Here is a 133151-nt window from a genome sequence, read left to right as displayed (position 1 = left end):
GACGTCAAGCCGGCTCGGCAAGTCAAACCCCAAGCTTCGATTGGTATCGATCAGCCCGTAAGGTCACTCACTTTACCGGAAGCTGATTCAGCAATTGCCTTCTTTGTTGCCGACAGTGAAAGTGGTTCACCGTTGACAGCTCGGCGGCACCTGTTCCGCGAAAATGGGGCCTGCGAGCACAATGGAGACATTTTCTTTCTTCATTGGAATTTCGGGCAGGATATATTTTGACAGATTTAAGTCTGTTACCTATGTCCAGCATCTTTGAAGACATTTTCTTTCTTCACGAGAATTTCGGGCAGGACACATTTTGCCAGATTGTTACCTGTTACCTGTGTCCAACATCTTTGAAGAAACTGGACCTGCCCATGATCTTAACTAACGATGAACATACCCCTATCACAGTCTTTGCATTGAGTCTGTCCTCTTGCTGTCTTCGTGATGTGTTATATATGTTGTTTAATGAAAAAATATGCTAATGCATCTATAATTATTTAATTACATTACTCTTGCAAGGAAATTATTTGTTTGCATGCTTTGATTGTTTTGATTTCACAGCTGTTGTTCGGTCCTTTGACTTTGTTACTTCTGCTGATGGGTGAAGGCCTTACTTAACAAGTTCTGAAGCCAAGTTCCAAAGTTCCTAAAAGTGTCGATGTGTTGTCAAATATACAGGCTGTTAGGTTTGGACTTACCGTGTTCACTAAAGTTGTAATATCCAGAACCCATCGTTTCCTGTGTGACATTTGTCATAACCATGTCAAACGTGCTCAAACATTCGACGACACTTGCAGGTGAAGAAAAAAAGACCTTAGCAGTGCTACCATAGCGAAATGTTTTAAAGGCTGCTGTTGATCTTTGTAGAGTGTGGCGATATTTTGCACACAGGATGGGTGGGCAACGGTTCGAACCTAATAAACTCTACATAATTTGTCCTCCCATTACATCTGGTAAAGAATTTTCCTAATGTTTGGACTTCGGTCATGTTTAGTTGGAGGTTGTTTACTTTCTCAGGTTCAAGAATACCTCCACATTTAAAAAAAGCTGCTACAAAATTTGTTAATAAGTCTACTAGTGACGAGAAAATTTGGACAACATCGTAATTTGACAGAGTGGCCAAGCTACAGCGAAAGAAAAACATCATGGGAGAGGGAAAGAAAGCGGGATTCTTGGTAAATGTCACCATCCCAATTGGTATTTACCTCTTTCCGTCCACGAACACGAGCTGCCAACCTGTCAAGTTTAGAAAGGAGCACTAAGAGCACGTGCTTCACTATTCCACTACACTGACGTCCTTCATGAATAAGCTTGACACGAATGAAGCTTACATTTAATATTCACACTACGCAGTTTTCTCGCAAATTCTTTCGTCTTCATTTCTATATTTTTTCTTTTTACTTTTGCCCAGAATCAAGCCACCGCTGATCCGCATGTTGTCCATGGAGTGTGTTCTCGGTGAACAATAACCACGTGGACACAGCGACATGTTGATCCCCTCCACCATTATCGGCGATCAAGTTGACATTCTCCAACTGAAATTTCCTTGCGGCCAGGAGGACATAATGCATGACACTCAAGCTTCTGATAACATCTTTCTCAACCAGAAAACAGCGGGTTAAGGCTGGACAACTGGAGCAGACACAAACAGCAGACTGTCCTGTTTCCACTCTTGCCATCTTGTGTTGTTTCGTTCAAAAATTTTACATGTTCCCAAACCATCATCGCTGGGTAATGAAGCTGATCAATGTAAAAGGCTGGAGAACAATTTTAAGAGTTGATGTCAATTAACCACCTCGATAAATGCCAAATAAAACATCACAAAAAAGCAAAATAATAAAAAAAACTTTCAGTAGTTGCCTCCCTTACATTGTTTACGGCCTGCAGATCGCCGTCGTTGCCATAGTTTCCACTCAATCATCGCCGAATCGTTGTTATCACTTTGCTGCTGGACGACGATAAGCAGGGAGCGCCTGCAGGTCTTAAAGGGAGAGCACTGCTCTGTCGTCTATCGCCCCTCCCCGCTCCCCCCGTCAGCATCACGACGAAGATTCCGGAGCCGTCAGACAGTCTTGCCAAAGAGGAATGGAACGGGACAGCAAGTCTCTTATTGGCATTCCATTCACAAGCCTTTAATCGCGGCAAAGGAGCTGGAAATGATCTGTCAGGGGTGGGGCTGGGTGGCGGGTGTCGTGGCGGCGCGAGGAGAGCGGGTCTCTTGGCGGTTGGTCGGAAATAACCGAGGACACATCACCGATAAAAATTCAGCTCGCTCCACGTCTTCAACATCATCTAAGTCCACTTGGAGTCTACGGTAGGCTTTCCATCTCTGTTGTTGTGGTGATGGTGGTGTCGGGAAATACAGAAGAACAAGCTGTAAATATTTCTCCCAGGCGATGTAACAGTTGGGAGTTGTCCAGCTCATCGAACTGACTAACGTGCGAACCTTCGGATTCTGATACTGTTGCTCTAATCACCAAGCTGTCTGCTTTCCCTGAGATTTCTATAGCGACATCATCAACAAAAACTTATTAAAGAGATGAAACTTCTGGAGATAATGGCCATAACATTTATGAGAAATTTTAGTAAGATAAATACTTTTTCCGACCTCCTGGGATGATACATTGAAAAATACAATTACCCGATATAAAAACTTTAGAAAGAAAAAGTTTAGCGAACAAAAGAATTCAATAGCAATTGCAAGGAAAAAAATAATGAAATAATAGGTGTGTACAGTCTTTGATCAAGCCGGAGGTTTTCATGATTCTAGACTTCAACTTTCATCTGGAAGAGGGCAAACCACCTTTGTGTATTATCTCCTCCAAGGATGAGTTTATGGCTGTCATACCTCACTACTCCAATCACTACTATACAACATTACAAGCCGTGGAACTCATTTTTGTTTGTAAATACTGGGTTCGTGTTCATCAGTTTGAGCACTCCAGAAACTGCTGCTATTGTGTTGATGTCGTTTATAATCACACAAAACCTTCGTGCCGGGGTCTGAGACTGCTGTCTAAGGAAAGCAAGAGGAGGATAAATCATTTCACATTGCTGTCCTGGCTCCAAGCCGGAATTGCCGATGATATAAACTTTTAGGACAGTCAGGACAGGCATTTATTCACACAGCACAGTCATCTCCATCTCTCACTCACTCTCCTTCACACACATATTTGTATCTTAATATTTAAAGCTCTTATTCACACAACACTCAGTCATATCTTTCACTTTTTCTCTTGAGTACACACCCAATTCTCATATATTAGCAAAAGCTTCCATTCAAACAGTTCAGACTTCCTTCCCCGTCTCCACTGCCCTCTCCTGTCCATCTCATGCCCACGTGTACAACACAAGACTCGTCCTCATGCACACAGCGCACACTCATACACCACCTCGCCATCGTTTCTTCCTTGGTCTCTCGCCAACAAACATCAACGATAAAAATCATGTATTTATTACACTCGAAACCTCCTTCATCCAGTTGCCCTTGCTCCACAATGCCTTAAAAGTCAACATCCATCCTTAAGAGTCGTTTGATCTTTGACCGCTGCCTCATCCCCTCCCCTCGGCATCAAATCAAACACCGGGAGGATGCCCCGCTCGTGCTCTGTCTCCAGTGAAGTTATCATTACTGACTCGGCCCCTGCTGGCAGGTTCTGCAGACTTTCATGTCAGGAGGCCTGCAGCCCTGTGTGTGCACACAACACAATGTTATCACAAGCCGAGCTGCGAATCCTCGCTGTTTTCATTTCCTGACCCGCTTGTCACCTGCTTTAGTCTCAAAGCACACAGATTGGACGGACATGCAGACATTCCCCATCGAAAAAATAAAATCAATCCCCTCTGTGGAGTGACTTTGAGACAAACAGAGGCCATGAAAACATATTTGTGCAACACAAACACAGCAGTGATTCTGGTTTTCTTTTTTGAAGCCAAGGCTATCTCCTGTGCTTGTATTTCAACCCACCTTTGATCGACAGGTCTTGGGTGGATGAAGTGTATGGACTGGAGGTCTAGAAGTGGTTTGAGTCAGCATTTCTGCCGGATAAAGACAATTTGCAGTGAACTCTGATCTGGTTTTGTCAAAGAATTTCTGCTTGTTCGATAGTTCGAGCACTTGTCTAGCTGAACCACTCTTTGACCGGCTGTCAGGAGGATGGGTTGGGTGGGTTGGGTAGATGCAACAGGGAAGGGGAGAATTGGTGTTTTAAGAGTCAGAAACTAAGGTTATGTCACGGGAAAGCATCCAGCCAAGAAAATAGATGTCACACGCAGAGAAGGAACAGCCTGCACGAAAAAAAGAACTGAATCCAAGACAGCCAATCCTGAGTTTGGTGACAGGCGTCAGCCGGTGCGCCATCCGGGTGGATACAGCAGCTACGAGGTTGTCACAGATGAATCTAGATGAACCCGAGGACTGTAGGTCCGGCATTGTGTGATCTGTCCACTGCTTTATGTTGTCCAGCCAGTTCTTCCTCTGTAGACCTCGGTGTCGACCTCTCTCAATGGCGCCTCCAAGAAAAACCTTACACAGAGTTATGTATCCAAACCTGACAAACTTGTGCTGCCTTCCTGTTGCCGGGTTCTTGGGGGCCGACCAGGGAGACGACAATATTCCATACATAGTCATCGGTTTTGTGTTCCAGAAATTCGGTGCAAATTTCTATGGCATTTTGGTCTTGAATGTCCTGGAGTCGATTATTCGTGGAATAGAGGCCATGACTAGAGCCAGTAAATCATGGCGGAGACTGTGAAGAAACTCGCGCCATCAGAACTGGTTAGCTGTCATTGGTGTTGTCGTGTCAGTGATGCTGCCAGTACTGCAATCTTCATGCCGATTTGTGCCGGGTGGCTAACATCTTCAGACAGGATGTTCTACAGTTCATTGTTGTTGCCCGGTCATTGCCGGCAGCAAGACGATAGTTGCCTATTGCCTGATCACTGTCATCAGCACAGCATGAGCTGTGTATTGGTCTAAATAATATAGAAAAAATGGAAGTGTGGTGATCACAGACTTTGTGTCTATATGCTGCTCTCTATAACGTTAAATAATAAAGCAAAGAGAGGACCATTGAAGGATGCCGATGTTGCGGGTGACTCTATAACTGTCCTTCTATCAGTTCTAACGACAACCGGCACCTCTTACAGGAATTCCACAGCACTGAGCATCACTTTAAATAATTAGACTGATGGTTTTACAATTCTAGTACTGTTTTCTTTGTCATGGGAAGTGGTCTGGCCCAGAACATTGTCCTTTCCCCTTTAAAAAAAACACCACCGACCACACCACGTGATAGTGACGCCATATTGTCCGCCATTGACTTTTCCTGCGAATTAATCATAAACTGGATCTTTGATCCGCTGCACAGTTCCTGTGTGGAGACTCAGACATTTTTTTTATTTTCAAAGAAGCGGTTTAAGAGGCTTTGCATTAAAAGCAAAAAGAAACAAAAACACGCGTCTGGAAAAAGTCATTGATTTTCAGAAACTCTTACTTGAAAGAACAATAACCAGCAAGGTTGCTATTTAACACCGATAAACCCGATCGTTGGGAACCTGGTCGGGTTCACACAGTTCGAACAGTGGGTGGCGAAAGAAGACACAATAAGAGATAAAATCATGAAGGAAAAAAATAGGTTAAAGATTTTACAGAAGGACGTTGAAAAAGAAAGTCTGTCTGTCTGTCTGTCTGTCTGTCTGTCTGTCTGTCTGTCTGTCTGTCTGTCTGTCTGTCTGTCTGTCTGTCTGTCTGTCTGTCTGTCTGTCTGTCTGTCTGTCTGTCTGTCTGTCATCTCTTGATCAATCATCACTAAGCGTTTAATGTTCCTCATCTTAAGATTGTGAACAATGACTAACAGCTTGACAATTATTTCTGTGGCTGCAATATTTTTTGAGCTTAAGATAAAAGATGACATCTGCTCTTTAATCAGAGCTGGGGGACAAGAGGAATAAAGGAAAAAATAATTAATGAATGAAAGGGAAAAAAGAGATGAAGGAATCAATAAAAATAAAAGATAAAATAAGAAAAAAAATGGTATTATATGTCTTGACACCGCAGCAGGAAAGAAATAAAGGAAAAAAGAAGGAGAGATGGAAAAGAGTTAGAAGGGAGAGATGAATAAAAGAAAGAAGGTAGGGTAAAAGAAATATAAAAATAATGAAAGGAGAGAGAAAGGGAGGGGAAGTCTTAGTAACAGTTTTTACTTCTGCTAGTAAGGCCGACTGACTGTTTCTTCCCTCCGTCAACAGTCTGCGTTATCCGCGCTGACTCACCGTGTCAGAGTGGTGTCTGGGGGACTTTCTGTTTTGGGGGAAACCTTCTCATTATTGGCCCCTGGGCGCTGCTAAACTGACAGATGACTGCGCCTGCTCAGGCGTACCTTTGTCGGGACCGCCTGACATGGCCCGATAGTACACCCGGACCGCCTGACATGGCCGACACCCTGGACCTCTGGTGCGGACTTTGAAAAGAAAACTTCATATTGCTTAATCTCCGAAATACAGAGATGTTCTTTTTCTGTTCGTTGACACCAAACTTGGGAAAGGTACATACATTAAAAGTTTTTCCTCTTCTCACAGATGCTGTAGTGAGTTCTTTTTGCCATTACCAGGACCTCTGCCGCTTTCAGCTACAGGGGTACAAACAGTTTTCGCAGAATCGGCGTTGATGTCGTTGGCAATGAACACAGCTCATTACTCCAAACCCACCCACAGACATGCACTGCGAGCTTTTCCGTCTTTCTGGGTATTTCAGAATCAGATATAATTTTATCTGTAAACAGCAGCCATTGTGTATAATATTTTTTCGTCTTCTGCAAACCCTCTTGCAATCAGCCCTCGTTTCATTTTTTAATTCTTTGATTTTTCTTCTCCATTCCCCGCTCCCTCACTCACTCAGACTGAGAAGTTACCCTATTACTTTCATACTTTCCAAATACTTTCTTTTCACTTTTCCAAACCTTCTTGCGTCGATGTGGAGCTTGGATCAGGTCCTCGCTCATCTTCATCATTACATCGTCACTGTTAGTGGTTCGTGCGCCATCTTGCGGTCTCAGTCAAGGCCCGTAATTCTGTAGTGTCGTCACCACCAGACATCTTCAGACCAGCGTCTTCTTCAGTCATCGTGCAGGACTCGAAACAGGAAAATTCCATCCGTGATTCAGCGCGAGTCAAGAGTTTGTACTGACGCTTCCTGCTAGAAGTCGTTCCTCTGCTCGCCACTTGGCGTCGCGTCAGGCAGCAATGACGTTATAAAGGGAGACAAATGCGAAAGCTGAGACGCGATGTTTGGGAGGGGGAAGTAGCTTTCTGGAAATGGTTTAAATTGCTGGATACGTCTGGCACAGCTACTCTCCGACAGAAGTGTAAGAAACGGAATTTCCTCCGTGGCTGGCTGCTCTGAGTCTGTCTTTGAAAGAGTGGGACTGGATTCATCCAATTGAAAGTCTGTTAGTCAATGAATCGGAAATACTTTTACAACTTTTTCTTTAAAAAAATTCTACCTGTTTCGATTCAGTGGCTAGAATGTAAACAGGTTGACAGGCGTCTGACATTTCAAGAAGATGATTTACTGGGTAAGGTGCGTGAAGTAAAATATCTTTGATTTTATAGAAAACACAATACACTTTACATCTAGAATTTGACCACGAACTTGTATTACTGGACTGCTTCCGGTAAACTACTAAAACGAGGCATTAGACGACAAAGCTTCCGGTTTATTCACATTCTTTGTTTAGGCTCGCCGAGACTAACAACGGAGAACTTCGCAACAAGCTAAGCGTTGGTCTTGGCAGACAGACAGCAGTCCACCTTTACACGTCCATATTTGACCGATTTTAGGGCAGATCTGCGCATGTGCAACCGACAGCGGAAGTGCCTGGTACCTCTTGCCAACAGTGTCACATGACCAGCATGACCACTCCAGCCTCTGTGTAAACCTATATCTAGGTAGGTTTATCCAGGTCTTTTCATAAACATTTATAAAAATAAGATAGCCCTGTCTACTACATTGATCAGCAGGAGGTTTCAAGCAGCTAGGAGGAGGACGAGCGCCTAAAGAGACCTCGCAGACAGAAATAGCTGGAACATTTTCTGGAACACTTACTAACAACCTTTTTACCAACACCATGAACGCTGTACCGACATCAGAAGGCAGCAGCAATGTCCTGCTTTCTGTTTCCCTTTCCCCCTTTTTTCACTCTTCGATCTGCTGTCTACCTTCCTAACGAAATCCTTCCACCCTGCGGTCTCTCATCCAGCCACGTGAAACGCCAGAACACTTTCCGTTAGCGAAGCTCGGCTGCCCTCCCTCCCACTGCGGGAGGAATTGCACGAGGCAGATGTTTATGCACGCCCAATCAAGTCTCTGCTAGAAGTAATGAAAGCACCGCACGAGTGGCTTCTGTGTCTGGAGTCATCTGAAGCGCTTGTCAACTCCACAGAACAGGAACAGAGGTCTGCTGGGAATTACAAGTGCGAAGGCTCTTCCGGGACAGTGGGACGATGGGAAGCGTTCAAAGTGCGTTATGAATTATGGCCGCTTTGTTAATCAAGGCTGAGTTTGCGTCTGTCACATTTAATTTCGGGTATTCTCTGTTTTTCACCAGCAAAGCTGTTTTTTATTTTTATTCACGGAGAGTTCGTAATAAGCTATATTTTTTGAAGTCTTGTAACTCAAAGTGGATATTCAGAGTTTACCGTGCAGCAAGGAAATTTCTTTTGTGAAAGGAAGTAAAAATACAAAAACAAAATAATAGCAGAGAAAAAAGGCTTTAAAATCAGGAAGAAATCATACATTTCTGAACCAAAAGAAATATATATCGACCTACGATTTTTTTTGGTAATAAGTTGAAACCAGGAAGATTAAAGAAATGCTGCACATGACTCAAAGATTCAAAAATGAGGGAAGTTAACAAAATTTCTTGAACTTCAGGTGGCACATGTCAGCTGGAGGACTTGGGCCAACCATTAAATAAAATATCGGATACGAGAAAAATCAGGGAACAAAATACAGCAAATGGTGATCATGGTTGAGGCAGTCCCTGTAGAAGTGTTTCAACAAAAGTCTCAACGAGACAGCCACCACATGACCAAGGTGGATTTTTCAGTCTCGCCACCGCCGTTTTGAATGCCAACGAACTTCTCAAACCTTAGAGCTGTTCACGAGGCCCTGTTACTGTGTGGCCATTACCTTCTCACGTGACACGCGCATGCGCAGAAGTTAACCATTGTGCTGCTAACGATGAAGACCTTTCAGAATGTCACTTTTGTCCAAGCGAGATGACAATCTGTTTGTAGCGAACAAACTGTTTTCTCCAATGCGAGTAGCAATTATTAAACGAGGCTGTGTCTAGCAATGACTGAGAATCAAACCACTACGTCACATCCGGGACCCAATGTGACCTGTTAACCTTTTCTCCATTGGTTGCTCTTGTTGACAAGAACCTTGATTCTATTTTTGAAAATCCATGTTTTTCATAAATAAGTCGAACCGCTTTTTAAAACTTTTCCCAACACTTGATTTGTTTACGCCGTTTGGAGCAACAACTTAAGTTGATACTAAAGTTGTGGAGTTGAAAGATTGTCGAGTCTTTGTTTTCTTTGTGTCGAGGTATGTTGCGGACAGACAAAGAATGCCAGGTGGACAGATGTAGCCATCACAGCGCCACCTGGACAGATGTATTTATTACTTCAGGCTTCTACATACCAAACTTTCACGTGGTGTCTTGTTATCTTGTCTAATGTTAGTCATGTCCCCGACCACAGTTGCGATCACCCCAGTCACAGCCATTTCCCAGACCCCCACAACCCACACATTTTCAAAATTCCTGCTTGTCTGCCTTGTCTTATCTCATGTAACACAGACAGAAAGTGAAATTAAAAAAAAAATCTGAAATAAGAGGAAAATTACAGACCTCAAGTTACATTAAAATTATGTGAACAGAGGTGGGAGGGGACTAAAAAAAAAAATTTAAAAATTAGACCTCCGGACACGTGCATTTTGGGTTGAGGTGAAAAAAAAAACCGCAAGAAAAACGCAAATCTCTTCACATTAACATTTTTCTTAGAATTAATACAAAAATCGGATCTCAAATGACAAGCTTTTTTTGAAGGGGAGGGAAGGGAAGCAGGATCAGAAAGAAGAGGAAATAAAAAAGAAGATCTGCATATAAATTTGTTATGTCGGGAATGAGATGAAAAACAGAGACACGAAGTCACATTAATGTTTTTGTCAGAAATTTCTTCTTCACGCTGATTCAGCTCTTGCAGCGAGGATTAGTTCCATCAGACTTTATCTAACGATCGGAGCAGAACGCAGCTTAGTAATCGCCCTTGTCCTGTCCGGACTCGCTTACGTCCCTTGCGTGTCCGCTTGATGCCCTAATTTTTCTCTCGGAGAGACTTCACAGACTTTTTAAATTAATCGATAGTAACCACGCCCACCTAGTACCACGTGGGTCGACCTCAGACAAACATGGCTTCTTGCCGAGCAAACATTTTCTCCCTGGCATGAATTTTGTCGAGACTTTTTATTTAGGTAAGACAGGAAATGGACTGTAAGCTATGTAAGTGAGCTGTAAGTTGTTTTTACTAGTAAATTGAATATAGTCAAGAGTATAGTAAGAGTAAGAAAGAGAGAGAGAGAGAGACAGCAAGCAAAAGAAGTCATATTCTAATACACACAGAGACAAACATTATAATTAGTGTTTATTTAGTATACTCTTAGAAACAGCAAGCTTTCCATACCTGTCGTTCACTAATCTCATGTGGGAGGAATTCTGTGCTCGTAACAGGTAGAGAACACTAGAAAAAAATTTTTTTCTCGTTGTTTTTCCAAATAAAGAAATAAATAATTGCGACACCTTAAAAACAACTTTCATGACTGAATAAAAACAAGAGAAAAGTGAGATTTATTGTCATCCACAAATACTCCTCAGATACATCACACGCCCTGGACACTAATGATGCCACGAGTTTTCTTTCATGCAGAGAGGAAAAAGTTAATACTCTTCTTCCCTTCTTCTCCGAGCGGGCATTATTAACTGACAGGGATGTGCCAATAATGATGATAACATCGCAATATGTGTCGGTATTTTTGCGATCTAAATCTTTTTAAGATGAAAGGAGGGAAACATTTTACACGCTCGCAAAAAAGGAATGTACTAGAAAGGATTCTGCAGAATTCTGGTTTCTTAAGGCAGCACAGCACCATTATCACAAGAAGTATTTTAAAATCCAGAAATTCAGAATTAATTTACAGACACTGGCATCTCATTTTCTTTTCTCCATGTCTTGTGACAGTTTCCGTGGTTGTAGTTCAGGATTATGAAACATTGCTGGGGACAGAAATGACGAGTCAAGCAATCATATCTATAAAGAAATTGAAGTTTGGTATACTGTCATTTCTTACACTAAATTCTTAATTATAAATACCAGCATATAAAAAATTATTGTACTTATAATCTCGCACAGTCGAGAACAGGAAGTTTTGAAGATTTCCATGTTGAATGGGCATGCACTCCGCATATTTTAAGAAAGGCAAAACGTTTTGAAAACACATCACATTAAACAACAACAGGAGTAACCAGACTAAGATAACAAAGACAAAAAGAATATTTACAAACTTATCAACAAGATGGCAACAGTTTGTTACTCTTTGGAGAGTTTCCTGTACGGTGGAGGGGACAGCAAGCACGTGCAACAAGTTCTAGCTGTTGTTGTTTATTCTGGAGATAATTTGTTTTCTAAACGATTCCATGAAATGGATGGAGCGGGTGTTAAGTGCAACAGGAAGAACACAATACACACGTCACTGCAGTCGTTGTTATGACGTCAGTACGAAGGAGGTCAACGGTAGAGGTGACGTCATCACAGTCATGGGGTGATGAGGTCAGGAACAACTTTATGAACCGCTGAAAGCAAAACAACTTTTGTTTACACCTCAGAAAACATTACTGTCGCTAGGTGTGAAGCAAGGATGAGAGGAGAGAGTTTTTCATGACCTCAGAAGGGAGACTCCCTGTCGCCATTTTGTGACTGCTGTCCTTCTTCATTGGTAACAGGAACATGAAAGATACCGGTTTTTTTTTTTTTTTTGTTTGTTTTTTGTTTTTTTTTGTTCGCTGCCGGTATTCAAATTAAGTAACATTTACGTTGGGTTGGCACGAAAGCAAACCTCAGGTTCTACATTTTGCATGATGATACCCAGTGCTTCCACGTTGCGTTCGCGTTGAACGGAAATGAGCCACAAAGATATCCTGCACAAAAAGAAAGACAAATAAATAAACAAACAGAAATAAGTACGAGAGCACTTTAAAGTCCGGGGAAGGGTGATAACCAGGAGAAAAACGATACAGAAGGACTTCATGATACTAATAATACTAGAAGGAAGAGGTTGTGCTCGGAAGTCGAGCCAAGTGAACCAAAGACACTTAACCAAATGAACAAATAAGGGGAAAATATCGAAATTTTCGAACCTTTATTAATTTTGTTTTCCTTTTTTTTCTTTCTTATTTTTAAAAAAAATCTTCTTATCGTCTTTCTTTAGTGGCGAGGCTATCAGAAACAGGTCTGTCAAGTTAGAGGAACGAGGATGACCAATCCGCCAGACCTGCTTTTAGTCACTGCACTGGCCGACTGTGTTAATGCTGTGAGGTCAGAGGTCAAAGGGGAACTGGCGCAATAGTTGACCTGTTTGCTTGCGAACAAAGACCGGCGGCACTTCATAGCCTGCTGCAGTCTCGCGAAACTCGTTTCATTTTTGGGGAACCCTCCTTCGCACCACCATCGACTGGGACGCCAACATCAGAAAGTGCTCTACGGCAGACGAAACTGAAGAATATAAAACTGATACGGGCACTGAAACGGAATTAATTAGCACTTTCGTACGTGATTTCCCTCAGGAAATCTAATGAATTATTCAAAGTATGATAGCTCTAAACTTTTGGCCAAAGAAATGCTATAAATAATAAAACTTAAAAATCGAGGGTGAATGAATTGATTTCTCCCTATTAAGGTTTTTGTTGTAATTTTTCCTTCATTTCCCTCTCCGCTGCCTATTTTTCAAAAGATGAATAGAAGTGGAAAGGTTATTTATCAACCCAAGCTAGCTTTCCATTTCATCTCTCAAATTGCTCATGTAAAGTTACACGGCTTAAAAAATACAAAGTGTGTTTCTTTATTTTTTTTAATTCTTCCCGCTAGTTTATTTTGATCGTTGAGAAATGTAGTGATTTGTCTGTCTGCCTATTTACTGTGTGTCTAAATCGTAGAACATGCATCTTCGTGGGTCATAAAAATTAGGAATTAAAAAAAGAGTTGGCATTAAGAAGAAAGTAAAAAACAAACAGCATCATAGTGGACAACTTTGCGCTAGCCATCCAGCCAGAATCCAGAACCTTTAAAGGAATGGAGTACAACTTTTTTTCCAAATGATTTTGGGGACAAGTCAGTGCAAGATACAATTTTCTCAAAGATGGGTGAACAGCGCTTACGTTAACGAGATACAAACTTACAAACATCAGCATGAACAGAGGTCAACAAACCAGATAACAGACTGTACATGGATACGTGGACATTGTCATGGCTTTAGTCTTTAGCTGGACCATATGTTAATGAGGATTGTACTATTAGGCGTGTATCTTGATAATAGAAAATGGGATAGAAGAATTTACTCAGATTTAGATAATTAGTGTCTTGTACAGAGCGTCCTCTAGTCATTATGGAGAAATTTGTTTTACATTCTACTACACCAACAGTAGCGAGTTGGGTATTTCTGAGTGCGTGGGTTTAGCAAACTGGGTAAAAAACAAATTGTATTTGTGTTTGAAAAAAAAACCATTTCCTAAGCTTCAAATCTCTTTTGACAAGGCCAGCCAGGAGCTGAGACTCAGGGTGTTATTGGAGCCCGCGAGAGCTTTATGCAAGTGGGCAATCAGCGAATCTCGATGAATTGAAATCCCTGCCTTGGCATATTGCTTGGATGCCAATAAGGACGCCACGGAAACGCTTTGTTAATGACTTTTGGTAAAGCAGAAAGCTGCTTTAAGCACACAGCCAAGGGTAGAGAAAGAAATGAGTTTATGAAAGTGCACAGTTGATTGCCTCGCCTCCTCCTCTCATCCCATGGAAAAAAAGCAGGTCATTCTGGCGATGTGTTACTGGAGGTCAGTAAGTTAACACCAATGGACTCAGCCAAGGAAATCTGCCCAGCAGGAGGCTATCAAGGCATCCAAAAAGATTTCTCACGGGTTTCATGGAGGCATTCAGTTGATGAACGACTAAACTATAAGAATGCTGTGTCGACCTTTTAATACGGGACGACCTTTGGAGAATTCCGTGAACAGTCTAAACTTGGCACAGCTGAAAAAAAGCGAAAAACCATCTGAACAAAGCAGATTAAAAAAACTTTCATTGTTAAGGAAGATATTTTAGCAGACAATGTAGCCAGGGATAAAAAGTCATAATTGCGGTTAAAAATGTTATTTAAATGTAACGTTCCTTTCTTGAACACGGGATCATAATTAGAGAAAAAGTTTCACGAGTTAAACTAGTTCCAGGAGGCAGAAATCCCCCTGATGTCATTATGAAACTAAATTAATGATGTCTGCTTGTTTTTGGCTTCACATGATATGCTCACGGCCTCGCGCAAACCGTCAAGGCGTGTGAAGGATGAGCATATCACGTGACCAAATTTGTCCAAATTTGCGCACGCACGCTCCGTTCGGAAAGTACTTTATTTTAACGTAAAATATTCAGTCTACTTTTTTACGATAAGAAAATGAATAAGAAGAATAAGCAAAGGCTACGCTTGGTGGCTCAGTGGATACGAGAGAGATTCTGGTGTGGTGGGTTCGGATTTCGTTTCGCCTCTCTCTTGATGTGACATCTGTTTACAGGACCGACCATTGGTGGTTTTTTCTGGGTACCCCCAGTTTCCTCTACGGTGTGTGTGTGTGCGCGCGTGTTCCCCTATCGACACCGAGTCCAGAGATGTCATGTGGCTACTCCGACGACTGCTCATACACCCGACGACACTTATATAGCATACAGTGGTACTCGCCGGCGAAGAACACCACCCGGATGTGACATGGTCCTTCTGACTGCGATGCTTTGGAGTGCAGGCAAATACTGACATTCTATTCTCCCTTGAGAACGGGCTTCTCGTCAAACTTCTGCCCCTCACAGGTAGCAAAGTCCTGGTTATGGAGTCCTTTGAGTTTGACATCGGCAGACCCCATGATTAGCTGTCTACATCTGGCTCTTCTACCCCAAGCGTCCTGCCCTTCTCCCGAGTTCTCCCTTCTTGGTTAAAATCTTCTGTCTCGAAGAGAAAATCCTTGGCATTAAGAGAAACCTGAAGACATGTCGACCACTCCTAGAAGATCAACAACTCCTTTCGCTTTGACGAGGTACCGAGAGGTGCCTTGCAAAGTTCTTGTTCCTCTTATCTAAACTTCATAAATTCACAGACGTTACATGCAACTGGACAAACAACCAGCATCCCGCAACCAATCATCAATTATTCAACGTGAACAGGGAGAAAAACCAACGATTAGCTCTACCAACACCTTGCAGGTGACAGGGAAGAGTAGAAAGACTTTCTCTCACCGTCCTACCAGGTGTAAACTGACCTCCCATGTTTTCTCTCTACCCAGCCATCAGTCGCGACCCTCTGGTCTGAACACCACCACACCGCGCCATCGAGCGCTGATGTCTCCATTGGCTTTCTCTGGTCACTTAAGCCCTCTACTTTAAATAATTGCTCTCCAAAATCTTGTACAAGAGGGAATTAATTACTTAAGGGCTCTTTGGCTGTGGAAGCGTGGTCTCCTTTAGTCTAGACTTTAATTGTGGAAGATTTTTATCCCCTCCCCCCAAAAAAACTACAACTGAAATAAATCAGTTTAATTATGAAAAATTCTCCCTCAGCCATCTGTAAGTGAGACCTGAAAAAAAAAGAGATTAAACTGGAATGTTTGAACATGGATAAAAGCATTGCCATCAGGCCACAGGTTCAAGAAGTGCCAGAAGTATATGATCTTTCATGAGAGAGGGATGGAAAGAAAGTTGGATGGGCAACTGAAGCTCTGTCAGACGGCCATCGAGTGTGCTCCACCAGAATAAACTGGAAGTTAGTAATTATTTCTTCGACGGATTCGCCGCAGCTGTACCATTGCCGCTTATTCATCCTCTACTCGCAAGAAAGAAAGATGGAGGAGTGAGCAGTGGCTTAAAGAATCTTATGAACTCGGATCGCAGCCATAAATGTGAAAAAGGAGGGGAAAAAGTGTGGAAGGAAAGTGTGGAAAATAACCGCTTATTGATCACTGGCTGGAATTTACTGTTGGACGATGAGAGGAGATCTTGGAGATTAGTCGTCGCACGTACGTCACTTCCGCTAAAATCAGTATCACTAAACCTTTTCCCAGATTAAAAAAGAAGCAGAAGAAGGAAATGGTAAAGATTATTAAGGAAAAGAAGAACAAAAAAAGAAAAGAAGAAATAAAGAACAAAAGAAAAAGCCTGTGAGGACGAAAGATAAGGAAGTGTGACGTGCGTTTTTTGGAGTGGACACTTCCTTGATTAAAGAAATAATTAAGAAATAGCATACAAGAAAAGACTTGAGAAGGAAGAGCGGGGATAAAAGAGAAAAAGGAGTACTAAAACAAGAGGTTTAAAAAATGGACAAACAACATGATGATGGCAGCGATCACGACGACTGTGCGCGACGATAACAATAACGACAAAAACGACGTGTGTCGGGCATTACAAGTGAAGGTAGAAGGGTTGTGAGACCTAAAAGGGTTTATTATTTGACACGAGAGAAACTAATTCTTTGTTTATATATGCACCTGCACACTAGAGCCTAATTTCCATGAATGACATTGTCATTTTGTCAAGAGTCATCTTAACGATACTTTTTAATGATATACCCATCTGAGGGATGATAATGGCTGGTTTTACGAACTTTAAAAGAAATAAAAACGATTGTGGAAAATGAAACAGTAGCGGAGTAAAAAATAGATTAGATATTAAAGATATATAATCTCTTAGCTTTGCCTACACCACCAGGGCAGACTCATAAAAGATTGATTAACAGAATCAGACAGACAACACAGAGAAATAATCTAATTTTGAAATAAAAAATAATACCAGGCACCCAGACAGAGAGCTTTACACCCAGACAGAGAACATTCTGACCGAGGGTGGATTCATGAATAAAATTAATCTTAAAACTTGTTAGAAAAAGATAGAAGAAAGAAGAAAAAAAAAAAAAGAAATAGAACATATCGCGGCTTGTCTTAATTCGGGTTCGTAATTTTTTTCAGACAAGCGTAAATCCAGACAAACACTCAACATCGAACCATCATTGGTCTAGACTTCCACATAGATAATGCCAGGATTATAAAGAATTCCTCAGCCCCGGGCAATCTTGGCAAACGTTCGTTTTGATTCGCTTGAGCAGCCACTGTGACGAAAGCTCGACAGGTTCTTGTGAATGGAAGAACTTAATTTTGAAATAAAGTTGCTGAAATATGTTTATGAACAGGAGGGAAAGTCAGGAATTGAAAGCAGACCTGGCACCATTAAAGAAATATTTTTTAAAACTTTTAGTCTGTTGATACGCCAGTGTTGCTGACAAATTAACCGAAGGTGGGGTAGGTGCGACTGGATTGTGGATGTGGCTGGTCTGGACTGAAACGTTTTTACTTCAAGAAGGAATGATTACAGTAATCTTGTGATTTGTAATGTGCTGATGTGTAATCATATCATCATGTCCATTTTACTCCCTTTTTCCCATGCTGCATAAATCATCATCATCATCATCATCATCATCATCATCATCATTTTTTCCCAGGTGCTGTACAGGGTGCGCTGGGTGTTTTTTAAGGCTAAAGGATAAAAGGATAATAGATGGGTGAGGATAATAAAGGGAAGAAGACAGTAGGTTCCTCTTGATGTCACCTGGTTCATTCCTCAAACATTTTACTGTGGCTGGTGAAGACGAGTAACGCATTACACAAATTCCACCGGAAATACCCTTTCCCCCCAGCGCAAGACATGAAAGGGTTGCAATCTACGTCTTTTCTTCTCTCGTTGCCTTTCTTCCATTCTCTTTGATCAACGATCACAAAAGATGCGACCAAGCACGCAGTCTTTTCCGACTCTTGAAGAAGCTCGTTTGCAGCCTTCCGCATCTCCGCCTTGTCTTTACAGCAACACTTCCGTCTGGAATCCCTTTCCGGAGTTAATCGTCGTCTGAAAGAGAGGAGAAAGAACTCTTCTTCTTTCATCATCATCATCATCATCATCATCAAAGTAGAAAAGTTATGAAAAGCAGACCTGTGTTCACCTATTTTAAATGCATGTCAAAGAAAGAACTTGGAATAGAAGACGTGACTGATGTGAGTGAGGATCACGTGGTATAAAAACGTTTTCTTAATGTAGAGACAGTTACGTGTGCGTGGGTAGTGGAGAAAGTGGAAATGTACCTGAGACCTGTTTAACGGACGAGCGACAAGACCAGTCAAGGAGGATGCTGATATCAGAACTCACACAGCTGGGCGCTGACATCTGAACTACAGCTGCTAACAGAGCTCAGCTGGACACTGACGTCATAGGCCAGACAGCTGTATGCCCAGCCTCCCATTCGGTTTATTATTTTCTAGCTACAAAGTTCCAAATCTCGTAATCACGACGATGCTCTCGACGGCAACAATGGCCTGTGGTTCAGCACGTAACATAAATCCTCAGCCAAAAGACAGACATATCCATGTCTTCACATTCGCAGGATGCGACATGGAGGCTGGGAGACAGCAGGGGAGATAACAAACTCGCGTTCTGTTACCAGAACAATCGATGCTAAGAGCCGGGTGGGTCCGCGCTGTGAGACGACCTACCAGCGGGGTACATTGCGCCAGAAATCGCATCCAACCCACGCCAGGAATAAACACCCATCTACAAACGGTTCGATAACCTCCTCCCCTCCTGACCCTGTTACATACCTTCTTCTTTTATCCCTTCGGACAGCCCCTGTAACAAAAGCTCTGTTCCTGCAAAAGGGAAGCGACGCGTGTATTTGTGCTAAAATATTTTCATAACGAGGCTCAGCATCCCGCTCGTCTGTAAAACCCAACGACAGAAGTAATATCCCAGTGGATGAACTACTGGCCGACAATTTGCAGCACCGAGGGGTTAGGAAGCTTTGCACTGTTAACCTACACTGTTAGCCTGTCTGAGGATTTTATTTTAGTTTATTGGAGCTTACTGGATTCGTCGCCAGAGACCATAGCAGTCAGCTAAACCGATCATAAAATAGTACAAGCTTTGCTGGCTGACAGGTTAGCATGCAGCTAGCGTGTTGGGGAAGTGAGCTAAACTTTAAACCAAAAGATTGCTGTTTCGAAACCTGCCTGGAGCTGAAAAAATTCACCCTGACCCAGCGCGCTGCTAAGCATAGATGGGGAGGGGATCTGATTTAATAAAGAACGGACAAAGAAAGATTTGGCCTTCACTGACTTATTATCGAAATGTTGTGTCTTATTTCCACTTCCCCTTCGGCCACTCAGCTAAGGGGGACTCTTCGCTTTTATTCTTTCATCTTGTGCGTCTGTATTGTTCCATTTAGGATAAGCACGGAGACTTGACCATCCATGATCAAGGACCTCGATGTCGGTCCATTAGTAACATCCATTGTGGAGCGAGAACCTCTTGTGGCGACTGAAGGACTAAGCCAGGCGTCCACCTCCTTCTACCCTCCGCCATTGAGAGTTCCTGTTGCTAGGGAGACAAGAAGGTGGAGTGGGTCAGCGGACGACGACTGGTGCAAAGACTGTCGTCTGCGTCCTAGATGTAGCGAAAGAGACTTGTGGTATCATTGTAGGGCGTTCTTACTTTTCAGAGCCTTAGGGTGATTTGACTTGGTCCACGTGACTGGGCGGCTTGACAATAGATGAACAATTAAATAGTTTCAGGGATGCTTTAATCTGTTGAAGTCCGGTGATAAAATACGTTTCCCCTCTTTGTTCTAAAGTAATGGGTTCGATTCTAACATCGTTATATGTTTGTTTTTGCTACTTGTCTACATCTTTTTGTTATGGATATCTTTTGTGTGTATTTTTTTTCTTAAGTTTTAGTTCGTTGGCTTAAGAAGTCTGAGATTGCTGCACAAATTATCGTTAGAGTATGGGTTAGGATTCGAAAAAAACGACATGGAGGACGGTGCGAAATACACCGCATAGCCTGGTGGGAAAAGGAAAGTAGCCGACGAACTGATCAAAGAGGATGACGATGAGCTGCAACAACAACCATCAGCAGCAGAGTGACAAAAAAGTTGATGACTGAGACGACGGTAAAAATGACTGGAATGACCTCCATCGGAGAAGTCTCCTTACCAAGAACGGAATCAGTAATTTCAGAAATTTGTAGACTTTTAAAATATAGAATGCTTGTGATGGGAAAAACCTTTTTCATCACGTGGCTGACACGTGACTTTAGGGAGATGGTGATGAGATTGTGACAGACGCTGCTGCTTCGTGACAAACTCTTTAGCTGCGATCCCACCAGGCACCGCGTGGCTTCCGAAATGAGTTATTCTCTTCTTCCTGGTTTTTTTTGCAGATGTTATGTAACATTTACTGCCTGGTCTTTTTGCCATGTGTCAGCCTTCCATGTGTCCCGCTGGTAGACGAGTAAACTTGCTGGACATCCCGCTGACAGCGACGACAACATAATATCCAGCGAAGACCTTCAACGATTGGCTCAGCTTTCGCATCTCGGTTGGAGATGGCGGGGCGATAGAAGGTTCCAATGTTTTCTCGCAGTAAGGTTCTCTGATAGACTTCATCGTTTTTCTTCAAAGTCTCTCCTTTCTTTATCGTCATGGATGGGAGCTACAAATAACCCACCGAGGCTTAGTTCTGTAGCTGGTGCACTTTAGTTTTAAGCAGAAGGTCGGAAAATTGTGGCACGAACGGGTCTGATTGGACTTCTCTTCTAAGCTTTCGTCCAGAAGGATATCAGGACAGATAAAAGGCAGTGGAAGGGAGAAAACTCGGCTAAGCCGTGCCCTAAATGTGATGAGCCACTTTGCAGGTCACTGCCCCACTAACCCTCAACAATGATTTTTAAAGAGATTTATGAACATTTAAAGCAAGGTGAAACTGTAAACCAGGGGAAATAAATCATCCAAAAGTACAAACAACAGCACACAGAGACACACACATATATATATAAAATAAATATCACCTACAAAGAAAGAGAAAAAGGAAGTATGTTAATGAAAGAGAGAAAAACTTGCGGGTTTAGTGACACCATGATGGCTGACGCTCTAGTCAGGTCAAGCGCAACACCTAGGGGCAGACCCTTCTTCTGACACTTCCACTGCGGTAATCCTCGGTGTTAAGGGCTTTACCCTGAGATCTGGCAATCCCAGTGCATGTCCACCGCAATTTCCTCTACTCCCCTCTTTCTATTTCTTCGACATGCGCAGGCAGTCATTCTATTTTTGAAGTCAGAAAATAACTTCCCTCTGCCTGCAAGTTTTTCTAATGTTTGAGTAAAGTGCAAAATACTATTTTTCACAAACAAGAGAATATTCATGTCTTATTGTGGAGAGTTATGACTACGAACATCACCCTAACGTCGTGATTGTAGATGAATACGTTGTTAAGGTTACAGACAAAGGGAGAGCTGAGACCATCAGTTAATTGTGTGATTCTGATGACAAACATGTCATCATAGGTGAGTGTATATCACAAGAATGGAAGATAGGCGTTGTCCTAGATTTTAGAAAAACGTATTTAGCCTTGTGTTGTACCGAGTCGTTAAAAAAGAAGGAAATGACATCACTTGACCTTTTAGCATTGTTGCTTAACGGAAAAATCTCATTCCCTCATAAATATATAAATTAGTCATTGGTTGAATGCACAAGCCATGACACCACGTGACACTCAAGTCATCAATGAGTCCCGTTCTTCAAACAAATTATTTCCCTTTCTTACACACATACACACTCAAAGCACGTGATCAACGCAGGCACGCAGCTAATTTCACACTAAGTACCCAATCAGTTTTACAAACTTTATGAAAACAAGCAAAAACGTACAATATGAGAATCGAGGGAACACAGTCCTGCACAAAGACATTTTCAACAGAAAAGAAACCAACAGCAGTCGTAACAGCAACAACTGGCAAAAACCGAGTTTCCACTTTCATCGTCATTCACAAAAATAAGTCATAACAGTATGACGACAATTATGCTGATGTCGGTAGTGATGCAACAGATGACGTCGCTAACATGGTCATAGCACGTGATTTCTTTCCAGGATAACTTTTGTTTGCAGAATTCGGCTTCATGTGAACAGCAGAGAGCTGGACAACATGCTGACGAAGATGAACATCCGGATGGCTGTCCAGCGAGAGTGAGGATACAGCAGCAGCAGCAGCAGCAGTGACGTGGTCGCTGGAGACAAGCTTCAGAGGCCATCAGGAACGAGACAAGTATCAGGTAACCTTTGACCGGGTTTGGCAGTGTCTGAAGATAGAGGTCACAGAAATCCAGAAGTTTGGAGTCAACGCTCGGAACACTGAAACTTTGGTCGAGATGCTAAGTCCAAACTTAGTTGCCAATACGTTTGTCAATACTGCTGGACTTCGGTCCACACTTAATGACGAAGACATTGGCCAACACTGCAGGACTTTGTGGCACTTGTGAGGTTCGACTCATCAACACTTGGCCTTGTGGACAATGGCCTTTACAGGAAAGAAAGGAACTCAGTACTTACCAAATAGTGGATATATGAAACATTGCAATTCACAGTTTGCTTTACCATTCGATGGGGTTATGAGTATGAGTATGACAAAAAATCATTTAGAAATCTGAACAAAATATTATTCATTCAAGAAATCAATTTGCAATGAGACAATGTCATACATAAAGCTGAGTGCTAGAACTAACAGTCCTTCACCTCTTGCCTCTCTATTCTCAAAACATCAGAAAGTACAATCGGGAACTAAGTTGTACATGAAGGTAGCCAGATATTGTTGCTTGAAACAAAAAGGCGAGGTGGCTTTAATGTAAACAGTTGGTCAGTCAAAACATACTCCCAGAATAAGATTCACCCTTTAAAATTCTCTGACAGTGATGGTAAACTACAATACCATTGTCTTTCAAAGATTTAGAACCATAAGATATAGCATCCGTTTTCTTTGAAATGTATCTATCATGTATTTTTTTATTTCTTTAACCTCACAAACAGTTCGTGTGTGTGTGTGTGTGATTATTTTTTATTACATATCCAATATAAATAACTTAACATACACCATACAAAATACATAAATCAACAGGTAATGTAACAGAACCAGCTTTCCACCTGGCAACATAAATTCGTAAAAATTCGTGCAAGATGGAGAAAGGAACTTGTCTAGAAAATCTCAACGCTTTCTCCAATTCTTGATCAGATAGCCATGAACTGAATTTTTCATAAATAAGTTTAACAATAATAAATCTACACTGATACTTCACGACAGCATGCACGAAAAGGTTAACAAAGAAAAACTCAAGGCTTGAAGCCGGAGGACATGACACACTTCAGTGTCCTGAACTTTGAGCATATTTCTGACATTTTTTTGGACAGCACCGTTTATATCACACAACGCCTGTAGCAGTTATCACGGTAAAGCTCGGAGAAAATAAGTTCCATAAATTGAAGGGGTAGAAATCAAGCAAACTATATACCCAGACTATAATTAGTGTAAAGATTCATAGCGCAGGTAAGAGCGAGAGACAAGAATACAGGGTGAGTAATTCAGAGGATGAGCAGACAGGAAATGGAGAAATAGAGCGTTTGAATATGGGAGAAAGGGTGAGGGTGGATAGAGCTGATAGGAAAGAGAGAAAGAAGGAAGGAGAAAGAAAATCAGGAAGAGAAGAAGAGAGCGCATGCGTGTGTCTGCAAGAGAGAGAAAGAGACTTTAGCTGCCAGCGAGGGCTCCGATTATCGCACCTTCATACTTTTGCTGGAAAAAAAATCACGGTTACTTATAAAGTGACCTTAAGCAAAATGTATACTTATATTAAAACCCTTTGCTCTATGGGTTCTTGTCATCTGTAGTTTAGACAGTGGATAAATGTCTCCGGTGGTCTACAACTAAGAACATTGTTTTGTCTCGCTTATTTAAGGGTATTCTTCCGCAAATAAAACAAATTGTATGTTGTACTAAATTATAAAAGTTTAATGTACTGTTTTCTGGGAATTCTAAATAATTCTTCGGAAGTACTGAAAAGAAAGAGTGGTTAAAGTGTAGTGTCCGGGGTAGAGTGTTCGCGATAGAACCTTTTGATATCCAGCGAAAATTTACTTCACCAGACGTTCTGCCCATTACCAACACTGGAGTAACCCCCCTTTCAATTTGCCTGATGGGAACAAAAGATGTTTGTGTGTCTAGAGGTATGCAGTAGGTCCCCCCATGCGGGAAATAGTTGCGCAGTTTAGCAATTTGTGCCTTTACTTCCGATTACCCCATTCCCAAGGCAAAAGCTTTTTCTTGTGGGTTTTCCTCCGACGGAGAAGCCGGCGAGGTTCTTGTCTTGAACCTCGGGAAACGCGTGAATTTATTTATCTCCCATGGTACCCGTCCGCATAAAAGGAATGAGCTGCAATCACTCGTCTCGGAGAGGTTTACTGGAAATCCGAGTGTGAGGGTCTGCCAGCAGCCTCTGCTTTGAGCATCAGGGAGGTGATGGGCGCAGAGGGTTCAGTCAGCCCCTGTTTCGTTGCTCGTGCATCGTTTTGCGTGTTACAAGTTTGAGAAAAAGAAAAAAAAATGACCAGCAAAAATAACAACCAGGTTTAGCAGCGGCTGCAAAAAAAATAACACAACTCAACATGTACGCGAACGATAAAAATAAAGGGCTGGCACAGCATCTTTGATTTAGAAACACACTGACTGGGGTTTGAGGAAGGGAGAAAGCAGAACTTCAGTGGTTCATGAACTGGATGGGATGTGGTGTGTCTGATTGAAGTATAGCTGAGTAGAAAAATTACAACAACAGCAATAATAATAATAATAATAATAATAATAATAATAATATAATAATAATAATAATAATAATAATAATAATAATAATAATAATAATAATAATAATGTGTTTACAAATAAGTAGCTTCTAAGAGTAAAAAAAGCAAGAGAAGTTGAAATTCCGGACTTGTGGAGTCATTTTGACACCCTTCCACCCTGACATCCCTCCTGTCTAATGATAGATTCTCTCTAGTGATCGATCTCCTGTCTGTCTGGTCTGTCAGATTTCTGGTAATAACGGACCCGCTGCCTCGTTGGCTTCCTCAGATTTCATTTAACAAGCTGAGCTTGGATCCGTATAGTGCAAGTCCCATTCCCTCCCACACCGCCCTTTACCTCCCAGGAGTATGGATGGATCTGTGGCTCAACGGTCCAGCCCTAGAGATAAGCTTTGCTGGAGAAATACGCCTGGAGTTTGGAGACTGATTTTCTTTTTGAATGGATTGCCGTTATCATTGGCTGTTTTGTCAATATGTGTGAGTTAGGTTTGATGTTGGAAGAGAAGAGAGAGAGAAAAAAAATCTTTGAGCCTCTCTCACTCCACTAAAACACTGATGTATCAAGGTTAGCGTTGATGTGACTTCCAGACTACCTACCTGAAGCACAGAAAATAGAAAACAATAGAAAACAAAACAAATAAAATAATAATAATAATAAAAAGTGTGATCTACTTTTAGCTTTCCTCCTGAAACAAGAGAACCAGACAATTGCCAGACAATGTCCCACCCTCTCCACACGGCCTGGGTATTGCATCTCCAGGTTGTGCTTATCTCTGGCATCAACAGTGTTTTTGTTAATTGTTTTCACTGGTGAGGGCGAATGAACCTGTTTAAGCTGAATGGATTACTCTGAATATCAGCAGGTCACACAGAAAAGGAACCGGAAAATGCGAGCGCAGCAGTCAGTAAGCCAGTTAGGAGTGAACATGAAGACTACAGACACATGCTTTCTCTAATTCATGCGACACGTGATTCCAACTGTCTGCAGATGGAGAAGCCCATTCCTAAACAAAACACATCTCAGCTAGAGAAAGATGCAAAATCAACACAGCCAGTGGGCGGATACACACAGATTTATCAGCAACGTGTGGCACCTGACTCCCACATCAAAAAGAAAATAAACCATTTTTTGGTTAAAAACATAACAATTCTACACATTAAAAAAGAGAATAAAAAGGTCGTGAACCTGATGAAATCCTACCACCGTCCCTCTAACAAAGATCTGGCCATTTCGACATTTTCAGAGAAAACTCAAAATGTAATGAAGATTTAGTTTTTCCAAGTGTAAGTTTGTCTTCCCTAACAATGTCAAAAGATGGCTGGAGCAACGACCTACAAAAATGTCATTTAAGTTGAGAAACAACTTTTTGAATAAAATATTTCCGACCTCATATGAAACATATTTATTGGCGAGAAATTCTAGACACTCCTTTGCTCCTGCACCAGACTTGTCAACTAAAGAGGTTGATGAAGGAATGTTTGTTGTGAGAGGTCTTGTCGAATGTTTGTGAATGTTTACTTGAATGTAGAATGTGTGAACAGGTATGATGGACACTGTACTGCAACTGTCTTTAATTCAGGGGAGTGTTTACTTTCCGCAAAGATAAATAAATGTCATTACCATCATCTTCAGAAGAGTAATTATGAACTGAAGGTATTGACATACTGAAACCGATAACTTGATGAGTTGTGACAGGTAATTTGAACATAAATTCTGCATAATGAATTTTATAATTTTGATGAGTTCGTGTACGAATAGTTTTCGGAGGAGGTGACGGACAGGAGCAGGGAATCTTTGCACTGCAAAAGGTTTGGACAAAAACTAAAATGGCGATGAGATGGCAAATTGATGTATCGCAATATTTCGTGTTACTTTCAGAGTCTTTTGTTTACATCATCAGCTGAACTGATTATTTTGATTACAATATTTGTCACTCATGGTAGTCTTTAAGCAAGCAATATCTTTTTTCGCCAGGCACGTCTCGTGGGCACAAAATAAAGAAGAGCAGTTAAAGCGTGGAAAGGGACTTCATGGAATGCTTCTTCAGCATCCGAAAAAAATGTTTATCACAACTGGCATCACTCTTCAACCCGTACGAATCTAGGAAAATGCAAGATTTCTTGTGCCAGACATGACAAAAAGTAGGAATCATTAAAGAAACTTGTCAGACCAGTCACCCGTCGGTTTTTTTTCTCGACCATACCTTTGGAAGTCGCCGAATAGGGTTCGTAAAATTCCGGACTGTGTGTGAGTACTTAGAAGTCTCGAGAGTTTCTCGTTGAATCTCTTTACTGTCTAGACCGTCCATAAAAGGTAAGAGTTCTTCTCTTGTCCAGATGTTTCAGTACTGTTAGGCCTGAGATTAACTTTGGGTGTGTTTAGACGAATCTCACAACTGAATATTTAGGATTTTAAAAGCCACCCTGGAAAACAAATACAAATTTCTCTCTCAGAATTCAGGCTGAATGCAACATGTTTGTCTTCGATTAAAGAATGGATTAATTCTCTGGTCTCTGAAATGTTCTGGATTTGTATTATTGGGGTCCTTGAGTAACAAATACCATTTGCACATGAATCAAGATCTGCAAACAACCAGTCGAGCAGCCCACAACAACCGTCAACAAACAAGCGCGAGTGGTAACAGCATCGCGAGTTAATGATATCGAGTTCAAAATTAATACAATCTAACGATGATTCAACGTATCTTTCTCCAGCGTCCACCCCAGCAATGAAAAAAAAAAGATACAGCCACAACATAAAGACAAGACATTCAAAATACCATAATGTAGACCCGTTACAATGCACCACATAAACAGTTGGCGAAGTGACGTCACACAAAGCCTATCCACCGTGTGTTGACTCAACACGTCACCGGGGGACAGTCCAGCCTCGTTTGAGATTCCGCTTTTGGACTTGACAGAAAGTTAAGAAGCACTTTATTTTTTTTTTTACTCAGCACTTCGTCGTCTTTATGAACAGGTCGATGACAAAGTCACACAGGGCATTACTCTGTCGTCGTGGTGCAATGTGTCATTATCACATAGTCATCGCCTTCATCCTCCAGACGAGCAACTCACAAATCACTTTCAAATGGGTTTTGGGAGGGAGGAAGGGGATAAAGGTGTTTCCAAAACTATCTTGATGACTCTCAGAAATCAGAAGGTAATGTCAAAACCAATTCCTGCTCTTCCATCAATAGTTTGTACCTGTATCTTTAAACATCAATCACTATGCGTCCCACCAGCCACAAATTAAAATGCGTGAAAAGATCTGATTATTTCAATGACAGGATCCCCCATTGAGTGCATGGGCTTTTCTAGATGTCAGATTCCGAATGGGAGTTAAGAGGTGATCTGTTGAGACTTCGCATACGTATTAAATCCATCTGCCGATACGGCGATTTCCGGTCATAGTAAGAGTTCGTTGTTCGATCGTCTGCAATGAGAAAAAAAAAAATGAAAGTGGTAAGTTTTTTTTAACAAAGTGGACGATAAAAAATGAGGACTGGAGTAATTTTCAATATTGTTAAAACACGTAACAATAACGATGTGTGTGATAAATGAATATACATGTATCTGCAAATATTAAAAAAAATGTCGGAAAGTGAGGGTCTTCAGCTGACTGTAGTGTATAAAGATCACTCAAAATGATGAAGAAGAAAAAAGAAGAAAAAGGTAGGAGACGAACAAGAAGAACACTATAAAGAAAAGAGATAAGAAATATAACAAGATCATCTTGTAAAATAGAGGGTTATTAGAATAAAGGGTGCTGTAGAATTTGGAGGAAAAAGAATTAAAACCAAACTGATGTCGAAAATAAAACATACTTCAAATGTAAAAAAAACCCAAAAAAACAAACAACAACAAAAAAAAAACAAACAAACAAACAAAACAAACGAAAAACAACCAAAATACAAACTCACACAAAACAGCAAGAATAAAACTAAAACCGCAATAAAAAGAGGCACAAGAAGATAAACATGGAGACTTAAAAAGGAAAAGACGAATATGGAGAAGATATGGGAAAGATATGTAGGAGATATGGGAAGATGGGAAGAGGGTAGAGGTATAATGAAATATAGGGGAGAAATGTGAGAGATATGAAGGAGGTATAAAGGGGTAGCTATGAGAAAGACATGGCGGAGAGATGACAGAAATGTAGGGACGATGTGTTAAAAGATACGACAGAAGGGAGGAACGTACCGACGTAACTGTGTTTGGTATTGTCCATGGTGAAAGAGCTGATGAAGGACTTGCGGAACCTCGACGCCCGCTTGCGGACGTTGCCTAAAAAAGGCGCCGTGGAGATGGTGTAGAGGATGGGGTTGATGGCGGAGTTGAGAGGCAGCACGAAGACAGCAATCCATGCATACACCTGGATGGACCAATCAGAAACGACTATCACAATAGTCATGGTGGACCAGAATCAGAAAACCTACCTGCAGCTAAGAAATTCCAATTTTATCTCCTGTACGCGTATGTGCGTGCGTGTGTACGTATGCCACATTTTTGTGTGTATGAGCGCGTGTCCACGTTTTCTCACCTCATTACTAGAGCGCGCTCCGCCCAGCGAGGCGAAGCCGAGGAGGATGATGGGAACCCAGCAGCAGAAGTCCGTCATGACGATGAGGGTCATTCGTCTGGCCATGGCCGAGTCATTCTTGGACTCGCTGGACCGGACGGCGCTCCTCGTTCGCTTGGCGATGAAGAACATCCATAGGTACGAGAAGAAGATGAGGAGGAAAGAGGCGAAGTTTAGAACCTGCCAGTCAAATGAAAAACCAGAAACCGTAAAGAGAAGCTAGGTATCAGTAGCATGTTGACTACTGCAGCTAGGTGATTCCACAAAGCTTGTAAAATAAAATAAAAGAATGAAGAAGGTAAACAAGATGGGGTAGTAATACTAATAAATAGCATTAATAAAAGAGGGTTTTAGTCTCTATTTTTCTCTTTCTTTCTTTCTCTCATTATACTTGACTACTGACGTTATTTTTACCTATGTCATAATGACGTCATTGTTTTTCGAATGTGTAACTAATGATGTCATTTGACTTTTTCATCAGTTTTCTGAACACACAGTCCACGTAGTGTCAAAAATCACGTATATGTATTTTAGGTAAATAGCTGTCGGATGCGCTCTCACCAAGAAGATGGCCACAGAGTACTCCCAGCCTGGAGGCCTGTCCGGAGTCACGTGGAGGGCCAGACACACTCCCGAGCGACCGTAGAACTCCCGGAAGTAGTCGAAGCCAAGCAGCGGCAGGATGGAGACGATGAAGACTGCGAGCCACACCATCAGCATGACGATGGTGGCCTGCTTCAGGCCCAGGCGCTTGAGCTGAAGTCAGGTGAGACAGGACAGGTGAGACAAGACGACAGGTGACACAGAGTTAATGAGACGGTCAAGGCGGGTGTGACAGGGAAGGCGAAGCAGGTTTACAGGTGAGACAGGACAGACGAGAAAGGGTAGATGTGACATAGCAGATGCAATGAAAATGGTTAAAAGAACAGGTGAAAAAGAGAAGACAGGAGAGACAGCCAAAGCAGGAACGATAAAGCAAGCATGTGAAGGAAGGGAAAGTGATAGCAAGGACAGTTGAGACAAGAAAAGTGAGACAGGATAGATGAGACACACACAACAGGTCAGATAAGACAGTCGCGACAGGACAGATTAGGCAAACAGAACAGGTTTGTGTGATCGGCAGATGTGACAGGACAGATGAGACAGACAGGCCCTCGCGAGACCAAACAACCCATTACACATCACTAAAAGGCTATGAACACATCCCACCCCCTACTTCAAACCACGACAAGGCTTTTTTGCTTCCGTCCCTCAAAGTCTGAGGTCAACGGTCATAACCCTTCCTTTCTCACCTTCAAAGGGAAGATGATGCAGACGAGGCGGTCCAAAGTGATGACTGTCAGCGTGAAGACCGACAGCTCGCTGGAGAAGGTCGAGATGAAGCCCGAGAAGCGACAGAGGTCAGACGTGCGCCACGACCGGTCGTAGATAATGTAGACTCCGCGATAATACGAGTCGACAACTGCGATGATGAGGAGGTACACGCCCATGAAGAAGTCTCCCAAAGCGAGGTTAGTGATGAGGAACGAGTGAACCTTCGACAAAAAGGAAAAGGTCGTGTTGGTTCGCTTCTCGTTGAACTCTCGGGGAGAATTAATTATGACATGAAAAAATTAGATGTCGGAGCCGAGGTTAAAGGATTGAAAAGGAAAATAGATGAGATGTGATGAGAGTAAGAGTTTTTTTTATAAAGGCTGGAAAGAATCAGCGCCGAGGCGGCTAGCGGGGGTGAGCTGTGATCACTGACACTCGCAGCAAGAAAGCATGGCGACGTGCAGTTTGCTCAGGCTCTGGGCAGACAGTGTGTCTCCCGAGGAGTCTTTTTGGTTGTCACGGACGATATTTATTGAAACATGTACTCAAACACCTAAGGATTCTCTCTCTCTTTCTCTCTTGCTCACCCAATCTGAAGATACACGAGTCTAGTCTTAGTTTATGACAGTATAATCAAAGGATTACCTTTCCACAACGCATGTCACGTGCCCGCCAGCCAATCACAAGCAGGTTGCCAAAGGATGCTACCATCCCCAGCACCCAGATGCTGACCCGCAAGACGTAGTTGGACATGAGGTCCTCGCACGAAGAGAACTCGTCAGGCTCCGGGTAGCAGTGGGGTACACGCCCGGCCAGACAACAGAACCAGAAGCCGTCTGTGTACCTGGATGTCCGTGACACGGTCAAAGAAACCAAACAAGAAACAAAACTGTGAGTTATCTCCTTGGATAGAGGAAACCTGTCTGGAATAATTTAGCACCTAGCTACTTTGGGGAAACAGATCCCTCCAATGACACTCGCTTTATCGCTTACTCGATTAATGGAGGGTCTGGCATAAAGAAAAGAGCAGGATGGGGTATTGTGGGATAGGGAGGGAATCTTTAGGAATATTTCACTCACAGTGTGTCCAGCTTTCCCATTCCGTGAAAAACATTCTTTTCCACCAAGACAATGACATTCTGTGACAGGTCGCTGAAAATATTCAAAGGAAATGGTCTACTGAAATTTTGCTTGGTACTTGCTAGCTACAACAGTTCTAGAAGCAATAACAGCAGAGCATCTGCAAACACTTTCATTGAAAACCCGACATAAAGAGGCGCAATTATATTTTTCTAAGTTTGATGTTATTATTGCAGGTATTATCAGCCAGATGTAGGGAAACTCGATAAACATTTAATTCGCGAAGATGTATTTGAATGTAAGAAGAGACAATTTATGACCGTTTTGGCGGATATCGTTTTTATTGTACATTTAAAATATGAAACAATATTGAAAAAAATAACAACAGTTTCTAGAAAATGCAAGTAGTCTTCATTATCAGTTACGAAACTGAGACAAAGGATCTTCACAAACATGCGGCACCGAAAACAAGTTCAAACTTACAGACTCAGTAAATTGTCGAGTCCATTAAAAGCGCCATTTGCTATGGTGTCTATGAGGTTTTGAGACAAAGATCTGAAACAATTAAAATTGATCAAAAGGCTAAATGAGAATGGAGATATTTCTAAGAATTTACAAAGCAAAGCTAGTGACATTTTGTTGGTTAAAAAAAAATCAGCGATACGGAAATAATTGAAAACAATATACTATAAGAACATCAGGGTCATTAAGATGTAAATAATTAATCACGGGTATTTCACAGAAAAATTCCTTTAAAAAGAAGACAAAGAAGAAAGTAAAATATTACCAAATGATTAAAATTAAAATAATTAAAATGATTAATGACTAGCAAATAACTTTAAAGACATCATTGAACATTTTCGATGTTGTTTCATCTTTTATTTTTTAAGGCGTTGTGTTTTAAAGATAGTAGGTGTAGCTGTGTAGCAGGTCTAGCAGTCCAAAAACTCACAGTACGTGGAGGTTACGAAGCCCAACAAAGGCATTTTGTGGAATCTTGCTCAGGCGGTGTTTACTGAGGTCTCTGGAACACACACACACACACACAAACACACATCAATGATAGCATGAATACTGACGACAATTCAACCGACAAACCGTGTATGTCTGAGTGTGCGAGTGGATGTTGTGTATCTATCCACATGCTGAAAAGAAGAGACCTAAAATCCTCAATCATCAATCAACCATCATCCTTCAATCATCATCATCATCGCCACGAAAAGAAAACCCCAAGAATGGATAATGAAACAGGCATGAACAAATGAAACACTTTTCACTTACAAGGACGTGAGAGATGCCAGTCCAACAAACGCATGAGGAACAATTGTGCCAATTTCGTTCCCTTCCAGAAATCTGCAACCAGAGGTTCCTTATAAGTAAAAAAAAAAACCTATTCCAAGAAGAGTTTCAGCTACATCAGAGCTGTAAATCTGTCTGTTTATCCGCCTTGCTACACATCCAAACACAGCTAATGGGGAAGTCAAAAAAGGACACGAAGACAAAAACCAGCCATGAAGGCTAGAGACTTTATTTCCTTTTGGGTCCCTGTTAAATCTCTAACAGTGGCAAAACAACAAAAACATTTTCCCCTTTAGGCTTTCTCCATTAGAAAAAATGCCAAGAACTTGAAATACTACTGAGGATTTCAGTTTTTACAGCTAGACTGGCCGGCGTCAGCGCGGCGGATCATTAGGACTTTCTGAAAGCCAAGAATCCAGTCGTTAGCAAGTTCTTTATGGACCGCTCAGCATGTATTTAAAGCAACAACAAATTTTGATAAAAATCAAAGAGATGATTGAAGAATGCTTTTATTTTATTATTTTCTTACCCTCCCACCCCCACACCCCAACCCTTTCAACCCATATTTTCATTCCAATAGTCAAATTTCATTTATTTTCGGAGATGCCAAGCTCGGACAGACGGCACTTCATGTTTGTGGTCTCAGGTTCGAGACTTGCTTTCATCTCCACCCCGAAACGACCCGCAGCGCCGCGGTGCTGCGCACACGTGACACGTTTTATCGAAACGTTTGACTTCGTCCGTCTCAGATAACCCGTTCTTCCAGCCTGCACTTCCTGCAGACAGTCCTTCTCTCACTTGCAGGAGAGCGTGGCACCATGGAGCCAACTCCACAACAACTCGACTAGAGTTTCCTCTTCGTCTGTTATCAGCTCCATTGCCGATCATTTTCATCATGACGGTTTAATGGCGCCACCCTCTTTTTCAACCGTGAATAATATTTTCCTCTTCAGGTTGGAGGAATTCGACTTTTTTTTATTGTTGTTGAAAAGGAGTGCACAGTTTTCAAGGTCTGTTGATATTAAAGTGTAATAAATAAAATAGCAACGCCTTAAAAATAACAATAGCAACAATACCAACAATAAAGATTTACTGCGTTATGCACTCTCAATACAATAGCCTTTTCCTTCCTCTCCGTCTCATTTTTCGATTTGGCCTGACACAAATTTGTCATTTCTGAATGACATTCATAACCTTTTAACCATTTTTTTCACATTATAAGATGGCAATGCCGCGAAAGAAATGGAGATATTGACTCACAGTGTCCTTAGATTGGACAGTCCTTGAAATGTTCCGTTCGTTAGTATGTGAAGTTTGTTGTTTTTGAGATTTCTGAAAACAGAAAATTAAAAAAAGGAGGAAGCCGAATTAAATTTTGCTAAGGACACATAAAGAGAAATTTAAATTTGTAATCGATCGCACACAAAACAATTTATTCAGGCTAGGAACAAGGAATTGTTGTCATTTCTATTTTGTCACTAATGGATTACTCTCGTTTAAGTTTATAATGCTGCAATGATTGTCGCAAAAAGGTTTTATTCTATTGGAGATTAGAAAACTCTAGCCGTTTAATTTAGTAATTTAACTTTTAATTAAAAGTGTAATTGAGAACAAAAATCTTTTAAAAATAAGCGGGCAAATCTCAGTAAAAGTTATAATTTTCTGAAACCTGAATTGACACCATCTGGCTCTCAAGGTACAAGTACAATGGCGCAGGATCGCACTTCGAGAACGCAAAGGAGTTATTAAGTCAGAATGTGGAAAATAGTATATCAACATAGTTATTTGAAGTGAAAACCTTTAAATCGTAAGCTATTACAAACGTAAGTACATGAGTGTAAATATAATAGACAATGGATACTCACAGGTAAACTAGCCTCCAGAGTTTTTGGAAGCACCCGTCTGGTATGGACTCTAAAGAATTGTTACTGAGGTCCCTGAAAAAGTTAAAAGTATTGTGAAAAAATAACATAGCCAAAAAAAAACCAAAACAAGCAAACTTTTAGTCGTTATCCTTAACAAACAAGACATATGTAAAATGTAAACACTTCTAAAAGCAGGCTTTTAAAAGTCCACACGAGCAACAAGCAGATAAAGTCGGGTAATGTGATCACAATTTAATCTCTTGTGTATCTAGATTCCCTCCCTTGTCACCACTTCAAAGGTGTGAAGCCAAACGAACTGTAACCGAGGCTTCTGAATTATCCATGACGATCTAAGGTCACTAGGCAATGAGTGGCCTGATGTTTACTTTGATGACTACATCTGTCACTAGAACTTCATCTTCCACAGCTGTTGCCAAGACTCCAGTCACCCGGTAATTGATACACAGGGTCATCGCACCTAAAGAATGCAGGACATGATTGTAAAATGTGTGTCCTGCACCAGGTAATGTAGGACAGAGTTCTCTTCCTTCTCTCTATATTCTAGAATAAGCTATCTGGATCACGTGATTTTCACTGTTCACCGGTAAGAAATTACCACGAACACAATGCACATGGAACTTACAGGTAGGTCATTCTGTCCAGCCCCACAAAGGTGTCTGCCGTCAATTCTAGACGATTACCAGAAAAGTGGCTGAAAAGAAAAACAAAGAGGATAAATAAGATACTGAAAAAATTTTTCACCTTATTTCTTTCTTGATAACATTTTATCACATGAATTGGTGCTGAGCTGGTGTAGAACAGTTTGTTCTGTCTGCTGCGTGTGAATTCCAGTGTCAAAGACGTTAACCAGCCTCACTTTGGCCACTTTTCAGGACTAAGTACAGCTGGACATAACAACGACTGTTTCACCTTTCTACTCACATCTCCTAAAACACTTTATCATCAATCAGTGGGGATTATACTGGTCACACATGATGTGCAGAGCTGGCCAAGCGAAGCCAACACTCTAACTAATTGTTCCCGGTAATGAAGGACTTTAACAGTTTGATTGTCTGCTCGTTCGCTAGTCAGGGACCAAGAGAACTTACAACTTAGAGAAGGGCTCAGCTTTCCGCTCGATGTGTGGCAGGGTTGTCAGCTGTTTGTTCTCACAGTGGATATCCTCCCCCTCACAGATACAAACCGGAGAATAATACGGACACTTGAAAGCTGAAAAACAACAACAACAAAAATATTCCAGACGAAAGGTGAAAGATATTGAACATTCCTTGCGACAAAGACACGATTCGAGATCCTGCTGAAACAAATTTGATTATTTTATCACAAAATAGTCATCATTCCACTCATTCAACTATCCGCTTATCATTTATTCGTCCACAGTTCTCCAGGTTGTTCATATCATATCTGTTTGTACACTCGTACACCCATCTCGCTGGAAAGCATGTTTGGTCACAAACATTGTGTTGACAGGTCATCAACAGCATTCAGTTATGAAGATAAGTAAGTAGTTCCCACCCAAGAGCAAAATTTCAAAATCAAGGAGAGGTGATTGTCGCCTTAATTACAAAACATTGTCCTGAACATTTTTTACACTGACTACTGCCACACGTGTACATCGTCTTCTGATGTGTTCGTTTATGTTTTCTAGTGGGAGGAGCAAGGGAGGCATCGAAAAAAATACTTAGGGAGCAAAAATATCTTTTTTTGCACTCGCCGCCTCCGCTCACCCAGTGCTTGAGATGTCATTCTTCACAAAGTAAAAAAAAGATAGAAGAGCCGAGATGGAAAGACAAAGAGAGAGAAATGACAAATTTTCATTTACGAGGGCAACAGAATAACCCAAAATGACACTTTATTACATCTTGCCCTCGATCTGTAGAAAGGAAAAAGAAACATTATTACAAAACAAAGACATCAATCAAAGAAGACGCAGGTTTCTTTTTCCTATGTCACACTGACTTGCAAACCTTGAATGTGATGAATATGGTTACAAAGTTCATCTTATTCTGAAAAGTACACAATTTCTTGCGATTGCCACGACAGGGTCAGTCATTTTTAATTTTGTTTCTTGTTAAGTGTTGCTTTGTCGTTTAACACTCCTCAAAGCCAAGCATCTTTCCTGTCCTTCTGCTTCATCCCAGAGCATCTGTGTCACTACATCACAACAACTGAGTGAAGCAACATTTGCGGGGACTGAACACCGATTAATGACCACGGAGATAAGACTCATGGCCTCGATTTTTCCCGTGTTGCCACGGGGCAGTGACTTATCTTTGCTTTACAACTATGACCCCTAATAAATGGTCATCAGGAGGACTCACCACAGCCATGCTCATCCCACGCCGCCATCAAACAGTCCACGACTCCGTCACAGCGCTGACCGCTGTCCACGCAGTAAGACCGCCGGCACTTGAACTGCCCCTCCTTGCATGAGTGGGTCGCTAGTGCAAAAAGGTCAGAGAAGACAAAGCTGACACTGGTATGTCCAACGGCAATGCGCATGCCTACAAAGCAGGCGGTACGGAATAGTAAAAAAATAAAAATAAAAATAAACGTGTGATAAGGAAGATTATTAATAAATAGGCGATAAAGAGAAGTATAATAATAAACAGGAGGCACGGAACAGGTCCACGCATGCGCGATTCACCCCTGAGAAGCCAGGCAGCAGTATCAGAGCTCCCCATGTCCAGCTTCCCGTCCATGACCTCTGAAGACCTTCTACTCAAAGAAGTGGCTCACTGCCCAGCTTCATCTTGCTCCTCGCGACCGTTTAACTGGCCTCAGCTGACGTCACTGGTCAGACAGAGACACATGAGGTGGAAGAACCTGGAGTCTGAGTCACTTACTGCAGTTGATGAGATGGGAGTTGTCTTTGCATCCTCGGTTCTTGGCCGCCTTTCCATCGTAGCAGACGACGTCTTGGTCAACGCACTGCCCACTGCTGCACCGGAACTGCGAGGCAGTGCATTGTGGGTGCACTGAAATAATAACAGAAGATTAAACTTGGGGTTAAACATGTCTGCAAGTTAGCATCAGGCAGCCTGCCAGCACGGATCATTGTAGAAACTAGGAGTACAACAGCAAACTTGACTTCCAGTGGTTAGAGATAACAAGGAATTTCAAACAAACCCAAACAGAAACCATAGGGTACAGTAACCATAGTAACCATGCATAAGAGGAATGAGGGAGGTGGTAATAATGATGCTTGCTACAAACCAAAGTGTTTGCCAAATCCATGTGTGTGTGTTTTGACTGGATGACCTGCCATTTTTTTTTGAGGACCTGTCTGTGCTCATATGGAAAAACTTTTTCTTTCAATGCGTGGTCACCTCCCTCTCTACGTGCGTGCGTGAGTGTGCATGAGAATTCACACTATTGGGTCATCTTAGATGGCCACTGATCTCTATCTCTCTCTCTTCGTATACACACTCTCTGGTCTGCAGCTCATTTCATCAGAGCCATCAGGACAGTCCCGCTCGAAGTCGCACCACTTGGTCTCCGACACGCACTGGCCGCCCCCGCACCTGCGCGTGTGTTGTGGACACGGCTCGTCGCCTGCAGCAGAAACAACAGACATCAACATCTGTCTCAGCATCCACATTTATCACATGCTAGATATTTAAATCACAATGGTGTCTGAAAGACAAGGATATGAAAGTAAAGGTCGTCTGCCACCCAAGTAACGAACTGTAAGGTTTGCAGCTCCGTCTTGGAGGATTAGAATGTGGATCGGTCACTAACAGACTGACACGACTCCAAATTCGTCGACAAAAAAAAAAAAAAAACAAAAAAAAAAGACGAGCTAAAAAAAATGGTTACAAAACAATCTTCCACAAATTAATTTTTAACACATACAATTAAAGGAGACAAGAAGATGATTGTCAATTAGTCAACCTCATTATTGCAGTATAAGTATTGCTTCAATACGAGGTTAAGTTCTTTGATCTGTGTTCACTCAGTAATTTTTTTTAATTGTCTGCTCTCCTTCCAGAAATAGAACTAATGGTTAGATTATATTGCTCTCCAAATTCAAAGTCAAGTATTTTTTTTAATTGAGTGCTCTACTTCCAAAAATAAAACTAATGTTTCACTCGATGCTAGAGTTCTATGTGCTTCAGTACATTGTTGTTATTTAACCTGTATTCTACCTGTAGTTATTGTTAACACACTCTTATCTTGGGGATATGGTTAGGTGATATGTGTGGTCTTCACCCTCCTGGGGCCAAGTGAACACAGATGCTAGAGACTGGAGGTCAACACTCAACGGTTCGATGCCCTTGTGGCGAAAACTACTTCCCTTCATTGACCTATGACCCTATGTGTTGAACGGATATCTGACCCCGCAGAGGGTTGGAGAAAAGCAGCAAGGTAGTGGAGATGGGTAACACTAATAAAACAACTGCCTTTCATTTAACATGAATATCTCTAACATTCTCCCAAACGACCGAAAAAGACTTATTTTTACTTTTACCTTTGTGTACAAAATAACACTAGAATATTTTCTGAGGTCAATGTTCTTTAGTCTAAACTTTCCCCATAGTAAAATCCATTTTTATTTTATTTTGAGACTTTTTATCTGTGTGCTGGCCTATGTGTTTGTGTGTGTTTGTGTGTGTGTGTGTGTGAGAGAGAGAGAGAAAACTCCATGGTGACACCTACCACAGTCCACCTCGTCTGTCCTGTCGATGCAGTCTGGTTTCCCATCACACCTCGCGCTTTTATGAATGCACTGTTTGTTTGAGCACTGGAACTGATTTTCTTCACACGGTTTGAATGTTGAATCTATAGAAAGTTCATAAGCGCTCATTGTAAGTGTCACAAATGCATCCACCAATCCCATTTCCGGAGTTTAATTAAATGACAAAGAAGGAAGTTGTTCCCCAGAGGTGTATTAACGGGTTTGTGGCTAACCTTTAAACTTTGCTCTAACGTTTGCACGAAAAAGATTTTAGCCAATTGGTTAGAGTCAGGGGCGAGAAAGTACTGTGTTAGTAATTCTTTAAATATCGGCGTTCCCTACAAAGAAAAAAAAACCCCACAAAGATGTCGGCAAAAGGTTTCATTGGTAATTGAGATGAAGTCTTTTATTAAAATGCTTTTTGAATTGCTTGTATGAGAATGTAAACTACAATAGGATATATATATATATATATCCATTACTGCTCCTTTGATGCATCCATTATCTAATTACCTGTGCATAGGGAAAGTGGTTGGGCTTATTTAATAGAGTGTTTACCACATTAAATTTTTACATGCTTGAATTATTAATAGGACATCACACAGAGTGATAGTCGGCGACATCGGACATGTCCATCACCTGTCTATCACCTGGAAAAGCTCTCCCCATGCGCTCTTGATGAATCATTCGCATTCAAGACATTTTAGACGAAGGTTCCCTTTGTCTTCTCACACTCAAATCCAGAGACCAAAACATGACAAACACGTGACCGAGGGAAAGACGAATGTTGAGGTGTTAATATCTAAACAAAGTCAGTTTTGACAGTTGGTGTCTGGGGAAGCACGCCCCTTACCACAATTCTCCTCGTCTTTGCCATCCAGACAGTCCATGTAGTGGTCACAGAGGGTGGAATCTGGAACACACTGACCGCTGTCGCACAGAAGAGGGTTCTCACCGAATTCGGCCACGGGAAGACCGTTGCAGTTGGTCCTGTTACCTGAAAAACAAGATCAGATGTCAACACTGTCGAGCAGTTATTTCAGAGGTCAGATGTCAACATATTCACTCTTTTGCAGTGAGCTCAATACAATTGTACAAAACTGCTGAAAGATCACACGGTATGCCAATGAAGGATAGAAAATGAAAAAAAGGCTGAAAATAAAGATCGTCATTTACTGGAGGTGTTCAAGAAAGAGGTCGGTCTTAAGACAGCTTCGAAAGTGTGATCACAATGCCAATCGACAGAGCCAAGACATTCTACCCACGGACCATAGAAGAAGAGGAAACCCTCAGATAAGTCTCGTCTGATGCCAGGCACATACAGGGTTCGTATGAGCAGGACAGGGGTCACCGACATGGCTGGTAAGGACATCCCTACCCACCCCGCCCCTCACATTTTAAAGTATCGATGGCGGCAAGACCATGGACGCAACTGATGGCATAGTATGGACACTTTGTAGTCAAAGCGAATCCCAACTGTCAATCAGTTCTGCAGCTCACGGAAGAAGATTGGTGAGGTATGGCCGTGTTTGGGTGGATAGACTCTCACCCCATCGCCTATGGACGCAAGCCTTATTAGCACCAAGATAAGCCCGTCCACAAACCGCAATGAAAGCTCTCGCTGACTGCTGTCGTTTGGTCCTGATGGATGCTTTGCTTCACTCGTCGTAACGAGGATCACTTGGGTGGCTTTAATTTAATACACAGCTGGAAATAAGGGGAAAAAGTAATTCTGTCGTCGATCTCCATAACCTACGCATACATGCTTACAAAGTTTGCAAATGGGTTTTTATATTTGCATGATCAGACCCCGGGTCTCTGCTGTGGGTCCGAGAAACTTGAGAGACCATGTCTTATGAAGGTTATGTAAACACGGGGGTGGAGAGACAGAGAGAGAGAGACAGAGAGAGAGAGAGAGAGAGAGAGAAACAGAGAGCTTGATTTTTATTCATGTCCTGTTGAAAGGAAGGATGAAAACGTAGCAACGAAAACAAACATGTCGCCAAGAGACCATCCAATTAAGAGATTACTGTTTCCCTCATTCGAAGAGAGCAAAGAAGGCGAGAGAAAGAGAGGACAGGGAAGTGGGGAGAGGGGAGGAGGAGCGAGTGCAGCACATTGCCTGAAGGAACACTTCTTGTCATTGTACATAATTTTATATGGCCACGCCAACCGTTTGGCCTCCCGCGGTATTTATTTTGCAAACATCCTTCGCACTTCAAGCCATAGCTGTCCTCGTCCTCCTGGGACCACAAAAGGGCAAACTGCAACTTCAACTTCTCACGTGCTCTTGGCCGCAGAGAGCTCTTCCATGACACAAGAAGAAAGAAAGAAGAAAGGAAAGAAGGAATGAAGGAATGAATGAAACGAAACAAGATTACAGATGAAGAATAAGAAGAAAACACAGTTATGCCCATGCTCTATCTGCCCTCAAGGAAAACGTTTGTAGAATGGGCAACAAGGGCATCGCATCCTGCGGTCAAGGCCGCTCTCTTATTCCTCAGTCTTTTTTTTTCAATCCTTCGGGAACTTATTTCCGGTCACATCTGCATTAACACGTGCATGGCGTTTGTCACATGCGTCCGTCTGAGAGCCCGTTGTGCGACCAGAATATTATCTGTGATATCATCAGTCAGCGGCAACAGCGCCCAGACAGCTGAGAAGCAATGCAATATCTATAATGTCGTAAACTGAAGCAAGCGAACGGTTGAGCAGGGTAGAAAAGTGGACACGGGTGACGTCACACGGTCGCCGATGTTGTCGAGAAGCAGAAATGACACAACATTCATAGAGCCTGGAATTTAAAGCAACTGATTCGAGAAATAAAGGAAAGAAATAAAGAATAAACAGAAGACAAGTGAGAAAGAACAAAGAAAAGAACAAGAAAGAGAGAATGAACGAAAGAAAGAAGAAAAGACGGACAGAAGGAATGATAGAAAAAAGGAACAAAAGAAAAATGCCAGAAATCAAGAGTAAACCAGCAACTAAAAGGCCATATCACGTCAATGTATCCAGCCTTGTAAACAGATGCTACACGCAAATAAAAAAAAGTGTGCCCGAGACGAGATTTGAACCCAAGGAAGCCAATCCTCGCTGTATTGGTGACAGGCGCTAAACGCTGCGCTTCCGTGCCGCCTGAGAAGAAACGAGAACGAGACGGAAAGGTGGGAGAAACTAAAGGAAAGAAGCTTTATTAAAAAACAGAGGTGAAAAAAAATCAAGGCTGACATAAAGAATGCTCACAATATTAGGTTGCAGATTATTGAGGATTTAGCTTTGAGGCAAGCAAGCACGTTGCCATCACTTTGGACTACAGTTTTTTGGAGAATTAAAAAAAGTTTTCTTCCTCCCGCAATAAGCTCCTCTGCTTCGATTACATTGGCTGAAACGTTGCCCGTGTAAACCATCTCGCCCCGGGCAATGAAACTCCGTCCTCGCTCCTCCAGACGTTGCCATTGGTCACGAGCCGCTGTCAAAGGTTAAAGTGAGGACAGCACTAAGGAGTCTTGCCAGTCGGAACAGTGAGGGATGGGCTTCAAATAGTTAAATGTGCAAAAAAGGAGCTCACTTGTCACACTAAAATTATTTGAGCTCCGCAAAATTTGATCATGGGTAGAAACAGAGGTCTTATTTGGAGCTTTACCCAGCGGGGGTAAAATAATATCAAACACGGGAGAATAAATAATCACAAAAAAGTTCCGTCGACCTTAATTAACCCTTTCTTCCCACTAGACTGATTTTTAAACGGACATAAGTTATATGCAATCTAAACTGATGAATATGCAATAATTGTAGATCACTTTGAAGATGGCATAAACCAACTGATTTAATAGGACTATCAAACAATTTTTAATTAAATTCTCTCCTGTTATGTTGATGCAGCTACATATTGTTAAAAAAGAATCATGGAATCATGTAAGTTAGAGAACATGATACCTAAAGTAAAATGATATTCAGAACCCTTGCCAGCTAATTTAAAATCCTCTGTCGCATTTTTTCTTCACGAAATATATCTTTTTGGGAAAAAAAGACTTTTTATTTTCTTTAAACGGTCTTTCATTTGCCAAACCGAGTATATTTGTAGCTGTAGCTTGAGAGATCGTAGCACGACTGAACTGTAAGTTTACAGTAAGAGGTTTGTCTTATCAAAGTTTGTAAGGTAAGAACCACAACCAGCCAAGCGAGCGCCATTTTTTCTGGTCCTGCCAAAAAGTTGGCCGTCAGCGAATGTTCGCGAACCCTGCGTGTTGCTGTGGCTATCAGCAGCAACTCTGCTCACCCACTTTCATGTCGCAAAACATGTATTCCCGATGCCGGAGAGGCACGTGCAGGGGAGATAAAAAGACAGCAATGACATTCTAGAATGTCTCGGCGCCATTGGTTAGTCAGCGTCATGTGCAGCGTGACCTTTCACTCTTGGCCAGAACCAACGGTCTACATTACAGATGCAAATGCAAAAAGGCCTTTGATGAGAATGCAGCGCAGATAACTGCGTACCGTTATCTGGGGAGGGGGAGGGATGCAGGAAGGGCCATGCTCTTCAGAATGGGACAACATCAAGTTGGGGGCATTGATCTCACGAAAAAAGGAAGAAGAGAAGAAGGAAAGGGAACAAGACTTGGAGAACAGTATACAGACACAAGAAAAAAGCAAACATTTCTCTTCTTCCTCCTCAAAATGTTATTTTTGTGTTTGATGATGTTATTATTATTGTTGTTGCTGTTGCTCTTCTTTTTCTTTTTATTCTTCAGTGAGGATTGACAGTCCAAGGTTCATATCTCGATTCCGGAGTGCAATTTCTTCTCACACATGTGGCATCTGTTTACAGGGATGGCTGATCGTCAGTGCTTTAGTTGCTGACAGTGTAAAACAAATTCCTCCTTCGTCTTTCTCCTCCTCACACAAACAGTAAAACCTGTTGTAATGTAGAAAGTTCTCTCCAAGAGTAAAGTTAAAAAACTGAGAAAAACTTCACAGAAAGCAGCACTTAGTTGCTGAAGAAATGTGTAGCTTCAGTCCATTCAGCATGTTTACAAGCAGATTATCTGTCAGAGAATAATGCACTCCAGAACTTGAGTGTGTCGACCAATTAGCAACAGCTTTTTCTCATCCTTCCAGCAAGCCGTCCACTGCAACATCATCTGCCACGATCTGTTAATGAACAATGCTGTGCGAGAGAAGTAGTGAAAGAGCCTGCCAATCACCTGCTTTTGTCCGAAAATATAAAAAAAGGAACCGAAAAATGAGGCCGAAATGGAAGCGAGGCTGATGAAAAGGTAGATGACATTCATCTATTGATGTAGGAACAGTCTACAGAGCGAAAACTAAGCGGCAGGAATAACTCTCACCATCTACAGAAACATTGTTATTCTCTTCTCTTTTCTCGATTCTTTGTTTATTTTCTGCTTGATATGATTTTGTTCCTTGTTTCATTCAATCGGTAATTAAATCATTCTATTTTCCTACTACTTGTATATTTCGATATTGTTTTTAATTTGTGTAAAGCATATTGAATCTGGTCTTTAGTGTGAGAAAAGCGCTATAATTTTATAAACATCATTATTACTACTACGACTACCGCTGCGGCTGCTGTTACTATGGTAACACGCCAGTTCTGCTGCTATTTTAGCACTGCTTTTCCTCCTCAAGATTTCTACTTCTGCTGCTTTACAACTGTAGTACTACTGTTACTGTCTCTCCTCGTGTAGTACATCTACTACTGTTATTGTCTCCCCTGGTGTAGTACATCTACTACTGTTATTGTCTCCCCTGGTGTAGTACATCTACTACTGTTGCTGTCTCTACAACACAATTCCCCATTGACGTCAAACAGTTTAACCGTCACCTCCCATCACGCCAAACCAAACGACAAGCAGGGAGATGTGGTCATTGAGAGGCAAATGCTGTTTCCCCGTGTCTGTTAACCTCACTACTGCAGTCACCTGAAACATTTCCCAGGTCTTCAGTATGCAAATGTCGTTTGCATGTTGTTGTCACACCGCCATCTTCATACAGACCCTCGCCTTCTGACAGAAGGAAAGGTTTTATCGCAGGGCATCGAGAACTCTTCACTTCGCAAACTTTTATAATATGCATAATAATTATTTATTTTTGGATAGAGTTCGTTTGCTGTTTTAAGTCAATATAAGCCCATGAAGGAAATAAATTTCAATATCATCTGACTTTTATTCAACAGCACATTAGTGAAAATATGGACATGCTCTCCAGGTTCACCTTTTAAATGTAGGTGCTGCTTGTTAAATTTATAAGCGTTTTATATTGAGGCTTACTCATAAATCAGATTCTAGAGAGTTTCATAAGCTCAGAGGCTTTCAGAAAGAAGCATAAAGGATAGAATAAAACAATAAATCACAAGTGAGATATTCAGCAATGCCTGTTAAACTATCATTAAAAAGTTTCAGTTGGTTGCAAAGATAACTTCGCTTGACTCCTATCTTGCTTTTGTCTCATTTAGTCAGAGATTTTTGATAACAGAAAAAAGACCAGGAAACCGAAGAGGAGCAAATCTTCCAGTTTTATCGCACCCTGGGCCAGCTTGGGTCCGTGAGAGTCTTAATTTGAGCAGACACGTGCGTTTTTTCCCGCCAATCATTGCGCAGCGTTTCTAGCGCGCCCTCTGGCACGTGACACCGGCCGTGCACTGCAAATGAAATCAGAGTTTTTGCCCTTAGCAAGATACAGCAACAAGTGCTGTCACGGGCAAGATGCGGGCCATCGATTTCACGTGCGCTCACACTCACTCGCGAACGCTCGTGCGCAAGAATACGCATATTGGAAGCATTGTGCTCCGTATCCCCTCCATGAACTGTTGAAACATCACGATACATATATATATATCCTTTAATGAAATGCACACATATGCCGACATATTCCTCCACAAATTTCTGGAGATCTTCATTGGCAAATGCACGTGGCATCCCCATTCACAAGCTCTGATAATAGTCAACTAACATTATTAGACCATAGACAAGTTTTCTGAAAAAAAATTTTTCATATACACTGTTCTCAAGTCTATCTAATAAGTAGAGTGGATAGGGTCTTGTATATCTGTTCTAAACCTGGACTAAGTCAAGAACAGTCTCAGAGACAGATGAACTGACTGGAAAACATATGTTAACCATGTCTACCTTAAAATTACCATTGGCTAAAAATTCTTTGCAGACATTGTCAGGTCGGTGAAAGTCTTATAACGGAATAAATTAAAATGTGCAAAATCCTATATTCCCTTTAAACTAATAAACACTACAGTTTATTTAAACTAATAAACACTACACTACTCTCTCCCATACCTCCTGTCCTCAGTTTCATCAGAAATATGATTGGCTTTCACCAACTCTCTCATCTGCGACCAAGCGATGGGATGAGCGTTGGGCGCGAAGACCAAAGATGATGTTGCCACTCGCCGCACCGGACACATCGGGTGCAGAATCAATTGCCTAAACTGCTTTCCACCCGGCAGAACCCAGCCCCTTGCTGGTAATCAAGTTACAATTTTCATGGGCTCAGTGCCTGGGCTTGAAGTTTGGTTGCGTTTTGCCAAAAAAGTTGTAAATAAATAAAAATGAAAAAATGGAGCTGGTCTCGCAAAACCTGAGAGATGGGAGGCTGAAGCAGCGAGGCAAACTACCACTGGCATGTCAGAAATAACCTTTTCTCTACTCAATATTTCAGCGGCTGTGGTGAGTTGATGGGGGAGATGATGGGTGGGAGAGGGGTGGGGAGCAGTAAAGCTTTTGCTTCTCGGGGTATTTCTTGGACATCGCAAGTCCGTGCTGGAAGGTTTGTGGACACCGAGACAAAAATAATGTGTAGAAAAGTGCAATGGCTCGAGGGTCAACACCATTCATGGCGAAGCTATGGCCATAAAATACACATTTATTGTGTTCGTTCAGCGGAAAGGAGGAAACGAACATGAAGGAAACTTCTCTCTCTCTCTGTATATTTATATATAATAAAAAGAAGAAAATCTTTAGCTGCAACCACAGACGACAGGTAACTTGTATTTTATGAGTCATTGAATTAAACACGCAATGTTATCGATTCAAACAACAACAGCAACAGCAGCAGCAACAACAACAAACAACAACAACAACACCAACAGCAACAAACAGCGGCAACACAGTGTAATGTTCGATTCACAAAAGTGAAAGCCTCGTTCGTTTGTCGTTTGGTTCGAACAAGATCCGATATCAACAACCCAATTAATCAACTAAAATAACTAATGTTACAGGCATGTGAGAAAATATTTGGCAGAAAGTGATAGACAGACAAACACTGATGACAGAGAACAGATCAGAACTCTGTTGCACAAAGTATTTAGAATTGTAAACACTTAGGTCTTCAGTGAAAACAATGATAGGCTTAAAAGTAGTGCGACAAAAGCACTTCCAAATTTGCTTTTAAAAAAAGCAGTTTTAAAATTTAGACATGCGCAACCAAGTCCAGTACAACAGATGCGAAAAAATAAAATACCGCATAATGGAACGAAGCAAACAATGAGAGGACAAGAAAAAAAAACATTTAAAAGTGAAAGAAAGAAATGAGAGAGAAAGATCGAACTGAAAGAAAATACGAGAGGGATGAAGATAGAAAATCAAGGAAAAATGTGAAGAGGAAAAGAAATATAAAAAGCAAAAGGAAAGCAAGAATGCGAGAAAAATAGAGAGAGAGAGAGGAAAAGGGAGATATAAAATGAAGAAAACAGTGATTATAGGGGAGAGAGAAAGCGAGAGAAAAACAGAAGAGTTAAAAATGCAAAAATAGGAAGGGATCTAGGACAAATGGAAAAACAAAAGAGAGATGAGGATAAATAAAATAAAGACAAAACATATTGGAGAGAGAGACAAACAATTTTTTTAAAGTGCAAATGTATCAAACAATGAAAGGACAAAGCCGGCAGAGAGAGAGAGAAAGAGAGAGAATGATAAAAGCAAATATAAGAGCAAAAAGAGTGCACAGGACATGGAAGGAAGGACAGACTACTGTGAGGAGAGTGGGCCGAGAGCAACTACCGCTATGCCGGTCGATGAAGACGATAATGTTAAAACGTAATTACGACGTTAAACACCGTCTTATTCCTCCCCCGTCGAGCAGACGACCACGGCGAGCAGTCCCGGCAATCACTCGGCAACAAGTATGGCGACACGGCCTGACACTCAGGCTTCTGTCATTGCCGCCCATAGTTTAGTCCCCTACCAACCCATCAAAAATACAGGACAGGGACCACCGCTGCAATCAAACCTTCCAGTCTTCAGTCTTCTTTACGGCGGTCTTGATTTATTCGTTTTCCCCTTTCACTCACTCTCAAACAGATCAACGCACATTTATTTATCGTTTTGTGTTTTTCGTCTCTATCACTGTTTGTTTCTATTTTTCCAGATTTTTTTCTCTATCGACCACCCTTCATTGTACCCAGAAGAATGGTCTTCATTGTGTCGTGTTGCGTGCCACAAGCTTGCAGACGACAATGTTGCCAGAAGTTCTTTGGTAGCCCACCAGGGTTGCACCTTGTGATTCGAAAATATTTCTTGGTATTTTGGAGAAGACTCGGAGCAGCTGCATAAAAAAGAAACTAAATGGTTAACATTAAAGAATAGACTGGCAAGACGTCCTTACCACTCCACCAGACAGGTGTGAGTGGCCAACCTTGTCAACCGCTGAGTCTGTTAAGGACCCTCCTTCCAACCACAAGCTTCTGCAGCCCAACATAACTGGACTTCAGTTGGTATAAGTCAAGGGAATAAACGAATGAATGTAAATAAACTGATTTACAATTTTCCAGGCTGGCTGCTTGTCTACCCCTGTTTTGCTGTTTGTTTTCACATTCAATTGTTTGACGGTTTGTTTGTCTCTAATTTCCGTCACCTGTTTCGCTCGTTGCTTGTCTTAAATTATTGTTATTCTCAAACTGCGGGCTTCATCGTCCAACGTTGCTGCATACATCACGTGACCATGACGACATTAAAATTCTCGCGAGACATTCAAGTACAAGTACGAGTGGTGTCCCTTGCGTGTCAACACGTGTGGCGCCTCCTAGTGGGCTTACCCAACATGGTCGCACAGGTTGCAAATATATATTGATCACTGTTTGAACACCCGTCCGATATCATTCTGAACTGAAGGTTCCAGAACTCGAGCAACAGCGGGATCAAGTCTTCTCCCACAGAAGCGGTGACACACATCGACCTCCTCATTTCCTGTTCAGCCGCCACTGACATCTGTCTCCCTCTGGCTTCCAGGGATTGTAAACGAAGATGATTCCTCTGTCAATGAAGGGATGTGGGAATTTCGTCAACGCCTAATTGTGAACTTGTAATGAGTGAGTCTTCCAAAGCAAGACCGTCGCGTCCCAGAGGAATGTTTGAAAACTTACAGGGCATCACGCTTTACAGTCACGTGATGTGGAGACATTTTTTTTGTTTTTGTTGACAAAGTTTCTGTTAACGTTGTTACTTTGGTTGTTGCTACGATGAAAGTCACAAGTTGCCTGTCACGTGACTTACCTGTCTGGCAGAAGTGCTCGTCCATCCCGTTCTGCGTGTTCTTGCAGTCGTTGTGTCCGTCGCAAACGAGATCCGGTGCCAGACATCGGTGTGTGGTGCGACACAGGTAACCTTCGCCCAGCTTGCAGCCGTAGTTACCTGGAGGACAGCAAGAAAAAAAATAGGGGCAATGGCGCGAGCTGCTGTATGGGAAGATGATCACGTGACACAAGAGTTTTGAAACCGTGCACGTTAGTCAGACAGTCATTCAGGCAGACACTAGTTCAGAAACCCCAGCAGACATAAACAGACACAACATGAGAGTAACGCACCTTACACACTGACGTGAGTACAGAAGGAGGGACGGCTAAGCAGAAAGAAAGAAGGGAAAGGAAGAAAAACAGAAAAACAAAGAACGAAAGAGAGACGAACAGATAGGCAGACAGAGTAAACACACTCAGATAGAGGAAACGATAAGCAAGGGAAGAAACTACGGAGAGAAATTAAGAAAGGAAGGAAGAGATAACCAAGGGGTGAATCTACAGAGACCTCAAGACAGCAGAAGACAGCGAAACACCGATTGTGATGAAAATGTTCACCTGCTGGACCCAGGAAACAGATGTCCATAAAGTATCTAAATACAAACAAACACACACACACACACACACACAAACACAAATAAACAAACACAAAACAAACAAATAAACACAAACAAACAAATAAACACAAACAAACAACACACACACACAAACACAAAAACAAAAACAAATAAACACAAACAAACAAACAAACAAACAAACAAACAAACAAACAACCAAACAAACAAACAAACACACATACACAGAACAGCACCGCTTCTAACGATAAGGTGTGGGTGCCTCGAGCAAAGGACGTGCTTGACGACGAGTGACGACTACTTACGACAGCCGTTCTCGTCCTCACAGGTGTTGATGCAGTCGCACACTCCGTCACACACGGCGTTGCGGCTGATACAACGGGAACTGTTACACCGGAACTCGTCGCTCCGACACACTCGACCTGCAAACATCAACCTTGCAACCTTCACCTTGCATACCTGATGCCTTGTTGTATCCACCTGTTAGCGGGTCTGTTCTTTAAGTCGAGTTTAAAAAACCTAGTCTACTTTGGATACATGTCCTTTCCACTTCGGCCTATCAAAAGCATCCGCGAAATTCGCTAGAGATGGAAGACAACAAAGTGCAAGGACGATAGCACAACTATTATTTTACGATCAAATATTGTTTGATCAGCATAAGAATCAAATATATTTTATGTTTTTGTACTGAGACTACAGTGAAACACAAGGTGCCCAGGGGGGAAAACGGACCAATCACTGCCATCATTAAACCTCATTCAGTTCTACTGTCCTTGTTTAGCTTCCCACAAAGAAAATTTATTGTCTGCTGACCTTTAAAAGAACGCTTGACCCACCTGGACAGAACTTTTAAATGACCAGCAGACAAAAACTATGCCAGACTTGGTGAAATGTTAGTTCCTAGTTGTCCTGTTAACAACGGTCTTTAGTAAGTGGAACTGATCTTCACATGGGAAGGACCTTCTTCACCCGGACACAAACTGTTAAATATTTTATTTCTTTTTATGTACATCCACATGAAGGTACTAGTCTTACACAGCACCCGTCATTTATTTGTCATTTTAGTAATTAATGCTCACTAGAAGAACTTTAGTATAAAGTTTTGATCATCCAGTGTGAAAATATTTAGCGTTGACTTTTATGCTAAAAATGCTTTGACACCAAGAATAAACAGTTTTAATTTATTTATTCCGTGAATACATCAAATATTTTAGAGTAGGTTTTTCTAGTCGGGATGGTGAGTGCGTGCGTGTGTGTATACAATTTTGAAGCAGCTCACAGTGGAACTCGTCAGCATGTGTGAAAACGCAGTCCTCCCACCCGTCACACACCAGCGACTGCAGGATGTACAGGCCAGTGGGACACTTGAAGTTCCGCTCTGGAAAAGGACAAGGTCCCAGGTCTCAACATGACAAAACAAATGCCTGAAAAATGTTTACAATAGAACAGAGAATTTACAATTAGAGTGTTTACAATAGAAAAGCTGCAGGTTGCTGGGTTCGGGTCTTGTGTGGAGTGAATGATCCTCTCTGCCACCCACAATGCTCATCTTTTCATCTTGTGCGCCAGAAACGGTTTAAAATTATTTTCCCTGATATCCGCACTGTTCATAATGTGCTGATAACCTCGACAGTCCCGGTCTCAGTGGATGGTTATGACTGCTGACCTGTAGCTGCCACCAATTATACGGTTATAATGAGGTAATTAACAGCCGCTGAATAGGCTGACCAATGAAAACGTTCAGAAGCGATGGAAAAAATGTGATCCAATTATGAGAGTAAATGTCGAATCCCAAATAACAATAAGAAACACCAAAATAGATACGAGCTACAGCTGGCAGACATAAAAACAAACAGACACACACACATGCAGATACAAAGACACGCATACGCACGCGCATGTATATATATCCACACGCGTGCGCGCTCGCATCCAAACATATTTATCTTTCTCCTCCCACAGACCTCTCTTCCTCATTCACATGAAGACAAGTCTGCTGGAATTACAACTTGGAGCAGAATGCCAAGTCAGACACAATTATTGTTGCACCTGAACGTAGCGCATGAACGTAGCCCCCTCATAAGTCTCAGATAACTGAAAAATCCCACACGGCGCACGTGGGGGCAGAGAGTGGGCACAGAGGGGGGCACAGAGGGGGGCACAGAGTGGGGCACACAAGAAGAAGCGGGGTGCACGAGAGGGGAGAACTCGGGACCGCCGAGGTATTAGACTCTTTTTAGTCCTCCATTTGTGGAAGTCGTAAACTCGGATTGTCTCGGTCTCTGCCTCGAATATCTGTGAAGACCTGTCGGCCGTGTTTGCTTTAAGGACCCGAGTTCCGTTCTACTAGACTCTGGGAATTCTGGGAATAATTTCTCCTGTTACTAACGGGCTGTGGGTGGCGATCCCCTTGCTGCCGCATGAGATAGAGGAGGTTAATAGTTGAGTCTACCAGTACCCACACTTGGTGAACCTCGGGGTAGTATGGCGGCGGTGTGTGGATTATAATTTATAACCAACCTACTGTCTCTGTTACACATAGGCGAGGACATGTTATATACAGTTCAAAATTTGACATGTTATATACAGTTCAAAATAATATGACATGTTATATACAGTTCAAAATAATTTGAGATGTTATATACAGTTCTAAATAATTTGAGATGTTATATACAGTTCTAAATAAGAAAGGAAGGACCGTATTACCACGCCAGAGTACAAAGAGTTAAATAGAACATTCTCGAGTTCTGGCTGATCAGTGTATTCACTAAGGGAGGAAACAGGAAATTTATGTGTTGGCGAGCGTGTGGAGATTGATCATTGTGCTTGTAAGACGTGTAGAATGAAGCCTGCTATGACCTCGTGTTATACGATAAAAACAGGGTACAGCATTTTTATGTTATTACCTATAGACGGATAAATGTGAGTCTTTCTTCAGGTATTTTTGTATCATTACTTAAAGATGTCTGAATGAAATTCGCGATTATGCATAGCCTATGTGATGCGAATTTGTGTTAACGGGCATTCCAGATCATGTGTGCGTTGTAAAAAGTTCTCCAAGACAGGCAAGGCTTCCAATAAAGAGGTTTGATTCCCGAAACATTTTAACACGACGTACATTCACAACTTTCTCGAAATCTCGATGTGTATCGCACATTTCATTCAAATAACTCAAGCATCGATGCATATTGTAGCCTTACAATAATCAGAAAGCTACCGAAAGCTCATTTGTAAACCTATATGTCTCACTCAACGGAGCTTTACCGTGTAAGTGGTTTCATCAAGCTCTGTGGATCGAGTCTGTCTCGTTCATCAATGCCTGGTTCCAACATGGCAGCTCACACGTGGTTCGGCGGCCGCCATCTTGTCTAGTCCTCTCGCTTATAAAATTGCTGCTGATTATGTCTGGGGACCGGCATCCTGACCGGCCGAAGATAACCTGACATGTCTCCAGTTTCTCTCCTAAACGAAATCATCGTCCATTAGCTCTCTCTCTCTCTGTAGCATGCTTCCTACATTGTCTGCTCCTGCTCTGTCCTCCAACCCCATCCCCATCTCTCTCTCTTGTTGGCTCATTATTTCTCCTGCTGTCTCTAGCTGTCAATCTCTCTCCAGTTGCTTTGCCAGACATTTTAACAAATCATTTCTGCTCCTACATATTCAATGCTTCGTTGTTTTGACAAGCTCGGAGGAAAAGCACGGGTGGAACAATTGGGGGAAACGAAGTTCATCACCAGAAACTTCCCAGTGTTGATTCATGCCATGGTGGTGTTCTTCAAGTTGTCCATCTTAACGGCTGACAGATTCTTTAGTGGAACGTTATGTTTAATGCATTCACGGCTTACCTTTAATAACAAAGATACATCACCTCAGGACATTCGCTGTTTGAATCCATCACAAACTTATGAAAGTTGTTAAAGTATTTAGTGTTCTTCTGGAGCCAAGCCAGGAAGCTTATCTTGTTAAAAAAATGTTCTGGGATTTTGGTTTTTGGAAGAAGCAATAAATTTAAGAACATGATGCAAAGCTGTGGGGTGGGGAGAGAGAGAGAGAGAACCAGACATCTCCCAAATATTCCTTTTCATGATTATGTGAGTTGTCAGCAAGGGGTTATGAAGAAGGGAAGGACTGAGAGATGAGTTCTGTCCCCGGGGGTCGCTTCCCTGCAGGTCACAATGACAGAGATGTAAACTTCAGTTATTTTATAATCAACCGTTCCAGAGTTAGGACCTTCATCGGATGGGTCACCGGAGATTTACTATCACAAAATGATTTACATTCGTATGAAAATAACTTCGGGGGAAAGAGTAGAAGGCAGACGACAGTCCCATGCAAAAGCTCGCATGTTGCGGGAATTTAAAAAATATTTTTAACTGAACTTGGAAAGGAATCGGATTTCTGGTAGGCTGTCTGTCTGACTTGTCTGCTGCTTTTCTTATTTTTACATCCTAGTGTTTAAAAATTTATTTTCAGTCAAATTGATTAACACTTTCATCGTCTGTCTCATAGTCGAGGCCTCGATGCACTTAATTTATAAGTTGATTAATTGACTGACTTATCGATACGTATGTCAACTGATAAACGATGGATCGGCTGATTAATATTCATCTGCACGGTCGTTCCTTCTAGTGGAGAACGCCAGTATTCATATTTGGGTAATAACATCGTTAGATGTGACATCAAAGCCGATGCTTCCGCAGCGAGGACAAACATCAGAGTCGCTGCAGCGCAGGTAGAACGACGTAGTCACGGCAGACGTTGTAGTCGTCACCCACGTGACACGTAGTTTGATAATTGTTCATCAGCTAATTTCAACGCCCTGCTTCCCTGGATTTTCTGAACTGGGCTTTGACATGGAAGAGAGAATGAAGGAAGATGTCAAAGCAATAGATGATTAGATAAGATGAGGGTTAGTCGAGGAGAGATAACATTAAATGTCATTCATGTCAGAATCTGAAAAAAAAACTTGTGATGCATGTGTGCAAATGTTGTCGGACTTAAGGTTATTCATGACAGAATGTGATCAGTGTCAGTTTGTGTTTGTGGCTCGGAGCTAGCATCTCCAACGTAGTGTGAACAATGATAACCTCGGTTATCACTGCGGCAGGTCCGTTACAGGGTCGCCATGACTACAGTTAAGACGCATGATGTGGAAGAAATGATAGCTGATACCAGTCAATGGAGTGCGTAGGGATGGTGGTGATGAGGGGAGGATGAATTCCAAACATCCGGGAACTACGATCCTGAGACCCTCCGCCCACGACACTTCTGTGTTACACTGTGTGACCAGCGCCTGCGTCAGCAGCACGTGACTCAAACTGCTGGAGGGGACGGGCAGGGAGGGCACAGAGATGATGATGATGCTTTTGGTGAAATCAGTTTCTACAGATACACGAATCACTGGAAGGAAAATTTTATCTACCCACTATGTGGACATGCTAAGAAGACAAAATCTTTTTTTCTGTCTGTCTGTCTGCCTACCCGTCTCTCACTAGCCTCAGGATAGAATTCATCGATCGTAAATATTTTAGAAACCCAAGTCTCTTCCGCTTTTTCCACTTCTTCTGTCTGCACACACGGGCAAGCAGCGTGTAGAAAATCATGTTCTTTTATGCGTTTGAAGCCACAGAGGAGAGTAGTCTTAGAAATGGAAATACTCTTTTATCCTGTGGTTGCAGTTGTACAGATTTATAGATCGTCCCTGTACGCCTTGTCAGACCTATCCATCCATCAACCACCTGCTTTGAACGCTTTGTTACTTCTGACTAGTTTACTGACGAGGGACGATGGCGCCCATGTGTTTGAGGATTGTGATGGAGAGTAAATGTTAGGGAAGAGAGAATTTGAACATTTACACACACACATACACACTGGCATCATTCTCCGGTTTTGTTTTGTGTCCTGTGCTCATCGTGAACTTCGTGGGAGACGCTGTGGACAAAGCTCGTGATGTGCAAGTTCTCCCTCTCTTTGAGACTCACTCACATAACGCGCTCGTAATAATGCATGGACACACGCACGGACACGCTCGCTTCCTCATGCACAGGCACATACAAACATACACTCATTTACAGCATGGGGTATGAACTACGACACTCGCCAGCACCTCAGATTTTCTATACAGACACCTGCTACAATTACTGATGACAAGCGTGCACCTCACTAAAATAAGCTAAAACTACAATATATAACTAACCTTATTGTCTACACCGATAACAGCTTAACGCTGGTGCTAACTACCTTTGGCATCGGGTATCAACAAAGAACTAGGACCTCAAAGTCCAAAATGACAATAAGGAGAAGGTCGCAGTCCATCTTGACCAGAACCTTCAAGTTTGTACTGACCGCAGCTTTCTGGCAGCTCGTCACTGTGGTCCTTGCAGTCTGGCTGGCCGTCACAGATGTAGTTCATGGACACACACTCAGAGTTGTTGCACCGGAACTCGGTCTGAGCGCATTCTCTGGGCTCTACACAGAAAAAACTGATTGACTTGGAGTTTGTAGACACAGACAGTTGTAAACAAAGTATTCTGCATTTCTTCAACGCACTAACATGTTCATAAAACTTCCAGTGAAAAAAAAAACCACACACACACACACACAAACACAAATAACACACAAACACAAACAAACAAATAAACACACTCACAAACAAATAAAGAAACACAAACAAAGAAACAAACACACTCACAAACAAATAAAGAAACACAAACAAAGAAACAAACACACACAAACAAATAAACAAACAGAAACAAAGGAACAAACACAAACAAACACAGACACAAACTAACAAACAAACACACACACACACACATGCATCCACGGGATTGAAACAAGGAGAATTTTTATACACACCGCACTGTGCTTCATCAGAATTATCTCCGCAGTCGTCAACGTAATCGCACATGAGATCTCGAGGAACGCAGAAGTGGTTGGTACATTTGACGTGTGTCAAGGGGCAAAGGTAGGTTTCTGTTTAAAATAAAATGTGATTCGTTTCCAGTAATCAGCACAGACTCAGTTCTTCTTCGCACTTAATCACGCTCTCTAGGAGTAAACCTCTTAATTAGGGAGACAACACTCAGCAAGGGTTTATTTAGGGAGCTTTTAATTGTCAAAAAGCTTTTTGTCAGAAACTTGTGCAGGACGAAACTATTTCAGTCGTGGTGATAGGAATCTTTACCCAAAGAAACTTCAGACATGATCTGGCCATGACTCTCTCTCACTAACAAGGAACTGAGAGAATTTCGAGTGTCTGGAAATATCGCAATTTTCAGGCACCATTGAGAGAGAAGACTAAAAATATATGTCCTCCACTTTAATTATGTTCATTTTTTGTGTGTCTGATGAAGTACTTTTATAGTGCGACCTTTCATTTCATTGAATGTTTGCACCTGGTTTCTTACGACCTTTGACTTATGCCAAAAGTTTCAGTTATTTACAGCTAGACAAGATAGCTATCAAATTCTACAAAAAGATGCAAATGTAAACTCTGATGTTTGATGAGCTGATGAGAAAAAAATAAAAATCCCTTTTGTACATTTTAAAGTTTGAAGTTCTGTAAGTGCAAAGCATATGGCTAACGGAATGAGAAAATGAGAGAATGAGAGAAAAAAGAGAAACACAAACTAAGGGTATTCTCTTACCTTTCAACACAACGTGAAATTGTTTTTAACTTTACAGAACATATCTCTGAAGATAGCGAGATTTTTCAATCTTGGAATCCTAGATACAAAAACTCCATTTTTTAAATGACACTTACCGCAGTTCCTTTCATCACTTCCATCTTGGCAATCGTCAGTCAAGTCACATCGCTTGATGACGTCGATGCAGTGAGAGCGATTGCACTGAAACTCGTTGGGCAGGCAGCCTGGTGGGTGAAGGTAAATAAAATATAAATACTAGAAAGGAAGTAAGGATACAAGATGGCGAAATATTAAAAAATGTATTTGATTAGTTGTAAGAAAATAATGACATTCTAACATTACGAAAAACACACGTGCGAACTATCTTCTTCGTTTTTTCCCCCTCTCTCACTCCCACACAACCATTCAAGCATATGCGCGTACAGAGAGAGAGGGAAGGAGAAAAAGTGATCTGATGATCTACTAATTCTTTTTTATGGTTGTAATTGTATCCTTAAACTAATCAACATATCTGAAACTTTAAAGACGAAACATGGGAAATAATAATAAAAAACAACAACAAAAAAACAAACAAAAAAACAAACAAACAAACAAACAAACAAGAAAAGCAGTCTCAAACACCTAAACACCTACATTACATTCGACCATACAGAAGCAGTCGTCAGAACCACGGAGGAGGGCGGAGTGATAGTTTGAGTTTTTACATATTATCTATACTTATATATCTATATCACATTTCACTGAGCTTGCGCTTCTGTGTTTCATTCTATTTTTAATTTCTTTTTGTTCTGTAGGTCAGTCTGCATCTGTCCTAAAGGTAAGTCAAAAATAAAGGTTTGAGTCATTTCCTGAAGACAAAGAGAAGGTGGAGAGGATGCTGATAGAGTAGCCATGCAGTTGACATGTACTTTCTTTTGATTTTCTGGATCAGAGAGAGAGAACGTTAGAGAGATATTGAGAGAGGAAGAGAGAGAAAATAGGGATTTGCCCCACGCCTTCAGGGAAAACAGCTTCATAGTCACCCCTCTATTTTGAGGGAAGTTGTTTTATGGTTGTCGCTCACGAAACTTTGTTTTATCTTTTCTTACTCTTCATCAACTTTAGTACCTATGAACTGTCGCAGAGAGAAATACGAGACAATACTTTTTAAAAAAACTGTTATAAATCTTCTCTACACTTGAACACTCCGTGATATTTTCAGCCTTTCCCCGAGAACGCCTCTGCCGATGATTGAAAATACAATATTTTTTTCTTCACGCCTGATTCGTAAACGCTCACCTGCAGCTTTTTCTGGAATGTAATTCTCTTCTGGAGCACGGAACTTAAAATTAAAATCCATTTTTACTATTGAATGATTGAAATCTTCCGTAAACGAAATAGGAAACGCTTTCAGATTATTTATAGTCTGGGGACGGAGGTGATCATCATGGCCATGGCGGATCTCACGCCTCAGATCCTGGACTGGCCAATGTACTGTGCGGCACGGTAATGAAAAGCCAGGTGGCTTTCGAAGTATTATAAGCTAATATAAGTCAGAAAAAGCATTTACCTGCTAGCAAGATATAACAGAACATATGGTAGGGTTAGTTTGTTACAAAAATGTGATTTTTTTTTACGAAAAGCACTCGTGAATTGATATCACGAGTGTTGACACAGGTTATCCAACATAAGCACTTTGAGCTAATTAGGTATTACCCAACCAATTAACATACTTTTGGGATGTAGGGAGGGTAGAAGAAACTGTTTCCAATCCCCAGGCAAAACTTGCGATGTGTGAGGTGATGTGAGGCGGGTGCCTCACAAGTTAAAACAGATTTTACTCAAACGGAGACTGATGTCACGTGGTTAATCAAACCCAGTCATTTGAAAACAATTTTTCGCTCGGGTTTGCCTTTAAGTTTATCCGCGAAGGCATCGACTCCACCTCGTTACCTCTACCTGCAAATTTCCTACCTCCCCATCACCCCTCCAATATCTGTCCCGACATGCCTTGCGCCGTTGCCAGATGAGCGGCAGATGTTGCCGATGTTGTTGTGGGCAAGTGCTTCCACCGGTGGCTAGCCTCACACAGGGGTGGATGGGGTTGTGTGGAAAGGGGTGGGAGGGTGATGCACGTGTGAGGAATTTGGGGGAATGTCAGGGAATCTGTTGTTGTCTGACTTCCGGTAGACCGTCCTGTGGAGTTGTAGTTTACTGTCGTCCATCTTGTCTGCATGTAGAGCTTTGTTCTTAGGGGGGGTTCGGGAGATGTCTTCGATAGAAGTGAACTGTTTGTATATTTTAATCATTCAGAGATCCTTACATTATTTAAGTTCTCAGTTTTCAGCTAGAAATAACCTCGACTCGAATGAACCTCATCTCTCATCACCGCAACCCTGCAAAGCTAAGGTTTGTTATTTTCGTAATCGATTTCCTTTACCTCGATGAATCGACTTTTTAAAAATCATGTTGATGAAATATTTACAGGGAGAATTATTTTTCTTGTTTCCTCTTCTCTCTTTCCACTTTTAATTGTATCTATTTATCGTTAACCGATTAAACGCACTCGGGTATCTGGGTGCCGGGTCTTCAAACTGAAGCTGGCTTGTGAAGCGCCCGTCAGCCCCTGGTGCAGCTGCTCGCCCACATCACTCACGTGGCTGGCTGCAGCTTCAAGGGATGCACATTAAAGCGTCGTAACATCGAGGTTTCAGACAGCCACTGGGAGGCTTTCAGCAAGGGAGGAGGTAGAGTTGGGTTTTGTGGGTAGAGAAGGGAGAGAGACAAGTGGGTGGCTAGATGGATGGATAGAAAAATGGACAAATATACTCACGAACAGATCGATAGATACATACATCCACACATCAATCAATAGATACATAATAAGTAGTTAGTTTAGTAGTTTATTACTTGTTACTCCTTGAGGAGCGTAGGACGCACGGAATAAGTACATCAACATAAAATTATATATATATATAGATACTGATATATATATATATTTCATAAATGTGTGCATATACAGACAGGTAGATATATGGATAGATAAATGAATGAACGATAAAAGGGAGATAAAAGATAAATATTAAAGACAGAAAGAGAGAGAGAAAATTCTGTATATCCACGTGTTAGCAAGAAGAAGTAGAGATGTGACAGAATAAAAAGATGAGAAAGTGATGACCTTCCATTCGGGGCATGCAGGGTTCGGGGTGTCACCAGTGCCGCGGACACGCATCCGGACCTCGTGAAAGGATTCATTAGTTTATTAAGTCTGACACAGGAGAAGGGGTCACCCACACAGAATCATCGGCCTTACGCTACTTCTCATGCAAGGAGACTCGTGGGCGATCGGTTCCTGTCCTCGCCATTAGTCGTTTGAAGCAGGCGGCCTGGCTGTCGTGGCTGTCGTGGCTGTCGTGGCTGTCGTGGCTTCTTTTCAATTTACGTAATGCGTCTTAAATCATACTCAGGTGTTGAAAATATCTAAATACGGGAGGAAAAGGGGGAAATGGAACACAAACACCAAAGTGACACGATCTGAAGCATAGTGGGTGAGCATGATTAAATTTATAACTGCAGCGCATAAACACATGCATGCACGCACGAGCGCGTGCTATTCCTCCCCTACACGCATACACATCCATACACACGCACACGCGCACATACAGACACACACATGGACAAAGATTTTTAAAGGTGTAGTAAAGGCTGTGACGTCAGCGAGGGACAGGAAGTGTCGGTCGTTGTAAGGATTTGAACTCAAGAGATCGGTGGTGTGTCGTTAGTTGGATTAGTGATATATATTAGTGATAACAATCAAGATGGCTATGAGCAATGTCCAACCATATCATTACATCAGCTCACACTGGGATCCAGTGACGTCATCGGAGGACGAGACTTCGTTGAAGCAAACGATAGAGTCACGTGTAATTTCTCTTATTAAACACAGCATCCTATAAAACATTCAACTCTCTCCGCGTGAACAGACACGAAAATAGACGAGATTAAAACTGATCCTACTCTTTACGAAATTCTAGTTTTATTTTGCCTTTACAATCGCTTTAAATCATTTTATATGAGGATGGGATTTTGTTTGCTTAGGTTTCAACTGCACGTTTGCAATAAATATTTTGGAAGCATGTTTTTCATTTGTTTTCCTTTTCGCTTCTCTATCTATCTAGTTGTGTCTTTATATTCTATTTGGTACGGCGAAAACTTCATCAGAAATCTTGGGTTCAAAGGACTGATATTCATTAGCTATCTGATACAAGTCTCCATCTCAGTGAAATTCTCACTTTCATCAGCGAGGCACACGACTATACAACTTTAAACTAGTCTATCACACCACTTTCTTTGGTGAGGTCTTCAATATGTTCTGTTCTAGTCTGATAAGACTCGTCATCGTCTGACCTTTTCAAACTCCTTTTGCGCCTGACTAACGTACGTCAGTTTGGACTCACGTGATGAATGTGACGCACTTCCGCCCAGACACACCACACAGACTGACTCTAGTCCTGCTACAGATTGGTCAGTGGCGTAGGAAGAGCTTCGGCTTTGCGGGGGTGGGGTCAGGGTTGTGGTGGGGATGGGGTCAAACCATTCTGACAGTGAACGACGTTCATATTCTAGTCTCCTCGTTATCTTTTCTCCCCTCACTCCCCTGTTCCTGTAAATGTGAGCTTTATTTGCATGAGGGTACTTTTTTCACAGTCAGTCGTTTGAGTCGTTTCCCCTTAATGTAACCACTACTGAAGGTGACATCATGATCTCGTGACTTACCGCACTGCTCCACGCTCTCGTCACGACCGTTGAGGCACTCAGAGACCCCGTTGCACAGAAACTTGGGGTCAATGCACTCCTGCATGCTCTCATCACACTTGAAGCTCCAGTCCTCTGCGCAGAGAGATTTCGTTGCGTCCTCGTCCTCAACCACCTCGCCATTTGTAAATGTCCCGTCAGCCCCTGGTACGAAAAGAGAAATCCCGGTGTTACAAAACCCAGTGAACGGAAATGACACGAAAAACGCTCGAGGGGTCGTGCGAGCGAGGGACACTGCGACGGAAAGTTGACAGGAATGTTGAGAGAGAGAGAAAGATGGTAGAATTGTGAAGAAGGTGATGTACAGGAAGAAATGCATGCACACGACAAGTATGATGTTCATCCTTTAGCTTGGGAAGGTGAAAACTATTGTTTGTTGTTAGAGAATTCTGTGCGCATCCATTCCATAATATTGTGAGCGGTGTGTGTTGTTCAAAACAACAGTTTTCATGTTACAAACATCAACAAATGCAACATCAGATAAAAGGAATGCCTATGTGTCAAAACAAACAAACAACAAACAAAAAAACAAACAACAAACAAACAAACAAACAAACAAACAAACAAACAAACAAACAAACAAACAAACAAACAAACAAACAACCCAAGAGATTTGTGTCGGCTCAGTGAATAAAATGGCAGATTATATTCTCAGTTAATATCTATTATCAAATCCAACATTTGTTGATCGTGCTGCTATGGAGACACCAACTTTTCTCAAAATATTAAAGGCATTAAAAGAAAAACCAAACAAAAAATATAAACAAGCGAATAAAAAACACAAAGAACAGAAAGACTTAACAAAATGATGTTAACACCTCGCAGTCTCTTTCCATAATTTATTAATATACATCGATGATATAAAATAGACAGTCCATCATGAGGTTGTGAGTCGCATTCAGAGTTGTTCCTGTCAGAGATGATAATAAAACATTCTTCTGACCCTTCATGTTTGTCTCGACTTTAATTCCAGAATAAAACAATGGATTAACACGCCAGCAAAGAAGATGGAATGAATCTGGAATGAGCGAGGGAGAAATTGGACCAAACAACGAAAGAAGATGAGATTGAATGCTTTTTTAATGCAAGAAAGGAAATTAAAACACAGAAGGAATGAGAGAACGAAATAAAAAGAGAAAAAACGCAGAAGATAATCAGAAAAAATATTTAAAAATAAAGTACTAAATATCAAGAGAAAGGACATTTCATAATGTATTAATAAATATCTGTTAAGAAAAAGAGATTGAAGGTAAGAGAAGGGACTGTATTGCCTAATCCAGTTGTCAAACAAACCTTTTCACGCCTGGCCTCTTATCAACAAACCACACAACAGCTTGACATCAGGTCAAAGGAAAAGATGGTTGGAAACAATGCAGCAGAAATGGCTTAAAACCCCAGGGATGGAAAGAGAGAGAGAGAGAAGAAAAAAAAACACCCACCAGAGGCAAAAAAAAAAAAAAAGAAAGTGTGTAAAAATCTGCTTTAAAAACTGGATTTAAACTCCACCGCCTTATCTCAAGATGATTCCTAAGCCGTGGACAGGCTTTCATTGGGATTACACACTTTCTCAGCTGTTGCCGGCTGTCTGGGAGGCATGTCCTGTCAACAGCTTCCACCAAGTGCAGCTTGTTGAGGTTTGTTGAGGTTTGAGGCGGGGAGGCAAGCACACCACCGCACACATCAAGGCAATTGAATGTGAGACTCATTCTTCTGCACTCCATCCTTCCTCAAGCTCCAGAATGTTCCCGTCCGCACTCATCCACCCCTGTCATTCGCCGGGTAGATATTTTTATCTTCTGGAAGAGGGGGAGGAGGCTGAGCTCTTTATTGTGATGACAAGAGTTATGGGGGGAGGGTAGGGGAGTGGGAGGATAGAGAGTACAGTACCCGGGATATCAAGGGCCTCATCTCTGTGATCCATCGTCACAACCCTGACTTGATTTCTCGCTGTCCGTCTACTCGGTGTTTTATTTTGTGATCTGTGATATAAGAGGCACGCGGGGTGTCGGGTATAAAGTTGTATATCAGGAGGCTGACACTGCAGTTGGTTTAAAAAAAATTAGTATTATTTTTGGTGGTTTTACTGGCGAATATATCGGTCGGAAAGACAAGACCAAAGACCTTACATCTTTGACAAACGCTGGTAGGTGATGGTAAGGGTTGGATAAAGAAGATATAGTTAAAAAGGAAAAATTATACATAAAGGAGAATACAGACAAAAATGAGGAGGAGAAAGAAAATGAGAAAAAGAGATGAAAAAAAGAAAGAAGAGAATGATGATAATGATGATGAATATGATGATGATGATGATTGATGATGATGATATTATTATTATTGTCATTATTATTAACAAGCAAAAACAAAAAAAGATGTGTAGATTTATAATAAGTACTTACTGTAGTTAAGTAGTTATTGCTCGTTAAAATAATGCGAAGACAATTTCCTTTATGAGGCAAAGGAAATTTTAAATAAAAAAAAACAAAAACAAAGATCGATAGACAGATAGAGATATTGGTCTTTGATATTTTTTACACCCAGCCAGCAACTAAAGCTATATCATGGAAAGGCAGTCAGCCCTGTAAACACACTACTTGCCGAGAAAGAATAGCCTGCCCGAGACGAGAGCTGAACCCAGGACATTCAACCTTCACTGTATTGGTGACAGGCACTAACCGCTGCGCCACCGAGCCGCCCTGAGAGAGAAAGAGAGATGAAGAGAGAGAGAAAGAAGAAGAGAAAGAAAGAGAGTGTGAGTCACGTCGAAATCACCAACGACAGCGGCAGACATGTGTCGATGGTGTCGTGAGCGGATCTGTTGATCGAGTACAAGATCAAAAGCCTAGCGGATGAGGCAGCTGCTCAGGACAGTTGGCTGAGCTCGACTAGTCCTCTCATGGTTTCTGTGGCTTCCTCCACTTTCCCTGCCTTGTGCTGGCAGCACTCACAGACTGCAGCAGCTCCACCTCACCCTCCCACTCCCAACTCTCACAGAACTCAACAATTCAAAAGGTGCAGTCAGTATCTTGGCCAACAACTTGCATGCGGATTTGAGAGCCAACATTTAGCCAACTTTAGCCAATGTGGCCAACAGGAGAAAGCTAGGATGTCTAGGAGTACGGTGCGACTCTAGACTGAGACAAAGAGACTTGAGAGAGAGAGAGATGGGGGAGGGGAAAAATTCGCCTTCATCGAATTTATTGTTTCTGTTGATGCCCTTCTAGTTTTTGTTCGAGGACTGAATCCGGTCTGATAACTGTCGTGCCTAGGGCACATCTATATAAGAATCTTCTTGTCCTTAAAACTGAGCAGTTTCTATTAATGTAGCATCGAAACAAACTTTCAGCTCACAAGGAGATTGGACTATCGTCTTAGGATAGCAACCCGTGTTACCTCCAATCGGACACATTTCCTATTCGAGATTTCGGCATCAAGCGCGTTAGAAGAGGGGAGAGAGGGCAAAGTTTTTTTTTTATTCCGCGGTTCCAGAAAAAAGATGTTGATGCATCTACGCAACTTGATTTACTGAGAAAAAAACCATACGTGCGGGATCATCAGGTTACACATTTCATTTTTATAGTTCGTGCGGAGCGCACTTGGCGAGGGTTCTTCTTGACTGCAGGTCAAGATTTACATCTTTGGTGTGTGTGCGTGTGTGTGTGTGTGCGTGTGAGTGTGGATGAGGGAAAGAGAGAGAAAGATCATACGCCGTATACTCGCTTACACACACATGCGCATGCGCGTGACTCATGAATTTTCCTTCGCTGCTGGGAAATGGTGGGTGCACTCAACCCATCCAACTTTTGCAAACCCTTTACCTAGTACTCCTGACCTTTACAAATATTCATCCTACTCTTTAGAGGCCTTCTTGTCACCTCGGAGCTGCTTTTACTTTATTGAGTGTGAGCCCGTTACGCCGAGACAGGGAAACAAAATTTAGGAGTCCAAAAATTGTGCGCCTCGGTCCTGTGACGTCACAAGGGTGAGACGATGCCCCTGCAGCGAATGCCGTGCAATCTGTTACAGAACTACAGACAACAAGGATGCTGATGATGAGTGGACGGGTGGTCAATTATATCGTCTCATTTGAAGTCGTCCATTCCATTGGGAAGATTGCCATCACGACTTCCGCTGGAAACAGCGACGCAGAATGCAGTTTCTCTCCCTCCAACCCCTCGACACTCTGCAGACGAATGAGACGTGAACAAAAATACGAATGCGAAGACATCGCAGAGAATTCCGCTTTGTGGAAACGAATAAAGAACACACACCTTAAGCGCCCTTCGTCCCCAGAAGCATTCCTGCAATAGGCAGACTATTTATGGACCATTTATTTCCCAGGATTGACTGTTCCTTTGGATAAAAGGGGAGACAATTCAACGGCTATCGCCGAGAAAAGCAGGAGTTGTTTATTTGGTGGCGATGGTGGTGTGTCAGCAGCAGAGGGCGTCTGAAACTGCCTTTCTGTGACCTCGTTGTCGCGTTTTATTTTCCTTTATTTTTTAGCATTTTATTTTATGCGATGGTCACCATTAGTAATGACGATGACCAGGATGACTATTTTCATGCTCACTCTGTAAACTGTTAAAGATGTTTCGGTATGAGTGCGTGCGTGTGTGCTTGCGTGTTACAGAAGAACCAGTAGATGTAGACTTGCAAAATGACAAACTGAAATACCAATGATCGATCAAGAATTAATTGACGATAATACAACATACAAAAAAAACACAAATCAGTCAAAAAAAAAAAAAAATCAACCATTCCACAGCCATGTGATCGACACAACAACGCCGCCGGAAGTTGAGCATCAATTTACAGAATGAGACCACAATAAACAACAAACCAAGACATTGAAGTGACACACGACAAGTGATCGTAGCAAAAAATAATAATAAACATAAAACAACAAACCCTTCCCCCCCCAGCTCCTCTCCCCTTCCTCCCAACTGCAGCACAAAGCTGTGACGCGTTAACCGCCAGGAAGCTGCCGAGCGCTAGCACGCGCTGACGCGCGAAGCCAACTTGTAATCACGTCAGCTCGCCTGACGTCCTCCTCATCAGCACCACTCGGCCGTGAAGCTCGGCCATCCATGCACTTTCCGTGCGCAGTATGGCGCTGGTGGGCGGGAGCCGGGGCCGTGGAGGAGCGGGCAAAATGCTCCTGTTGCCACTCTCGCAGCGAAAACAACAGAGATGTTTATGAACAACAACCATGGCTGGTCCTCAGCCAAGCCGCCTGACGGCCACAGTTATTAACAGAAGCAAACTACGGGGTTTGAGTTAACAGTCCTTTCCTCTTTTCATTATTTGTGCATGCGATACGGTTACGGGGGATGGGGATGGTGGGGTTAAAAAAACCTACAAACATTTTAAAATTTTTTTTTCTTATATAGTTTTGTTTGCAAATTATGTGATGACAAGATAAAAGATCTTTAAGAGCAGTTGGACTGTATAATACTACTAGCTTTCAAAGAATCCATAGAGTTGTTTTTGTCATCCTCATTAGGGTTAATGATCTTTATGAAAGCTGTTTTTGTCCTGGATGAGTAATACAATGCCGATGTTTGTGAAAAGAAGGACGGAAGAGTCACGTGACGACGAGGTAGAAGGAGTAAAACATGGAGTAGATACTGCGCCTTGCATCCACAGGATCAACAAAACGGTGGACACACAACAAACTGTATGCTACATCTCTTTGAGTGGTACCATCGTCTTATATATAATAGCGAAGCCACTTTATGATTGTGTGTTTGTGTGTTTGTTTGTTTGTTTGTTTGTTTGTTTGTTTGTTTGTTTGTGTGACCACGTAAACCTCAGAAATACTGAATACTCAGAAAGATGTATTTCTGAACACAGTCTAAAGTTCCCACAGTCTACTTCATCATTTAGTGAGGACGTCCACAAGGCTACTTACACCCAAACTAAACTCTCGCTCTCGCGTCTTCTCGCGTCTTCTCGCGTCTTCTCGCGGGAACCTCCTCTTCACAGAAAATCGGTTCAGAACCTCGGCGTTTCTCGTTTTAAATTGACTCGTTATGTTCCCCATTCCTTTTCTTCTCCCCCTCATGTCTTGAAGGCAGGAGCGCTAGCTTCACTTTTTAAACCAGTTTTTCAGGCTGTCAGCAACATTTTCCATCTCATGGCCGGTGCCCCAGATATTAGTTTGCTATTCTGAGCTCCAAAGTATTGAGCTAAGGTTAGGCTGTATTTCACTTCATGCAACCTTTTTTTTTTATTTATTTATTTTTTTTGCTCATTAGAAGACTATCCGAAGTAACTGTTGTATGAATAAATATTTTTATGTGGTAAATTTATCGCCATGTAACCTTCCAAGTGACGAAAAGAGTACGAGCTGTGTAGGTTATTTAAAAAAATTATTCCCACTATTGCTTTATGATCTCATTGGTTTATATATATATATTTACCTCGTTAAAGATATTATCGCCTCAACCCTTTGTTAATAAAAATGTGTCTATCATTGGTGTCCATCTCCTTGTGTAAAGGATATTTCACTGTAATTCAGTGAGGGTTAATTTTCCTTAATAAGAGTTTGATGCAAATATAATTCATAGAGCGATGTTGTTAGAATGCGATACATCGGAGACAATAATTTCGGGTCAGACAGACATAATTTCTAACAAACAAAATCAAAACACACCTGACTCCTCTCTTTGATGTTCATGAGAAATTTGGAGGCTATACCCCTTTTTTGTAATCAATCATTACCCGACCTCTGATGACTGTTGAGCGGCTGCTACCCTGAGAAGGATGCCGTGGCTACCCCACCCCATCAACCCCCATAGTGTTGCCTCCCGACTGCCAGCAAAATGTGTTTGTCACTGACACTGAGGCACGCATTTCATCGATCTTCTTTATATTACAGTTTGTTTTTTCTACCGAAAGTGAAAAAAGATAATAATTTATTGATGAACGCTATCTCACTAGTCCCAGACGAGATTCGGGTAGAAAATGTGCATTTATTTACGCATGAAGTTCGAAAAACAAACACCCTGACAGGTAGCTAGTTGCTTCTAGAGCAAATGGAAACTAACTAGGAGAGCAGGTACTGCTGAATATACGGCCAGCAGACTAACTTTACAGAGGAAACAAAAACTTTAAGACTAGAAATAAAATTTCTTCCCAAACCCGCGAAATTCTCTGAATGAGTGTAGTTGAGGATTGTGTATTTCTGTCATCGCTGAAGCATCGGACTCGTGTCGACAATTCTGTTTTGACAATTCTCTCATCTTGTCTGTACTGCGACAAGAGCGCCGGAAGCGATTGCCTAAAAAGCGGTTACAAAGGTGATACCTGGTGGCAGTGATGGAGTGAATCCATTTTCAAAATTGAGCGGTTGGCGTCCCAAGCGGCTGAGCAGCTGCTCACGCTCTTACGTCACTCACAGGGAAGACAACTCGCATTCCTTTACTTCCGGAAACAAATAGAATTAAATGCAAAGTATTTTTTTTTCCTGAGTTCAAATGTTTGCGATGGGTATAAGAGAAATTTGTGTATTCTTTATAAACTAGGGGTTTGTTTCTAGTTCACATCTAGTCCCGACAGGTTGTCCCGTGGGTACCACACGCTAGTCCAGACAGCTTGGACAGGCAGGGGGCATTATAGGATGTGTTATGGGTTTGGATACTTGTGTATCACACACACATGTCTGGGACTCACAACTACTTTACTCGTACTAATAATTTTAAGTTAAAATAGAGAAAAGAATCTTTTTTTTTCGTATCCGCTCCCTTTGTGAGTGTAGCAAATTTCCGATGGACCCCAACGTCCCCATTTGTCAAGACAACCAGAAATCCTCAAACTGCCACCTAATGCAGACCGAGGAAAAGATGTGTGGAATAAAACAAGAAGTTTTTTTTTTCCAGCGGGAGCAAAATGATGAAAAAGGGTGAAAAACCTACAGCCACCAATCAGATGGGCTCAGATGGTCCATCGTAAAGCACGAGCACAGAAGCTGTGGCCGGTCGGCGCTGGCCTGGAGTGAACGTGGCAGACATGACTGCTGTTCACTTAACGCCTGACTTTTCCTGCGGCATAAAAACCTTCTCACCCTCCTCGGGCCACATCAGGTCTGGCTGCGGCTGTCTTAATGCGCGCTTCTTCCTGCCTGTAAAAACCACGCCATCGACCTGCAGAGCTGTTGTACAATCATCACAAGATTTCTGGACATCTGAGAATCCTCCACCACCAGTTCTTCTTTTTTTTTTTGTTTTTTTTTCTCTAACCCACCCTCCCGAGAACTTTCTCCTACATATAAGGAAACTTCGAACTTTTAGAAGCAAATCGCCGGTCCTACTCTCATCACAAGCTCTAATTTTACTCTATTCCGCATGTACCGTTGGATTATTTGCTCTTAGCTGACGTCACAAACGTGAGGTGAGGTATGACTGGGGAAGGAGGGGGAAGAGTGAGGGAGGAGGATGAAGAGTGAGGGAGGAAGTAGGGGGCAGCTCTGTGTGTCGAAGTCATCTGCACTGTCTCTCACCGCAGAGGTGATCGTGGACTGCTTTCAGCGGCAATCGTATCGCCGGAGGGAATAAGTTATTAATAAATGGCTGACGACTAATGGAGTTGTCCGCCGGCCCGCAAGTCCAAACAATCGCCTCGGATTTGTGGCGTGGGGTGGGAGTCCGGGGTGGAACAGTGGATGGGTGGAGAGTGAGAGGGGGAGTGGAAAAATGGACGGGATGTCTGTCCAGCAAACAGGAAGCTGGGGTCTCGGGGCGGCAATGTTTGCCCATGTACTTGCGCGCTCTCACTGTGGCTGGGGGCAGATCGATCACCCAAAGGGTTAACCCGTCCAAACTGACCTTGACACGCTGAGGTGACAATGGAGACTTATGGGACGAAATTACTGCCCGACAGGGAGGGTCCACCATGCGCATGAGCAAGTGTGGGTTAGATAAAGGAAGGCTTGACAGCAGTGTTAATATATTTTTTTTTACCTGAGTGTATGTAAAGGTTATTTACTTGGGCGGAATGTGGAAATATATTGTGATAAATATTTAACAAAAAATAATTTATGGCAAAATTTTCAAGTAATGCAAGATAACATAGTGAGACGTGTTCAAAAGCGTGTACAAGTGTGTTTGAGAGAGAAAGAGAGAGAGGTTGGGGTGGGACGAGTAAGGTGGCCAGACCGAAAAGCGTAGAATTATTGGTCTTTGTACATTTCTTATTTCTCACCCAGTCTCCAGACAGCCTTGTCTTGATTGAAAGTCTCGCGAGACCTCGTCCTTCTGTCCAAGCACGAGATTCGGCGAGACTCCTGTGTCTCATTCCTCTGGACCCGAGCAACCCAGGCTCGAGTTGAGTAACTTTTCTCTAGAAGTTTTTTTCTCTCTGTCCACCAACACTTGAGAGTTCGCAAGATGGAGAGAAAAAAAATTATTTGCAGAAACGCATTTTGTCATGTCCCCTGCCACGCCATGTTTGAAAATATTTAACTGTGCAACCGAAGAGAAATTCCATGGATCAAAAGCTTAAACGACTGGTGGGATGTATTTTTTCCAGAATGTTTGGGCAAAGCTCAGTGCAATATCTGGGCAGATACAAGCTGTTATGTTTTGGAGATAGACGCCTACAGGCGTGTACAGAGAGAGGTCAGCATCTTGAGGTCTGCACACAGATAGCCTACAGCAACATGTCCTCCTTCCCAATGTAAACTCTTCCAGGTTCCATTCTGACATCTGGGATGTTGACCTTTTTCTTTACCTGGAGTTTGTAGGCGTGAGTCTTGAGAACAGAAGACAGAGAGAGTGAGAGAGGGAGAGAGAACGTGTGTGGTCTCCGTTAAACAATCCATTATATAATGGGTTTTCCACTTTTCTATGCAGAATGTGTAAAAACTGCAATCATCCTCTCGGGATTTTTTTTTTAGGTTTAGCTTGCTATATTTCTGCTTTCCCTCTTCCCACCTCCTATAAAAGCTGTCAGAAATGCATTACGAAAAGAGAGGGAAAGATATGCTTTTCAATATCTCACGGACAAATACTGGGCTGACATTCAGGTTGGATTAATGTCCCCTGCCCAATATGTTGGCTAGAGTGGGGAAAAGAAGAGAAAAAGATGAAATGGAACTGCGACAGAAATTTTAAAAAAAATGAAAACACTCACACACACAATAGTACTCAAAGAAACACACAATAGGAAACAAACAAAAAGAGAGAAAAAAAAATAGGAAGAAAATAAAACATTTAAAAATATGATAGAAAGAAAAGAAGAGAGAATATCTAGATAAAATAAAGACTTGGCATCTTTAAAGGACAAAAGTCTAATCGCTGGAACAACATAGCGACAAGCATAGAAATACAGACAAGAGGTAGTTAGAATCACAGCCAAACAACATTTTTTTTTGTCAATTTAATTAAACTAACCGCATGAAATGCAGTCCAGGACCAGCCACTCAGCAGTACATTTTTGTTTTGCCAGGTACTGCCTTCCGTCTCCAATATCGGCGACATGGAAGCGTAAATCATTTAAATTGCTCTTTGATGGGCGATTCGACTGAAGCCCTGATTTCTCCCTCGCCCCCGCCACCCGCCAGCACCACCAGCACCACTAGCACTACCTCCTCCTCCTCCTCCTGCTCCTGCTCCCCCTGCTCCTCCTCCTCAAATCGAAAGTAGAGCTCGCAGCCCAACCCAGGGTTGCCATTCTAGGCCGACAGCATTTCGATGCCGATTCAGGGATGATGCCTTTTGGGAATTGCACTCTCCTTGCCAAGAGGTAGACGGGATGGCGCCAGGAGGGTTAATTGTGCCGGCCATTGTTCCAGCCAAGCATTGAATGAGTCTTTGGGGTGCATGGGGCTACCGGAGAGATAGGGGCGCTGCGACATAACTTTACTGAATGTTTGATAACTACTGGAAGTTGTAGATGTCAAGCATGCGATACTTCAAACGGATGTGGAGGAAGGAAAACAAATGAGACAGAGAAATGCAGGAAGGAATGAGGGATGGAACAGAAGAAGAGATCCAACATGGAGCAGACAGGATAAAAACAGGGACACTTGAAGAGCAATGGATACAGTTTTTAAATGTCGCCAGGGGTGTTGCCCATGGGGGTAGACCAGTAGCTTTACGTATACCTGAGATAGAGGATATTTTTTCGATCATTGCCATGTGTAATTTTTCATGTTCCTTCATACACTACTTCAAGTCACGTGTATACGTGATTTTGCTCTTGACATTTCGAACGAACCGATGAAAAACACGGCGGCTTTGAAACCACGGGATCGTTCAGTTGAGAAGGCGTGGACCGGGTGGACCGGGTGGACCGGGTGGTTTTGTTGGAAAATACAGGAAATCCAAAGCATGGTCCATTGCGCATGCGCAAGTAAAGAAGTGAAACTTTATACGAGGGTCAGAAAGTGCACGCAGAAATCCATCTCTGGTATTAAAGTGTGAAACATAAACTATTCCGACCTTTAAATCCCTGGCATTAAACCCACCCACTGAGGTAACCGCACACTATATAGAAGGATTATGATATGAAAGGATACATTATCCAGAAATACTCTGTCTGCTGGAAGTCCCACCACCAACTCTGGTCAAGTGTACTCCCTCCCATTGGATTCCCATCCTCCTCCCCACATCCTATTCCATGTGAACGTGAGTCTCGTTCTCTTGTTCGTGTTTCAGTTTCGTAAACGTGTAAAGGCTTTTCTTACACAGACGAATGTTTGACCAAGTTTGGAAAAGCTTTTATGTAAAGACTGTGTACAAAAAATTCGCCAAGCTTGAGAAGACGTTTGTACGAATTTGTTCTGTTAACGACTTCATTAAAGCTTGGGTTAAATAAAGATGCTCAGACACTGTATTTCTCTCTCTTGTGCGCGTACGTGTGTGAGTGAGAGAGAGAAAAAGACACTGGATGGTGTTTTACGCCCTCAGCATCCATTTGAAGAAAAATGTCTGACAATGACTTAGACCTTCGTCTAATAGAAGATTGGAGAAATCCGAAGAAATCCTTGAAAAAAATAAATAAAAGCCATGCATAGCTTGTCGGCTACGTGAAGCATTTGCCAGTAAAAAATAAAAATAAAATGACCCTCACGTGTTTTGGTGCTTGGTTGTATTTCAACTCTCTTGATCAAGAAGCTTCTTTTGAGTTACTACACGGCATGAACCCATCCCTCAAAGACTGCGTGCCTGCTCACGTGCCGTGAACCACATGTCAAACGCACGTGCAGCGAGTCGCGCACGCGCCGCCAATACGTGCAGTCTTCCTTCTCTCTCTCTCTCTTACTCACGTGCAACATTCTTCATGTGCAGTCACCTCCACCAACACCACCACTTCAAGGAAAAGACCTCATCAAAAGTTTGAACTCCACCTGAGGTACGTGTAAGCAAATAAAACGACGATGACGACGACGGCGACGATGATGATAAAGAAGACAAAAACCATCAAGGAAAGAAAGCAGAAATATAAACAGAATCAGAGTGGGTGCATCCCACCACCAGTGAGAGAAAACAAGAGAATGCAATTCACAATTTTAAAAAGTCATCACAAACTATTAATTCTTTTCTTTTGGCACAAGCAGGAAACCAAAGAGAAGATAAGACTGATGAGTATATAAACGAGGGAGAGAACTCATTGCTGTAAGGAGTTGTTAACTCGTTCAAGACACGAAGTCTCTTAAAAAAAAAAAAAATTGCAGAGAAAAATGTTTCCTCAGAGTAAGCTTTATCAACTCAATCAAAATTCTTTTAGCAGTAGTGTGAACTGATCACCGCCACAGACCCGTCACGATATTTCCTGAGAACGAGATCGTCAGCAGGTGATAAGCAGCACCTTGCGCCCCCTAGTGGCGTGAAAATCCGTGCAGGGTGGGCAAAGGTGGTGGTGGTGGGGAAGACATGTCAGGCTCCGCTATTTTCACCTGACGAGATAAGAAAATAAATAGACAGAGCTTACCTGACCCGGAGAAGGTGTAGGAAAATAAACACATACCTGGCAGGTGGAGGCAACGAACTGGCTAATCGTCGCTATGGGATTTAATCACGTGGGCTGGGGCTCAGCCATTAGGTAGAGTGCTCGCATCCCAGTCCTGCTCCAGACTTACTTTTAGGCCAAAAACAATTTTAAGGAACGAGTATTAGATGGCACGGATAACATGGAGGAGGCTTTGTGTCGGAACGTTTGAATTTACTTATTTTAGTATAGCATCAAGTGTGTGTATGTGTGTTTGTGTGTGTGTTTGACATGTCTATTTGTTTGTTCTTTTGTAGACGTCTGTCCACCCACCAACTATTTCTTCATTCTCATTCTGCATTTATCTCTATTTGGCGCATTCATCTGCGGCCTCGTTTCTCATGCGCCCTCTGACAATTATGACTGCTTGAATTTTTCACCTGTTGCCAGACCGAACCTATCAGCGCCTAAGTCTCGGGCGATATCAGGGGCTGGCGAGATGTTAGTAGTCGTCGTCATCCTCCCTGTGTTATTGCAGACGTCCTGGGTTATCTCCCCCTGTCTCCCCGCCAGACGCCTAATTACTCCAGAAACTGACCAAATGCTGAGAGAGTGCAGAAAGTTCGAGAGTTAGGAAACAACCAGACACATGGCTAAGAGAAGAACCACCCAACGAAATGCAGATGCGGTGAAATAATGTTCCTTCAGCTGTTGAAGTATACAGCGCTGACGTCACAGCATTGCCAAAGTCTAAGACTCGTCTCAGTCAATACACGCAGGTCCCCGAAGGACATACTCAATAATAATAATAATAATAATAATAATAATAATAATAATAATAATAATAATAATAATAATAATAATAATAATAATAATAATAATAAAATGTTCCATCCTTCAAATTTCTCTTTGCTTAAAAATTTCTTAAAGCACGAACGAGCGATGTCTTCACTTTCATACATTCGCCATCATGATGATGGAGGAGATAGAGGATCGAAAGGAGGAAGCCAGACATGCGCACAAACGGAGCCAGCTCATGAAGAAGGTCAGAGCAAATGAGTTAACTAGGGAGCGCCTGGAAGTCTTTCAGGGGAGCGAAATCTAGCGTAAAACAAGAGTAATCTCCCGCCTTACTAGATCAATGAGGAAGAAAGGACACAGCAGCCGCCAGAGCACGGCGCGCACTTTAAGGCAGGGCAGGGATGGAATGGAAGCCTTGGGAGGCTGCGGTTCTTCTGGCGTGCGAAAGACGTTAATTGCCGTTTAATCTCTGCCCGCATTAACGTCTTGACGGTAAAAATAGAAAGATGGGAGGAGGAGGAGGAGGAAGAGGAGGTTGCCAATCTTTTATCCTCCTACCTTCTCCCTTTTCCAGAGAGAAACCTGCGAAAGGTGATGGTCTAGAACGAAGCACACCACGAAACTCGAAACCAACCAGTGTTACTTTATGAAAGCGAAAACATGTCCATGCACGTGTGTCAGTCAGTATGTTCGTTCCTGAATATGAATGATTTCTAGAGACTTCTACTGCTGACGTGGTGTTGACTATCTGCTCCTCATTCTGTAGAGGTAGGGTCACCTGCAAACCTTGTTGGCTTTACCAAGGTTCATGAAGCCATGTATATATGCATCACGTGACAGATGTAGCAGTAAATTCTTTAAATTAAATAAAAACTTTTCTCAGTAACTAAGAAGCTGCGAAGCTTTTCTCTGCATAAGGGTAAACTGTTGATATGAGTGAAGTTGTATTAGTATGCGTGACATGATATAGTTCAACTGTGTGTGTTTTTTTTTTTTTTTTTTTTTGTTTTTTTTTATGAAGAGAACAAACGGACACACACATATGTAACATAATATAACTTTGCCACCATAGCGATTAAATATATCATATTAACCCAATGTCATTTATCTTTGGCTGGCGCGACATCTGATTTGATGGATGGAGTTTTTATTTCAGTAAATATTTAATCCTGGCTAAAAGCTGCACTTCAATAAACACTCATCCCTACACTTAACAAATGGATTTGGGTGATGCCTCACTTTTATGAACGAGGGCTGATTTTGTATCTGAAGATTAGGTTTTTATTTTAGATATCAGGCGGGAAAAGACCACGTGACAATAATCTAACAAGTAATAATTTGTTTCGTTAAAATAATAAGATGAACAACGAGTATTATTACTCCGATGACAGGAAACGTTAAAAGAAAACATAGAGTAGAAAAAATAGGGGAAAAAAGAAAAAAAAGGTGGGTACATCCTCCTCCTCCTCCTCCTCCTCCTCTCATCATCATCATCATCATCATCATCAACCTCATCATCACCACAAACGATGATGCTATGATATGGAACTCTATGAAACTGTAAGAAAACAAATTTCTCGGATATTTCCTTCATTAAAGACAGCGGATGGATTCATTCACAGTCGTCCCTCCCTCACTCGCCACGCGACTCGCTAAGATGCTCCTAGGACAATCAAAGTCCAGCACACAGACCCGAGAGGAGCCGGCGCTGAGTTTTCTCACGTAATTATCCATCATCGACGATGAGCCTCAATATTTGGGCCCAAAGGAAATAGTCTTTGCGCAAAAACTTTGTGCTTTTCATGCTTTTCTTGCAAGCCTGGCCCAGAGGGTCGGTTCCAGAGTAATAGAAACAAGGAATTCTTGTTGCCTGTGGGTCATTTATTAGTTTTGATGCAGGCAGGAGAAGAGGAAAGGGATAGCCGGTGCTCCCCCGGGGCCTGTCGTTATGGAGGTGGGTCGAGGAAGTGAAAAAAAAAAGAAAGGAAGGTAAAGAATAGCAAGGGGCTATCATTGCAGAATTAGCACTTGACAAATGGGCCATTTTCGTCTCGAGGGATGGTGCAATAATGGCCCATGCTCATCGGACCGCTGCAGATTCAACTGACCCAATGCCAGAAGGAAATTCCACTTTGAATCGGATGCACAAATATGTAATTTGTAAGTTTTTTACAAAAAAAAATACAGGCTAGACAGCACGAAATGCAGGCGAGACATCGGGTCAAGCAATCAATCAGTTCCTTCAATGCATCGGTGGGTTACTCATGCTGCATTCCTCATGTAGCCATACAAATGCACATCCTCAAGTCAGGCAGAGAGAGAGAGACAGAAACCATCATGAGAAGATTGACGATGAATGAAATTGCATTAACAAATAATATTTATTGCAAACAGCGCTCACACATACACAATGTAAAGCATGGACGTGTGTAGGTGGACTGCTGTCTGTCTGCCAAGACCAACTTGCGAAGTTCTCCGCTGTTAGTCTCGGCGAGCCTAAACACAGAATGTGACTAAACCGGAAGCTTTGTACACTCCTGCCTCGTTTTAGTAGTTAACTGGGAAAAAAATCATCTGCCAGCAGTCCAGTAATAAAAGTTTGTAGTAAAGCTGTACCACTGAACTTTACATCAGTTAATACTTCGGAATGTTTTGCATCCTCATGTTCTGAGTAACACGTGGTTTACAGATGGCTACATGGCTACATTCAATCATCTCGGCCACATCACCAAAGCCTTATAGTCACAATGAGATCTTCAGTCGTGTTGGCGAGCACGTTAGTGAACCTCAGGCTGTGCTTTTCCTTCGGTGAAACTGTGTGGCCGGGAGCTAATGACAGATCCACTAAAAGGGAACTAGGTCTGTTTTCATCTGGGGCCTTAAGAGAAAATTTCCGAAGAAAACAATCCCAAGACATGTGATCTGTAAGGCTGGAACCCGACTCCCAGTATCCACAAAGTCTTCTTTCACTACACAAAGTCTTCGTCATCTTCAGCCCTCGATACACGTGGGACAAACATGTCCTGGAACTCCATTTCGTTTCAGTAATTGTGTCCACGCGGCGTTTTTCACCAACTCGAACCAAAATAGAACTCAGAATGAGAAAGTAGGAGAAGAAAAGAGAAGCGAACAAGAAAGAAGACGAAGAAATTAAAACAGACGAGAAAAGAAAGGTAGACGAAAGAAGAGAAAGAAACAAAGAACCGATACGAGGGTTGAGCAGACGATTGAAAGGAGAGTAGGATCAAAAGCGAGTTGGCTCTGTATAAATCGAAATCACAGAAATCGACGGCCGGAAACGTAAATAGAAGTTGGCAGTAATTATACACGACACAGAACGAGGCAACCAATTTTAAATTCGTTCTTTTTGAAAACATGGCTGTTTTTTTATCAAAAGCATCTCAGTCTGTGATTGCTGACCTAATGGCTGCAATTGCGAACAGCGGAAATCCGGGAGAAGCCCGTCTGGTACAATTAAAACTCCTTGCCTATGGCTTCACAGATCCCTTTCTTTTCATTTTCTTTTAAGAGCGAACAAAGGGAGACTAAACTGGTTGCCATATTCTTTTTGGCGCAGATGCTGAACTCAAAGACTTGCGATCGCTTGGAAGGTTCTTGGCCATCAAAAGAAGAAGACATCAGGGACCCTAGCATCTTTGAAACACGAAACTTCGATCGTCTTCACAAAAGTCATTCATTAGAGTGATTTATTGTTTTAATAGAAGTCTGTATCGTCGAATTCTTTTGCGGGAGAGGGGGACAGACGCGAGGGGTGGGTCAGAGAGGTTACAAGTAAATGAACTCTATGAGAAAAAAAAAGAACGATTAAAAGAAATATCAGCAACAAGAGGAGGCAACACAGGGGTTGTTAGAGATGTGCTGATGGTGTCAAAGGTTGATGAGCGAAGTGTGAACGATGTGATGCTCCAGTACAGTGAGTGCTCAGCCAGCCACCCAGCCAGCCAGCCAGACACTCTCTACTTTTCCCTCTAGAGCTTCGATTATCAAGAGTTTTTTTCTTCTAATTCGATCAGGCCTGTTTCTGCATCTGCACACCATATGAGGTACCATGTGCAAGCTATTGTAAAAGTTGATAACTAAAATGCTGCAGCGAGCGCCTGTTCACATGAAACAAAAGTTAAAATAAAACACTATAGGTGGCGCTGGCAGCAGGCCGGCAGATAATACTGCTGAGAACAAAAACTCGTTGGATGCTTATTTAAAAAAAATTATCCGAAGACCAAAATTCCCAACCCCACTGACTGACTGACTGACTGACTGACTGACTGACTGACTGACTGACTGACTGACTGACTGACTCACTGACTGACTGACTGACTCACTGACTCACTCACTCACTCACTCACTCACTCACTCACTCACTCACTCACTCACTCACTCACTCACTCACTCACTCACTCACTCACTCACTCACTCACAAGAACTAGACTCCTCTGTCCTCTAACAGCGACATCAAATATCTATCAGGGTTCGAGACCCAGGGGAATATCAATTTGCTGTGCACTGTCCGCGGATAACAAAAGCACCTCAGTGACCTGGGAGCACTCACAGTCTACCATTCCCCGTGTTATTAGCCGCATGTCGTAAAATCCCTTCTCATCTGTATTCTTAATATAGCTTGTGATGGCGCACAGTCAGTTTAGACATAGTTCCAGCAGCAGCAGAAGAGAGAGGAGGAGAAAGATGACGAAAAAATGAAAAAAATGGGTAGGAAGAAAAGCAGAAACAAACGATTAATAAAAGAAAGGAAGAGAAAGAAAATAAAAAATAGAGAAGAATAAAACAAGAAAAAGAAGAAGAAAGAATGAATTAAAGAAAGAAGAAAGACGAAGATAAGCTACAATCGTCTAACGAGGGAGACAAAACACAGCTTTTCATTCCTGTCTCCGAGCCGCGTGAGTCGGTGACATATGGCGGGACATGAAGAAATAGGCGAGAAACCTTTCTCAATGTCTGCTTCCTTCTGGCACCTGAGTAATAAGATCATTAAGACCGAATAGAGAAAAAATTAACACTGAAACAAGCCAGTTAGGTCAGGATAGATGGCGGTTGACAGACAGAGTGAACTTCTCGATGTTGTCTCATTCCAACAAGCTTCTGATTTAGCTGGACGGCTCTCGCCTCTGATCATGGAGTCGCCAACCTCCCAGGTAGCCGTGGCCAAAATAAAAAGAATTTCCTTCTGAAGTCCACAAAGTCGGAGCGACTTTTCCAGTCTAAATAATTTGTTTGTTTCGTCGTCTGTTAAAAAAAGAGAGAAAAGTTAGAAAGTCAAAAAGGTGAGGTCAGAATGGTCTAACCGAAGATGGTAAGGGAGGATGATTTTCAGATCGCGAGGACAACACAAAAGACTAGAGACATCCTTTAGACCAACAGCAAGCTCTTCTCCATCGTGTCATCTCGTGTCTTCCCAGCATTCCCAGCAGTTCTGACACTGTGCTTCGTTCTCAAGAGGACGAACAATAAACAGGGAAGAAAAAAAGAGCACTATAACTTTTTAACAAAAAGGCACCAGGTTATTTTTTTTATTTTTTTTTTATTTATTTTTTTTTCTTGCCAAGAAAGTTTTCCTGTTTCGAAAAGAAAAGCTAAAATCTCTCTAAAGACAATTTTTTAACCCTGTCTGTATGCCCTGAACATGTGTCTTTATTTAAATAACCGTGAGTGTTATTCCTACTGTTGTCTGAAGTTCGCCTGCCCCTGCTGTTAAGGTGAGGGTTTACTGAAAGATCTTTTGCTCTCTCCTTTTTTCCAAAATGAATTATTGCCTTAAGACACGAGTCTTCTTTCGAGAAGTATGTCTTGGTGGTCTTCTGCTTCGTCTAGCTTTTTTTTCAAATGCCTTCTTAACTCCAGACATGCCTCTTCTTTTCAGAAACATATCTTGATGTGTCACAATGAAACAAAGAATTTTCCTTCCCATATTTCTGGTGATTACCAAATTGGTTAATTTGGGTGATAGAAGAGAAATTTGAAGTAGTGGAAGGGAAACTTGCATTGTTTACATTTTGCGGTAAATTGTCTTCTACCCAGGTTGCTTTACACGTTTATTGTAGTTTCTTTTGAATTATATCATCCTTTTTCTCTGCTCCTTTAATGCTTTTCCCGTTCCTTTATTTAGTTTATTTATTTAGTTTACTTGTATTTACTTCTTTCTATACAGTTGCACCGAGTCCTTACAACCGTGATTGCCGGTCGAGGATCTCGGGATACAGATCGTATACAACATCTGGAATTCCGCGCTTAAAGCTATGATGGTGTAAATTTTCTTCTTACTAAATTAGAAAAAGAGTAGTGAAGCAAATATTTGGAGTCTGTAAACATATGTTTAGAATTTCTCAGAGAAGACCAAGTATAATTTTTTTTAAAAAATCATAGGAAAAAGATGTATGTACAATGTTCTATTTATGGTTGTGCAATGACAGTACATTAATAACAATAACGATAATAATAATAAATATTTAGTACATACACACCTTCTTCTGATGGCGGAGGCGAGGTGTCTACACACAGGCATTCATAAGCTTTAATAAATATACCTAAACGAATATTTACCATCCAAAGCTCCGTAATTTTCTTGCGCATTATTTTGGAAAACCGTGAAAGAATAATTGTGGATATTTGTAAACCTGAACTGTACACTGAGACACACAGAAATGTAGATCATTTTATATTAAAATATTATATTATATAAAAACCGACATGGACAAAGAAAGCTACACAAATGAATAGCCGACATAAAAACCGGAAGTGTCGGGGTCAACGATTCATAATTCTCCAAAAGCGTCCACAACTCTTCATTCTTCATTTTTCTTTATCGTCTTATTCAGCTAAAGAAGAAGAAAAACGAAAGGAGAAAAAAACCACAGAAAGAAAACGAAAGCTTTCAGCATTGTTCGCGTAAACAACGGATTTCTTCAGACTTTCACGAGCCTTGCAGAACACGTGCGAACAATTTATTTCCCATCGTCTACATTATTTTGTTCCCCTCACATTCTCCTGAAGACTTACGATTCAAATCCTCTTCGTCAAAAGACAAAGAATTCCCCCTTTCCCCCTCCTCCTCCTCCTCCTCCACCTCATTTCTCTCTGTGCCCTTCGACTCACGATGATGCAAAGCTTAGAGCCAGACCACAATAAACTTACAAACTTCTCAACTCTTTTCCGTCCCAGAACCCTCCTCCATCCCTCTTATATTTCCCAACCACCCACGACTTTTTTGGCTTTCAACACCGTTCTTAATCTTCAATCACATAACAGCCAGCTCCAGAGAACCAGCTCAATTTCTTCCGCCAACCCAGACGAGAAGCAGCGTCCTGCTTAATTTCCTCGCTTCTTCACCGTCCATCCTCCATCCCAACCGCCCACCACCACCACCACCACCACCTGCTACCACCACCACATTTGGACATTTTTGCGCTCGTGGGTCGACGACTGGAGATGTAATGCCTTCCCTCAGACCGCCATCCTGCTTTGCTTATGATTGCTTCAGTAAGCTTATTGTCCATTTTGCACGCTCGGAATTACACGCGCGGACTTGTTAATCGTGTTTGTAGGTGGCGCGCGCGGCATCCTGCAGTAATCCGGTCTGTGTGAAAATGCTGTAATCTCAAGTGCGCGAGGAACTTCACAGGGGAGAAGCGCCGACAGAAGCACGTGATGGCGGACAGAAAATCGTACACTGACGTGGAGGGTGGACGCATAATCACGTGGAGTGAAGACGTATAATTACGTCAAGTGTCCAAACCAGCGCCTCGATGAGGGCTTGTTATCACGGAGTGGTTTCACGAATCAAATTGCGCCAGTGAGGGAAGCTATGGGAGTTGTTGGAGAGAGAGTGATACGTGTAATAAAAGAGGGTTAGGGAGGTGGCGAGGGTGGGAAAAATGATCTTATAAAGCGATCATAAAATTGCGCCGTACATAAAAATGCACGCGAGACAACGACTCAGACACGCGAAGACACGATTATGGGATGAATTCACGCACATCTCATTACGTACGGACACGCACACATACATAAATATGTACATAGGCACACAAAACTAACTGCTCCCTCCCAAACATGACACGCAATACCGCAATCTAGAAGTCGAAAAATGTAATCAGTGTGGAGGAACCTGGTGTTTGGTAGATGCGTGAGTGAAAGTGTGTGCGTGTGTGTGTGAGTGAGTGAGAGTGTGTGTGTGAGAGAGTTTGTGTGTGTGAGGGTGATAGAAAGATAGAGAGAAAGGGATGGAGAGATTATTAAAACCTGTTCAGTTGTCAATCTCGCATTTTCCCTCCCATGCATCTCATCCATTAAGGTCACAGACCGGAACCGGAAATAAGGCCCATGGAATGAACGGTCACGAACTGCGCGCACTTTAGCCTCCAAACTGCAGTGTCCGGGTTAGATGCTTTTTCTTTTTCTTTTCTATTCCCTGCACACCTCATAGAAGATAGGCTATTACCCCGGCGAAAATGATTGGCTAACATCTTTCATCCAAGCACAAGAATGTGCGTCTCTGCCATCATCCACGCGCTGAAAGTTGGTCTTGAAGAATGAAGAGAAAATAGAAGACTAATAGCGAGATAATGGGACAATCCCTGGAGACGAGACCCCAGGATGGCGAGGCTGCAGATGGACAGGGAGTGGGCGGGAGAGATTGCGTAAAGACTAAGGGGACGGTCACAAAGCCATGCTTGTCTCCCCCTTGGTACCCATTGATGTCCTGGCAACAGGACTACAGAGGCCAAGCCCTATCCCGGGTACATTATTGTTAACGTGTCAGGGCCGTGAAACTCAGATTTGGACTACAGGGGAAAGGTCAGTTTTCAGTAAAAGGTCTGAACTTGTATTTTATGAGAGGGGAGTGTAGGGGGAGGGGAAGGAATCGAGGACACACCAGAAGGTAGTAAATGGCCCTGGCAGGCAGTTATTTTCCCAAAAAAATGTGATGGTGTGCATAAGCAGGCTCAAGTGCACAAAAACTCAGCCTGCCAGAAAATTAGTGCCAGACTGGGAGCGTCAGTTGGTGCCATGGCTACCCTGACACCAGACCTCCACAACCAGGCCAGGCAACGGGAGGAAAATGATAGTAATGATTACAGCGATGATTGGCGATGACAGTGTTGATCGATGATGATGAACCCAGCACAAAGAGGCAGAGAGGCTGTTTGTAACAGTCTTTAATGGGCAATCACCAGTTGAGGGCTAACAAAAGAGAAAAGAAATTGGGAATGTTTGATGGACTAGAGTATCGAGCATTCAGAGTGTAGTCGTGTGACAGAGGCTTGACAGTACATCGGGATTTCTAGACTCACACGTCAAGCACCTGTCCAACTGTCTATATTTTCCCGCCCTTTCCACCCCACAACACCTACCCACCCCTTATCGCAAGAGCTGTCCTGCTGTTGATATAAGCACCTCCGTTATTCACGTCCATCAGAGGCAGCTGTCCAGCTGTTAACATCCACTCGTCTCCTCTGGACATCATAGCCACAGTCTGGGTGGAACTCTAGCTGCTGTGTCATCGCCACCTTCGTCAGCAGTGTCATCTGGCACTGGCCAGGCACTGCTAGCTTGACCATCGACACGCGTGAGTACCCGATGGCGTGTCCATCACTGCGTGCGCACAGGCACGTGCAATCGCGTGCATGGGGTAATTGAAAAAAAAATAAATGACTGGAAAAAAAGATACCCGTAAAAAACGTTTAATTATAAAACGACTTAATTTCGTGCAGTTTCGGCGGTTCATGTAATTTATATAGCTTTAGGAGTCAGCTGGCATCGATCTTAGTTTAGTTCTTGTTACTCTTCGAGGACCTTAGGGCGCAACAACACTTGGCCAGTGGACCCTCAGTTGGGTCCATGAGGTTCCGATGTCCTTTGCCTCGCTCTCTACTGTTCTGTTCCAAGTCTGCTTTGGTCTCCCAACTCTCCTCTTCCCCTGAGGGTTCCAGTCAAGCTTCAATACCAATGAACTTCGTATATTATTACCTATCGACTTTGACACCATTTTTTTTCTCCAGATGAACTTATCTCACCGGGGTCATTCGTTTCACGATAATTTACCCCCGGTCACTTAGTTATAAAACTCCTTGCTGATTATCAAACTAAAAGGAAAATCCCTTTCAAGAAAAAAAAAAAAGGAGCAAAGTGAGATGAGACGTTCCTGCCAACGGATAGTTTCTCTCATCAACTCCAAGCTGAACCGCACAGCGTCTTCCTTTCTCCGGTTCTTTTGGTGAGAGGTCAAAGGTTGTTTTAATATTACCTGGACAAAGACGTAGCCCGTATAAACAGGACCGTACTACATGCACAAGACCAGACAGGACATAATCAACCGCCATAGATCACGACTAGCCCAACTTGTATGTTGACTGCCAATAAATCTTGTTGCCTTGAGAAAATTTGCTGTCATCAGAACGAAATTTGAGCTGACGCAAGCTCTTCTCTCTAGGCGACGAAAGAGTATGTACCTCCCTGTGAAGACTGCTATCTTCCCACAAGATATGCATCGGTTATATCAGAAAGTTTGGGAAATACTGAACTGTTGCTAATTTCTATCTATGATGCAGTTGTTCCCCTCTCACCCCAAAAATAATGAAGGACATAGTGTTTCCTCAAGTTTAATTCAAAGCCTTTTCAATGTCTGACATTACATTTTCCGGTTTAAGCCTCTTCCTCCCTTAACACTAAGAAAATGGTAAAGGAAACAACCGGTAGTCGTCTGAATCCCTCGCACCACTCTCTCACAATGTTGACTATCTGAGCTCCCAACCCAGACAGCCTCTTTAATCTCAGTAAAAATTACGCTGCTTCCGGAGCTGGCAAAAGCCCGTTGCCAGATCACCTGCAGAGATAGCACGTTTGTCTCAACGCCTCATTGTGGCAACAAGTAAATGAAATGTATTTGCCTTCGCGATCCTGCGTGTAACAAGACGAGGGCAAGTCGTTCCAGGAACATTGGTCGCAATGTCAGGATCTGGGTCTCGGAGGGAAAAGAGTAAAAATGTTCCGAAAGAGTGGTGGAGGGGAGCTGGGGAACTACCCTGCTTTTTCCTCATGTGGACAACTTGAAGAAGAGTTATCTCCACCTTCAATAAACATAAGAGCAAAAAAAAAGAGATGTAAAATAAATAAGTAAATAAATAAAGAAGAAAGTGGGCAGGTAGATATTGTAGAAAAGCAATCAAAGTTTGAGGCGAAGGAAGTCAGATTAAACACAGACTGCGAAACCCTACTGTTATTATTTCGGTGAGATTTCTTTGGAGGGCAAGAGATGTGATGCTGGCGCAGGTCAGCTCGGTGCATTTAGCAAATAGAAATAAAAAGAATGGCATAGAAATCCTCTGAAGAAAGGATGAAATCCATTATTCTGCCACTGATGTAGACCTGTGCTCGTTAAGATCATAATGATGCTGATAATACTGTCCACCCACCCTGATCTACGACAACACCAGAGGGCGCCGCACATACAGTGTACCAGGGATTGCTATCTGTACTTTTCTCTCACAGATGAATTGCTCACCCTTGAAGACAGCGTGGGCAGAAGAGCTTTATGTCGTAGGAGGATAGTAAGTTGGCTGTGTGTAGGAGTAATGGGCATTCATCCCAACAAAAGATTTCTGGGATAGGCTTCATGTGAGGTCTTTAGGTTGTAGTAAGGAGTAGCAAGTGCAAGTTGATATTCAAGTGTAAATGTGGCCTGAAACATCGAGATGCTGTTTGAGACTGACGATTTAAGACTCATTTTCAAGACCACACATCCACACACGAAGATTATTCGCCGCTAAGTTAAAAAAACAAAACAAACAAAAACCAACAAACTTAAGCCTAACGTTAGGTCCGACTTAAGACCTGTCATGCAACAGACCCCTTGGGTCCTGCTGTGGTTTCTTCCGGGTTGCAGCTGTCACAAGATGAAGCTAATATTCACTCCCTCATGCAGATAAGTTTTGCAGAACGGATAACACTTCAGAGTAAATAAAGATCCCAGAGCGCCACCTGTTCTTTAAACATGTAATACAACCGATATGAAGATCTGTGAGCTGACACGGACAGAGGGCGCTCGTAACATCTCGCTTCCCATAATCCATTAGCAACACGCAACCTTGCAATATTCATGAGTAGATAGAGAGATAGACATGGAGAGAGAGAGGAATGGATGTGTACTTGTGTATTTGTTTGTATGACACGCTTTGTGTACGAACAACTTTTCATTTTGTTTTTTGTTTACGAGCGCATTTAGTGAGTAGTCAGATGATTCTCCGAGGGAAATGAGTGTTATGCAAAGCTAATTAAAGCTAATTAATTGTAAATTAATATGTGTGTGTGCGTGAGAGAGAGGGGAAACGTGCAAGTCAACTCTTTTCTCTTATTTGTCCTTTCTCCTTCGTTTTCTCAGCCTTGCTGGACTTTTCTCTCTTTCTCTTTTTCCCTCCAAAACACACACATATATGACGAGAAGAAGTATCTATCTATATTGTTTCTACTACACACGTGTTCTTCACAAGCTAGGATTCATATAGTCGACAACATATTTCCTTTACTCTTTGAAGTGCTTTTATTGCAACTTCGGTTTCCTCAGCTCACAGTCTAAGGAATGCCGGGGAAAGGAAGAAAACAGGATAATTTTGATTAATTGTCCCTAAATAGGTTTCTACGCTAGGGAGTGATTCATGGCTCGTATGTGAGTAGATAAGTTCTCCTCCAATTCTGTTTCTCCTGCTCTGGACGCCGTTAGATATATCTCCCTCCTTCCTTACTTTCCCTCCAGAGCTGAAGGTGGCTGCGAAGACAACTAGTCTGAGGAGACACACTAACCTTTAAGGAAGGCCATGTGTTAATTATGTTTTCTCAAAAACTATTTATAAAAGGGTGTTTTAAACGTGCAGACAGAAGAACGAAGTATAAAAGGAAGGAAAAATAAACCGTTTTAACGGAGGAAAGAGGAAAGTCAGATGTTGACAAGTGCGCTGAAGACACGTTTGAAGAGGTCATGACCTGCTGTAAGTTGATCACACAACAATGATTGTGAGCCGCTCACCTTCGCTTTGGAAAGAAATGTGTCTCTGTCCATAGCAAAGCCCTCCTGCCCTGTACTGTTTACATTCATAAGCAACAAGGAAGGGAGCAAAAAGAAAGGAAAAAAGGAAAACAAGGTAAGTGAAGGTGTATTTGTAGAGGGCTGCAGCAGATAAGTAGCGCCAGGCAGTTATTACCTGCAAATGGCTGCTGATGTAAAAGCGTGGCGGGCTGCGGTTAGTGTCAACAGGTGCACGGTGTGTGTTCTCTTCACCTCAGTGTGGACTGATTCACCTCAGCTCTTATCTATGAGCAGTCATTTCAAAGCTCACATTTCCTTTCGGCTTCAGTGAGAGATAATGGCGGAGTCAAACAAACGAACCAAAGCAAACAACTAAAAAAGAAAGTATTAAACAAAAAAAAAAAGAACGATAATGAAAAAAAAGAAGGGAAGGAAAACACATGAATGACAAAAGAATTATTAAAAGAAAAAAAAAACAACTAAAACTAAAGAACGGATAAAAAATTAAAAAGGAGAAAACAAAGGGAAAGAATACAGCAACGAACGAGATAAACTCAACAAATAAAAAAAAAAAAGAAAGCTAGAACAAACAAACAAAAAAAAGAAAAAAGAAACAAACGCAGATCAAACAAATACACGAAAAAAGAAAGAAAAAAAAAAAAGAAAAGAAAAGGTCACGAACGAACGAAACTATCATCTGTGAAATATATTGGCATTAGATGTGAGACTCAGACATCTAAGAGAGAAAGAAAAGACAACATGTTTACCTGATTTATACATTTATATATACATATGTTTGCCATAAGTCTCTAAATAGTTTTCCATCATTATAAATAATATATCTGATTGCGGTGCTGGCTCGTCTCAGGGAAGATCCAATATATATTTTTTAATAATCCTCGGTCTTCTCTCATACCCTTCGCTTGGTTCCACAAAGCTGCCCTCTCCTCTAAGGGACTGACCCATGACCCGGAAATTCCCTTTGACGGAACGATCAACTGTTGGACGCCAGTCGACTGTTTCGTCACATCATTCCAACAGACAGATGGTAAACAGCCTTTGCTGCAACCCTCAGAGGGAGGCTAGAGATGCTAGAGTCTGACTGTGGACATGTGAACGCCAACGGTCTGTTCACTGTCGCCGCCTGCCGCCAATGGCGTCTCGAAAGACAAAAGATATTTTAGATATAGGGCTACAGTAAAACACGTCAGTGAACAAAAATCAGCTTGGCAAAATAGGGGTTAGGATAAGACTGAAGAATAAATAAACAAATGGAAAGAAAGAGAAACAAGATGAACGAAAAGAAACGGAAAGAAAGAAATGCAAGTCGACGTGAAAAAATAAGGAAAGAAAGAAAATGGAAAAAATGAAACAAATGAAGGGGCTATTTATAGACAAAGATCAGTTAGAGAGAGGTGTGTGGGAGGTGTTTGAGGGAATGTGAAAGTGTGAGTAGGTGTGTGATGGGGGCAGCAGGTTACAAAGGAAACTAAGAAAAGTGAAAACAGGAAAAAAGAAATAAACAGGTAAGATAAAGTAAGGAAGTTCGAAGACAAAGCATAATTAGTCATTATTCCAAGTGCAGTGCTCCTGGCGCAGGTGAATGATTGTCACTGTGAACGCCTTGTTCAGACATATGTCAAAGGTGACAGGAAAGCAGTGGAACATTCGCGAACCTTCGCGACATCAAAACTTTGGTCAAAGCGCCAAGTCTACATTGTTTGTTTTATAAATTTCCAATACACTTGCCTTCAGGCAGCTGCTGGGAGATCACGTGGGAGGACATGTGTCACGTGATACATGCCACGTGCAGCAGACGGCAAACAAGAGTCGTGTTGCACCATTCTCGGTGCAAGCATTCGTCGCCTGCTCGATACATATTGTTTTCTGCGGGGCTCTTGGTGTGTGAGCACACGACACTCAATAAATAATGACTAGAAATAAGCACCAGATACTCACCGTGAAATGAATAGCAATAAACACCGCTATACCCATCGAGAAATGACAAGGAATAAACTGCATAAAACCACAGACAAGTAAATAGAAATAAACATGAAAATCAGAAGACACCAAGATACCCGTAGGAGAATGAGTAGTAATAAATAACACGAGACCCAGCAAAAAATATGGTTTTCCCTCTTCCCCCAACATCACGATATCCAACAATACAAAAGCGAATAGCGCTCAACAGCACGATTCTCGTCAAAGAAAGGGACACAGACCCCCCAAAAAAAAAACAAAACAAAACAACAACAACAAACAAACAAACGAAACAGAAAAAAAAAAAAAAAAAAAGAGACAACCCAAAGAAAAAGAAACAAACCCAAAACTGCAATAGTAGTCGACATCTTTAAAAACTTTTCTTTATGACCCTCTGTACACTGCCACGTGACGACCCAACTGCTCATTGAAGACTCTGTACGTGGTTCACGTGAAGGGGAGACAAACACGTGGTTCGAAGCTCTGTTACCCTTTCACAGACAAACATTACGTACTAGTGGGTAAACAAGACAAAACCTGACATTATTTCAAAAATAAACGATGGTCATGTTTCTGACAGAGTTTAAAGATGAGATGGTAATATCGAGATGATACTTTCCAAAAATAGAAAATTTGAGGATTTAACTGTTTTTTTAAATGTGTGTATATGACGTCACTGTTGAGACCATGGAGCAGTTCAAAGGGTAACTGAGGTGACTGGCGTGGACAGACCGTTTTCTCGTGATCCTAGACCCTGTGACTCTGAAGATTTGTGGTTTGTACAATCAACCTTGAGGCTGAATGCTTGCCTGACCAACAAAAGTGAACCAATTACTTTTCACAACATTTCTGGCTATGAAAGCTTGGCCTTTTCCTCTTATTTGACTTTATTTCCAGAATAAAATGAATCATGAAACTGTCAACTTTTAGTCCCGTTGTCCCCCGCTCCTGTCACAAATGGTTGCCTTTGTCTGGTAGACAACTGTAAGCAGTAAGTGCACATGGACATGTTGATGTTTAAATCAAGCGTGATACAGATTGTCTTGGCTGATGGCGTGGACCGATCCAGAAAGCCATCAACTGCTACCTTTCTCCAACTCTTCGACCTTCCCCACCACTTCTTCTCGCCACATCAAGAGAGAGAGAGAAGGGGAGAGAAATGAGAGAAATAAAAACCGTAATGTAAGGCTGCTAGTCTTTGCACATAAAGAGCCAGAGGAAAGCTAAGAGACAGAGACACGGCCAAGAGATGCGAAGTGCATAATGGCGATGGTTTGCAACGACTTTCTGGGAGAGGAACCCCACACCTTGAAGAGACGGATCTCCTTCTGAGCACCGTAATGGTGTCATAAACTTGAAACAGAATCTGTGAGGAAACAGGCTGCGCAAACCTCCTCCGATAACACGGACTGATTTACGAAACAGGAGAGGAGAAGGCAGAGGAAGGGGAACGATGGACAGACAACTCTCTCTGTCTCTCTGTGGCGACACCTAGAGTACTTAATCGTGATTTTGTATTCAGCTTTTACCACTTCATTCCACAAACACACATTTATCAACGTCCAGTCTATGACAACGGAGTGTGCGACAAATGAGCGAACAGACAGACCTGACCCTGTCTTTAAGTTCACGCTGCATGCATGTGTCCATCAGCATAGCTCCAATTCATTTGTACAACACTTTATCAGTCTGTCTGTTTGTCTGTTTTACTGGTATAAGACTAGTACCTAACATTTCTTACGACTCTTCTTGACCCAAAATAAAACAACCCGTCTTCTATAAGGACAGAATCCACCTCCCTAAGGTTACAATCTCATCTTCTAAAAAGAAATTTTCTACTTCATTGGAATTTAAAATTCAGTTTTTTTAAGTACATAGTGTCTGCTGTTGGGGCTACGATGTGATGGCTACTCATGATGTTACTGTCAGGATGAAGTGAAGAAGTCCACGAGTAACCATGTGATTAGGATGTAGAGAACTACACGAGGAGTGCGACTGTTTAGTGTCGGCTTTCTCCCTGAACTTGTGTCCTGCCCCCGGCAGACAGCAGCCTTATTGAGCCCCTAGCAACCAAGTCAGTTTTGTTTGATTAAATTTGGGTTATGTCTCGGAAGATCCGTTGCCATCCTGGTGTCAAGAACAACGTGGCCGGATATTAAAAGGACGTGGGGCCGTAGTCACGAAGCAGAGATAAACTTACCCCGGCGTTAGCGCTGGAGTGAGAAAGGTTGCACAGACTAGTGATTACAAACACAGCATCCACTTAGAAGGTCTTTGTCTTGAGTACAGTCCACAGCTATGGCTGCAGGGTTTGAGCGGAGGTAAAGAGTCCAAGAGATACACCGGTTCTTCTAACGCCCTCTGGTGTGCGGACTGGGCTGCACAGAGCCTTCTTCTTTGTTTCTATCTATGCACCTCTCTTTTCTGTTTTTCTCGTCAGTTTTTGTAAACATGACAAGTAGGATTCAGCAACCACTGCCCCATAATAGCAGTGCATGTACAATCTTGTATGCACAAGAATAGATGGAGGGATGGATACATAAGTACACATAAATATTTGTTCATATATGCCCATGATGAACGAAAGATAAAGAGAGAAAGAGAGAGAAAGAGAGAACAAATAAATACAGACAGTGACGGAGATAGTTATCCGTTCTCAATATCCAATAAATATTACGAAATACTTAGGACCAACATGACATTAATCTCTGAGACCGTCTGGCACCTGGTGCCCCCCTATGTGGCATTTTCTGAATCATCCTTTGCCACGTGTTGACACTTTTCTTTCTAAGATTTTGATTTCTGCTTTTTGCAAGTCACTGAGTAAAAGACCTTTCAGATTGATACTTTTTGTAACATGTCTTGAAATTGTTGAAACATCTTTTCCTTTCCAAAATGCAATAACAACAATAACATTGCTGCTGCTGCTGATGATGATGATGATCAAGAACATTTTTATGAAGCTTTTCCAATGATTTGCTCAGAGCGCTTTACAGAAGTGCTATACAGACCTATCCATATAAAGCTATCACTAACACCATGCACCCACCATGCACCAACACCCATGCACTTTTACAACAGATCCACCTACTCATACCCTTCTTGAGCGGCCAGAAAGAAACTACAATTTATTTTCTAGTATCGTCGCTTGACAGTTATGGTTTGTTCATTTACGATCAAATCACAAGTAAAAGCTTAGCGAAAAGTTTTAGAGAAGAAAACTAAGACAGTATGTTTTCATTACTCCAGACAGACAGACAGACAGACAGACAGACATAAAGACAGAAAGAAAGAAAGGAAGAAAAAAGAATATGCTTTTTTCATTATAGTAAAGTCGACAATTGTTGCATGATTGCGTGGCCAAACAGTGCGAGAAACATTTCCATAACATTCTTGTTCCGCATTAGCAACACGCGTAAATGCCTTCAGCCCAGCGTAACAATAGAGTGGCCTCCCTTGTCGCTGCCATATTGTGAGTTCCATTACATCGAGACGTGCATGTGAAGTATTTGTCCGGATACTATCTCGAACCGAGCAATGAAAAAGCTGTCGGTCTTGATCGCATCATGTTTAGCGGCCGTCCGCTCTCTGGGAAGCGAGAAGCCGTTTCTTTGCATTCAAATGGCGGAACACAAGGGCAGATTACCTCACTACGCCTCTCCACATGGCGCTGTTTAGCTTGTTTCCTGCGTACGGCAGGCGAAATGGGCTTTTGGCCTTGGCTGAGGTAATAATTCAGCAGCAGTAGAAGTCCTGCTTCCCTGCTGGCTGGCGTATGGGTCCTCGCAAACGTCCACGAGCTTGCGAATATGCAAATACTCGTCTGTTGCAAGGATTTCCTCCAACACAAGAATTTTTCTCACCTGGTCGAGAAAGTGAACTATATTATCTGATGTAATCTCATCTTCTGTTGACATTTACACCAGTAGTTGAACGGAATTACTTAGTCCTCTTCATACCTAAGGTGGTACATAAGGCATCCACTAGAGACTTCCATTTTTCTGTCAGCAGCAACTTTAGCCAGGCTGATCCAGGACAGTTTTGGTTCTTAAGTTTTTTTTCTCTCTCTCTATACTGACCTTCTCCATGTTTCTTTTGGCCGACCACCCTTCCTCTTGCCATCAGCTGTCCAATGAAGGGTTATTTTGGGTGGTGTCTCCTTTTTCATTCTGCACACATTCCCAAGCAATTTCCATCTTCCTTTTTGGACCGTGGTTGTCATATTTGCGCAGCTGGCTTTTGTAAGGATTTCTTCATTAGTAATTGTGTTAGGCCAGAATATATTGAAAATTTTTCTAAGACATTTGGTTTGAATGATTTCGGCCTGATTTTTGCTGATAGATTCGACAACTCACTTCCTTAAAGTAAGACCAGAAAGACTGCTTCTGACGATTCTTGTATTCCTCATTAAAGCTTTGGATTTCCAAATGTTTTTAGCATGGCAAAGGCTTGACTTACTTCGATGTCTGTTTTCTACATCCTCTTCTGTATCTCCATTTGTTGTTACTAGACTGCCAACGTATGTAAATTCTTGGACTTTCTATACTTCTTTGAATAACGTGATGATATCATAAATGTTGAAGCTGTCCGTTAGCATGTTGTTGCTACAAACCACCTGGCAGTGAAAGTCTGTATAAAGTGCTTTTATTACATTTACTATTTTCTGTGGTATTCCATAGTGACGGATGAGTTTCCAGAATAACTCACGGAGTATGTAGTCAAATACTTTCTCAAACTCTATGAGCACAATATAGAGATTGGTGCTTCTTTCTGTGCTTTGTTCTATAATGTGTCTTTGATCACTGCATGACTTTCCTTTTCTAAAACATGCTTGTTCTTTTCTGATGATGTCAAGAACAGTGGCGAGCTTCTTCAAAATGATTCTACTAAATATTTTGCTCATTTGTGATAATCGAGCTGTGCCTCGCCAGATGTTGCATTCTCCTAAATCACCTTTCTTTGGCATTTTAAAGATTATGACTTTTGTCATTTCATCTGACGTGTCTTCAGTATCCTTATTTTCTGGAAGATCTTGCAAAGCAGCTTTGATATTTCTTCTGCTTCTAACTTTAACATTTAGGAGCAAATCCCATCATGCCCTGGCGCTGTGCCATTTTTTGTTGTTGGATGACTTCCTTTACCTCAGTCATGGTAATGGGGCCAAGGCTGAGAAGCTGCTCGAAGTACTCCTTCCATCTCTCTTCTTCCTTTAATGATGATGTTTCTATCTTGCTTTTATAAAGGAAGGTTTTGACTTCCACTTCTACTTTGTGTTCTCATTTTAGTGATCATGTTTATGTCTTGTCTTCTTGCAGCATGTTCTGCTCTTATAGCCAGGTTTTCTACAATTTATTTTTACCTTTTCTAGCGCTCCACCTTATTTTCCTGTCTTTCTGGGAATGTTCTTCACAAATTTCTCTTTTAGGCGTGAAGACTTTGTGCTTAGCAAATGGTGTTCCTTCTCTTACCTCATCCATGTTGTTTTTCCATGTTTCTTGTGAGATCCAGCTCTCTTTTACTGTTTTTCTATAGCTTATGCTCTCCTTAGTCGCTTCTTTCATTGCTTGGTCATTGTGGTGTCATCTGTACGGAATCTGAATTTTTTTTAATGCCATGATGAATTCCTCTAAACTGATAAGTCTTTAGGTTAACCCAAAGTGTGGATGTCTTTGTTCTCGTACATCATCAGTAATATACCTTTTACATTCCTTTTCCTACGGTTCTTTCTCTTCCTACTTTCTTGCTGCCTACTCTAGCTCCCTGTGCTATTATTACATCATGAGTAAGGATGTTTTCCACTGCTGCCTGTAAGCTGTTGTAGAAATCTTCTTTGTTCTCGTCCTTTGCCTCATCTGTGGGTGCATAGCAGGTCAGGATGGAAAGCTTGCTGTAGAATTGTGCCTGGTATACAGCAGACATTCGCTGATTGGCTTCATTCTAATAGCGAGTTTTTTTGTTGTTGTGGGATGGTCCTTGCAACATCTTTTCTGTGTTGGTCATCGTTCCATCCAGATCTCAAAACAGTGTCACTATTGGCAAGAGTTCTCTTTCCTTGGTCTGTCCAACGTGCTAAGGGTCATCGAGACACGCAAGCCCCTCTGACCACGGACAGGCGTGGTCCTACAGGGAGTCTAAGTGCTAGGTCTACTGTAACACTTTTTTTGGAATGAAACTGTTTTGTAGATTTACCAGTCCTGCACTTATATTGAATTTAGTAATGTCTAAGTTAAAATACATCCCTTGTGTGACACAGGCTTAACTGACATAAAATCCAAATGATTTATTGCTACGGATGATGAAGTTTTATTCTTGCCAGTGCCAATCTCCAGCCTTTTGTTTGAAATATCTAATAAAGTGTTGCTTTAAAGCCTTGATTTAACCAGACGCGTCCAAACCCATAACTGAAGAGAATAAAACTATTTTCAGATCCCACTTTCAGAAGAGTGAGTGAGTGTACCGGCTTCAGATGCTGATGACACATCGTGAAACTACGAGCAGCAGGAGGAAGTCTCAAATCTCAACTAACCAGCCTCATCATCGCCTCTCTCTTCACCCAGCACCAATGCCTCCCTCACATTCCTTTTCTTCTCTCTTGCCCTCGTTATCGCCATCTATCAGCATCGCTGACCAATCGCACATCGACTAAAAGGTCACAGCAGGGTCAGAGCAGGTCACAACTAATTATCATCGACCTCGATCTTCCTCGCGGTTTTACTTTTAAGGGAACCATCTGCCCAGAAGCCACGCGTTCGGAATTAATTCACTTTCACCTGCTTGAGCGAGAGGCTGTACGTCGCAGGATCAAAGGAAATGTTCAAAGACGGGGACAAACCGGATAAGAACGTTTATACAGGTAAAACCAGCTGCAGATGCACAGACAGACAACTCTAGCAATAGCATCAGCTATCTCGGCTCCTCCACTAATAAGACAGGTCGCCATGGAAACCGCTACGTCAGGATTTATATATATATGTGTTTGTGTGTTTGTGTGTTTGTGTCAAACTAATCAAAATAATGTTAGCACAGTAGCAAAGAATGAAACCAATTTTGCATCATAAGCTTTACCGAAGTATCGACGATGAAAATGCCATTGCGGAACATCGATGACAGGATAGATATAAACAGAGATTGACGAGATTGTCAGATATAGACAGGAAACAGTTTCGATACAGGAAAAATAAAAATGATGACAGCAGCCAAACATAGTCTAGATGACAGGTTAATAATAAGAAGGAAAAGTAGAAGAAGAATCAAAAGTAAGGGTGAGGTTAGGTAAAGGTCAAATGAGACGGATGTGACGTAATCGCATGGTCTTTCCTGCCAAGCCGCTCACCTATTTATAGCAAAACCAACAATTACGACAATTATGTTGCGGCAGGAAGAAGAACAGTCAGCGCTTAATGCATCAGGCATTTCTCCTCCTCCTTCTTTTTTTCACGACTTTCTTCCTTTGCTTTCGCGGACTTCAACATGGACGACCTGTCCAGCTTTGCAGAACTCTCCCAACCTTAGCAAAGAATGGACAGCAAAGTGGGGGTTGGAGGATAACTCTAGAGAACCTTGGTACTCGCCATCTCCACTTTAACAAGGAAGCCTGGAGGTGGGTAGAGGTGATGGTGGAGGGTGGGTGTGAGGGAGAGGTTGTCGTACTTGAGATTCTCCATGCGGACTCGAAAATCTCCCGCAAGACCTTTGGGAGGCGACAAAGCCGCGGAAGACACAAAGCACATGGAAATCGGCTTACGCCATTCTCTGATGGAGGCTCTGCCCGTGCAGTCACTGCCTTGCAAACCGGCATTTGTAAGATGGCGAGGCCGACGTCGACGTCTGAATTCGGGAACAGAGGGTGAGGGAGAGCGGCCACCGACAGGTTGGAGCCGAGGTGACACGTGGAATGTGCGGCTGTCATTCAGCAAAACGCCTTTTGGCCGGCCCTGGTGGTGGAGGGAACCCGTGACATCCGAATGTTCACGAACTTGTATTACTGGACTGCTTGCAGACGATTTTGTGGTGGTGGTGGTGGTGGTGTCTGTTCTCCAAAGGCACCTTCTACCCGATTCACCAAACCCACCTGCTTCCCGAGACAAGAACGACTGTTGGTGTCAGAGACTTTATCTTACCTACCAAGTTGTCTACAGCCCCATTGATTTCGTCTTTGTATCACGTGATCATCCTCTAACACAATCACTGATCACGCAATCATCCAACCTTCTACTTAAACCTTAAAAAGAACCTTAGGGACAATCGCAAAACCATGTGTTTGGTTCTATAAACAGATTCGATCAACGCATTACAGTGGCTTCACCAAATCAAAGCAGCAGATAAATAATATATTGTATCCACAAAATGTTGTAAGAGAATAGTTGTGTCACATTGCCCTTCACGCGTCCAGGTGGCGCAGTAGCTAAACATTCACCATTGCAGTGATGAGATTTAGGCTTTGAGCTCAGGTCAAGTCTCTGGCACACTGTTCACTGGCTGATACTGCACCTGTTTATAGGTCCTGATGCTTTACTGTGTCTTAGCTGCTAATTTGGTGTCAAGCAGCAATTAAAAAAGCTCCCCCAAGTTTACTGTCAGACTATGCTATGACTGCTCCACCTGAAAAATAACAGCCAGGTGAGGTAGTTATGAAGCGAGGGCAACTCTTTGTTCTTTGGCAACATGTGAAACTCAATGACAATGCGTATTGTTTCCAGAGTTATGAAGTGGTGTCCAGACCCCACAAATATTGTTTTACCCTTGGAACCGTAAGTTATAAAGCAAAAGGAATGGATGCCCTGGGGTAAGGTTACTTGAAGTAGAGCCCTCGGACTCTGGACATCGCTTTATAACTTGGGAAACAAGACGCCTTTCCTTTTGTTGCCAGTTTTTCCCCGGGTAGAATTTTTTATTCTCGCTTCATAACTATGGCTCCTGGTTCGTATGTTTATGTTAAGATCAGACTCGATCACTGTCTCCAAAGGAATTTGGCTTTTTAAAAAATCTTTCAGAGCGCAGTGCACTATTGTACCCCTGTGGTGCGTCAAATGCATAGAAGCACAGATAAGACCAGAGTTAAAAATTCATGGAATATTTTAGAACATTGCAGCAATCATTTCGATCACAACTAAAACATTCTTTTCGAGAACCAGGAAGACAAAAAAAAAAAAAAAAAAAAAAAAAAAAAAATCCTGAAACAAACCAGCGTTTAAAAACAAATAAAACTGTTGCTCTTTCTATGTCCACCTCTGCACTCCTATTCCTCCACCACACTGCAGGCAATTCAAGATGATAAGGCTAGGTGGACAGGCAGCTACCGTTACAAGTGTAAGAAAGCAGACACGGGTTTGACTGTTGGATCGTTTCGTGAATTTCCGCTGTCTGGCGACTCACTTGATGAGGTTGCTCGGCCTCCCCTTCTCCGCCATCATCCGCTGTGGGAGCGCGGGGTGAAGGTCAGGCGCGGGGTCGAGGTCGCGATGTAAATGCGCAATGTCCGGACGTGTCCCCTTGGCCTGGGCAGTCTGGAAGGCAACTGATCAGCCTGCGGCGGAGCGACGGTTGCGACAGATTATCGACCGTGGATGAAATCCGCGGCGAGGATCGTTTGGCCGTGATTAGATGTGTGTTCTCCTCGTCGTCATCCCCCACCTCCGGCTTGTCCCATCCCCACCCTGCCGCCATGCTGATCTATAATCAAACGGCTGACAAGATATCTTTACTACCACCACCACTACCACACCACCATTGTCATAGTCACAGAGACATCCCATACACTATCATCATTATCATCATCATCGTCGTCGTCACTGTGGGATCATCATCTTTTTTTTTCGTCTGTCAAGTAAATGTCAGCGTAGCAGACGTCACAAACGACAAAGTATGCCCGAGGCAAGAAAGCTCGATGTCTCATTCCGTGTTTCAGCCATCAAATCAGAATCTTATTGCACTAGCCTTTTTTTAGTTCGGGAACGAGTCTGACTGCCTGCCACCCGAAATCTCAGTTTTGGTATGTCTGGTGTATCATACCCACAGGTGGAGACTTTTCTTTCTCCCTCGACCTCACTACACCTGTGGCGAGAAGCAAATTGTAGAAGAAAAATTTACAGAAATCACTTGAAATCTTTCTTGCAGAAGGAGAAGATAGTCAGTTGTTGATGACAGTTGTAGTTTTGTCAGACAGTGTGAAACACGCTTAACCAGCTTTCTTCAGGCCTTGCGTACAGCGGCTTCCATTGACAAATGTCTTATGAAGTCTACTTAACATCCGGGCACGCACAATGCAGATTCTCTGCATAACTACGCTATCTGACTAAGCACGATTTGCCAACACTAACTGCTGCCAAGTCCAGATTGGGGAGAGAGGATAATACTTATCTCCTGATCACAAGACATGTGGTGTAAAGCACTCCTCGTTTAAATCCTTATTCTCGTTTAAATCCTTATTCTCGTTTAAATCCTTATTACAGGTCTCTTAATATCAAGCACTCCTCGTTTAAATCCAAATTATTTTAAATCCCTCACTAAAGCTCCCACCTGTTGTAAAGAAGGGATTGACAACACGACCTTAAACAAAACTTTTGGATGCCGGGTGGAAGTTTACCTGGAGCTGGTTGAAAAGCACGAAAATAGACAATACAGAATAAAAAAACAGAGACACAGGGGCTATCAGACACGAAATGGAGCGAAAAAAAGACAAAAACAAAACAAAAGAAGCAGCACGCAATGTTATTGTTGTCTTCGAAAGAACGATAAACTTTTTTCGTTTTGTTTGTTTTTGGTTATTAAATCTCTCCCTGCGCAGGAAGATCTCGGACTTGGTTGACACACTGTGTACGGTGTTTGAATAAGAGCATCTCTCTCTATATATATTTAAAGTGCAAGTAAAAATTAGTTAAATGGAGAGAAAAAAACAAATACACAACCAAAGATTTAGACAAAGTTAGGGTTGTCGTGAGAACGAGAGACTTGTTTCTCCTTGTCTTGTTTTTGGCTATTAAATCTCTCTGTACAGGAAGACCCTGGGTTGTGTTGACACACTGCTTCCGGTGCTTATAAACAGCATCTCTCTCTCTCTTTATATTTATAGATAATGCAAGTACAAATTAGTTACGAAAAGTTTTCAAATGAGAAGACATGCAAAAACTATTGCAGAAAGTATGTCTGTAATTAGCTCTTAACTTTGGTTTTGCTACCACCCCCTTGGCTGTCTTTCTCTGTCTTCCTTCGTGGTCAACACCTGACTACAATCAGTGATCTATCAGCTTCACGAGTCCTATTAACGAGCCGTTGGACGCCTAGACACGGAGGGCCGGGCAAGGGGCGCCATCTTGCCATACCTTCTCAGGTGCGTGAGGCGCTGGTAAGGTAGGAGGTCAGAAGGGGATTGATTAACAGCCGTGGAGAAAAAAAAAAAAAAAATGGCTAATAGGTTTCTTGTGTAGCCAGACTCAAGAACCGCAGTCGCAGGTAGAAGAATAGATAACGAGAATCAAAGAAAGAATAATTTCTGTTGACCTCAGAAAGAAAAGAGTGAGAGATGAAAGACGTTCAGTTACCTTTTTGTTACCTGTACCCGCCAACCCTTTAAAGAAATATAATCAGAAAGGTGACCAGAGTATATTGTTGATATAAAAACAACTGATCTGCATGCGTCTGTCTGGTGCAACCTACTTTGTACAGCTCCAGCTTTTATTACAACCATTGTCATGCTGTTGCTTTGCACTTAATGCTACTTTTTCTCTTCCTTTTTTGTCATCCATTAGACTTTTTTGTAGAAAGCATGGCACTTAGAGCTGTTCTCAGATCTTCTTTCATCTTTTTTCAGTCCTGTTCTTGTTATCTACCTTTTTTCCATACGAGACACATAATCAGTGGAAATTTGGTTGAAAACTACTCACTCCCTGTACTTATTCTTGCTTAAGTTTGTGTGTTTGGTCCTTCATGGTGGGCCTGATTTACACTCACTTATCGCCTCCGTTTACCCTATCGCCAGACGAACTATGGGGAGTTGAGAAGATGACCCTCCTCCTTCATCCCTTCCCTGCTCCTTCGCCGTCCAAGCACCGTTTGCCGTAAATTCGTCCGTCCTGGCTCCCGGGACCCCAGGCGAAACCGCTCTGGAGAGTCAGCAGAGAAGGTTCTGGAGAAATATTTCACCTCGTTTGAATGGCAAGCAGCCAAGTGGGAGACAAGAAGGAGACATACAGACAAACAGCTGCTGCAAACAAAGCGATCGAACGCTTCCTCTCCCAACAACCTCCACCACAACCATCATGGGACGACGGTCAAAGTCTTTTTCTTCTTGGCGACTACTGGAAGCGGCGGAAGGAGACCGCGCAAGAATTGGGAAAGGAAAGTTGAACGAGGATGAATGGAAAGAAGGAAGGAGAGTGTGTGTGTGTGTGTGATGGGAGGGAGGGGTTGGGAAGGCGAAAACTCTCGAACTCTCGAACAGTCTCGATCACTTCCGAGTCGTCTTGACGGCCCCGCTGGGTGACTTGGAGCGACGGGTGAGTGGAGGGGTGGACTGGGAGGGTTGGGGAGAGAGAAGGAGAGGAACACAAGATGATGGCGCAGGTGGTACCTCACGACTGGTGTTCTGCTGCCTGAACGATTCTTCATTAGTTCTTGCTTCAGCTCTGTAAGACAGATGCGCTTCAAGTTTGTCTAAAGTGCGCGACTACCAGAAGTGACTACAGAAATGTGGCTAACTAGTGTGTGATTGCCATTAGTGGGTGGCTACCATCAGCGCACGTATAGGAACAACAATACATTGTCTTATGCACTGATACAAAGAGGGAGTAAAGTTGGAGAACTTATAGTAAAAGAAAACAAGAACAAGAACAACAAAAAGAACAAGAAGAAAAAGAAGGACAAGAAGAAAAAGAAGGACAAGAAGAAATGAGCGTATATATTACGGTTATATATATATATGCCCGCAAGATTTGTTTCTCTACAAAACAAGTGAATACCTGTCATGACCAAGTTGTTCGTGAATGACGAACTTTCTTCCTCTCACACCATAGAGCCAATGTGAGCTCGACATGTGTCAAGTGAAGGAACAGAGACAATACTTTACTGGCTTTAAACTAACAAAATTCATATCTACATAAGAAACAAATATCATCAGCAACGACAACAACCCAAAACCCTTTACAAAAAAATCTCCTGACCCGACAAAAGTTCTCACGAAAAGAACGAAGATTAAAGGTGGTTCTGAAAATAATGGAAGTCAGGTTCACAAGTGCAGGGTAATTCAAATTATCGAAGGTATGCTTGTCCAATCGGATGGCGACTATTAAGAAGCAGCAAAGAGCCTCATATCGCTGTGTATGTCTTTGTAATCTTGAGACTATTCCCAGACTTGTTGTTCCCATTCCACAACTAGCAAGATGCTCACCGACACCAGGCGCAACACTGCGCAACCGGAATTGGGAGGATTAGGGCAGTGGCTGGCAAATAACATCTCTGTACAAAAGAAATTACTCGCACAGGAGGCACAAAGCCATGACTGGCTTCTGGGGAAAAAGAACAGCAGACATAGGCTAGACAGGCGAAACATTTCAGCTTTTATGTTTCTTATTCTAAGGGGAACACGATGAAGACGGGAATGGGAGACGAGGGGTCAAATGGCGATGTTGTAGTCGCAGACACACTGAGGTAGTCAAAGGTTCTGCCAATGAAATGATTAAATTAAATTACAATATTTTTTATAAAAAAATCTTGTTAATGAAGCGTAATTATTTTATCATCTGTTATCATCAAAGAGTAAAGTTTGTGAGATGTTTCATAGGAATTGATAGGATACCTTTTCATCATGGCTCGCGCGCCCACACACACATTGAAAACAAGCCGCTTTCATTTTAATTACTGATACCAGGTAATAAAAATAAACAGCTTTATTTTTCTGTCCTTACTCAATAACATCTCCTTCACACTTTTCCCCATTTACCTATGAACTTTGTTTACCTGTTCGATGAAAGAGCATGCCCAAAGTCACGTGACTACACTGTCAGCATTCAACAGGTATCGTTGTTTCGCTGAGGAAAATAGAGACAAGCGTAAACAGGTTTAACGGAAGACATTTTCCGGATCTGTGTTTAAATAGTGTATCGTCCACACCTTCAAACTGTTGTTTTTACTCTGTATTATTGTTCGGTGACAGATCGTGTCTTTAGTGTGAACTGCGACTGCGCAAACAAGGATGTGGCCAAAGGGAGACTACTAGGTGAACAGGTATGAATATGAGGCAAAAGGAAGTTAGAAAATTCATTCTTCCCTTTAAAGAGCTTTCCTTTGCGGGATTGAGGTAAACAACATCATGCCAGACAAAGACGAGTACCAGACTACTTTTTTCTGTCTCTCTCTTTGTCCCCAACGATCTCAACCTTTAGTTTCACATGCTTTTAGAACTTTCGTCTGAGCGTTTTTTTCCGCCTCCGACATTGAATGGTGGCAGGGATGAAATAACAGCTATTTAATCTTGGGAGCAGACTGTCTTTATGTGTTTGGCCAAGTTTACAAAGTGTACCGCCCTTTGATGCTGACACGACATCTACAGGTGAACCCTTTACCTGTTCGCACAAGACGGCGCCGGTAAATAAAGTGTTAAATTTACTCATAATGAAGTCCTTCAGCCAGACTCAAAAGCAACTAAAGCAGGTAGACAAACGACCTGAGTAATTTTTTACCTTAACGAGAATAAAAGAAGGGAGAAAAAAACAGTAGGGGGGCGAAACAAGGTATGAAAAAGAAACCCAGGAAATTCAAATAAGAGACAAAAGAAGAGACAAAATATCTAGGAAGGGAACGAAAATAATTTCAGAAATTAACATAAAAAGGAATATGTGAAACTAGAATAAATAAATAAATAAAAGGAACAGTGTATATTCATTGCCAAGCGCTCGTGCTTTTTATGTGAAAATACTAAATAAAGAAAAATATATGGAACTGGAGGAAACCCTGAAAGAACAAATGACACCTTATGAACACGAAATAGCTCTGCTTAATCTATACAGCCATGAGAGAGAGAGGGACAGAAGACAAAACATAGACGTAGTCTGTATCGGAGGATGTCAAAGGTCATAATATTATCCAGTCTGTCTTAACTCGCCCCATGTATCTCTCTCCTGTATGTTTGCCTGTGTTTTTGTTTTGTGTGTGTGTGCCACCTCACATAATTGTTTGTCTGTCACCGTGGCCATGCATCTCTCTAGTTCCACCTCATCATCTTTTCACTTTTCATTCTCACGGGCTTTTATGAGACAGCGGGCAATAAACACCACGGCTCCATCACAATGAAGAGCCAGATATTGCGCGGACAGAGAAATCGCACGTGCGGCCAAATGGGCACCGAGCTCGTCATGGCCTGTGCCAGACCCACACGCTGCCAAGTGCACGGGTGGCCACATCCGGGGCACTCAGACCGCTTCCAGCAGGTGCCCTGCCCTCTCCACCCCTTGCAAGGCACAGACACGCTGGCAGCGACACCATACGGGGCAGATAAACAACGCTTGATTGAACGGCTACACACTTTGATAAACAATGGCTAACGCGAGTTTGTTTGAATAAGAGGACTTATTAGCTGTCTTGAATATTGAAAACTGACGGTTGGGTTAACAGGAAGGTTTATCCACCTAAGTTTCCTGATGTAAGAGGAGCAGCCGGGAATAAAGGGAGGGTTGATTATGAAATGAAAAAAAAAAAAAAAAAATCAAAGCACCCAGAGAACATGTTCCGAAGTCCTCCTTTGCACGGCAAGACCTAGGGCAGGTGTCATTAATATACCACTATCCGACAGGACATTGGTTAATAAAGGTTACTTGGGTTGCGTGACTGGGAAGTATGTCCACCTAACTTCTTGGGAATCCGCGATGAAGTCGAGGGAAGCCAGAGTAAAAATAAAATAGATACAATCTACCAAAGGACAGTCTCGTAAACAGATGTCATCCTGGAAGAAATGTTTGTTTGCTTCTCGAGACAATATATGAACTCCGGATCTTCCAATGGGAGTACATGGCATAGACAACTCTTTTATCAATGGAGTGATCTTTACCAGAAAGAAGGATGTCATTGCCCATGTCATCTTTTCCTGCCAATGGACCGATGCACAGGATCCAGAGGATGCAGCCCTCTGGTTAACAGACAGTCACAACTCCGGAGACAGTGGGATCAAAGCTGTGCCAGCAAGATGACAAATAGACAACTAGTCAACACCAGCGGCCATGACACATTAATCATTACCGTGTCTTGGCCTGGTAATGACGTCTCCGGCAAACGCGGGAGGCGATGCGTGGGGAGGATGTTTGACAGAGTTCATCAGTCATCGCCGCGGCCGTGGGTCGATAACGCAGTGTAAAGAGAGAATGTTTAAAACAATGAGACCCTGTGAGGAGGAGGCCGGAAGTGTGTGTGTGTGTGAGTGTTTGCTGTCATTTTAATCCTTCATTTCTCACTGGAAGAAAGGAAGGGCGATGAGAGTATAAACGTGATCCAGCTGAGAATAAACTGATGAGAAGGGGGAGTGTGGAGGCGACTATAAGCCGAGTTGTCGTCCGTGGAAGTTATGACTTCTGTGTTTTGAGCCCTGAACTTACTATACCTTCATTTTATCACGAACTTGTAGGATACACCTTTGTGATTATATTCACTAATGCTTTGATTCTCAGTATTACGAACAGACAACCATATTCCCTAAGATGTTTCTTCTGAATACATCTTTAAACCAACTTTTTCTCGTCTCGTCTCGACTGCGAGATCTTGATCCTTCACCTTGAAGAAAACAGACAATGAAGAAAAAAAATTTGCCTGACCTCGACTTCCATTAAAAAAATTCAAAATTTATTTTCAGACAGGTGTTTTGCCTTTAGCGTCTTAAATGTAGATTCATCTTAAAACACAAAACGGTTTTCCCATTACTCACTGCAACTTCCGCCTGGTAATGTTTATGAAAGCCAGCGAAAATTACTTCAGGTTGTGTTCCACATCGAGGACTGACTCTCAAAATAAATTTACAAGTTGTCTGGCTGCTTCAGCTTCCGTCCCTTCATGAAAGACCAGCAGGAAGTTGCCTTAACTGAAAAATCTGTTTTAGCTTTAAATCTTTCACAAAAGACAATTTTAGACACACTTTATCCAGTTGGCCGTGGGCAGCGACAAGACAAACTGGTCTCAGAATGAACTGTAAATCAGTAATACGAGTAATTTTAGAAAACGGTAAAAAAAAAAAAAAAAACAACACAAAAAACCCCCCAGATATTTATGCGTAGACGGGTTTGGACAAACATGTAAACAAAATCATAACACTTAAAAAAATCTCATCACTGTCTTTCCACACACACACCTGCTTCATCTACTTTCTTTCTTTTAGAAGGTATCGGGTAATCATTGTTTTGAATTTCTTTGTCAGAATTGTTTTACAAAACTCTAAACCAGAAAAGAAGATTAAAAAGAGGGAACGAAGAACGAAATAAAGGAACCAACAATTTCCGCAGCAGGGTTTTACTTACCGAGGGTCTGACAAGGTGGGCTGGTAAGAGCATTGTCTGTGTTGTCGTATCGAGAGTCTAATGAGAAGTGATGGCGCTACCGTCTGACTGTCATCTTGGTCGTGGGAAGCTTGCCTCGCTCTAGTCTCCATTCCCATACACAGTCTTGACAGAATAGGAGGTGGGAGGAACAAAGGAACGAAATAAGAGTGGGAAAACAAAGCTGGAGTAGGCTGGATTATAGGATAATGCTTGCGCGTGTGGGTTTTGATGTATTTGAGCAAACAAGAAAACAAAGGAAGTTGGAGACATTGAGTTACGAGAGTGAGTGCCCGTTAGAGTCACTAGTTACTGATACAGAAAAAGTCCTCGCTAAGCCCTGTCGATCCTTTGGTTTTCGAACGCAAGCACTAAGAAATGGAATGAAGCCCTTGATGTCAGACCACCTTGTCGCATTCAGGTGGATCGGTGGAGTCAGGTCCTACACTCTCGGGCTGTTCACATCTGAACTGAACTGAACCCAAGTGATTTTAATTTACCCACAGGATCACGAGGTGGCCTTAAGCTAAGCACGTACACCTCTTCTCAGGAATGTCAACGGCCAGATTGATTTTAAATTGAGACCTTACAATGGCTGAATAAAACTAAAAATAAAAAGAAAAAAAATCAGGAAAATAAATGCGAACGAAAATTAAACAGGAGACAAGAGAATGCTCTTGAAATATTTTGCTCTTCCTTTCTCTCTTTTTTTTTTAAATTCCTAATTTTATTTATTCTTTTTATTCTCCCTGACGACATTACTTCACCGGACAGGAAAAGAAAAAAAAAAGAAACCCGGGGGAAATGAGTCTGGATTATAAGCATCATTGATAAACTTGTTTCACGGTTATCTGTTGGAAAGGACTGTGGACGTATGACTGATGTCGATGGCTGCTGGCGATAAACAGCTGTCAGTCTACATGGCAGGGATGGTGATCACACTGCCGCTAGGCGTGCACGTTGTATTCAGTGCGGAAAGTTTTGTGTACTGGCCAACAGGTCTCTATCACCTTCCTCCTGCGCTCCTGTCTGCGTTAATTATGTGCTTTATGTTCTCCTCGTCTGTTCCGCCAGCGAAACAGTAAATGCGACGGATGGCCTCTCGCCCGTGTCTTGTAACTGATTTTTGTTTTGTTGCTTCTCGTTTGGAGATCAGACAGCATGGAGTCGTCTCAATCCTGAAGCTGGGGGGAGTAGATGTAAGATTCTGGCTAGGTAGTATGGCGAGGCATCACACTTCATCCGACCATCGAGTGAACCTGTTGTCCTAAGAACTCTTTCGACCACTGCGAATTACGGATGGTTTGACCAACCAATTGAATACGATTAATCATCTCTTACCATCTGTCGCAAACGTTGGAACTAGAGGTGGAGCAGCGTCTATCCTTGCAATCATCGCACAGACTCATTAAAGCACGTTTCTGGACATCAGCAAGACCCACTGACTCCTCTTTTTGAAAGCTTGTTCTTTCTTTTTTTTGTTTTGTGGAGAAGGTGAAGGAAAAAAAAAACTAATGTTTGTGGAAATACCGAGAAATTATCAGTGATTTTTTTTAATCGGCCATCGATAATCCAGACGGGGATCTTCATCAAGAAATAAAGCCAGAAGGTGACTGTGACCCAGTCTGTCTCCTCTTCAGCCGCCATGCTGTCTGATGACGCAAGAGTGTATTCGTTATGTCTGAGCCCAGCAGCCCCAGTGTCTGATTTCAATAAATAAACCCTATAAATAAACTTCATTAAGTGAAACTTTAGACAGTGTGCAAATTTGCTTTTATGCCCAGAACTCAACCGATATATCTAATTTGGCATGAGTTAAATTTCTGTACTTTGCCCTTTTAGAATCCAAACTGGCTTACGACGATTGTTTGTCTTTCTCGTCCTTTTTCTCGTCCTTTTTCTCAGCCTTCTCTGAGCCTTAGAAGCACATGGTTGTGGTCCTCATCTCGGCAAAACGAACAGTGACTTCCGCCACCTCGGCCAGGAGATGTATCTGTACAAGAAACCTCGATTCCGGCCGTTTCCTGAGAGGGGAACACCGGTGTCCGCTCAAGACCAGAAGGTTGGCGCGAAGAAGGGGGATGCGTGTGGAGGTGGGAGGTGTCCGCCGGCACGTGCACACACGTGGACAGAACCGTTAGACTGATGGGGGGAGGGGGGGAGGGCTGGAGTCTGTGGCCAGAGAAACGTTATGCAAATCTCACGAGAAGGATGCTAGCAAATCGCTCGCCGTGTCGCCAGAAAAGACCGGAAGGGGTCGCCGCCGATCGGTCGGAGCTTGAATCCACGATCCACAGCAACGTGGGCTGCGGCGAGTGAGCAGTGTTGGCTTTCGGTCTTTCATTTTAGGCAGGAGATGTGTGTTTATGCGGTGGTGGTGGTGGTTGTGGTGGTAGTGGTGTGTGTGCTCACCTTTCTCGCCTTTTCTGTCTCTTTACCTCTGCGTCTTTCTTTTGTTCATCTCCCTCTTTGTCTCCTTCACGTCTAGTAAAGTCCAGTTTTGTCTGGAAATAAACCTTTACACGCTTTCTCTACAAAGGCTCTTGTTAACTAAACTCGATATTTCCAACCCTGATAAAAGCCATTAAACTTTCTTTTTCAAATAATATATCCCACAAAAAGTCCTCATCGGCTTCGTTTTTGGCTGTTTGTAAAGCGGAAGTGACGATTATCGCAAATTTTCCTTTCTCTATCAAAGGCTGGCAGACGGTCAACAAAGCCATCGTAAATTAAAAAAAGAGAACAAAGTTACTGGGTTGAAAGGTTTAAACTTTGTCCAAGCAAATGTTCCAGGAACCGTGGCGCCATCGAGGCTTCAAGCGGTTACAGTTTTTTGATGACAACTGAAGTTGTCTTGCTACCAGCGGTTGGAGCTGATTTTAGATACGAAGAACAACCATTAACGAAAGATAAAGGAGAGCTTCAAATGTTCAGTCTTCTGTTCTTTTTTTTCTCTTTTGTATGTAAACGCGCGTTTCAGAAAGTTATATCATAGAGAGAGAGAGAGGCAAGCCCAAACCCTTGAAAGTAAGAAAAAAAAAGATGAAAGCAAGATATCATTTTTCTGTAACGAATATCAATAACCTCTGGTGATGGTAATCAAGAGGCATTACAAGAAACCATCATCAAAGACAAGGCCCACGACTTTTACGCCTGATGTCTCGGTTGGGGTGGTTTCTTGCTGACTTTTATGAGAAGCACATACAAACAGAAATTTTGATAAAATGCTCGGTCTCATGATTTTATCGTCCTTAAGTGAATCACACTTCATCAGACCATGAATCGGAGCAAATGAGGAGCGAGTTCTCTTCCCCTTGAACAACAACTTGCAGCCTGGGGAGGGCTGGTCGTCCTGACAGCTTTGTTGATATCCAGATGATGAATGGTGAGGCGGGGCGCTTCGATTGTCAGAGAGATACAAAGTATTACAATAATGTCTCCAAAATAGAAGATTTATTGTCCGACTAAAAACTATTCTGTTGCTTTGTTAAGTCTTACGAGTTGCGGGTGCGCACTAGGTTCGGTGTATGAATCACTCGGATTTTTTTTTAAACACTGTTTTTCTTTGAAAGGTTTTGAAGTGTACATGGCGGAATGTAAGAAATAAAATTATTTCTGATTCTACTTTCTTCTGCTGGAATGTTAAAACAGTTTTGCATTGTAGGTGTGAAGGATACTTTCTCTTTATGAAGACGCTAAGTAGTCCTTGGTAAGGTATTACAGATACTTTTTTTTTTTAAAGTGTCTCGTTGAGTTTTCCAAAGCTTTCTGAAGTAAACGACATTTTTTGATAAAAATTTAAGTAAGGGACCAAAAAGAGTATACCTATGTGTGTGTCCGTGGCTCCAAATAAGAAAGACTATTTTTACATTCATACAGCGATTGAAGAGAAGGTCGTAGTATATTTTACTATATTATAGTATATTTTAGGCGACAGTGGGTGCGGTAATGGGAAATAAGTGTTTAAAAGTAAAGAAAACATAAATAGAAGTTTGCCTTTGCGAATGCCAAATGAAAATCAATTTTGAATTACAGTTGAAGAGACCTCAAGTTATACATGTTGTGAAGAAAGAAAAAAGGTAAGTAAAGGACAGACACACAAAAACAAGAAAAAAAGTATTTAAAAAGTAATTAATGAAGAAAAATGCAAAGAAGCACTTTAAGAAAAAATAGCAATAAGTAAATAAGAGAAAAAAAAAATCAAGAGAGAAAGAAAAAATAAGAAAGGAAGAAATAAATAAAGAAAAGAATAAGAAAGAAAAAATACGGTCATATAGTAAACAACAAAAGAAAGAAAACCAAACCTGAAGAGAAAGAGAAATAAAAGGGACTGCGAAACATAAAGGCGTAAAGAAAAAAAGTGAAATAAGTAAAAGTAACAAAAACAAAAAAATAAAGAATGAACAAGAAAACAATAAAGAAAGAACATAAAAAGAAAGAAAAGACCGAAAAAGAAAAATAACAAATAAGAAAGAAAAAGACAAAAGAAACATAAAAAAGACAGACGGGGAAGAAACTTACAAGTAGCAGTCAAGAAATGAAGAAAGAAATAATACGGACAATTAGGACAAACATTGATAAAGAGAGAAAGACAGAAAAGAAATATATTTTCCTAACTCACTGACAATATAGGCAACAACTACGCGAGGACATGAAGCCAGTATGCGATCAGACAGAGTGAAGAAATAAAAAGGAAAAAAGCTGGCTCGGTTTCAAGAGGCAACTCCGCGCAGATATGAAGACTTCGTGGAATGCCGTGTTTACGCCATGTCAGGATGCGATGATTATCAAATGTAGCAATCCAGGAACATTTCCCCTCCCACCATGTTCCCCATCTCCTCTTAATGCAGTCGATCTCGCCGTGTGATTGGCGGGATTCCAGCAAGACATCACGCATGCGTATATCGCTCGTGAATAAAAGGACGTCGGGTACATCGGGTGATACGTCAGAATGTAGGCAGTTGAACCACTCATCTACCCAACATTTCTCATTTCCGACCCAAACTACCCGAATGGAGGAAATAATTTCAAAAAGTTTGTGGGTTAAAGTGCTTTGTCTTAGTCTCACATGTGAAAGGTTTGTCCCTTGTCAGCTGCGATTGTGTTGTGACTATGGAAGTCGAAGAGGAGGGAGAAGAGAATTTTTTTACGCCGAGTCAGCAGCTAAGGCTATATCACGGAAAAGCAGCCAGTCCTGTAAACATATGCCACAAGCAGAAAAATACAGTGCCCTAGGCGAGATCTGAACCCACAACTTCAAATCCTCGCTGTGACAGACGCTAACCAGACCGCCCGTGACGATCCATGCTCACACACTCATCCACGCTGCTGCTGTAACTGCCTACAATAACAACAGCAATATTATCTAAAGCAAAACGAGTAGAACAAGAACGAAAATAAAGAAAAATTGACGACAAAGAGTAGCTCGTTAGACAAAAGAATAATTATATAGTAACACGATAGGTGGATCACAATGCAATGTGTTGACTAAACAAGAGTAGACAAGCCATTTCGCACAAACAGAGATGTAGTTACAATGTAAAGTGTTGACTAAACAAAAGTAGACAAGTCAGTTCACAGAAACAGAAAAAAAGAAAAGAAAAAAAGAATAATAAAAATGTTGAGCCAGTCTCGTCCGGTGCCTGTGAGGCCGATAATATTTCGATTTCTGCTCGTTTACAATTCAGATTTGGCTGTGGGTATGCAGCACAACATGAGATAGATTGATACCTCCAACCCTTGCATCCTGATAAACCTTTCCAAAGTTTTCTCTATCAGCAGGGAAGGATAACTGTGTACGCTCCTGCGTTGATAAGATTTCTTTTGCCCTCTAGCCCTGGAATTACTTTCTAGATATTATTTTTCTTTCACGATATTTTCTTTAGTAACTTCAGTTTTACTTCTTTACATATTTTGCTGTGTTTGTATGTCGGTCTGCATGTCCATGTATGTGTGTGTGTTTAGTCACTTAGTCCTTTTTTTTTTTTTTTTTAACATTTTAGCGAATTTTTTCTGTGAACATAAGACAGTAAAACAGTTCACAAGCACAAAAATTGCTTCCTCCAGTTCATAAACTCATTCTCACCCCAACATATCCAAATCCCTTTACCATCCACCAGTCCACTTTATAGTTAGTGATGGACAGCAATTCTTTTACAGGGAAAGTGAAACACAATCTACTTTACAGAGAGACAAAAATCAGAGAAATATCAATTTCTGAAGGAGATTTCGGACATTTTTTTTCATTAATTTACTAATTTGCCATTACCGTTATTACAGTAGATTACCGTTAGCACAAATTTGCCATGCGCTGCCTCAAGCGCAGTTTTTCCACCTATCGAGGGCTTTAATTTTTGGATCCAGCAGCAAGTCCTCCATTCGTACATTCTCATATCAACCCTGACACTTTCTGACCTCCATTCACCCCAGGCTGTGGTTAGACTAATACTCCTGTCAAGGCGATCGTTCTCAGAATATAGTTGGTGGACACAAGGACAGAAACCATTCCCCAAACCGACCGAAAGTCCCCGGAGATTATTCAGACATCCAACACCCGATGGTGTAGGTTCTGGTAACTCTGTATTTGACATTTGGCGTTTTCTTGACGTTGATTCAAACAGGGTTTGCAGTTGAGAAAAATGAAAAAAAAAAAACAGGCTGTAGGAAAAATCATTGCTGTACAATAGAGTTGTGAATAAGTATGTATAAACATGTATAAGTCTTAATGTTGGACACGCAGAAATTTGTTCAGTCATCAAATGGAAAATGGTGTGTGTGTGTGGTGGTATTTTAATTTCAAACATAGACAAATTATAGACACAGTATCCAGTCTTTTATTTGAAGATCCAGTTTCAGTCTTTATGATTCATGTAACAGAAAGAATATCTAAGATCACAAAGTGCATTTTTTAATTTTCTTAACCAGTAGCAGGCTTCTTACTGCACATGAAAGTAAACCCACAAAGGAGATGAAACGGAAAGAAGTAATTTCAAAAGAAATGCAAGTCAAAATCTAGAAGCATGACCAAAAAACAAACAAAAACAAAACCTGAAAGGAAATGCATTTTATTTTTGACATGATAGTGTGGCCGGGGCAATGAATTAGTTACGCACCTATGCTCCCCTCAGACCTCGCCAAACGCAGAGGAAGCTCCGGATGCCTGCAGTGGAGGGATGAAAATCGGAAACCGGCGGTTTCATCTGATCAGTGCTTATGAAAGAAATTAGATTGCACTCACTCACACATCCACCCACTCACCCAATCACCCACTAAACCACCAACCCACCCACTCACCGACCACCCACTCACTCACTCTCCACAGAGGGTAGATTGACAGAAAGTGTGACAGCTTCTCAACGATGTTTTGAAGTAGCTTAAAATCTCCAAAAACCAAATGTCACCTCCCTGATAATCTCATCTACCAGCAGAGATCCCCCCGATGCAAACCCAAAGGTTTGTGAGTTCAGCCAGGACCGCGTTATCACTCGGGGGGAATGTGAGGCAAGGATCGGAGAGAACTAACTCCTTAACAGATGATCACGTGCAGGAGGGAAGGGTAAACTGTCCACATGAGGGCGGCACCCACTGCATTCTTCTTTCGATGAGTTGTGAATGGTCTCTCTCCCTTTCTCATCGATCTCTCATCTCCGAGTGCTACATTCAGAACAATTCTCCCTTTAACTCACAGATCGTAAGGTTACAGCCAAACCCTCGGCACCTTTCTCACAGGGTTTCTCAGTAGTAAGCACCAAGTCCCTCTTAGAAGGAGCTGATGAAGATCATCTGTGTCCAAACTATTAATTTTAACAATTATCTCCTAGAGTTCAATCTCAGTACTTTAATCAGTCCATTGTCCAAGAACTTTACAAAAAGCGGAACACCAAAGAAGACGCATTGTTCCACAGTTCACATCCCTAGGGAAGTGGTTCTGATGACAGTTGCCTCTGAACCTACAGCTGCTGGTCATGACAAGGAGGCAGAACTCTCTACGAGATTTCAAAGAGGAAAGCAAGGCCAAAGGGATTCTCTCCGACCCCAGACCTCCACTCCAGCCCGTCAAGAACATCCAGAAGAGACAGCTGTTACTCGCTCACATTCACCTCTCAACTCGTCCACAGAAATCTGTGGGTCGAGACATCTCGAGCAGCACTTCGTCTACAGAATGCCCTTTGACCGAGCTGTAGGAAAGAGCTATAACAGATTTGAATGAATAATTTGAGATAATGAGACGAAGGGAGTAAGGCGAGGTGGGATGGAGCGAGTGTCTGTGTCTAAAGGAAGCTGAGTTGTAAAGATCATTCTTCTGCTTCCTATTCCTACTGACAAAAAGATGAAAGGTAGCATCTAACAGTTGAAGAGCTCCTTAGCACTAAATGATATGGGCAACAGAGGATTGTGGCGTTAAAGATGTCTAAAGGAATGAAAGAAGGTTGCTACAACAGGACACGAGCGGAACGTGTAGCAGAGTTTGACTGGTCCTTTTCTCTCAGCCAGTCGGGGGTATCATCGAGAAGCGAACCAGACCTAGTAACGACACCCTCGTCAGGCCTGTTTAGGTTATATATATAGAGCTTTATTTCTTCTGACAGGCTATCAAGTTTCCTTCCCTATATTTTGTCTTGGGGGATATTCGAGAAACGTTTAGAAAAAGAAAATAAGTTGCGAGCAGATTTACGAAGTACACGTGAACAGATAAAACATTTGAAAAATAATTGAGAAAAAAAAGGAAATGAAGCAGGAAGAGACAAGATGGGTGCATGGAGGGTAAAGAGAAAAAGGAAGAAAGAAAAGAAATTTAAGTGTAAAGATAAGGGAAAAGATGGAAGAATGAGTTAGAATGAAAGGTTCGGCATGAATTGGCGTTCTCCGTGCTGGAGAGTTAGAAAAATTTAATGTTAGAGCTTCAGTTGTAGTGAAGTCACTCGAAGATAGATAAGATACAATAGTTGCAACATTCAATTTCAATATGAAAAAATCACTCGCATGCCATCAACTTCTTTATTTGGTCTACCTAAGTTTCTTTCTTCCATGTGAGCACCTTGCTGCTGTGACATCCTCCAACATCAAGATTCTGTGTCAGCAAACATAATCGTGTTGTGAGCTCGTAAAATGATGACCAGGTCTCGAAACAAACCTTCTAATGGCGCATTGAAAAATTTTGGAAGAAAAACAAACCTGCCAAAAGCTCGGCAAGCTGAAAATAGTCATCAGTTTATAGACGATTGCCATGATCAGCAGAAAGATAAGTACTCTTCCGTATCGGATACTTAAGAATTCTTCCTCTTTGTGCTAAGGAAATGTCTGGAGTTTGTATTTTCTTCTTTCTTCACGAAAAGGAGAGCTCGCCAGCTTTCCTTCAATCTTGCGACTCGCTTTCATGAAGTAGAAACCTGGCCAAGTTCCCTTCATCGTTTGACTAGTTTTCAAAGTTTTTCAACTAGAGTGTTTAGCTTACGAGTTTTATCTTAATTATTTATCTTGCGAAGATGAAGCAAATGTCTAACGTATTTTTCTTGAAGGATCTGGAGTGGTCTGCATTGGCGCTCTTGTCTTCCTTCCATACGTAAGTGCGGCTATAAATTACGGAAAGTGCACACAAGTTACCAGTGAGTTTGGGTTAGGAAAGAGGGATGAAAAGACTCATGCAAACCATCCTCAGATTCTTCGCGAACAAAAATAAGTGAAACGATTACTAGTGTTTGAAAAATGCTGACCTCGGCTTGCAATGGCAGCCTGAAACAGTCTATCATAGTTCTAACAAACACAAACAGTTAAATCATACCCCAACATCCGTAAAAATGTTTTTTCTGTAGCAACTATTCTTCCTTTTATCACCTTGCCATGTATATATATATAAAATATATAGGCAGACACTAGTAATCTCATCTCTCGGCTTGTCTGTGTGGCTGTTCGCCATGTTGTGTTGGACCTGTACGGTCGTGAGATCGGTTCCAAGGAAGTTCCAATTTATCCGTTGCAGTTTCAGATTTTTTTGTTGGAATGTGCGACGGTCTAGTTTTTTCAGTTTTTTGGGGGTTATGTTTTGTACTCATGAACCAACACTTAGTCATTAAGTCCACAGAAGCCTCCGTGTAAAACAAATGTTTTGCTTCTTAATGTGTTCGTCTGTTCGCGATGGCTCATGGCGTGGCTGTCGCCTTACATCTAAAGCATGAGTTTCACCCTGAATAAACACAAACATCCACCCACAGAGTGAACCTTCTCTGTCAGTCCCTGGAATGCGAACAAAATGTGCACATTCTCTGGAACTAGCACACGAAAAGACAACTTTACACTTTAAAAAAATTAAACTAAGCAACAGTTAAGTCTGTAAAATAATTCTAAGCTGTTGTCCAAATATCAGTTCAGTTTTTGACGCTCTGAGCTCAACATTAAGGTCAATTAAAACCTAATCTTAATTACAGCAAATCTTTTTATGATGAACACCAAAGCTAGTGCAGTTTGTGACGAGCAGGGCACCTGTGGGATGAGAATGCTCTGAAGGAAAGGTAAAAGTATTTTGCGCAAATTTTTGGAGCAAGCCGAGCGAAATGTTTTTGAAAGGTTCAACCTATCACAGCATCCAAGTGCAGTTAGGGTTAAGAGGAGGTTTTTAGGTATGGAAGGGGTGTGCCTGCGTGCATGAACACAAGAGAATCCATGCACGAGCTCGCTCACAAACACACACACACTTTATTCTCCTACACACAGGCATACCCACATACACACGCGCGCTCACACACACACACACACACAGACAGCCACACAGAAACAAGGACACGCTTTACACTCATAACATTTACAAATTTTAAAAGGAAGTGACGAAAAGTAATTTCAGTAATTTTGTGGAAACGCCAAAAATCATACATCCGCTTTCAATGGTTATTCTTTCAATACTTCTTTTTACTTTCCCCTTTTGGTTTGGCCTCAGCTAGCAGTCTGCCAGCCGCTGGAGAAGAGGATGGTCGCGGTGTTCCTATATATGACTACAAATTATTTTGTTCTTAGTTCGACAGTAACAGAGGGACTTTGAAAGGTCTGTAAGATAAAAGACAGTTCCTTTATGAATTACGAAGCCCGAAGCCTGTTGCGGACAACTTCATGCTTGTCTTCGCGGTCCATAAGGATCCACAAAGCAGAAACAAGGGAAATAATGGCTTGGTAAGTGGACGCAACTTTTTGGATGCTGGTATGGATTAGTAAATAAAACAAACGAACCTAAATCCTGATTGATTGGCTAAATGACTTAAAAGCTGGCTTATAATGCGTCAGCTTCCGGCGCTTGGTTGCAGTCATCAGGCATGGCAAGATCAGAGGTGGACACGCGAGGTCTGTAAGGACCTGGAGACAGAATACAGCATCAGGCTCTTGTCTAGCTTCTCTTCCATGCCTCTGTGATCTTCCATCGCCGACTGCCAACGTGAGCTGTTCACGCCATGTCAGTGTCATGCGAAGACACAATTATGTCTTTCTAGAATTTCCGCTCACCTCCATTCCCAGAACCCCTTTCGCCACCCCAACCCCTTAGGTCGTTGTGAAAATCTGAGGCATGATTACTATCACACTATACACATTTCATTCTCTGCCCCCTAACACCTCCACTCACCCCCAACCTCAGAGGATGATGATGATGATGATGATGATGATGATGATGATGATGATGATGATGATGATGATGATGATGACGACGACGACATACGGTACCGTTACTCAATTTTAAACTTGAAACCACCGAGTACCCACAACAGCAGAAAATGTCGGCGGTGAGTGTGAGAGCCATCTGAAGATTGCTAAAGAAGTTAATCAATGTCGCAGTGTCTCGTGCCGTCTCTGTCTCTATTACACGTGCGAGCAGTTTTTGGGAGATGAAACTGATGAAATCCGTTTCCCACACGCATACCGACTCCTTACCCTCCTCTCCTCCTCCACTCCCTTTTAGAGTTAATCTATCACCTGAATTGATATTAGACACTCCGGCCCCTCCCACTAATCCCTGATAATGACTAGTATGTTTCATCTGCGTGATAAATATCGTCCTCACCCTGTAAGTAATCTGAAAGCCAGAAGCAATAATAATTTATAAAGAACAAAAATATTTTTGTTACAGAATATTTCCATTAGGTAGAGTTTCCTCTAGTTGGTTTAAAATATAGTTTTATGTGAAATGATTCTAAGAACATTTTGATGCTGCGACAATTTTTAATTCTTATTAAAATATTTAAAGTATTGACCAGGTTTTTTTTTCCCTCTTTCAAGAATTTAAAACATACGCCAAACCATATTTTCAAAGTTTTATCTATTCAGAAATGTCGCACTTGATATTAGCAGCTAATGTGATTTCATGGATCGGGTATCCGGGCATTGAACTGGAATAAAGCAGTGAAAGGGTTGGAAAGGGTTGAAATTAAAACATTAATAAACATGCCGAATGCTAGCTGTGCAGCCCCATAATACCCGAGAGGGAGGTGGATGTCTGATTGATGAGATCAGTGGCGGTGTGGCGCTGCAAACCTCTCACAGTCCACCCAGCCGTCGGGAACGGGTACCTGACACCAGGGTTGGTGAGGCTGAGGCAGACAGGAGGAGATGGGCAACACTTTCACAAAACGTTGAACCTGGGAAAGGTGAATCTCTACCACCTCACTTCCCAAGGACCAAAGGTTTACGGGACAGCCATTAAAAAAATAGAATTATAAAACGAATTTGCTGATTGTGATGGTTGTGAAAATGTCTTCCAGCTGCGAATAGACGTTCAAAGGCCAGATGCATAAAACATTCCTTGGCACTAGCTATATCCTTGTACTTTAGCTGATGGTTCTCGGTAATGGCAATAAACAATCTGTGTAACTATGCGAATGGAGATATTGGGCGGTATGAAAGATATCACACAAACTTTCCAAAAAATATACAAAAATAAAATTTGAAAGGTCCAGGGCCCCAAAGCGAGACGTCAGGACAACGTCTCCCACGTCTTCGTCCAGATCCTGTCCTCCACAAAGCTCGGCTGGGCAGAGAAAGTCCCCGGATGGCGCGTGGCTGTGAGGAGGACACGGACATCAGCAGACTGTCCTCGGTTCGCTGGCAAAGGCGCGCGAGAACGTCAGACACGAGCGTCAGAGGCGGGCCCCGACGCCATCTGCGCACGCGGCGTGCATGGACAGGCGACTCTTTGCACGCGCCTTACACATGCGCGCTCGAGACCCTGTTTATTACTCAGAGTCTGCAAGTTGTCATCGGAGATGACATCTGCGTCGATGCTGAGCGCAGCAGCGTAGATAGGGGAGAGGAAAAAAAAGGAGGATGGCCTGGGGCCTGTATCTCTCCGACTTCAGCAGCCTGGCGATTGAGGCTCAGTCTGGAGCCCGGTCTGGGAGGGTTTGGGGGGGAAAGGAGGGATGGATAGTCTACTGGATCCATACGCAAGCCCAGTTGGGGTGTAGCTAAAGGTGGAAAAGGGTACAGTAGACACGCGAACTTTATCTGCAAAACTTCACAACAGCGAAAGAAAAAAGAAAGAAAGAAGTGAGAGAGAGAAGAAAAAAAAAAAAATAACGGCGAGGATACGGGAGAAGTTTGAATCGAAGTGTCCGTGGTAATTAGACCATCATTCAACTTATTTTGAGAACCACTTCCCTCCACAGGTTGTTCTTTATATCATCTTCCATAGGACCTCACTTTCCAGGATTCTCGCGGGAGTTAATGGGGTTTTGTGCTTTATTCATCTACCTCACGCAGCAGTGTAGATATTTCCTCTAACTCAAGCTGCAGTATGCAAAGCTTTTTTCGTATTTCATGTGGCAATGGAGATGATGTTTTTGCCTCCTTCCCGTGGCAATATGGACGGGAGGATCTCTATTTCCTGATTTTTCGAGGCACCGACAACAACACTTTTTCATGATGTCACGCTGAAGTCTAGTCTCCACCTTTCTGCGGAAATGTTAGCACTTTTTTTATTATTTTCTAATTTAAAAAGAGAAGTTAAGATAACAAAAAGAGGTCAAGCTTATTCGAGGTTTAAAAGACTATCTTTAGAGGATGAATGAGAACTATTAATGTATATCATAATGAAAATGTCAAGATTATAGACTGAGTAGTAAACAGATTAGCCTCCAGCCCCAAAAATGAATTTTATGACCAAACCTTGTTGTGCGAAAGCAAAAACAAGATGACACAGAGATGTTTTGCTAATGGTTTGTTTGTTTTCTTATGATTGAATAAAAAAAATTCCCAAGTTAAAAATAGATGACAGTATAGCTTCGCTCTATCTCTCCCGATGTAGACTCATGTGTGTGTTTGCATACTTTGGTATATTTATGTGTATGTGAAAAAAATAAAGAAAGAAAGGAAGAAAGAAAGGAAGAAAGAAAGAAGAAAGAAAGAAAGGAAAAAAGAAAAAGTGAGTTCTAAATTTCTTGCTAAGTTTCTGCGTCTCCTCGCCTCTCACGTACACCTCTACTCCTTGTAAAAGGTTTCTTAACTTCGTAAAAAAATATCAGTTTCCAGCGGCCCAGCCACCAAACGTCTTCCCTGCGGTCGATGAATCAAACAAAAATACAGAAGCAGTCAGCGGTGTAAGAACCGGTTTTTCTGTGTCCTTCTTCAACGTTGTAAATTTTAACTTGATAAAAATCTGTGAAACCGAACACAGAAAAAACAATTTTTACGCCATCGACCGAGATTTAAGTCTTAAAACATCGTTCGTTTCATATTAGCTGTCCGCGCCACGCACTCAGCTTTTCTCTTAGTCAGAATTGTAAAGGGAACGCCCAGACGTGAACATAACGTAAAAACGACGTAAAATGGACGTGAAAACGACGTAAAATGGACGTGAAAACGACGTAAAAATTGACGTAAAAGCGCCGCAAAATGTATATTCAACAACTGTATATTCTCCGAGAGAGCGGCAGGAGATCTTGCTGTCTCGCCTCGCTAATCCCAGTCGGAGCTGGCAAGATTTATCTCAGCAACAGACCTCCCTCTCCCAGGTCACCATCTTGGATATATAATTCTTATTTATTTTTTTTTTTTTTTTCATTTTCTGACCATGAAAATGATTGAAATTTATTCCTCGTTACCACCTCCACCAGCACCATCACTACCTTTCCCAGCTGTTGTCTCTCTTCTCGTCTGTCTTCAGTCATCTGTCGGCACCGGGTACTTAGCGCGTGCGGCTCTGCTAACCGTTCTGCCGCCGGCGACCCGACAAACGAGTCCGCACACTACGTGGCCGCAGCCTTATCAGCAGATATCAGCAGCTAGTGGCCTCAGCCTTATTAGCAGCTATGAACGGATAGTGGCCTCAGTTTTATCAGCAGGTATGAATGGCTGCAGGCCTGTACCCGATATCATCAGCCAGTTGCCGCATCCTTATTAAAGGGTATCAGCAGCCACCGGCCACACCTTGCATAACCGGAGGTGGCAGCGGGCAAAGGGCAAATGCTAATGATGCGGGTCACTAGAAACGGTCATGTTAATCAGGTAGACTTAGTGAAGCAGCCATACTTAAAATGAAGAAGAGAGGTGGAGACGGTCAAACTGATAATGAAGAGAAGATGATGGGAGATGTACTTAGGAACAGCCATACTGATAATGGAGAGACGTTGATGAGAGAAGCAGAAATGAAGACAGAAAACAGTGGGTGCTAAAAGTATGCTAAGCATTTAAAACAGAGTAGCTGATTTTTCTACACATTTCTGTTATAATTGGTAGTCGTGTACAGTCATGTACACGATTTGTAGATGCAATAATCTCTACGTGGTTAGAAATGTACACGTGTACACACCTCTCCCCCACAATAATGATACGAAGGAAAAAACCTCTGACCTAAGCGATTATAGATGCAGCCATATAACGAGGTAAGCTTAAAATACATCGGCAGCTATGGAATTTAACTGATGATGATCAGTTTTAACTTTGAGTTGACCATCAGCAAATGAATCACCCTAAACGTGGTTTAATATTTAAATGTAATCAGAGAACCTAAGCAAACAACAAAACATACATGTTTAACAGACCGATGATTAACTGTACATCTTTTTTTTGTGAGATTAGTTGAGTTGCCCGTAGTTGTGAGGCCAGTCGACTGACAGGCTGTCAGCATGCCCGCAGCTTGCGGACAAGATCAAATAGCATTTCTTTCGAAATGGTTCTTCAAGTTGCCTAGTCTCTTTCTCTATCTGAAAAACGTTAACTAACACACACACACTAACACACTGTTTTATTTAAAAACTCATAAAGTTGCTGCAGCTGGGAGGAGCTGGTACTTTCCCAGTTCCAAGTGTAAGCGCAGTGCAGGAGGTTCTGTCCAGTCCTCACAGATGCCCTTGAAGCGTACTCTGTGGACCTCGGCCCATCCTCGGTCTGTCGACGGCTGTCTGGCTGGCTTCGTGGTTCATTCTCTCATGTTGGAGTACTTTCAGGGACAGATCACTCGCGGACTGCGGCGTCTGGCCCGCAGGCGACTATTGATTCCCTCCCCTTGTTGCCGCTCTTCTCGAAGTCCTTGCTGCCAGACCGGTCTTCTCGCCCCTACCTGCTCGTCTTAGGTGTGGACTCGTGTAGGACCGGAGAGAAACTCGGCGGGAATGAGACAACATTTGGACTGCGCATGTCACAGCAGTCCTTCGTCCCGAAATAAGAAGCAAGAGCAGGATATTAAGAAAATTCCACTCTCACAACTCCCTTCTTCACCTGTCTCCTGTTGTCCTACGTTCCTCGTCTTTCCATGTCAGATCCGGTATATCTTCTTTCCCCTCCGGTCTCCACTTTCAACTGTAAAATCTTGACTCATACGTAATATTTATTTGTTCTCTTTCTGTGGGATTTGCTCTCTCCTCTTTCTCTTTACTCGGTCTAGTGTTCACAGGCTTATTCAGTCACAAGCCACTTAGCTTTTAGTTGCTGAAGATGGCGTGGGAATACATTCTTCTTTCTTCAAAGGTTTCATTTTTTCTTCTTCTTCTGCTCTCTTTCTCAGTCTCTCTAATTTTTTCCAATTCGTTCTATTCCTGCCATGAGCCATGTCATTCAGATGTTTCAAAGAAAGAAAATGATGTGCTAAAACAAGTGTTCGGCACATTAAAACAACACTTTAAAATGAGAAGCATGGAACCTTTCATTTCAACTAAGCCTTTGCAGAACAAGAATTACAAAAATACAACAATACATCTGGATGCAACTATACACACAAAAATGTTTGCAAGAAATTAAATATTAAGAAAACGAAGAAAAAAAGTAGACAGAGCACTCAAGGATTAATTTCACAAAAGTACTGATCTTCCTATCCTTTCACAGCTTCCAGGAATCTGTGTTGTCTACTGGGACTTCTGTCAATAGATCAAGCTTATATATCTTTTTTTCTTTCCAAAGTCAGCTGGATTTTTCCCGTCATCAAGGGAGGAATGTGAAACTGTTCATTAGAGGCTTCTGTCTGCTTCCTTCCAGTTTTCCTGGCGTCAGATGAAACGCCCCAAATCCATTTCAGTTCACTCCATGTGCAATCCATTTGGTTTAAATGTATGACAAGAATAATGTGTTCAAGCCTGAAATCAGCTCTGAACGTCAGGGTTTGGCGATGGGCAGATAAGCGAGTCACCAGGGGTTAAGTCACGCTCCAACACCAATAACCGTTGCTCACCTCCCGGGCGAGAGAAGGAGCGAAACAGCGAGCGAGGGAGAGAGAGAGAGACTGATTGAAGATGACACTTCATGAAGCTTTCGCACGCATGCTTGTATAACTCGGTGAATATGAACTAATAAATAAATTTTACAAAACATATTGAAAATATGTGAATTATTCTTTAGCTTTTTATTCAAGTGGTCAGTGCAAATCTTTTGCAATATTGCGGGAAGGACATCACTCCACAAAGGACTTGGAAAAACTTGAGTAAGGCTTTCAAGACTTTGCAAACCAGAAAAGCAGATCTTACAGTGCAAGTAGAGAATTCAATAGAGGATGATGGCAACATCTACATCACTAACATTCAGAAGAGAGATAACATTGTTAGTTTCAAGAACTTAAAATAGCAGACAACACTAAGAAGCCTGTAGGTACATTAATAAGTCAGGAGGTAGTTAGCACTAACAAACCTGAGAGCAGACAGACCTGAAATACCAACGACAAGAGGTTCTAATAAATGTGAAAGGACACTAACAAACATGGAGGCTTCCTTCTCCTAACAAACTTGGAGGTCTTGGAAGTAGACAGCATTACAAAGTGGACCGTACAGATGAGCCAAAGTCATCATGGAGTTGATTAAACAAACCGGGGAGCCGTTAAGGAATATTCTTCGTAGAACTTCTAAATAAAATTAAAATTAAGACTTTATTCTCCTTTTTTCCTTCTTCATTGGTAAAAATGAGATAAAAGTGTTAAAATTAAAAGGTTTAACAAGTGGGGCAATAAACAGTATAACAAATGAGTCTGACGAATGGTGTAACACTGTGTGACAAATGAAGGCGACGACAAGCGACCCTAAGAATGTCCCACGTCCTGTGTCCTTCGATAAACTACAAGAACAGAATAATTTGTCTTGCAGGGAAATGTTTTCTGACCAGCAGATGTAGTTCAGTCGATTGATCGAGTGAGTGAGTGACACACACGTTCAAGCGCCGAGGACTTAAGTATCAAAGAGTTCAGTCCCTAGATGACCCTGCACAGTACAGAACCCCTTCAGAAGCCACCAATCTTCCCCAGAATTTACCATGCCACCCCAGGACACCTCACCCTACTAGACAATCTCTCAAAGGAAGCTCGTGAAGTGATCATAGCGCAGACGATTCTCAATATAAGTTCGAGAGGAGAGAGAGAGACAGAGAAGGACTTTTTGTGTTAAAACGAATGCTTCTCTTCTTCTCTGCTGCTGCTGCTGCTGCTGATGATGATGATGATGATGATGACGACGATGGCGATGATCATTCCGTTGTAGAGACTTCCTTCTCTCTACATATCCCAGACAATTTCATGTTTTTTCCCTCCCAAGCAATCAGAACAAATGTCAACGCGACCTTACAGACTGTCTGTAAATATATTTACTGATTGTACTTTAAATGTCACGGCCTTCACCTTTGGTTTAATTGTTTCCCAACCTCACTAGCAGGTCACACCTACTATTTTGCTCCGTGTGTACACGACAACATTTGTGGCTTGGTTTACCAGTTTCTCGCCAGATGGCGCAGTGAGCGAACAGATAACACCATTCTCTACTTACTCTCTACTCTGAAATCACCTGGTAAACATACACAATCGTGGGGCTTGACCGACCGAGAGATAACTGTCTATTATGTGTGATGCAGGCAGTTGAATGGTTTCTGCACACTCAATCAGGTGTAAATGTTTCTCGCAATTATGATTCATTAAATGGATGTAAGCGTTTCAGTTCAGTCTTTGGTTTTGAGGGTCTGGACAATCATGATCAGAGGGTTGAGGTTTGCTAGGACTGAATGGCAGCAATCACTTTACTTATTAAGCTGACGTGTGCTCAGCGTCGAGCAGAAGTCAACACGAACCTCGGGGTCAAACATTGTCGACACGAATCACCTGAGCAAACAGCGACCGGCTCGAACATGGACCGGCTGATCAAACAATAGATAAACTGAAACATTGTAACAGTTTGAGCTAATGGTTCTTGAAAAGACAAGTGTTTACCGGAGGATGCAAACTGTAATAATCGTGGATAGCTAGTCTTCACGAACTTTAACCCTAGCCTAAGCACACCAGCAATGTTAGCAATAATACAGACAACCTAAAGACTAATACTTGCATGTACAATACAAACATCGACAATTTGTTGTTTGTTTTAATTAATAATGTTTTGAGTAAATGAAAAGTGATAATTTAATGATGGTACACGTCAAGATAGACAATTCTGAAGGTACACACACGCATGCACAAATAAAACAGACTCGCGCACGCACGCTGACACATAAATGAAGGAATATTCCCATGCAAAGACATACAGAGACAAACATCAAACATCATCGAAATTTAAAAAATTCAAAATAGTAAAAAATCAGCCTTGCCTGTTACTGTGTGGAGGTACATGGAGAAGACCAGCAGCAGGAGATTGCAGGCAACTGGCATCATCTTCACCTTTAGCGACGACTTCCACATTGTAGAGTTAGAGAATGAAAACAGAGAAGAAAACGACGATGTTTCTCAATAGCCCCAGACGGAGGAAAACATCGTCTTTACTGTCGCCATTTCTTTGTTTCTTTTTCTCACTCAGCCAGACGGGGTAGTTGATCCCAGAAATACAAAACAACCAACAGCAGACTTCTCTCTCTCAGGCTACAAGAAATTGGTCGCGTGTGCTCGACAGAGTTATCTTACCTCTTTTGTAACGAGGATTAAGCCGCTTTGGTTAGGGGAGAGAACTTAAACGATTCGTAGCGTCCTCTCCTGTAAAGGGCTCTGGAAAACCTTGGTCTTCAATCATTCCTCAGAATCTTTCAGCACTCCAATCCTTCTGGACTTAGAGTCACACGGTACACGCCAGCTTCCTTGTGAGATATCTTTGAAAGGTATAAAAGGATGGAGCACTGGAAAAACCAATAAATGTGAAAAATACAAACAAAGAATCAGATAAAAGATTTTTTTTCCTGGCAAAGACCTTTCGTAGCTCTATTTTCTTTTTTTCACCAAACTGTCGGTGGCTCATACGGAGAATCAACAACAATTGCCGATCCTTCAGTCGGATCGCACACCTGGCACCGGTGTTTTTCCATCAAAAGTATTTCCAACGTGTTTTCGCCAGGCACTGAGTCAACTCACAAACAAATGCGCCAGTCTTCACGCAGTGTGTGTCCAACTGACAACACCACCAGGTAGTCTGTTGATATAAAACTGTATCTTCAATCGTTATAACCATACACTCAGCTTCTCCCTGGTGGCAGAGCCGGGCCCGGAACCGGGAATCTGTAAAAACCAGAGAGAAAATCCCTCACACTTGCATCGCTGGGTCACTTGCTTCAGGCCAGTAAAATTAATAGTGAAGCCAAAAGTGAAAGCGATATTTGATTCTTCGGAGACAAATGAACACAGAAATCCAATGAGTCCGTTTTTAGCGGGTGGTATTTTTGAGATATTGCCGCGAGCTGCCTAGTTCATCATGTCAGAGGTTCTACGAGAGTTTTGTTTAGTTATTTAATAATTTACCTACATATTTACTTGTCTTAACAATTTTTCTCTATTTAAATGCATCATACTTTAGATCCTCAATGTATCTCTTTACATTTTCAAGAATGATTACCTTCAGCGAGAGTTAAAGTAGGAGAGGTTTCAAGAGTCCATTCTCAAAAGAAGCCTGCAAGGATCTTAAATTTGCTCAAAACCGTGTTGCCGCCATTTCAAATAATCGTGCCAGCAGCGATGGAGAGCTGGATGTAAAACGAAGATGTCTTCAGCACCTTGAAATACTTCACCTTCATTTGAAAGCCTTACCGAAAAAAAAAAACTGTAATTTCAATCATTAGGATTCTCTCATCCTTGACGCAGCAGAATTGCACTTTTGCATCGGTCGCAATCTGTTCAAGAAAAGAAAAACTAAAGAAACCTCGTGTTTGGGTTAAAAACTGTACAAGTTTTACATTGGCATCTCTTTCGTGGCATTACAAATTATTTAGCGTCTTCGCGTGGTTTGGCGACGGCAGAAGTCGGAGAAATGAAGAGAAGAAAAAAGAATACATCGTTTCCGTTTGGAATCTCGTGATGGCTGTTACAACTTTATGCTTTCCGTCAGGATTTTTTTTTTCGTCCCCCGGCCACTTGACAAACGGAGGATCGAGTGGCAGCCTAAAGCACCAGAGAAATTTTGTTCCTTTTTTTTTTTTTCGTTGATGTTTTTTTGACACAAACCAAAAGACTAGGGTCAACTCCTACGTCTGCTCGACATCGGCTATCGGGTGAGGACCCGCACGATGTTTGCTGCTGCAAAATTTTATTCCCTCTTCGTCCTCCTGTGTGCGGGGTTCTGCCAGTCTGATGCACGCACGTGCACGCGGAGTGCGCTCCCCTTGCAACACGCCGGTGGCGGTGATTCCAGTATGGCGTGTTCCTTGGCTAGCCACGCTGGTCGGAGGGGGATGTGTGTTAGGGGGGGGGGGGAATCGAAAGATCTGGGCCAGCCAGCCAGCTCGGCAGTCCCTCCGATAGAAGAGGAGCAGGTGGTTCCATGTTAGCTTTTATCGCGACTGCAGTTTGCGTCAAGTTCTAAGGGGCACCACTCTGTGAGACTTGACTTTATGTTTCTTTTCTGCAGCTGCAGCTTCGTCGACAGGAGAGTTGTCTCGCGGGACGATACACGTCTAAATAGTTTATACACTTTTTCATTTCTTGCTTCTTTTCTGTCTCTCTTTCTGTCACTGTGATTGCGTGGATGGATGCGAGTGTGAAAGATAGAGAGGGGAAAGGGGAATGTGATGACAGAATGTACGTGCATGTCCGTGGGTGTGTATGCTTGAATGAAAGTGTGTATGTTTAAAGTTATAAACGTGTCACAACAGTCTAATCTTTCAAATTCAGAGAGCTTAGAGTTGAGGTAAAAGCTCAGAAGCAGTTTCACTGTTGATACACAACCTCCGGTACTCCAGTTCAGTCCCTTCCGGTCTGCAGTCTGACATTCCTGTGCTCTTTCACTTATCATATGTTTAACCGATAAAACATTTTTTTTTTCTGTCAGCCGATCATTTATCCCTGTGTCTGTCTATTCGTTATTTTCAATGTCTACCTGAATCCGTGTGTCTGCGAGTCTGTTGGTTGTCTGTTCATTGCGTTGAATGTAGAATATGTTTCAGAGAGTCGGTGAGAGAGAGAAAGAGAGAGAAAAAAAGAAAAAAAGAGAACGATTTCATTTACATGCACTACGTGGGTCGTTCACATAAAAAGACCAGAGATTGAACGATACTCATCTGGCAATTTGTGTAGGCTGCGTTTGCTTTTATGTGCCCCTGTAAAATAAGGAGAGTGAGTGCTGCTCACTTCTCCTATCCTTGTGTTCTTCCCGTCAACTAAGCACACAACTTCAGGAAATAATGCGTTTTGCCTCACTTCAGTCTTTATTCATTGTCTGCTCTTTACTACACTGCCTTTTGTTTTATGCTGTGATAAAATGTTATTTTGCTTGCATGGCTTGTGTTAAAGAACACGGAACCCTCCTAAATTCTCACTCTTACTTCACCAAAGCCAGTCGGACAGTTTGGAACTAAATGAACCATTTCCATCACAGCAAGGCTAATCTTAGCAAGGTTGGGTTCCATGAAATAATAATTTATAACCGGAATCATACCCGAGTGAGAACTGTGGTGTTTAAGGACGTGTCCGGGGTGAACATGTTAGTGTTATAGTGTAGACTATAGGGAGCTGGTAGTTACACTAAATCAAATAAGTCCGGTCATTTGAAAACA

The 133151-nt window shown here is 42.1% G+C and overlaps 1 protein-coding gene across 1 annotated transcript; it reads right to left on the bottom strand.

Annotated features, from left to right (window-relative positions):
- Positions 1-22066: 22066 nt before the first annotated feature.
- On the bottom strand, positions 22067-131848 carry LOC112562163 (G-protein coupled receptor GRL101-like). Its single transcript, XM_025235226.1, has 27 exons — positions 129771-131848; positions 63438-63620; positions 58799-58906; positions 57892-58008; positions 57382-57504; positions 52316-52414; positions 51342-51458; positions 50442-50579; positions 40772-40915; positions 39900-40022; positions 38670-38795; positions 38087-38218; positions 37562-37681; positions 36329-36449; positions 35863-35931; positions 35220-35291; positions 34615-34686; positions 33337-33408; positions 33008-33079; positions 32539-32610; positions 32056-32127; positions 31621-31819; positions 30954-31196; positions 30223-30417; positions 29623-29841; positions 29283-29454; positions 22067-28515 (listed from the first exon to the last, which is right to left on the bottom strand). The coding sequence occupies exons 1-27, from the start codon at positions 129859-129861 to the stop codon at positions 28397-28399; spliced, it is 3390 nt and encodes a 1129-aa protein (XP_025091011.1). The 5' UTR covers positions 129862-131848; the 3' UTR covers positions 22067-28396.
- Positions 131849-133151: the final 1303 nt, after the last annotated feature.

Source organism: Pomacea canaliculata, linkage group LG4 (genome assembly GCF_003073045.1).
Source record: "Pomacea canaliculata isolate SZHN2017 linkage group LG4, ASM307304v1, whole genome shotgun sequence".
Taxonomy (NCBI): domain Eukaryota; kingdom Metazoa; phylum Mollusca; class Gastropoda; order Architaenioglossa; family Ampullariidae; genus Pomacea; species Pomacea canaliculata.
Note: the sequence above shows the minus strand (reverse complement) of the source record. Positions and strands in the feature narration are given on the sequence as shown.

Excerpts from the sequence above, each read along its gene's own strand:
- LOC112562163 (XM_025235226.1), bottom strand. The coding sequence starts at position 129,861 with ATGTGGAAGTCGTCGCTAAAGGTGAAGATGATGCCAGTTGCCTGCAAT. Across the intron at positions 38,796-39,899 it reads GACAGACGAGGTGGACTGTG|GCGACGAGCCGTGTCCACAA; the intron begins GTAGGTGTCACC and ends TTTCTGCTGCAG. Across the intron at positions 38,219-38,669 it reads AATGAGCTGCAGACCAGAGA|TGCACCCACAATGCACTGCC; the intron begins GTGTGTATACGA and ends TTATTATTTCAG.